Genomic DNA, 144,179 nt, shown 5'->3' with positions numbered 1-144,179 from the left:
CCCTATCTGCCTAATTCCCACTCCTCCCAACAAGTAACTACTATTTGTTTTACAGGTGTGTGTGTATATAAAGCCGTACACATATGTGCATATATATACATATATATGTGTATATATATGTAGTAGACTGAAAAAAAAACCTCACACAACATGAGAGCTGTGAGTTCAGTTTTACTGGGGGCTGGCTGAGGACTGTGCCTGGGAGACAGCCCCTTTGATAGCTCCAAGCAACTGCTCTGAAGAGGTGCAGGTGGGGGGAGATCAGTATGCACGCGATTTTGGTGAAGGGGGCACGTGCGTCAAGCACACGTTTTGGCAGAGGCTTGCTGCTGGTCACAAGGAGCAGACGCCTCCGTTAATGATTTTAGTGCTTTTCTACGTGTGAGAAGGTGAAAGAATTTGTGTTCATAAAATTTCCTCCTGAAAATATCTAACTATCAGAAGGCCCGTTCTGCCACTTTTTGCCAGAACACAGAGTGCCTCATTCCTCATCTCCGCCCTGAATTCCTTTCAGGGTGTGTTGGAGGTCAGAGCCTGCAGTGGTTAATGACCTAATCCTTGTAGAGCCAGATGGGAAGCATCGCTCTTTAGCTGGCAGCACCAATGAATGTAAATACACATTGTAGGGCTTCCCTGGTGGTGCAGTGGTTGAGAGTCCGCCTGCCAATGCAGGGGACATGGGTTCGTGCCCTGGTCCGGGAAGATCCCACATGCCGCGGAGCGGCTGGGCCCGTGAGCCATGGCCACTGAGCGTGTGTGTCCGGAGCCTGTGCTCCACAATGGGAGAGGCCACAACAGTGAGAGGCCCGCGTACCGCAAAAAAAAAACCAAAAAAACCAACAAATAAATACACATTGTAGATATTTTCTAACAGTATTTTTGCATATTTTTATTTTTAAGATATTTGATTTATAAAATTTTCTGTGGTGGAGGTTTAAGAACCAGCTCTTGGATTTTTCTTTATGTTAATTTGCTCTTTTTTATAATTCATTGATTGTTGCTCTTAACTTTATTATGTTCTCCCTCTTAGTTTCCTTACATTTGTCCTTTTTTCCCCTAAATTCATGAAGAGAATTCTTCTTTTATTCTTCCTTCCTTTTTTTATTATAATGAAAATATTTAAGGTCACCCATTTATTCCTGAGTATAACCTGGGCTGCATCTTCCTACATATAATATTTGACAAATTCAGAAAGATTATGCTGGTATGCATTATCACCAGCACTAATTCTTGTCATTTTTATTAAAATTTTGCTGACTTCATAAGCAAACATGTTATCTCATTGTCTTACTCATACTCTTTCATAGGTTCTCCACTGGCTTCTTATTCTCAGCCTATATAAACCATTGTGCTCAGTCTTGCCATAGTTCCCATCCCCAGAGATCTTTGATCCTGGCTCTTCTTTGAACTATTGCTCCATCTGTCTGTTTATAGCCAAAGCCCTTGAAAGAGTACCCACTGCCTCACTGCTTTCTCAACCCAGTTGTACTCTAGCTTCTGAGCCATACTTTATGAATACCATTCATGCCAGTGTCACCAATGGTTTCTGAGTTGTCAGATCCAATGATTCCATGTTGTTTCTGGTCTTTGCTGAGCTCTCAAAATATTTGGTGTTGTTGACCATCTCTTTTCTAACAATATATTCTCTCCTTTTGCTCAACCTCCATGACCACTTTTTCAGCCTCTCTTCATTGCCCTCTAAACATGAGTGTTCTGCACCCTTTCTTCTGTAAAATAAATTTCATATTTTATGGCAAGAGAAGAAAAAAATTTTTTTAATAAATTTATTTATTTATTTTTGGCTGCATTGGGTCTTTATTGCTGCACACAGGCTTTCTCTAGTTGCAGCCAGTGGGGGCTGCTCTTCGTTGCGGTGCACAGGCTTCTCATTGGGTGGCTTCTCTTGTTGCAGAGCATGGGCTTTAGGTGCGTGGGCTTCAGTAGTTGTGGCTTGTGGGCTCTGGAACGCAGGCTCAGTAGTTGTTGCACATGGGCTTAGTTGCTCCGCAGCATGTGGGATCTTCCCAGATCAGGGCTCGAACCCATGTTCCCTGCATTGGCAGGCGTATTCTTAACCACTGCACCACCAGGGAAATCCCCCAAGACAAGAAAAATAAAAAATTTTCTCTGCCGTTTGGCCTCCTCTCTTCCCTCTACCATGCATTGTGTATCTGCATTATGTATGGACCAAACCTCCCACATCAGCAGAAATACCTGCTCAACCATAAACAGCAACATTCTCCCAGCATCAACAAGACAACTTCTTAAAAGATAACATTCCTCCTTGATCTTGTAAGAGACCACAATGACGGTTAGGTCTGGATTGTGTAAAATGTCAATAATATGTCATCTAATGTAGAGCCCTTGGTCTCAGAAAACTTATATAACTGTGTTTTGACTTCCAAGGGGCAGAGCAGTTCTTGGAGCTTTCTGGGATGCTGTCCCCAGGTTATAATCCTCAAATAAAAATTTTCATTTCTTTCTTAGATTTCTTTCTTAATTTTCTGTCAACTCTTCTCACCCTACACAGTATGTCTGAGTTATTGCAGTGGCTACCTTGGCTTGAATTTTGAATCTTGGCTTGAACCTCTATGCAGCTGACTCCCAAACCTCTGTCTTTAACTTCACCCTCACTTCTGAGAGATGTACTTCTTTTCTGAATGTCCCAAAGGCATCTCAGATGCAGCTTGTCCAGACTATCAAATTTGTTTGCTTCCTTGGGCATCTTGATTCTCCTTTTGCTACTCCTATCTTAGTTAATAAAACCTTACTTGTCACTCAGTCTTTGCCTGTGCTCCCTTGGGTTCTGCTGCAGCTGCCCTGCCTTGGATCCATCAGCTATCCGGCTTTTATGCTTTTATATATTGGCTGTTGATCACTGATGAAGAAAACTCTAGGCAGAGGTCTCCAACCTTTTTGGCACCAGGAACTGCTTTCATGGAAGACAGTTTTTTCATGTACAGGGGTGGAGGGTGGTTCAGGCAGTAATGTGAGCGATTGCGCAGGCGGAAATGCCCGCGAGCGACGGGGAGCAGCAGGTGAAGCTTCACTAGCTCACCCGCCGCTTACCTCCTGCTGTGCAGCAAGACAAATTCAGGATCTCCAGCCTAATTTAGGCCTTCAGGTGTGGAGCTGGATGGTTTTTATAAGTCTGCTCACTCTCCCAAAACCTCAAAGTGATTACCCTCTCCAGGCCCCTTATATCCCACTGCCTTTAATTTTTTTAAGTCTTTATTGAATTTGTTACAGTATTGCTTCTGTTTTATGTGTTGGTTTTTTTTTGTTTTTGTTTTTGGCCGCGAGGCCTGTGGGATCTTAGTTCCCCAACTAGGGATCGAACTGGAAGGCGAAGTCTTAACCACTGGACCACCAGGGAAGTCCTGCCCACTGCCTTCTCTTTCTGTCTCTCTCAACAGATGTACTTTGCTTTGGCTTTCTACTTTCACAGGAAAAATAGTGGAAATTATCAGGCATGAACTAACGGAGATTTTCACCCTCCTGTCTTTTACCGCCTCCCTCCTGTGGCGGATAATCCTCACCGCACTGTTGAGCCAGTCCCACCCTGCAGGATCTGGAGCGACTGTATACTGCGTCTCTACCTACTAACGTTTTCAACCTTCTGCTTTTATTCCCCATTGGCCGTAAAATATGCTTGAATCTCTGTTTTTTGAAAAACAAGCTTCTCTCTTGACCTTTATCTCGATCTCCTTTACTTATGGTCGCATACCTTTGCTTTCCTAGCCAAGCTTCTCTGGAAGGTAGTCCACATCACTTTATCTACTTCTTCACTTTCCTTTCATTCTACATTGTTGCAATGCGACTTCTCCCGCCACAATTCTGCTGAAACTGCTCAGATAAAGACCATCACTGATCTACTAATTGGCAAATCCCTTGGCCTTTCTTCATCCAGCGACTTGACCTCCTTGCCTTTGAGAGAGGTGACCATTCTCTTCTTCTCAAAACCTTTCCCTGGCTTCCATAACAAAACTCACTCTTGTTCTTCTGTCTGGTTGATTATTCCCACTCACTTTCCTTTGTCCTCCCACTCGTGGTGTGCCTGGGCCCTCTGTCCTTGGCCCTGCTGAGCTCTGCTCTGCTCTCTTCCCCTTCCCTCTTCACTCGCTCATCTCCTGCCCTTTGCGCACCCTCCTTAAGTGGTATCTCCCCTGCACTTCATGGCTTCCCCTATCACAGGACGTTTAACTCCCAAATCAATATGTACAACCTGACTGCTTTCCTGAACTCCAGCCCTGGATCATCTCTTGCCGTCATGCCTCAAAGACACCGTAAAACTTGACTCATCCAGAATAGTGGGCCAAGAGGGCAAAGCAAGTATTATAGAAATAGTAAGAGAGAAGGGAGAACAAGAGGGAGGGTCATGGGAAGGGGAAATAAATTGTCAGTGAATTTTTATGTTTCTCCCACTGTGCTTCTGCTGTGTCAAGGATGCTCGCCACCCTATCTCCACTTTTCCACACTAGAGCCGTAGTTTTCAGAGTGTGGTCCCCAGACCAGTAGTGGCAGCATCACTTGGAAACTTGTTAGAAATACAGATTCTCAGGCCCCTCCCCAGGCCTACTGAATCAGACACTCAGAGGTGAGGCCCAGAAATCTGTGTTTTAATGAGCTCTCCAGGTGATTCTTATGCCTGCACTAGTGAATTCCCTATTCATTCTTCATGGCCCAGCGTCAGTGTTACCTCATGTGCAGAGCCCTCCCCAATCCTCTCATACAAAATTAATGACTTCCTCCTCTGTTTTCCATTGTACTTTATCCATGCCAACTATATAGCACTTATTCTATTGTAGTTAGCTCTTTAAGAATCCTTCCTCCCCCACAGATTATAAGGTCTGGGGTTATTATTGATCTTTATATTTCTAGCACCAGACATGGTGCCTGGTATGAAGTAGACACGTTACATTATCACAAATTACTTTTATTTTTTCTGCTCCCATGACCCCTTGTCACTCCCTTCTTACCTGTTCTTTTTCTTCCTTTCCTTGAACCTGCCTTTTGGGTATGAATAAATCATCACAGTGAGATCTTACCATTTAAAGGCAATGTTTTCATTGGGTTCAAGCACTCAACCCTTTCATATCTATCAATCAGGGTTCAAAGAGAGAAACAGAACCACAAGTAGAGATATTTAGGGGTGTGTGTGTGTGTGTATGTGATTGGATGATTGGTTACAGGGATTTGAACTTACACGATTATAAACTAGTTAAAATGTCTGTGCTTCTAAGTTGGAGCTTGAGTCCACTTGGTCACACATTTGGGAAGGGAAAGATAGATGAAAAAGTGGTGTGTGGGGAGAGCAAAGGAAAACTGGGTCCCACAGCACCTAGTGGAGTTCATGAGCATGAACTAGTACCCAAGGACAGACTGGAACCAATCTTGGTGACATGGATGTCCCATCAGTGTAGCGAGTGCCTGTGTCACAGAGCTAAACACACTCCCCACCCAGCAGTTAGAGGCGCTGACGGAGAATCCGGGAAAGGGGAGCAGCTTCAGGCCCAGCGGCTGCCCCTCACTGAAGAGGGAGCCAGCAGATAAACAACTGCGTGTGGGAGCCACAAAAGCGCCTGCCCCAACCTTCTGAGTGTGAAAACACATGCTTCTGTGCACCTAAAAGTACTCCAAAATAAACTTTTTTTAAAAAATGGCTGCTGCTCCACTTTTACCTCCAAATCTCATGTGAAAATATCCCTGTGTTGGGCTTCCCTGGTGGTGCAGTGGTTGAGAGTCCGCCTGCCGATGCAGGGGACACGGGTTCGTACCCCGATCCTGGAGGATCCCACATGCTGCGGAGCGGCTGGGCCCGTGAGCCATGGCTGCTGAGCCTGTGCGTCCAGAGCCTGTGCTCCGCAACGGGAGAGGCCACAACAGTGAGAGGCCCGCGTACCGCCAAAAAAAAAAAAATTCCCTGTGCCCCATTCTCACCAGGAACATATCGGGAAGGAAATTCTGGAAAACTTAGTTCAGGCTATCAAGTTGACACCTTACATAGCCACCACAATATCCATGAGTCTGATTCTGAAATACCTGAGATTTACTCTCTGAACTGAAAAATCTGAGATACGGGCAATATTTTGCAAGAAAACCCCACTATGGGCTGGGTGGTGGAGGAAAACTCTTCTTAGATTGGCTGGCAGTGGAATTGGTTCCAGAAAGATAGATAAGAATTACATGGGGGGAAGACTAGGACATCCCAGGGAAGACAAATCATGATTCTCAACAAAAGACCCTCAGTCACCAGTGAAAGGCATAATTATGCTGAGGACATTATCTTTACTGAGGTAAGATAGATTTTAGAAAGATTATCAGTAAGAATTAAAAGCAAAGCCCTCTAAATTTAATTAATTAGAATATCCTTCATGCATTATAGTTTATTGAGGTCTTTTGTATTAGTGAGTGTAATAAAGGATAATAGAGTTTAGTAGAATGTAGTGGGCGAGAGCCTGGACTCCCCACTTACTAGCTCTGTGACCCAGAGCAATATATTATACAATACTTCTGCAAGCCTTTGTATTCTCGTTTGTAAATGAGCACTAATAATAGTCTCTACCTCATAAATTATTGTGAGGACTTAATGAGAGAATCCATGTAAAGTACTTGGCAGAATACTAGGGACATAGTATGTTAACTGCTGCCAATGTCTCATCATCGGTGCTGTTGATGTTGTTACTGATAATGCTATTATTTCTCTAGGAAATACTTCGCAGGCAGGTTGGTTCCAAAGGTTCAGTCATACCTTTACCACTCTAACTATGAAGCCCATTTAGCAGACAGGACCCAGCATTGTTATCGGAAGAAATTTGCTCTCCTTCTATTTATCTTTTCTTTGGATTCAAATATAGTTGCCCTTATCTCCTCAGCCTCAACTCCAAAATGTATCCCTCCACTTTCCTGTAAAAGTTCTCTTTCCTTTGCCTAAGTAATGGGCTTTGCAGCTTTTCTCCACTACCTGTGCTACCAGGCCTTGGGCAAGGATGGTTTGAGAGCCCGGGGTACAATGGCTGGAGCCCCAGCCTGCCTGCCTGTTCACGAGGGGTGTGGCTGTGTGCACACCACCCATGGTTGGTCACCTGACCCACCCTCAGGTGCTAACAGGAAAGAATGGGATGTGGTTAAAGCAATTTTATGGTCTCCCTGTAGCAGAGTACAGAGACTTGTTTTGTAGGGACAGGGAGAAACAGACTGAGTCTGCCCACAGCCATGGGTATCAATTTATAACCATAATCAGAAGCTGTTAAGCCTTTTTCTGCCTAAGGGAAAGTCCTGCATATCTCTTTATCTTTGTTAAACAATAAAAAACAATGAATGGAATGTTATCCTTTAATTAAAGAGCTATCCTAACCTCTTTTTTTAAATCTTGATCATTTTTGAGTTTTCATAAATCTCTTTCTCTATCTGTAAATCTTCAGTCTCATCCTCTCCCCCCACCCCTCCCCATCTTTAATTAGATTTTCTGGGTTTTGGCCACTTTAACTGGAGAAAAATCACTGAAGTACAATTTGAAAATAATACAGTCCCTTCTGGTTTTATTACTCATTTTCAGTATTGGTTGGATCCCCAGAATGTACTTTCATTTACATACTTCTCTTTTAAAACAAAATCTATGGATCCTATCAAAGCAATACTTCTTTTCTTCTTTACTAAGCCCAAACTGACTTTACTCCAATTACAAAAATTCCTACAGCAGAATAAATTAAAGGGTTCCTAGTCATTGAGATGTGTATTTTGCAGGCCCTGTCTCAGCTATATTTCCAAGAATGAAATGCCTCAAGCATTCTTTCTGCTTTCACGTCCCACCTTCAAAGTATTTCTTGAATTCTTCTCTTTCATGAGGTCTCAACTGCTACTGCTTTGGTTCAGGATAACAGTGTCTCTGCAGGACAGTGCAAGAACTCCCCCAGTACCTCAGCCATACTGAAATCCTGTTCATTGGTAAAACAGGTTCATAATCGAATCGTGTTTCCATGGCTTTGTTCAAGCTGTGCCCCTGCCCAGGATGCCTTTTAGCTTTGTCTGCCTGGTGAATTCCTTCAAGACCATCTGAAATGTCACCTCTCTATTCATCTCTCCCCAGCTTCCTCAGTGGGATCATGCATGCCTTACTTTGGGCTTGGTAGAGCTTCTTTGTATTATGAAAGTCATTACATTTGCGTTTGTAATTATTTGTTTCCATCTCCTCCTCTAGACACCTTGAGGGCAGAATCCTTGCCTTCTTCATAATTGTAACTTCCCCACTACCTAATACAATACCTGATCCAGGGAAGGCACTTGGTAAATACTTGTTGAGAGAATGAAGATGCAATCTCCTTTTTTAAGGTTGGTATATAAAGAAGAAGAAAAAACATAATAAAGAAGACAATTACGTAGATATTTTTCTGAAGAAACTAGAGAAAGCCACAAGTAATTTGTTTGTAGTTTAAAAGAAATGGGCTATTCCTTCACAGCCAGAGGATAAAAGGCAGGGTTCCCAAGATACTCTTCTCTCTTTTTAGAAATGTATAATATCTACCTAAATGTACAATGAATGTCTTTGTAGAAAGGAAAAAACAATTTTTTTTGTTCAAAAAAGATCAAAGAATAAAATGGTACATCTGAGATAATCTTAGTCTCTGCAGCCCAATTTTGTTTTTGTTATTTTAATTAATTTATTTTTATTTTTGGCTGCGTTGGGTCTTCGCTGCTGCATGCAAGCTTTCTCTAGTTGCAGCGAGCGGGGACTGCTCTTCGTTGCGGTGCATGGGCTTCTCATTGCGGTAGCTTCTCTTGTTGCAGAGCAGGGGCTCTAGGCTCACAGGCTTCAGTAGTTGTGGCATGCGGGCTCAGTAGTTGTGGCTCACAGACTTAAGTAGTTGCGGCTCACGGGCTCTAGAGCACAGGTTCAGTAGTTGTGGCGCACTGGCTTCGTTGCTCCACGGCATGTGGGATATTCCAGGACCAGGGCTCAAACCCGTGTCCCCTGCATTGGCAGGCGGATTCTTAACCACTGTGCCACCAGGGAAGTCCCCCAATTTTGAAGTATGGTAATGTTTTTAGTTGTTGTGTTTTAATGAAGTAGATTATTTTGACCCTACCTCGTCTTTCTTCTCACTTTATTATCATATAGAGTGCTTCAGGACCCTACAGTTGGCTATCTGATGCCTCTCAGAGCAGTACACTTTTTGATTTCATGCATTAAGGTGCCAAATTTTCTTTGCACCCCAAATAAACCTAGAAGCGTCTCTTTATCTTTGTAAATCCACCATTTAACTGAACTGGAAATAAAATTTTGCATGCTACTGACCCCTAACTGATTTTCAGATTATGTTCTGTGATGTTTTGTTAGAGCTTACTTCCATCATGTCAAAACCATTTCAAGAATAGTCAACGTTTTGGTTTCTCCACATTGTTTCATTTGTTCAGTTGTGGATTTTGGTAACAAGGACAGGGGATGCCCAGGCTAGCTCACCATTCTTAACCAGAGAACTCCCAAGGCAGAGACGTGTGATTAGAACATGGAAATGGCAGGCGAAAAAAAAAAAAAATCCATACCCTCATGGAGCTTACATGTAGCCAAAGAAGAAAGACTGCTAATAAAATGGATAAAATATAGTGCTGGGTACTGTGGAGGAAAATAGAGCAAGGAGGTTCAGGGAATTCTGGAGGTGAAAAGTGACGGTGATTTAAATTGGGTTTTCAGGGAGGGCCTCCTCAAGGAGGTCCCATTTGGGTGAAGATTTGCAGGGGTGAGGGGGCAGTCATGTGCATTTCTGGGGGGCAGTGCAGGGAGGTGCTGGGGGTATCCAAGGTCCGCCTGGAGGCCAGAGTGGCCGGAGCTAGGGGAAAGACATGGACAAAGTCAGAGAGGAGTTAGCCTTCGGAGGTAGGGGTTGGTGTTTACCCTTAGCAGGAGTTGGGCTAAAGAGTGGTCTGATCTGACCTGTGTTTTAAAATGATCAGACCACTGTGGTGAGAAGTGGCTAGGCTTAGGATCTCTTTTGGAACAGGATTTCCTGGCACACTGAAGGTAGGGTGTGTGAGAAATTGAGCCATTTAAGGCGACCCTGAGATTTCAGCTTGAGAAACAGGAAGGGTGGAGCCACCATTAATGAGGAGTGGAGACTCCAGGTTTGGGGCAACAAGGTCAAGAGGACATCTGTGTCTAGTGATGTATAAAGCTGCCCGTGGTGTGTTAAGTAAAAAATTTCAGGGCTTCCCTGGTGGCGCAGTGGTTGGGAGTCCGCCTGCCAATGCAGGGGACGCGGGTTCGTGCCCTGGTCTGGGAAGATCCCATGTGCCACGGAGCGGCTGGGCCCGTGAGCCATGGCCGCTGAGCCTGTGCGTCCAGAGCCTGTGCTCCGCAACGGGAGAGGCCACAACAGTGAGAGGTCCGCGTACTGCAAAAAAAAAAAAAAAATTTCACACTTATACATATGGTGGGGAAAGCCTGGGAAGAAGCATGTTTAAGTGCTAGCAGTTAACTGTTTAGGGTGTGGCATTACTGGAGACTTCACCTTCTATTTTTCATGTGTATACAATGCACAAGTCCAGGTGATATGAGGGGTACAAAAATGCATAAGACATGGCCCTGACTGCAGTGCATGTGAGAAGGCAAAGAGCAGAACTGGATAAGGTAGGGCGATCAGACCCGGTGAGTCTACCCAGGTCCAAGGTCTAAGCTCTCAGCTTTGCAGGTTTCCTTCATCATTCTCCAGAAGGTGCTCAAACTCTGAAGGCCAACTCACACCAACAAATTCGTAAGACATTTCTAAACCAGAATAGAAATGTATTCACAATAGGTTTAAAGTAATATTAATTGTTTGCTTAGGAAAATCCTTTCTTGTGAGTAACTCCATTCAGAAAACCATATTATAAGCCAAAATGTGACTCGGTAAATATAGATTTAGAACAATAGAAGTGAGGATATTTCTACCAAGCAAGGCTACTTTGGCAAATTGCTATTCTTTTCTGTCGAGTTGTTTCTTTCCAGAAAACTAATCATCCTCAGAATCAAAGAAACTTTTCCCCAGTCCAACACTATTCAGACACACTAAAAATTCTAATGGATCAACTTGCTCAGTTCACGAATCTGCCCTTAATTCACACCAGGCAAGGTACAATTCAAGATATTAAGGGGAGTGTAACTAATTTGAGAATCTGAATAATATGCTAGAAATTAGTTATCTACAGAGAGAGAACAGGTTATCTATTTGCTGATGAGCTATTTCTAAAAGAAAACTATTATCTCAATCTGTTTTTTGTAAGGGGACCAATTACTGCAGAGCCATTAAAGGAGAATTTTGCAGATACCATAGCTGGAAGGAAAAGTAACACGGGCGGGTGGCAAGTCTTGAAAAGTAGAACAGTACTAGTCCAGAAACTGGGCAGCCAAATCACAGTCAGAAAGAGACTTGGTCTAGGTATGGTAGAGGGAACTGTCAAAAGTTTAGGAAAAAACAACAGAAGTAAAACCATTGAGTCACTGAAGTAATCATACTAGTTTACGTTTATTGTGAACACATGAAAAAGATAGTTTGCAAGACAGGAGCACTCAAACCAAAACATGGAATGAGGCTCAGAGGTGTATAGCTGTAAAGCAGCTGATATAGTACGGAGGCATTGGTTGTTTATTCATCACAGTGATTGGTTACGATATTAGAATTTTCTTAAATGAAAGGAATTGGTTCGTGATGACCTCATATCAATTCAAGAGAACAATTTTAGTTTCACTTACGATTTTCAGAGGCATAAGCAAGAAGTGACCCAGGTCACATTAGCATCGTTTGGCTTGCAAAATAAGCTAAATTAAGCTTTGCTTTTATAACTAAACTGGTTTTGTCTGCTCAAGGAATTTTCAAGTCTAGTCTCCATTTGTGTTTGATTTTAGCAGTCCCCTGCTTTGGTCATTCTCTCAGCAAGCTCAGAGTGTGAACAACTTGTATAGCATTACTCTTGGTTACCGTTGTTGCTGTAGCCAGGCTGAAGAATCACATATTCGCTGTATCCAATATTTGTCAGGACAGAGGGTCATGCAATTGCTGTTACCAACAGTTGCATCGTCATCATAGACCTGGGAGGTCAGATCATTGAGTTCCTCAAGTTGTCTAATCCTGATGGTGTTATCACTGATGTGTGTGTGGCTGCCCAAAGGTATTTAAAACACTTAAGAGGAAACAGCACGCTGAAAAAGTTAGTCAAGGACTGAAAAATTCCCCCAGCAGAGATTTCCAGAGGCCAAGATTTAACCAACCAAACAACTCAAATGGATTATAATCAGATTCAGACTTTACCTTTCTAAGTCAATCTACATTTCTATTTTGAATGATTTATGTAGCACAACATGATGTATTGACAATCACATATTCTCATGATTACTTAGGACAGGATGAATGTGAGGATGTTTTATTTCAGGAGGTGGTGCTGCAGGTGAGTTTTCACCTAAGTTAGGCCTCTACATGCTGTGGGCAATCGGGTAATTTAATAAGAGACATTTCTATGGAAAGAAAAGGAAAACAAAGGGTAACAGTTTCAGCAGATTATACATTCAGTTTCTGAATTTGGAGAACAGCTAGTTGAGAAAATTTCTAGTTTTGAGTTCGGAGCATAGAGATGCAGATGGAATGAGGATGGCAGTCTCAGTCTGATGGATTTCCCTGGTTTGCAGTTTGACTGTCTTTGATGAAGTCATCAGGTATTCTATTGAACTTTCTTGAGTGGCCCATATAGCAACAGGCATGAAGGTTCCATATGTGATTTACTGTAGTAATTTCTCTGAAGTTTAAAGTAGATAACAAAACCTCAAAGACAATGAACTGGACCAGAATCTGAGAATAGGTATGCTACAGTTTTCTATTGAGATACAATTTTTATAGTAACCCATTTTTATCAAAAATATTTACAGGGCTTCCCTGGTGGCGCAGTGGTTGAGAGTCCGCCTGCCGATGCAGGGGACACGGGTTCGTGCCCCGGTCTGGGAGGATCCCACATGCCGCGGAGCGGCTGGGCCCGTGAGCCATGGCCGCTGAGCCTGAGCGTCCGGAACCTGTGCTCTGCAAGGGGTGAGGCCACAGCAGTGAGAGGCCCGCGTACCGCAAAAAAAAAAAAAAAAAAAAAAAATTTACAGTGGGTCTTCCCTGGTGGCACAGTGGCTGGGAGTCCGCCTGCCGATGCAGGGCACGTGGGTTCGTGCCCCGGCCCGGGAGGATCCCACATGCCGTGGAGCGGCTGGGCCCGTGAGCCATGGCCACTGAGCCTGCGCATCCGGAGCCTGTGCTCTGCAACGGGAGAGGCTACAACAGTGAGAGGCCTGCGTACCACAAAAAAAAAAAAAAAAAAAAAATTTACATTGAAACTAATTTGTTTGTAAAACAAAATAATAAGTCTAGTCTTATTATTTACATAAATGTAGTAACAATAATAATTCTATGCAATTCTCAAATATGACATTTCAGCCGAAGTTTTGGTAATATTCAAGGGACTTTACTGATAAAGTCAACCTTAGGTCTTTAACGTTGTCTGGTAATAAGGAATCTCAGATTAGATCTTTAAAGTCTATTTAGGATAAGAAGCCAAGCTAAGGACTTGTCTAGTTGTGTCCTGTTAAAAGGAGAACAGATTCTTATTGAGCTTATACAAATACATATATTGTCATGAAAAATAAAAATATTTAATAAGGGTTTCTGAATTCTGGGGGAATCGAATAGTGAGAAAAAGAGAAATGTTTCAACTTTTGTTTACAAAAGTATACTTTATCAAATTGCTGTAAGGTATAAATCGTTTTTTTAAAAGAGAGGAGGAAAGAGGCTCTTTAAATCTGTAAAACAAATCATTAAAGAAGCAGCAATGTTTTCAATGAAGTCATAAAAATTGTAGTCATCTTCATCAGTTCATTCAGTCTCCTGTAATTAATTTTTGTTTTGCTTCATCTTGGGTTTGAAACTTTATGAATCTATCAGTTTTCCATTAGCATTTAGAAATTCTTACTCAGTTCAGTAGTATGATGTTAAAGTTGCCAGCGTCTTGGCCTTGAATCTCTTTGAAGATAAAGAGATTTTTGCCTGTAGTTGATTGTAAATGCTTTCAGAGAAGAATGGAGAGTAAAACAATAACTATCTGTGAGTGACAAAGACTTAAATAGCCATCGTTAAAGATCTGGTGAGAGAAAGTTCACCTAAAATGATGCAACTGAGAAGCAAATTGTTATTTTTGTGATACACAAGATTGTAAAATAATAACTGGAATCATGACTGATAGTATTATACCAGGACACATCAGATTTTTAGGAATTTTGTATATAACCATGTAAATATAACCATGTAAATATATATAACCATGTAAATATAATCTATATTTATATAGATTATATAACCATGTAAATATATAATATAACCATGTAAATATAACCATGTAAACCATGTAAATATAATCTAAAAAGGTTAAACATTACTTTTTATTTGACCTTGTTTCCCGTGTAATTTAACATATCAAATAAGCCTAAATAAATTAACATTTTTCTTTTATAAGGAGAGAGAACAAATCTTTTGAGATCTTCCCTGGGCCCTCTGGAAAATCCCAAATTTAGTTTGAGGTCAAAAAGACTTCATTCAGAATTTTATTTGGGGAAGTTTGTCCAAAATGTCAAACAGTTTAAAACACTTGATCAAATAGGATCACAGGTCACTGTGAAACAATACCTAGTTATACATTCAACCAAAGTGACAATTAGAAGATTTCAAAGGCTAATAGAGAAAGTTATATAGTTGTAAAAAACCTTAGCTCTTTTAATATGGAAAACTCAGTTTTCTTAATCAAAGACATGATAAAGACAACGTGAAGCCCCAGAAATTATTTTGATAAAACACAGAGTCTTTGTTTTCTAGGCAGCTTACTTTAAGGGTAAAGAAAAAGCTTGCAGAAGCTTATCAAGAGCAGGCCAATGGTCCAATAAGTTTTAGTTTTACATAAGGACACTACTTATTAAAGCTTATTTTTTAAAATCCTTATAACAAAACCATTCAATTTTAGCCCGCTTTGACTTCACAACATAAAATTTCTTTTCCACAAACGTGTAACTTTCTATATCCATTTAGGTTTTGTCTTATTCTTTTCCTTTCTTAATCTGGAACAACTAGTTATTTTATTTTAGACAGCATTTCTCTCTTTTTCCCTGACAAACTCATTCTATATTCCTTGCATACTCTGCATATAAAATTACATCCCATTTTCTTTCCATATTTTGTATGCAAAGTTGTTTCCCTTCACTCTTATTGTTTCTTATAGTTTTGTTTTTATGTATTGATTATAAATTTTAACCATTAGTAAATTTTACCTTCCAGTGAAAACTGGGAAGCAGGCAATTGTGAACTGTCTATCACATATTAGCATCCAGTAGTAGATTAGCAAATTTATATAATTTAATAATATATATATTATTATATATAATATATATTATTATATTATATAATATATAATAATATATAATTATGAAAACATTCTTTTTAGAGACATGTTTTTCATAGTATAATTTTTAATGTAAAAGATATTTATTAATAAACCTAAACATATTTTGTCTCTCTGTAAAAATTAAAAAACCAAAAGTAGATAAACTTATGTTTAGCAATCAGTGTCAGTATATTATCTTATTTGGATATCTAAATATTTGAATATCTAGATATCAGTGAATATCCATTATTTAGTTTAACTGAGTATAAACTTTTATCTCATTTGTTTATTTAAATTACTTTTTAAATTTACTTTTAACAATCATGCTTAGATTATACGTCAAACAGCTAAACATTATCTTAAGTTATTTTTCTTGTTGACAAATTTTGTAACATAGAGATAGTATGAGCTTATGTGACAAGCAAATCCAGGTAGGAAAAGTTGTATGTTTGTATTACATTTAATGTTGACAATCCTGAAGACATGTCTGTTTTTATTAAACCAACAAACTTAAACTAGTTTTTTTTTTCCAAATTAGTTGTTCTTTTATTTAAAAATTCTTTTAAGTTTTTATACAATTTTTCAAAGTTACTTTCCGTTTACAGTTATTACAAAATATTGACTATAGTCCCCAAGTTGTACAATACATCCTTGAATCCATCTTACACCTAATAGTTTGTACCTCCCATTTCCCCACCCCTGTGTTGCCCCTCCCCTGCCCACTGGTAACCACTAGTTTGTTCTCTCTAACTGCATCTCCTTTTTTTTATTATATTCACTAATTTGTTGTGTTTTTTAGATTCCACATATAAGTGATATCATACAGCATTTGTCTTATTCTGTCTGACTTATTTCACTTAGCATAATGCCCTCCAAGTCCATCCATGTTGCTGCAGATGGTAGTATTTCATTTTTTATAGGTGAGTAGTATTGCATTGTATATGTATACCACATCTTTTTTATCCATTCATCTGTTGACAGACACTTAGGTTGCTTCCATATCTTGGCAATTGTAAATCATGCTGCTATGAACATTGGGGTGCATGTATCTTTTCAAGTTAGTGTTTATGGATTTTTTTGGATATATACCCAGGAGTGGAAATGCTGGGTCATATGGTAGTTCTATTTTTAGTGTTTTGAGAAACCTCCATACTGTTTTCTACAGTTGCTGCAATAATTTACATTCCCACCCACAAATGTATGAGGGTTCCCTTTTTTCCACATCCTTGCCAGCATTTGTTATTTGTGTTCTTTTTGATGATAGTCATTCTGACAGGTGTGAGGTGATATCTCATTGTGGTTTTGATTTGCATTTTCCTAATAATTAGTGATGTTGAGCATCTTTTCATGTGTCTGCCTTTCCTCTTTGGAAAAATGTCTATTCAGTTCTTATGCCCATTTTTTAATCTGGTTGTTTCTTTTTTTGTTGTAGAGTTGTGTGAGCTGTTTATACATGTTGGATATTAATCCCTTAACAGTCGTATCATTTGCGAATATTTTTTCCCATTCAGTAGATTGCTTTTTTCGTTTCGTCAATGCTTCCTTTGCTATGCAAAAGCTTTTAAGTTTTATTAAGTCCCATTTATTTATTTTTTCTTTTATTTCCTTTAAGAGATGGATCCAAAAACATATTGCTGTGATTTATATCAAAGAGTCTTCTGCCAATGTTTACCTCTAGGAGTTAAATTAGTTTTTATTTATCAAAGATTATCCCAGATCATGTGAACTTGAAAAACATTTGGATTAGATTTTACATTTCTGAGAGTTTTAGGAATCAATTTATATGAGCATTTATTTTTCTTTAAGTCAATTGAATAGAACTCTTAAAAATATCACATGTACATAATATACATACATACATACACGTAAACATATAGACAGACACGAAGAGAGATCTTGTGGCCTTCATTTAAAAATTTTAGCCACGTTGGGAATTCCCTGGCAGTCCAGTGTTTAGGACTCCAAGTTTTCACTGCTGAGGGCCCAGGTGCAATCCCTGGTTGGGGAACTAAGATTCCGCAAGCCACACGGCGCGGCCAAAAATAAATAAATAAAAATTTTAGCCATGTCTTAGGTACAAGACAAAACAATAACTGGATCCAAATTGTGTTTTGGGCCGGTGGACTCAGTTAAGATAACCTGCTCAGTTAGACAAAGTTATTTACAAAAGATTTTTTTTTGCATTCTGTAAGGATTCTTTTAGAGAAAATATTTTTGGAGTCATTTTGTCTTTTAGAAGCTTCTGCATGCCAATCAAAGAATGCATTCCATTATCTCTGAGAGGTTTGGGATCCTCTCTTTTCCAGGGTCTCCCTTTAGGTGGACTTACCTCAGTTAAAATTTCCCCAAAGTGGCCACTGCAATTACAAATTATTCAAAAGCTCACCCATTTTTCCAGAAAGGCACAAGATCCTGGTCCCTAGTGGGTATACGTATAAGAAGCAGGAGTCTTTTAAGGGAGAAGGAGGAACTTTAGATCAGGTAGACCCCCTCTCTGCCTTTAGATTCCCCGAAACAATCTATGGGGAGCCCAGTTATCCAACGGCTGCCTAAACCCCAGGGAATCATGGGTTTCTCCCCTCACAGACAGAAGCGTGACTTAGCAAGAAGCTTCAACAAACAGAAACAGAGAGCAAGTGTGCACAATAAGGTTGGAGAACTCAGAATGCAAAGAGAGGAAAGCTCAGACCCAAGAGAGACTTAACCCCCAAACTCCAGGGTCCGCGAGAAAGCAGTGAGCGCAGTGGGCTGTGGGTCCTGACTCCTGATTGCTCACCAGCCTTGGAGTCATTGGGGGAGTCTTCTTTGGATCCCACTTCTGATGCTATGAACTGTCAAAAGTTCAGAAAAAAGCAAAAGTAAAACCAATGAATCACCGAAGTCATCGTACTAGTTTAAGTTTATTGTGCACACACCAAAAAAGACAGTTTGCAAGACAGGAGCATTCAAACCAAAACATGGAATGAGGCTCAGATGTGTATTGCTGTATTGCTCTAAAACAGCTTATATAGTATGGAGGCATTGGTTGTTTATTCTTCACAGCGATTGGTTACAATATTAGAATTTTCTTAAATGAAAGGGAATTGGTTAGCGATGCCTCATTATCAATTTGGGGGAATGATTAAGTTTCACTTTTGACTTTCCCAGAGGCAGAAGCAAGAAGTGACCCAGATTGGCCTTGCTTGTCTTGCAAAATAAGCCGAATTAAGTTTTGCTTGTATAACTAAACTGATTTTGCTCAGGGAGTTTTCAAGTCTGGTCTCCATTTGTGTTTGATTTTAATGAAACAAAAAAGAGACACTTGGGAGAGACGGCATGTGTGTCCTAGGGGATGATTCCTCTGCCTCCACCCTGCCCCTCCCTTCCACTCTCAGGAACCGGGTATCATGTATGATCACATATGATCCATCTTCACAGGGAAGCAGAGATGGGCCGCAGAAGGGAGCTGGCATCTAAGCTGTGAAAGGGGCAATTGGGAGAGCATTGACCTAAAGAAGTAACCCAGGACCAAGGCCAAAGCATCCTGGGTCTGGTGAAGGACGCTCGAGCCTTTGGAGAACCACCAAGGGGCACAACGGCTGGGCCCAGCACACTGAGTGGTTCAGAGTTCCAGTTTCACGCCAGTCACTACTTTCTGAGAGTTGGGAAGCATGCCAGTCTCTTAGCAGGATGCTTGTAAGTCGTTGTTCAGACGTGTTACTGCTCAAAGTGCTTAATTTCATTGGTTCACTATGGAGCCACTTTTGTTGGTGATTTTGCTAATTTTGCTCTTAATTCTGCAGGCACACCCTTATGTATACCCTGTAGCCTTCTAAGTGCTTAAAATTAACATGCAGTGACATCATCTGTGGGAATGAGGATTTGAGGAAGACAGAAGAGGTTGATGATTTATGAGGTCTATTCCAGGTTGTTTTTTGTGCAAGGGAACTGTATGAAATGAGAAACTGCATTAGGTCACCTTTCACAAGGTGTGTGGAACGCCAGCTGGGTGTGGAAGACTAGGCATCAGGCAGTAAACTACATTTTATAAATCCCTGGTTTCACTGATTTTTATTCTGGTGATGTAGTGGTTCTGAGTGTTCAGGGGAGTTCAGGTTCTGAGTTGCTGATTAGTTCCTCTGGCCTTGAGAAAGATGCAGGATGATGTACAACCTTCTTCAGTGCACATCTGAGCTCCACAAAGCAACCTCTGGTCTCATATATTTCATGTGGTTTTTTGGTCCTTCCAAAGACGTCATCAGCGTAATTTCTAGGAGACAGTTTGACGGATTTTTGTACAAGGTCATACCCTGCTCCACCAAGAGAACATTAAAAGCTTACCTTACTTTCTCTTTCACGTTCCTCACTGAATTCCTGAGCAGTCACTGTTAAGCTAGAATAAATTTGCACATTTCTACTTTCTTTTTCTGGACCACAAATGGGTGGGCACTAGTGATATTAAGACAGCAATTTATAATAATAGGCTTCCAATTATTGAGCTCTTGCCATATACTTATCAAAGAGCCTTATGTGTTTTAACTTCCTTAATCCTCATGGCAGCCCTAAGAAGTAGGTATTATTATGATCCCATTCTATAGATGAGAAAATTGAGGCTTAGAGAGGTTAAGCGATTTGCACAGCATCACCCAGCAACTCTGTGGCAGACTCTGGATCCAGGACACATGCTTAGGGATCCAGCTCTATTCTGTGTTCCCACTGTAATGGAGAGTGGAAGAATTATCATTTTGACTCTCACTTTTGATATATCACATCCACTGAGCAGCTGCCAGTTTGTTGGATGAGGAGATACAAGTTCAGTGCTTGGGGCTTGATGGTCATGTGCAGTAGTAGCCTAGCATTTTTCAGCCACATAAGATTCTACCTGAATTTCCTTCTCAGATCCCCATGTCTTGAACTTGCTGAACTTACCTATCCTTTGGGGATTTCTTTTTTGCTTTTGTTTGCTTCATGTTTGTTTCAGGCCTGTGGAGTTGGTGTCAGAGCCCAGCAAGAGAGCGCCAGCATCACGAGGAGTCGTCGTTTGTTTTGGCACTTGGAGCTGTGACTGTGGGTCAGAAGGGGTTGTTGTGATGCTGTTTCAAAGCTCTGGATCAGGGACTCCCGGGCACAAGGATTTCATTTCCAGTTAGCCTGTGGTCAGATGGCTTTATAGTCTTTTTTGTGTTTGTTTTTTGCCTTAGGGATAGGAAGGCACATGAAATAATTGCATGTGGCAAAGAGTCTACACAAGATTCTTTAGAACTGGTGAATCGAGCATGTTAAAAGCAATGATGTCATTGTCATCTATAAAATAAAATTAATAATATTACTCAACTTTTTTATACCTCCCAGGATGCCCTGAGGATTCATTTGATTCCAGATCTATAAAATACAACTAGCTCTTTAGGAAAAACATATGTTTGTGTATTTGTAAAGGCTTTTTGAAAATTATGTGTAAAATATTGGTCACTGCTAAGTGAGGAAGATGTCCCCTGGCCTTAATTATTTCATGTACTTAGAGAAAACACCTAATCACTTGGAATGCTTGGGTATCATCTGATCATCAGGGCAGGATTCTCTTAAATTGTTGTCACCTAAGAATCCATGTACTTCTCCAATAGCTCGTGGACAGAGTGACTTCATCATTTTTATGGGAAATGATGGCAGGTATCAGATAAGATATTTGGGCTGCGGTGAACAGAGTATCTGAATGTATTCGCTGTGGTAAAATGTTCAGCTGCTGTAAAAAGAAACCCAACAACAGTGTGGCTTAAAAATGAAGTTTGTTTTCTCAAGTATCAGTCCCGGGCGGGTGTCCCATATCAGCGGGAGAGGAGAGATTCATGACAGGCCGTGCTCAACGTAACTTCTTTCTTCTGGTCACCACTGTCTCAGCGCATAGGAAATGAGTGTTTGAGAGACGTGTGTGCCGGGACAGGAAGTGGCACCCATCTCTTCTACTCACATTCCATTGGCAGGAATTCAGTCCCAGTGCTACTTCACATGCAGAGGAGGCTGGGCAGCCAAATGATGCCTAGCTATTCTTTTAACACAGTGGAAGAAGGGGAAAGTGGATTTTCATAGACAGCTAGCTAACAATCTTTTTAAATTTTTATTGAAATATAGTTGATTTATAATGTTGTGTTAGTTTCAGGTGTACAGCAAAGTGACTCAGATATATATATAGATTCTTTTCCACTATAGGTTATTATATATTGAATATAGTTCCCTGAGCTATACAATAGGTTATTTATTTTATATACAGTAGTGTGTACATGTTAATCCCAAACTCCTAATTTTTGCCTCCCCCCCTTCCCCTTTGGTAACCATAAGTTTGTTTTCTATGTCTGTGAGTCTCTGTTTTGTAAATAAGTTCATTTGTATCATTTATTTAGATTCCACATATAAGTGATATCATATGGTATTTGTCTTTCTCTGTCTTATACTTCACTTAGTATAATAATCTCTAGGTTCATTCATGTTGCTGCAAATGGCACTGTTTCATTCTTTTTTATGGATGAATTAATTTTCCATTGTATATATATATACCACATCTTCTTTATCCATTCATCTGTTGATGGACACTTAGGTTGACAGCTAACAGTCATATGATTTTGTCTCTGTCTGGCATACTTCACTTAGTATGATAATCTCTAGGTCCCTCCCTGTTGCTGCAATGGCATTATTTCATTCTTTTTTATGGCTGAGTAATATTTCATTATATATATATACATACCACATCTTCTTTATCCATTCCTCTGTTGATGGACATTTAGGTTGCTTCATGTCTTGACTATTGTAAATACTACTGCAGTGAACATTGGGGTGCATGTATCTTTTTGAATTATGGTTTTCTCTGAATATATGCCCAGGAGTGGGATTGCAAGATCATGTGGTAACTCTATTTTTACTTTTTTAAGGAACCTCCATACTGTTTTCCATAGTGGCTGCACCAGTTTACACTCCCACCAACAGTGTAAGAGCATTCACTTTTCTCCATACCCTCTCCAGCAGTTATTATTTGTAGACTTATTAATGATGGCCATTTTGACCAGAGTGAGGTGATACCTCACTGTAGTTTTGATTTCAATTTCTCTAATAATTAGCAATGTTAAGTATCTTTTTTTGTGTGTGCTTTTTAAAAATTTATTTTATTTTTAATAGATCTTTATTAGAGTATAATTGCTTCACAATACTGTGTTAGTTTCTGTTGCACAACAAAGCGAATCAGCCATATGCACACGTGAGTCCCCATATCCTCTTCCTCTTGAGCCTCCGTCACATCCTTCCTACCCCACCCCTCTAGGGCACTGCAAAGCACTGAGCCGATCTCACTGTGCTATGCTGCTGCTTCCCACCAGCCAACTATTTTATATTCGGTAGTGTATACGTGTCGATGCTACTCTCACTTCGCCCCAGCTTCCCCCTCCCACCCCATGTCCTCAAGTCCATTCAGGGCAGATTTATTCCTGCCCTGCAACTAGTTCATCAGTACCTTTTTTTTTTAAGATTCCATATATATGCATTAGCATATGGTATTTGTTTTTATATTTTATAACAGCTTTATTGGAGTATAATTACTTTACAATGGTGTGTTTGTTTCTGCTTTATAACAAAGTGAGTCAGCTATATGTATACATATATCCCCATATCCCCTCCCTCTTGCGTCTCCCTCCCACCCTCCCTATCCTACCCCTCTAGATGGACACAAAGCACCGAGCTGATCTCCCTGTGCTATGCGGCTGCTTCCCACTAGCTATCTGTTTTACATTTGGTAGTGTATATATGTCCATGCCACTCTCTCACTTCGTCCCAGCTTACCCTTCCCCCTCCCCGTGTCCTCAAGTCCATTCTCTACGTCTGCGTCTTTATTCCTGTCCTGACCCTACGTTCTTCAGAACCGTTTTTTTTTTTTTTAGGTTCCATATTTATGTATTAGCATACGGTATTTGTTTTTCTCTTTCTGACTTACTTCATTCTGTATCACAGTCTCTAGGTCGATCCACCTCACTACAAATAACTCAATTTCATTTCTTTTTATGGCTGAGTAATATTGCATTGTATATATGTGCCACATCTTTTTTATCCATTCATCTGTTGATGGACATTTAGGTTGCTTCTGTGTCCTGGCTATTGTAAATAGTGCTGCAATGAACATTGTGGTACATGTCTCTTTTTCAATTATGGTTTTCTCAGGGTATGTGCCCAGTAGTGGGATTGCTGGGTCATATGGTAGTTCTATTTTTAGTTTTTTAAGGAACCTCCATACTGTTTTCCATAGTGGTTGTATCAATTTACATTCCCACCAACAATGCAGGAGGGTTCCTTTTTCACCACACCCTTTCCAGCATTTATTGTTTCTAGACATTTTGATAATGGCCATTCTGACTGGCGTGAGGTGATACCTCATTGTAGTTTTGATTTGCATTTCTCTAATGATTAGTGATGTTGAGCATCTTTTCATGTGCCTCTTGGCCATCTGTATGTCTTCCTTGGAGAAATGTCTATTTAGGTCATCTGCCCATTTTTTAACTGGATTGTTTGTTTTTTTGATATTGAGCTCCATGAGCTGTTTGTATATTTTGGAGATTAATCCTTTGTCTGTTGTTTCATTTGCAAATATTTTCTCCTATTCTGAGGGTTGTCTTTTTGTCTTATTTATGGTTTCCTTTGCTGTGCAAAAGCTTTTAAGTTTAATTAAGTCCCATTTGTTTATTTTTGTTTTTATTTCCATTACTCTAGGAGGTGGGTCAAAAAAGATCTTGCTGTGGTTTATGTCAAAGAGTGGTTTTTCCTATGTTTTCCTCTAAGAGTTTTATAGTGTCTTGTCTTACATTTAAGTCTTTACTCCATTTGGAGTTTATTTTTGTGTATAGTGTTAGGTAGTGTTCTAATTTCATTCTTTTACATGTAGCTGTCCAGTTTTTCCAGCACCACTTATTGAAGAGGCTGTCTTTTCTCCATTGTATGTTCTTGCCTCCTTTGTTATAAATTAGGTTCCCATATGTGTGTGGGTTTATCTCTGGGCATTCTATCTTATACCATTGACTATATTTCTGTTTTTGTGCCAGTACCATACTGTCTTGATTACTGTAGCTTTGTGGTATAGTTTGGAGTTGGGGAGCCTGATTTCTCCAACTCCATTTTTCTTTCTCAAGATTGCTTTTACTATTCGGGGTCTTTTGTGTTTCCATACGAATTGTAAAAATTTTTGTTCTAATTCTGTGAAGAATGCCATTGGTAGTTTGATAGGGATTGCACTGAATCTGTAGATTGCTTTGGGTAGTATAGTCATTTTCACAATATTGATTCTTCCAATCCAAGAACATGGTATATTTCTCCATCTGTATGTGTCATCTTTGATTTCTTTCATCAGTGTTTTATAGTTTTCTGAGTACAAGTCTTTTGCCTCCTTAAGCAGGTTTATTCCAAGGTATTTTATTCTTTTTGTTGCAGTGGTAAATGGGAGTGTTTCCTTAATTTCTCTTTCTGATTTTTTGTTGTTGGTGTATAGGAATGCCAGAGATTTCTGTGCATTAATTTTGTATCCTGAAACCTTACCAAATTCATTGATTAGTTCTAGTAGTTTTCTGGTGACATCTTTAGTATTTTCTATACTATGTATAGTATCATATCATCGGCAAACAGTGACAGTTTTACTTCTTTTCCAATTTGTATTCCTTTTATTTCTTTTTCTTCTCTGATTGCTGTGGCTAGGACTTCCGAAACTATGTTGAATAAGAGTGGTGAGGATGGACATCCTTGTCTTGTTCCTGATCTTAGTGGAAATGCTTTCAGTTTTTCACCATTGTGTATGATGCGTGCTGTGAGTTTGTCATATATGGCCTTTATTATGTTGACGTAGGTTCCCTCTATGCCCATTTTCTGGAGAGTTTTTATCATAAATGGGTGTTGCATTTTGTCAAAAGCTTTTTCTGCATCTGTTGAGATGATCATATGGTTTTTATTACTTAATTTGTTAATGTGGTGTATCACATTGGTTGATTTGCATATATTGAAGAATCCTTGCATCCCTAGGATAAATCCCACTTGATCATGGTGTACGATCCTTTTAATGTGCTGTTGGGTTCTGTTTGCTAGTATTTTGTTCAGGATTTTTGCATCTATGTTCATCAGTGATATTGGTCTATGATTTTCTATTTTGTGATATCTTTTTCTCGTTTTGGTATCAGGGTGATGGTGGCTTCACAGAATGAATTTGAGAGTGTTTCTCCCTCTGCAGTTTTTTACAAGAGTTTGAGAAGGATTGGTGTTAGCTCTTCTCTAAATGTTTGATAGAGTTTGCCTGTGAAGCCATCTTGTCCTGGGCTTTTCTTTGTTGGGAGCTTTTTAATCATGGTTTCAATTTCATTACTTGTGATAAGTCTGTTTATATTTTCTAATTCTTCCTGGTTCAGTCTTAGAAAATTGTACCTTTCCAAGAATTTATCCATTTCTTCATGGTTGCCCATTTTATTGGCATATAGTTATTTGTAGTAGTCTCTTACAATCCTTTGTATTTCTGCTGTGTCAGTTGTTACTTCTCCTTTTTCATTTCTAGTTTTATTGCTTTGCGTCCTCTCCCTTTTTTTCTTGATGAGTCTGGCTAAAGGTTTATCAATTTTGTTTATCCTCTCAAAGAACCAGCTTTTAGTTTTATTGATCTTTGCTACTGTTTTCTTCATTTCTATTTCATTTACTTCTGCTCTGATCTTTATGATTTCTTTCCTTCTACTTTGGGTTTTCTTTGTTCTTCTTTCTCTAGTTGTTTTAAGTGTAGGGTTAGATTGTTTATTTGAGATTTTTCTTGTTTCTTGAGGTGAGATTGTATTGCTATATACTTCCCTCTTAGAACTGCTTTTGCTGCATCCCATAGGTTTTGGGTCGTCATGTTTTCATTGTCATTTGTTTCTATGTATTTTTTAATTCCTTCTTTGATTTCTTCAGTGATCTCTTGGTTATTTAGTAGCGCACTGTTTAGCCTCCATGTATTTGTGTTTTGTACAGTATTTTTTCCTGTAATTGATTTCTAGTCTCATAGCATTGTGGTCAGAAAAGATGCTTGATACAATTTCAATTTTCTTAATTTTTCTGAGGCTTGATTTGTGACCCAAGATGTGATCTATCCTGGAGAATGTTCCATGTGCACTTGAGAAGAAAGTGTATTCTGCCACTTTTGGGTGGAATGTTCTATAAATATCAATTAGATCTATCTGGTCTGTTGTGTCATTTAAAGCTTGTGTTTCCTTATTTATTTTCTGTTTGGATGATCTGTCCATTGGTGTAAGTGGGGTGTTAAAGTCCCCTACTATTATTGTGTTACTGTCGATTTCTCCTTTCATGGTTGTTAGCAGTTGCCTTATGTATTAAGGTGCTCCTATGTTGGATGCATAAACATTTATAATTGTTATATCTTCTTCTTGGATTGATCCTTTGATCATTATGTAGTGTCCTTCTTTGTCTCTTGTAATATTCTTTATTTTAAAGTCTGTTTTATCTGATACAAGTCTTGCTACTCCAGCTTTCTTTTGATTTCCATTTGCATGGAATATCTTTTTCCATCCCTTCACTTTCAGTCTGTACGTGTCCCTAGGTCTGAAGTGGGTCTCTTGTAGGTAGCATATATGTGGGTCTTGTTTTTGTATCCATTCAGCCAGTCTGTGTCTTTTGGTTGGGGCATTTAATCCATTTACATTCAAGGTTATTATCGTATATATGTTCCTATTACCATTTTCTTAATTATTTTGTGTTTGTTTTTGTGGGTCTTTTTCTTCTCTTTTGTTTCCCACCTAGAGAACTTCTTTAGCTTTCTTGTAAAGCTGGTTTGGTTGTGCTGAATTTCTCTTAGCTTTTGTTTGTCTGAAAAGCTTTTGACTTCTCCATCAGATCTGAATGAGATCCTTGTTGGGTAGAGTAAGCTTGGCTGTAGATTTTTCTCTTTCATCACTTTAAGTATATCCTGCCACTCCCTCCTGGCCTGCAGAGTTTCTGCTGAAAAATCAGCTGATAACCTTATGGGGATTCCTTTGTATGTTCTTTTTGGTTTTTCCCTTGCTGCTTTTAATATTTTTTCTTTGAATTTAATTTTTGTTAGTTTGATTAATATGTGTCTTGGTGTTTTTTTCCTAGGGTTTATCCTGTATGGGACTCTCTGTGCTTCCTGGACTCGGGTGACTATTTCCTTTCCCATGTTAGGAAAGTTTTCAACTGTAATCTCTTCAAATGTTTTCTCAGACCCTTTCCTTCTCTCTTCTTCTTCTGGGACACCTATAGTTTGAATGTTGGTGTGTTTAGTGTTATCCAGAGGTCTCTGAGATTTTCTTCAATTCTTTTCATTCTTTTTTCTTTATCCTGTTCCTTGGCAGTTATTTCCATCATTTTGTCTTCGAGCTCACTTATTCATTCTTCTGCTTCAGTTATTCTGTTATTGATCCCTTCTAGTGATTTTTCATTTCAGTTATTGTGTTGTTCATCTCTGTTTGTTTGTTCTTTAGTTCTTCTAGATTTTTAAGTATGTTTTCATGTGTCTTTTGGCCTGTATGTCTTCTTTGGAGAAATGTCTGTTTAGATCTTCTGTGACATTTTTCTTGTGTCTGTTCTTTTTTTAAAATTGTGGTAAAATATCATATAAAAGTTACCATTTTAAGTGTATAATTTAGTGGCATTAAGTACATTCACATTGTTTTGCAACCATCACCTTCATCCATCTCCAGAACTCTTCTCATCTTGCAAACTCTGTAGCCATTAAACACTAACTCCCTATCCCCTTTTTCCCCCAGCCCCTAACAACCACCATTCTACTTTCCAACTCAATAAAGTTGATTACTCTAGGTACCTCATATAAGTGGAATCACACAGTATTTGTCCTTCTGTGACTGGCTTATTTCACCTAGCATTATGTCCTCAAAATGTCCATGTTGTATAGTATGTCAGAATTTCCTTCCTCTTTAGGCTGAATAATACTCCATTGTATGTTTACACCACATTTTGTTTAGCCATCCATTGATGGACACTGATTGCTTCCACCTTTTAGCTACCTTGAAAAATGCTGCTGTGAACAGGGGTGTGCAAATATCTCTGAGTCTCTGCTTTCAGTCCTTATGGGTGTGTATCCAGAAATGTGTTACTGGCCCGTATGGTAATTCTATGTTTAATTTTTTGGGGAACTACCACACTGTTTTCCATAGCAGCTGCCCTATTTTACATTCCTGCCAATACTACACAAAGGTTCCAGTTTCTCTCCATCCTCACCAACATTTGTTATTTTCTGGGGTTTTTTTGGTTTTGGTTTTGATTTTGATAATAGACATCCTAATCAGTGTCATGTGGTACATCTTTTTTTGATGATGTAGGTTTCTAAAATTATTTTTCTATTATGGTAAAATATATATAACGTAAAATGTACCATTTTAACCATTTTTAAGTATATAATTCAGAGGCAGTGATTACATTGACAATGTTTTATAACCATCACCACTCTATTTCTAAAATTCTTTCATCGCCCCATGGATGAAGTTTTTAAAAGTGAATTTTAGACACTATGACAGTTAATCCCCAAATACTTCAGTGTGCATCTCTAGAAAATAGATACCTTTTCCTATATAATACAATATTTTTATTGTAAGAGCCTTCACTTACATTCCATTGGACAGAACTTACACACAGGGCCACACTCACTTGAAAGGGAGGCTGCTAATTATAGTGTAGTTGAGCAGCCACTTGCCCAGTTATAATGGAAGAAGGGAGAGCAGATTTTGATGCTATACCAACCTACAGTAATAAAGCAATGAAGACTTAATTGGTTCACATTACAAGAAGTTTGGGAGCTGGTGATATCGGGAATTTAGTACAGTGTCTAATGAATGATATTATCAAGGAGTCAGTTCTTTCCATCTGCTACTCTGCCATCCTTAGTATTTTGGCTTTGGGTCCTTGTGTTTGTTGTCTCATGGTTACATGATGGCTGCCATAGCACTAGGTATCATACTTTCACAACAGCATCCCAAGGGGGAAAGGAGAAGAGTGGGCAGAAAAGAGGCTTTCCGTTTAATCTCATTGGCCAGGTGCAAGGGAGTCTGGAAAGATATTTGTCTAAGGAAAATGAGATAGCTATAATTGACTTATACTGGCCATGACTTATACTCTTGGGCCGAACACATTGCTGTGCTGGGTAAAACTAGATTCTGTTAGCTAAGAAAAAGAGGAGAAATGATTTTTGAGTTGGCAATTATATTTGTCATATGTGGGAAATATTTTTATTATTGAAGGTATAAATGGACTCTGAGGAGGATCTTGGCATAGAAATTCTAAGAGGTTAATATTGAATTGAAATACTGGAAGAAGGGACTTCCTTCTGGGATTATTCCGTGAATGGTGTGAGGACAGTATGTTCCATCTATTTCTGAGAAAAAGAATCATTTGGGCCACTAGCGTGAATGGATCCCTATAAGTCATTTGTCGACTGAATGAAAGCGATTGATTTTAGAAATCAAGTGCCCATTGAAGAAAAACCAGTCACCATTCGTTCTACATAGAAACTATCATATTCCTTTGGAGATGGTAATATTTTAAAGAATTCCGTTATTAATTAGTATATTGTTTCTTTCCAGTGCTTGTGGAAATTATTTTGGCTCAAAATTGACCTCATAGCTTGAATAGTATTGTTTATATCTGTATGATTAAAGGAAGTCATATATTTTTATATGACACCAAGTCACTCAAGCTATCATGCTTTCCCAAACTTAGGATTTTGAAAGCAAAATTTTAACCATCAGCATATTGAGTTTGCTGTATTGAAGATCTCTATGCTGACTTACATCTGAGACCCTGTAAACATTTTAGGGCTGAAACAAAACAAAACAAATAGTCCTTGTCTTTACCATCTGTAATTGTAAATGAATTACAAAATAACTCACGCTCTCCACATTTGTCTATGATACACGTGGAAAATAACTCGAGATTCCCAGAAGGTTAAAAAAAAATCAAGGGTGCTCTTGGTCCATAGACACTGCAACAATCCTGGTCATTAGTGGGTGACTCGTTAATCTTTCCTGCTCCATGCCAGCTGGCCCTGGGAGCAGAATGAAAAATTGCTTTGGTAGAGAGCTTATTTCCTGATAAATTACAAAATTTTAAGAAAGATAACTGAAGACCCCGAAGATCACTTGCAGTGGCATATAGTTAAGACTTATTGAAAAGCCATCAAATGTTAGGCACTGTTATCAGAGCCTTAAATGTATTTTCAACCCTCATAAAAACCCGATGAGTAGGTACTATTATTGTTCCCACTTTACTGATGAAGAAACTGAGGCACAGAGAGGACTGAAAAACCGAGATCACACAACCACTATAATAAGTGGCAGAGCTGGGATTCCAAGCCCTGGTAAGCTGGCTTCTGAGTCCATGAACTCTAGCTGCCTCTCACCACTACCCTAGGTTATACAAAATCCTTCCAATTCATAACAAGCAAATCGTTTCCAGCCCCAAAAGATATTATCTTAACTTTTGAGACATTTCACTGTCATAAGTAGTTTCTTATTAATAAAGTTTTAAAATCTGTAAATCAAGATGATCCAATGGGCTTTCTTTTTCCATTTGTTGCTTGGAGGAGTTTTACCACCACCTGAAAGAACGGAAAGTTTGTCTTCAAGGATTATTATTGGTAACAGTATGCTATATTCTTTGACTTGAGTAGCTTCATTAGATTATACTATAAGAATCATCTGTTTGGAATTTGGTGATAAAATGATGAATATATGACCTCAATTTTATCAAGACCCGTTCATGTAGTTGGAGTCAAATCACGTTTTTCAAATCACGTTCATGTAGTTGGAGTCTTGGGTGCTGAGCAAATGTGGGCTTAAGTAACACTTTGTTTCTTTCCATGAGATGGTAAATTTTCAAATTATCAAGTGTTCTCTTGAGCATTAAAGCTAGAAGACTTACAGAGGAACAAAAGTGTCGACAGCAGAGCCACTGCAAACGTTTGACAGTTCATTTTTCCTTCTGAGGAAGAAGGAGTGCTCAGGGAAGCAGGGAGCAGATTGACATTTTCAGCCTTTGACTCTGAGTGCTCAGCAGTCCGCACTGTGCAGTCCCACTCCTACCACAGATTCCATGAAAGAGACTGAAGATCGCTCAAACTTTGAGAATGCTATTTATTGGAAGAAAAGAACATGCAAGAGAAATGAACAGGGGATTAGCAGTACTGGCATTTGAGGAGGATTTGACCATCTGGATAACAGCTTTGCAAATCATTTGGGTAAATGACACCATTTGGAGGGGAGTCTTCCAAACTGAGTCTAAATGCCAGAACCCTTTCGAGAAGGTTTATGCAATTCTGGCTCTTTTCCTCCTTTTGTCAGAAACGCATTAGGTGACCTTGTTCCAGATATAGTTTACCATTTGGGACATGGAAGCAATTATCCTAAGTTTTTTCCTATGAGGTATTATTGGAAGATTAATATCAATGGACTAAATATTACACAAAAATTTTAAAAAGTATAATTCAGAATGCACAGATAAAACTATCTTAGGAGTATGGAGTAGTCCTTCCTTCTTCCCCTCTTTCTTTAAAAAGGCAAGGAAAAATGTATCCTCATAGCTGGTAGGTACCATGTTGATGCAGCTCAGGGGAAGAGTGGAACTTGTCCTTGCTTGGAAATATAAGTAAAGTTTGTGTGACACTTTCTACTGTGATAGGAAGCATTGGGCCAGTTTATTTTAATGGTGTCTGGAAGGATGGGAGAAAGAGAACCACCTCTCAGTTTTAACTTTTAATTCTTAGATAACATTGAGGCAATGAAGAGAGTTGATTGAATAGATCTATTCATTTTTTTCTTTTAGAAGTACTTCCAGTTAAACATCTGAACTTGTCAAGCCAGAACACCTTATGAACCAAACCAAATCAAACATTCATCTCCTGGCATCTCCAGAAATCCTCCTCCAGCACAGAAAGTAGAGAGTATATCAGTGTTTTTTCTATTGCAGGTTCTTTGGTTACATTATCAGCTGGGTATGCGCTAAGGAAAGACAAATAGATTATTTTGGACAAGAAAAGTATATGTAACAGAGTCCCCTTCTTTGGTTAACACAGTCCCACCAGGGAGGGAGAAGGAAATAAAAGCATCAAGATATGTCAGATGGGGTATTGGTAGGTTAACAAAACCAGAAACTGGTCCTGAAAGAGCATTTTACTTTGATTATCTGGTCTCCATGATAACTCAAAGGTGGGTAAGGAGGTGAAGTAAGTAAGGGAACTTCCCCCATCTACACACATACACCTCACTGTTCTGTTCTTAACCTCATACTCGTCAGTTGACAAAAGAACCTGGCATGGTAGGGTGTATTATGGCTTAAATATATGTTCTTCATTATAAGAATCTTCTTTACTACTTATTACTAAGTCAGAAGACTGACTCAGCTCATCACCTATTTCCTGATCCTTGTTAAAGTGATTTATAAATGGTCTAGGGTCTAATACAATTGAATAAGACAATAGAAATCTATTGTTTAAAAAGACATAACCAGATCACAGATTTAAATGTAAAATTATACATCTTTTAGGAAAAAAATACAGGAGGAAATCTTCGATATTAAGGGCTAGGCAAAGAGTTCTTAGGCTTGACATCAAAATCATGATCCACAAAAGGAAAACTTGGTAAGTTAGAACTCATCAAAATTTAAAAAGACAATCTTTTAAATAAATAGTTCTGGATACTATCAAGAAACCAGAAAATAGGGAATTCCCTGGTGGGCCAGTGGTTAGGACCCCACGCTTTCACTGCCAAAGGCCCGGGTTCAATCCCTGGTCAGGGAACTAACATTCCACAAGCTGCACAGTGTGGCCAAATAAATAAATAAATAAAATCTGACACAATCCCTGTTTAAATAAAAAAGAAGAAAAAGAAACCAGAAAATAACACGTGTTGGTGAGGATGTGGAGAAACTGGAACCCTTGTACATCACTGGTGGGAATGTAAAATGGCGCAGCTACCATGGGGGTTCCTCAAAAACTTAAACATAAAATTACCACATGACCACCAAGTACCAGCAATTTAATTCCTAGGTATATACTCAAAAGAACTGAAAGCAGGGACATGAATAGATATTTGTGTATGTCATACATGTGTTTATAGCAGCATTATTCACAATAACCAAAAGGTGGAAACAAGCCAAGTGTCCATTTACAGATGAATGGGTAAACAAAATATGGCGTAGACATACAGTGGTATATTATTCAGCCTTAAAAAGAAATGAAGGGCTTCCCTGGTGGCGCAGTGGTTAAGAATCTGCCTGCCAATGCAGGGGACACAGGTTTGAGCCCTGGCCCGGGAAGATCCTACATGCCGTGGAGCAACTAAGCCCATGCGTCACAATTACTGAGCCTGTGCTCTAGAGCCCACGAGCCACAACTACTGAGCCCGTGTGCCACAACTGCTGAAGCCCATGTGCCTAGAGCCCGGGCTCCACAACAAGAGAAGCTACCGCAATGAGAAGCCCGCGCACCACAACGAAGAGTAGCCCACGCTCGCCGCAACTAGAGAAAGCCGTGCACAGCAACAAAGAACCAAAGCAGCCAAAAATAAATAAGTAAAATTAATTAATTTAAAAACAAAAAGAAATGAAGTTCTGGGACTTCCCTTGTGGTCCAGTGATAAAGAATCTGCCTTCCAATGCAGGGGACACGGGTTTGATCCCTGGTTAGGGAACTAAGATCCCACATGCTGCGGGGCAACTAAGCCTGCACACCACAACTACTGAGCTTGCGCACCTCAACTACAGAAGAGAAAACCTGCAGGCCACAACTAGAGAGAAGCCCACGTGCTGCAAAGAAAGATCCCGCATGCCTCAACAAATATCCCACGTGCCGCAGCTAAGACCCAACACAGCCAAAAATAAATTAAATAAATAAATAAAATTTTAATAAAGGAAAAGAAATGAAGTTCTGATACATGCTACATCATGGTTGAACCTCAAGAACTTTATAATAAATGAAATAAGCCAGACACAGAAAGACAAATACTGTAGGATTCCACTTACATGAGGTAGCTAGAGTAGTCAAAATCATAGAAATAGAGAGTAGAATGGTGGATACCAGGGGCTGGGGGAGGAGGGAATAGAGTTATTGTTTAACGGGTATAGAGTTTCAGTTTGAGAAGATGAAAAGGTTCTGGAGATGAATAGTGGTGATGGTTGCACAACAATATGAAGGTACTTAATGCCACTGAATTGGACACTTACGATGGTTAAAATGGTAAAATTTTTACATTATGTATATTTTATCACACATACACAAAAATAATTTTTAAAAAGACCCTGTATAAGAGGATAGAGATGCTACAGACTTGAAGAAAATAAATTGCAAACTACATGTCCAAAAACAGACTAGTATCTAGAATATATGAAGAAATCTCAAACTGTTTTTTTATTCTCAACTGTAAAAAAAAAAAGAAAGAAATCCAAGTTGAAAATGGGTAAAAGACAAGAATAGACATTTCACTGAAGAGAGCATACAGATGGCAAATAAGCACAGGAAAAGATGTTTAATATCACTAGCCACCAGGGAAATGCAAATTAAAACCACAATGAGATATCACTATATGACTCTCAGAATGGCTAACATAAAAAATTGTGATAGCACCAATTAACACTGATTATTTAATGATAACACCAAATAGTGATATCATCGATAGTGATAATGATGTGAAGAAACCGCATCAATCATACATTGCTGGTAGGAAAATAAAATGGTACAGCTGCTCTGGAAACAGTTTGACCAAGTCTTTAAAAACTAAACATGTATTAGCTTTGCGCAGTGGCAGTATTGTAGCCAATGAGGTTTATCCAAGGCGTGCTTATTGCTAACTGAAAACTTTTCCCAGTACCCCACCACCATAACGACTTGAAATATAGTCCGCAATGGCAATTTTTGACAGTCTCTATGGAGATTGAAAGAAAAAAACTAAACATGTATTAGCAAATGACCCAGCAATTGCAATCTTGGGTGTTTATTCCAGAGAAATAAAAACTTATGTTCTGAGACTTCCCTGGTGGCGCAGTGGTTAAGAATCCGCCTGCCAGTGCAGGGGACACGGGTTCGATCCCTGGTCCAGGAAGATCCCACATGCCATGGAGAAATGAGGCCCGTGCGCCACAACTACTGAGCCTGCGCTCTAGAGCCTGCAAGCCACAACTACTGAGCCCATGCGCAGCAACTATTGAAGCCCACGCGCCTAGAGCCTGTGCTCCACAACAAGAGAAGCCTCTGCTCAGCACAACTAGAGAAAGCCTGCACGCAGCAGCGGAGACCCAATGCAGCCTAAATAAATAAATAAATATTTTTAAAATAGTAATAATCAATTTAAAAAAACTTATGTTCCCACAAAAACCTGTACACTAATGTTCATAGCTTCTTGATTTGCAATGGCCAAAATCTTGAAACAAACCAGATACCCTGTAAGAGGTAAATCAACACAATTGGTCCATCCATACCATGGAATACTACACAACAATGAAAGCTACCAAACTGTTGATCAACACAAACCTTAGATGGTCTCCAGGGAATTATGATGAGTGAAAAAAAGTCAATCCTAAAGGTTGCATACTATATGATTCCATTTGTATATCATTCTTGAAATGGTAAAATTATAGGAATGGAGAACAGATTAATGGGTGCTAGAGATCATTAAGGAGGGTGCAGGGGAGGGAAGTGGGTGTGGTTATAAAAGGGCAACATTAGGGATCTTTGAGGTATTGGAACTGTCCTGTACCTTGACTGTAGTGGTGGCCACATGAATCTACAAATGTAGTAAAATTGCATAAACTAAATACACGTGCACACACACACACACACACACACACACACACAGAAAGGAGAGCATGTAAAGCTGGTGGAATCTGAATAAAGTGAAAGGATTATATCAATGTCAGTATCTTGGTGTTGATATTGTACTGTGGTTATACAAGATGGGAAGACAGAGTGAAGGATGTACAGGATCTCTCTGTTTTCTTTCTTACAACTGCCCATGAATTTGCAGTTTTCTCTAAGTGGAAAAAAAAAAAAAAGCATAACCAATGTAAACTTCCAAGGCATCCTTTTAGGTTAAAAAAGGGAAATTTCATCTATCATTAGGCAAGGGATACAGTATGGTTTTCTCATAATTTGTATACAAGGTTTCCCTATGAGAATTAAACTAGTAAAAATAAAACAATTTAGGGCTTCCCTGGTGGCGCAGTGGTTGAGAGTCCGCCTGCCGATGCAGGGGACACGGGTTCGTGCCCCGGTCCGGGAAGATCCCACATGCCGCGGAGCGGCTGGGCCCGTGAGCCATGGCCGCTGAGCCTGCGCGTCCGGAGCCTGTGCTCTGCAACGGGAGAGGCCACAACAGTGAGAGGCCCGTGTACCGCAAAAAAAATAAAAAATAAAAAATGAAATAAAATAAAACAATTTAGGAGAGTAGCCATTAGCCACCTTAGCTGCTTCCAAAACAAAGTAAGAAAAGCAATGCATACTTAATGATAACCAGAGGGTAGAAAATTAAGAAGGTGGGCCTTCAATATATGTGTAAGAAAAAGGTATTAATTAATTTTTTGGAGCGTCATCTGAAGAAAGAAACTATTATTAATACTATCAGGAAGGGAGTCTGCCCTGTTCTAGAAAAGCGGGAGCCCAGAGAAGAAAGTGTTAAGCTGTCGTGAGGCCCTGCCCTTGTCCTAATAGGTGTATTGATCTGCTTGGCAGTTAAGAGTTGGCAGGGATGCCACTTACAGAACATGTATTTATGTGTGAGATACTTTACCTGCCTTGTCATTAATCCTCAGCACAACTCTACAAAATAGAAGTTATCTCCATCATTAAACTAAGGCTTAAGAGATGAAATAACTTGCTAGTGAAATAACTTACTAGATCACACAACTAGTGAGTGGCTATTGTGCTTGATGCCTTGGTCTTAGAATTATCTCATTAACTCTCTTCACTCTAACTTCCTGCTTCAAAATTTTGATTTTCCATATAGACATTCCTAAAAGGGAAGCCCATGTGAATATTTAACCTTTTGGCAGTTCTGTTTTCACTGTATATCAGTTAAGTTGACACTGTGATTTACTCACCAGCCTAGTGTGAAAATGGTTCATAGGCATGAGTTCTTCTGCAGCTGATTATTCTGGGTATACGGGAGCATTCTGTTACTGTAAAAATATAAGATACTGAACTTGGGTTAATTTCCAAGGTACCACCACCCTGTGAGGCTTCAGTCTTTGATGCCCTTCTCCCTCTCTTAGAATTCAGTCTTCGTGCGGCAAGATGGGGAAATGGTGTTGCTGATTTAAGTAAATGGCTCAGGCTTACGGAGTCAGTTACAGGCAAAGAAGAAGTTGAGAACTAGGTCCCCTAACTCTTACTCCAGTGTAACCCTTTTGGCTGTACTCATCTTTTCAGAGCACCCTATTTCAAGGGGCAGATCCAGAAAAATTGGTTTACATGCTCAGTTAACATCCCTATTTTCTGTACTCCCTCTGCATCTTGGCTACTGGTGGAATTATTTTTGTTAGCATTATTGATAGCTTTATTATGAGCTCAATTTTCTGGACATAAATAAATGAATAGACACTGAAAAGTCATATTGTATTTGTTTAAAATGTTCATCGTTTCGACATCGTATAAACTGGGCAGCCATGCACCACTGGCTCAGATAATAGCTTTTATATATTGCATAGACTATTACATATAAAGAGTTATACTCATTAGACCTCAGTATTTCCACTGCCTGGTATAGTACCTGGCACAAGTAGGTTGTCAGTACCTGTGAACTGGATCAGATTGGATTAGACTGAATCAAATTGATTGAAAGTGGCTCTAATGTGTTTCGACTCCTAGATTCTGTAATTTATTTAACACCCCTACCCAAGTAGGTGTTTACACTACAGCATGTCTGTTCAAAGACACATTATTAGGTCAAGTTGTCTGTCCCCTGATCTGAAAGATCTACCTAATCAGGTAGGTCAGTTCTGGGAACTAAGACCTTCCTGAGACCTCGCAGATTACCAGCCTGGAAGGGAAGGCTGTGTTCTCTCTCTGTTCTCAGCACTGGGAAGGGCCAGGGAGTCTCAACACATGATAGCAGATATTGCAGAGGTGCTCAGAAATGTGGCAGCGCTGGTTCAAACCCAGTAAGTGACTTTTTGAAGTTAATTGTAAAACCCCAAATAATGAGCAGTGATATTTCCTTAGAGGTGCCACTTAATCACTTTACCCTTCTCTTTGTTAGGTCACCTGCGGAAGTCACTAGGGCACTTTATTTTCTTGAAACAGGTTTTTTTCCATCTTGAAAGAGTGAGATCAATTTTTGCCTTAGTTATTAATACCTGTTCATTTTATTTCAGGGGTACAGGCATGGATGGGAAGAAATGCAGCATATGGATGTTTTTACCCCTTGTATTTACCTTATTTACTTCAGCTGGATTGTGGATAGTGTGAGTATTCTCTTATTTAAGGACTCAGGTGCAATGTAGATAAAAATGTCAAGTGTTGATAGTATGGTTGCCCCTTCGTATCTGCAGACTGCACATCCTTGGAGTCAACCAACTGCAGATCAAAATTATTCAGGAAAAAAAATTCCAGAAAGTTCCAAAAGGCAAAACTTGAATTTGCTGCTCACTGGCAACTATTTACATAGCATTTACATTGTATTTACAACTATTTATATTTTATTAGGTATCATAAATAACTTAGAGATGAAAGTATACAGGAGGATGTGCGTAGGTTACAGTTGACCCTTGAACAACAGGAGTTTGAACTGCGAGGGCCTACTTATATGTGGATTTTTTTCAATAAATACTACAGTACTGTATGGTCCATGGTTGGTTGAGTTCGAGGATATGGACCCTTGGATGTGGAGCTGACTATGGGACTTGATTATCCACAGCATCTGGTGTCCACTGCTGGTCCTGGGACCAATCCCCCACATATACCGAGGGACAACTGTTCATATTCATATGAATGTATTTGTAAATACTTTAAAATAATGTTTACTAATTCAATCATGCTAAATTCCCCATTTCTCTTCCCTTCTTGTTTCACCCAAAGTAGATAATAAGAGCAAGTAACAAATTATGCAAAGCAGGTGGTGAAGAATACTGGTGATGTGGACTCATTATTTGCAAGATTTGCTAATTTGACATTAACATGCTATAAAGATTCCATTCACAGTCCCGTTGATAGTCCAGTTTTTTGGTGTGTGTGACTGGGTCTGGTATGTTTATAAAATGGGTATCATTACATTAGAAGTCTTGCTTATCACAAAACATTCCCACACTTGCTTATTTCAAGTACTGTTTACTTCTAGAAAATTATTTTAGTTCCTTGCAGTTCATTAAGAAAGGTGGACACGTATTCCTGAGAAATTAGAAACTGAATCCTAATTTTAGTTGCCCAAAGTTGTATGGTCTTACTTCTTTGCTTCCCGGTTTCCAGATTATAATGATTGCCATTAATTAATTGCCATTAATTTTCTTTTGAAAATTACAGAAATACTATTAATGACATTTATGGTTCAGAGGGCTAGGTGAGCTATAGGTAAAGCATTGTAGTAAAACAACATTGTCCCAGTTAGAAAAAAATGAATATGATTTAATGTGGTTAGTCCAATAAAACTGGGAAACAAATGATTTTTGGGTTTTTTGTTTTGTTTTATTTTGTTGCGGTACGCGGGCCTCTCACTGCGTGGCCTCTCCCGTTGCGGAGCACAGGCTCCGGACGCGCAGGCTCAGCGGCCATGGCTCACGGGCCCAGCCGCTCCGCGGCATGTGGGATCTTCCCGGACCGGGGCACGAACCCGCATCCCCTGCATCGGCAGGCGGACTCTCAACCACTGCGCCACCAGGGAAGCCCGATTCTTGGGGTTTTTTACATTTCTTTGTTTTATAAATTTTTTTGTTTTTTCTTCATAGATACTTTATAGCTGTGGAGGATGACAAAATTTTCCCATTAAACTCAGCTGAAAGGTAAATTTATCTCTGGGTAATTCTTTGTTCATCAGTAGATTTAACAAAAACTTTGCCACTGATGAAGTTAAGCTATGCACAAGTGACCATGCTTTAACCTGAGCTTCTGGGTTTTCTTTTGTTATCCAGGAAACCTGGTGTGAAGCATGCACCGTATATAAGGTAACTTGATAATTCTCTTCTGATCTGTTGGATCTTAAGAAAGTTTAGGGTGTATTAGTTCTGGCTGCTAAGACGAAGTAGCATAGACTGGATGGCTTATAAACATGAGAAACTTATTTCTCACATCTCTAGAGGCTGGAAGTCCAAGATCAGGGTGCTAGCATGGTCAGGTTCTGATGAGAGCCTTCTTCCAGGTTGCAGACTGCCATCCTCTCATTGTGTCCTCACATGGCAGAAAGAGGGCAAGAGAACTCTTTAGGGTCCCTTTTATAAGGGCACTAATCCCATTCACCAGGGCTCCACCCTCATGATCTAATCACCCCCCAAAGGCCCCACCTCCTAATGCCTTCACATTGGGGGTTAGGATTTCAGCATATGAATTTTTAGGGGACACAGACATTCAGTCGATGGCAGAGAGTTATCAATTTTACTACAGTAATAATAAAACACTTCCTGTTTTTCAAGTATTGCAGGTGATGAACCTCCTGCAAGCTGTGTGTTCAGTCAAGTTATGAACATGGCAGCATTCCTAGGTAAGAAGAGCATAAAGAATGCTTTATGTGCTTTGGTATGTTTCTTTTTTATTTTAAATTCTCCCAAACTCATATCAAAATCATGGTGGACTTAGTTGATAATTCGGTATCATATCATGTCAATATGCTGAAGAGGCCTTTTTGTTTTGAGGGTCTTTTTTTCTCATGAATCCTTTTACATTCACCTGCTTACCTTACGTTTTCTTTTCCCTTTACCATCTTTAATCATTTCAGCCAATTCTTGACTTTATTTCTTTTGCTGCATGAAATAATATATTTCATGGGCCATAAAATCCTGCATGAGAATGTAATATTGTGCAATATGTTTGCTTTAAAAAGAATGCCTTATTTTTTCTTTCACTGGCAAGGATGAAAAAATGCTTAGGCTCTGTGATAAATATTGATGGGTGTAGATATTGTCTTTAAATCTAAAGGTCAGCCTTAACATTAGGGTGATGCTCTCCCCTGTGCCTATACACATATCAAGCTGGCAAATGGAAATGTAGGTTAAAAAAAAAAAGAAAGAAACCTTTTGTACTCATGTCTGGCCCCAATTCCCCACTTTTCCTTTAGGGACCAAGGCCCTCATTTAATATCCTGTCCCCTTTGTACTGTTCCCTGGGGATCGTGGGAACCAGCCATGCTCTCTGTCTTCCTCCAAATTGACCTTATAGCCCATTTCCTCCAGGCCAGGACTCTCTGTGTCTTTCAAAGGGTCAACCAGCTACCACCACTGGCATATTGTTGGGTCGGCCAGTGACAGCTAAATTTTTCAACAATGGTTTTCTGGAAGTGTTTATTTTGCATAGTAAGACTTTCACTCCAAGTAAGAGAGAATGATGATGTTATTACCAAGGGAGTATTGGCACCTGTCCCCCAGAGAGGTGCCCTGTTATTTCATCTATTTATAAACACCCCACAAAGAAATTTCTATTCACTCTTACATGTTCCTTTTTAATGTTTGCTGTAGGAAAAGGGAAGACCTGTAGAATTCCCTGGAAAATCCAGGGAGACTGTTGGTCCAACATGCAACACAGGCAGAATCTTAGTTGGTTCAGAAGGCTGATAATGTGAGAAACATGGAGAATGTTCCCTGTGAGGCACCAGGGGAAGTGCTAGTGGGTCCAGTTTTGTGTCACTGCCTTTAGCCTCGAAGTTGCCAGGAGCTGTAGACTCACTCTTTTTTCCTAGCCTTGACACTACTCTTCTGAAGAGCTCTAATAAACATATTCATGCTAAGGCATAAATGACCTCTAAGGAGATATTTGCATTTAATAGAACACAAAGTCCCAAGGGTGAATCTGGACTTGCAGGGTCAGGGACCCTTCCCAGCCCCTCTGCAATCACACCACATAGGCCTGCAGGTTGTTACAGACTCATATGATCATCCCCACGGAGCACAATAATAACAATAATTAATGGCAGTCACTTAATATTCCAGGCACAATGCTGAGTGCTTTGCAAATACTACCTCTTCTAATCATGATACACAGGAGACTGCCTTTATGAGGAAGGAGACTGCCTTTATGAGGAAGCTATCACAGGCTGTCTGTCCTCCACTGGGCTTTAAAGAAACCAATGAACATGTTGGAAACAATATATTATCCTTTATATTCTTAAGACAAATTGATATGTCCCAATAGTCTTTAGTGTAAAATCTAAAATATGCCAGTTTGCACAGCTCACAAATTTATCCAGTTATAAAGCTGATGATTAACTCATTATAAAAGCATTTCCAAAAACACAGTCATGAAAACAAGTTCCCCTCTTGCAGATGACATTCGTCATCATCTGACTCTCCAGTCCTCCCCTGCTCCACCAAGAAGCAATTAAGTTTTTACTAGCTTTTGCTCTAAGGTATTACAGCATCCAATATTTATACTTTATTATCTTTCATCATTTTTAGTGCCATCTGGTAGACACAGAACTGATTAAGATTAGTGTTCAGTGGGAGTGAACCAACAATTATTTATCTGGGAATGAAAAAGAATCAGTTTACTAATGATTCTTGCTCTAAACTGTGGTTGCTTTTGTCTCCCCAGGCCTATCCCTCTTAGACCTCAGGCTGTTACTTTAGACGACATCACTGACTATAAGAAACAACATAGACCACCTGTAAATCACTGCTTGTTGGCAGCTGTATAGATGATAATTTATAACCTACAAATGAGTTGGTGTAGCAAAGATCTTATATCTTTTTGATGGACTAATCAAAGATCAAATGCTCAGTGATTTCCTTATAGAATTAGTTATGCTTTTTGTCCTGAATCCACACTTCCATTTCTCCTGGGGGGTGGGGTGTAAAGACCTAAGACAAATTTCTTTTTTTTTTAGGTAAGAAGTGGATTTATTTAGAGAGAAACACACTCCACAGACAGAGTGTGGGCCATCTCAGAAGTCAAAAGGCCCCAGGTTACAGGGTGGTTAGTTTTTATGGGCTGGGTAATTTCTTTTTTTTTTTTAACTTCCTAAATTTTATTTATTTGTTTGTTTGTTTATTTCTTTTTATACAGCAGGTTGTTATTAGCTATCCATTTGATACATATTAATGTATACATGTCAATCCCAATCTCCCAATTCATCCCACCACCACCACCACCCCACTTTCCCCCCTTGGTGTCCATACGTTTGTTCTCTACATCTGTGTCTCTATTTCTGCCTTGCAAACTGGTTCATCTGTACCATTTTTCCAGATTCCACATATATGCGTTAATATACAATATTTGTTTTTCCCTTTCTGACTTACTTCACTCTGTATGACAGTCTCCAGATCTATCCACGTCTCTACAAATGACCCAATTTTGTTGCTTTTTATGGTTGAGTACTATTCCATTGTATACATGTACCACATCTTCTTTATCCATTCATCTGTCGATGGGCATTTAGGTTGCTTACGTGACCTGGCCATTGTAAATAGTGCTGCAATGCACATTGCATTGTGTCTTTTTGCGTGTGTGTGTCTTTTTGAATTATGGTTTTCTCAGGGTATATGCCCAGTAGTGGAATTGCTGGGTCATATGGTAATTCTGTCTTTAGTTTTTTAAGGAACCTCCATACTGTTCTCCATAGAGGCTGTATCAATTTACATTCCCACCAACAGTGCAAGAGGGTTCCCTTTTCTGCACACCCTCTCCAGCATTTATTGTTTGTAGATTTTCTGATGATGCCCATTCTAACTGGTGTGAGGTGATACCTCATTGTAGTTTTGATTTGCATTTCTCTAATAATTAATGATGTTGAGCAGCTTTTCACGTGCCACGGCCATCTGTATGTCTTCTTTGGAGACCAAGAAAAATTTCTTAAAAGGAATATTATTTTCTGCTCTGGAGAGGTTGTGAGGATAAACTAATAGCTGAATGATTTTGGTCACCTAATAGCGGCGTCTTTCCCTCCTTCAGCCAAAACATATTGATTGTCATGTTCTACTGCTGTCATAAATAAGAATTATTGATGCATAAACAGTAAAACTAAACAAAATGAAAAAGAATTTGGCCAGACACCAGTCTAGAACTCCAGTGAAGAGCTGCTGTTTTGAGTTTGAACTTTAAAAACCCGATCAGCTTCAAAATAAAAGAATTTAACAAAGAAAATAAGGAATTACTCTAATATTTATATTTTTTAACAGGCAGATAAATTAAATAAGGGACACTTGTATAGCAAAGGACTGTTGGGAATATCAAAAACAACAAAAGGGTGGGTTTTAAAAATCTTTTCTAAAACTGTAAGTAAAATTTTAAATTTTTAAATGAAACAAAAAATATATCTATTGAGCAGAATGTTAATGTGGTAAAAATTGGTTGACATATATAAAGATGGTTTTGAAATTGCCCTACTGCCCAAGAAAGCTTTTTCAATAAGGTATAATTAAATCATTACTTGGTTGTAAATAGACTTCATAACAGATAGTCTGAATCTGTCTGCATTTAAACCTGTTAATAAAACTGTTAATGGATCAGAAGCTTTATTATTTCCACAACCATAAAATTTCAACTAGACCCTATTATGGAAAGAAATTAGGCCTAGCCTCAGCTGATTAATAATGGAGTTAATAGGTTAAAAGGGCCAAGTGTGGTGTTTGGAATGCTGTTCTGGAAGTTGGGAATGTTGGGATGATTCCTGTCTTCAGGAAAGTTTCTGTTTCCTGGTTAATGTCATCATCTGTTCTTGATGAAATGACTTACCATCCGTATTACAAATGAGAAGGCTAGCAATGCTGGAGCCAGGAGAATAGTACACATCCAGAGTTCACTGGAGAGAAATGAGTAACACAGACAGTGGCACTGACTGTGTCCCTTTGGGTAGAGTGGCACAAACTACCTGGATGGTCAACGTGAAGAGCCATTTCGGTGTCTGCTTTGGCAGTGGGTTAGGGCTTCGGCGAGAGTTCCGACACCATCCTAGCCCTCCAAACTAGATGACAACCAGAAAGTTCCCAGAGCCATACTCTCCACTAGTCGTTTTTAAAAGAAATTAAATGTGCCGCCTCAGTATTCTGTCATTATGTGCTGACTAATATCCACACACAATTAATTAGCAAATGTCTCCCCTGGTGCCTTGTGTGGAGATTTCTGGTCTAAATCTAATGACTTCTTTATCTGAAGATCACTTTGTGTCAGGGCGCTTATGTTGAATTTCTCGTCTCCCCACTTCTTCCTCCTATTCGTATCCCCAAAAGTATTAGAAATTGTGCTTATTTTTTCATCCTCTAGGATAGGTATTGTCAACATTAATAGACTTCTGATAATATGATAACTCCTAACTTGATCCCTCAAACCATTAGGTTGAAAAACTATTATCAAAAAAATGGTTCTGAAGAACCTAGGGGCAGGACAGGAATAAAGACACAGACGTAGAGAAGGGACTTGAGGATACGGGGAGGGGGAAGGGTAAGCTGGGTTGAAGTGAGAGAGTGGCATGGACATATATACACTACCAAATGTAAGATAGATAGCTAGTGGGAAGCAGCCGCATAGCACAGGGAGATCAGCTCAGTGCTTTGTGACCGCCTGGAGGGGTGGGATAGGGAGAGTGGGAGGGAGGGAGACGCAAGAGGGAAGAGATATGGGAACATATGTATATGTATAACTGATTCACTTTGTTATAAAGCAGAAACTAACACACCACTGTAAAGCAATTATACTCCAATAAAGATGTTAAAAAGCTATTATCAACTCAAGTATAATCTATTAATTTGAGGATGAATCATGGGCATTAGCTTTAACATAAATATACTAAAAGCTAAATCAGATCCAAACAATTTAAGATTTCATAGATTGCAGTTTATTTCTATTTTGTTTCCAGAATCCAACTATTAACCAAGTTGTATACCACTCTTTGACCAGAGGTACTTGGAACTGAAAGTCAACTCACTGAACCAACTTTGTAGCTTGAAACTATGAAATTCGTCATACTTGGGAAATGCAAACTTGTGAATGGGTTTCTTTGTTAATGGCTACTAATAATGGCCTGAAATCAAGGCAGACTTACAGCAAATAATTACCTACTAATTGTTGTATAAATAGAATGATTCTTGAATTCCTAATTGTCTTCCCTGCTAAACCTTAATGTCAAAATAAATTGCCTTAGGAAGTAGTAAGTGCATTTCTTCATATTAGATATAACATATTAATTGCAAGTGCTTTTTAAAAATCATTTGTAGACTGACCTCTCCCAGCTTTTTGTATAAATATGAAAATATCCCTGCACCAAGCAATTAATAAAAGGAGATTCTTAGATTAGTGACTTGAGTATGGACTGGCCTCAAGGTTACTATTAGAAGTCAGATTTGAAATCTAAGTAACTTCCTTTTTCTCTCTGCAGATTCTCCAATGACAATTTGATTCAAAAGAGTGGGATTTTAAAATAAGTAATTAACATCATGTGAAGAATTGAGCTTTCTTAATATAATCAATATGATTTTCAGTACATACCAAACCCCCAAATCTGCTATGTTAAAATACAGATTCCATGATTTTATTGCTGTAACTGCTCTAATTTGGGTGAGCTGTCTTTGTCCTTTGACAATGAACACCTGCAGGTAGAATCAGAAGGGAGAGGGAATAAACCAGTAATAAAGGGATTTGTACATGTGCCTTTATCTTCCTTCCTATCCCCGGGAATGATTTCTGGCACAGGGGCCAGCAGGTTTGTCTAGATTGGTAACCTTGTCTTCTTCCCCGTGTTTTCTTGCCCTATCTGTTCTAACACGGTTCTAAACTAAAGGCTGATTGAATCAGTGAATTCCCGTGCCACGGGCTGTCTCTCTGTGTCTGATCTGTTGTGTGCCAAGCCTCTGTGATGTTCTCCTAAGCCAGTCTGTCTTGTGCTGACCTTGTTTTTGAAAACTCTGAGAACAACACTAGTTGTTACCAGTCTATCATCTTGCGTCACCCAAATAACATATAGCACGCTGCTTCAGTTCCTCTCTGCTTTCCCCAGGTTAGCTAGAATAAAACATCTCAGTAATCAGAAACATCACATGGAAAATTTCTTTTAAAAATGCATCGGTCATTTTAGAGATTTAAAGGTGTACTGTGGCAAAAAGTTTACTTCTGCACATTGTGGCTTTAGAACGCTGCTTCCTAGTCTGACTGTGTGATTTAACTTTTTCAATTATAACATTTTGTTTTATTCCCAGCTCTGGTGGTAGCTGTTCTGCGCTTCATACAACTGAAACCAAAAGTTTTAAATCCATGGCTGAATATTAGTGGATTGGTGGCGCTCTGTCTGGCTTCCTTTGGAATGACCTTACTTGGTAATTTTCAGGTACTTCATTTGGCCTTTTTCACCTCCATCTCACACTTCACCTATATGATGATCACAGCCACTGAGTTATAGTCACTATGTGGCCCATAGAATTCTCCATGAATCTTTAAAAAAATGCTAACAGTGGTTCCTGATATGCACAGTTTCTCCAGCAGTCAGCCCATCTGTTCTTTGAGCCTCGCCTACGTAAGTCTGAATTAAACATGAGAAATTCCTCCCTATGCATTGGAAATACAGCACAGCTATTGGGAAACGTATCTACTAAAATAGGGCTTTCAAACCGCTATATACTTTTTTTCATAACAAATTGTATTCTAATGTACGTTTCTAGAAAATTAATAGGATCATTGCCTTTCTGTAATTAAACATTGAATATTCTTATTGGATGAAACCTTGCATTTTAGATTAGCAAGCTCACATGGGAGTCAGTTTGAAAACCCAGAATTTCTCTAGAACGCCTGTGACTTGAATAAGGAGGTACTAACCCTCACTCTTCTTCCCAGAGATGTAGAAACCCAAGGTCACTTAAGCATAATTTCCCTTGCCAATACCCTCACACAACTCTTGACCTAAATGACTTCATTTGTAAAATAGACATGGAAACCCTGCCCAGTTACAGTAGTTTTCTGTTTTCCCTGCCTCCATTCCCTCCCCAGCATCCTCCGGCCTCTGTGATATACTACTGCTAGAAACTTCCTCCTTACTGTCAAACACCAATCCTGACACTTCTCCGCTGTCTGTTGAGTGAAATCCAAATGGTGCAGGCATTCCAGACACTCAGCATTCTAGTGAGTGTTTAGGAATGTTCTTACTGAAAATATGGTAGTGGATTTTCTAAGACTGTCTCTCGTCCTTGACCCTCAGTGCTGATAATTCATTAAATTAGGATAACTCATTCCCCAAGATGTCCCCTGGCACACAGTAGCAACTCAATAAGTATTCTTTTTAATAAATAAATTTATTTATTTATTTTTATTTTTGTGGCTGCACTGGGTCTTCGTTGCTGCACGCGGGCTTTCTCTAGTTGCGGCGAGTAGGGGCTGTTCTTTGTTGCAGTGCGCGGACTTCTCATTGCGGTGTCGTCTCTTGTTGCGGAGCATGGGCTCTAGGTGCACGGGCTTCAGTAGTTGTGGCACGTGGGCTTAGTTGCCCCACGGCATGTGGGATCTTCCCAGACCAGGGCTTGAACCTGTGACCCCTGCATTGGCAGATGGATTCTTAACCACTGTGCCACCAGGGAAGCCCTTAATAAGTATTTTTTACTTAATGGGCTGTCTGACAGATAGGCAGGCAATCCCACCCATTCCTCTAACTATTCTAGGTCTCATTCCGTATCAACCTAGATAATGAGAAAGCTGCATTCTTAGAACATATTGGCTAGGAGGATGAATTATCAGGAGAATATTTGAGAGTTTATCTGTTAAGCTCCAAAATGTTAGGACACAGAGCATTTTTTATTGAGATTTTGGTGGTAGTCTTTCCTCCACTTATCCATCTGTGCTACAGGGACTGGCATGTTGTAAAATGCTCAGTAACTATCATTTCTCTCAACCAGGTCTTAGATGGAAGTTACTGAATAGACATTTTGTTTTTCACTAAAGTTCCCCGAAGAATCCCAGTGATTGGGTTGTTTGGGTGAACCACAGATATTCAAAACTGTAAATGATGACGCTATATATGAAGAACATTTTCTGGAATATCTACAGAGATTACACAGGAAACAAATAACACATTAGTTGCCTGTGGAGAAACCAGGTGGCTAGTATATGAGATAAGAGACAGACTTTTCAATCTATACTCTTTTTACAATTTTTTAAAGTTTGGCCCATGTAACTGTATCATCTATTTTTAAAATTAGAATTAAAAAATAAATGAACAGACTATGTAGACCATGGAAAACCAATTTCCTAATAGTAAAATTTGACTTGGGGAATCATTACTTAAAGTGTTTCAGGACTTTCCTGGCGGTCCAGTTGTTTGGACTCCACGCTTCCAATGCAGGGGATGTGGGTTCGATCCCTGGTCAGGGAACTAAGATCCCACATGCTGCGCAGCCAAAAAATAAATAAATAACAATAAAATAAAATAAAATGTTTCAAAAATATGTGTTTTGAACTGTGGGGGGGGGGGGAAATGGCTTCTTCAAAGAAGAAAAAATCCTACAGCCAAAACAATAGAAAAAAATTGTAAAGGGAAAGTAATATTGATTTGATACAACCATTATTCATAGCAACGCTAAACAATAAAACACCTGAAGGCAATGGCGATTCAAAAAGATATTTTCACCATGTTTTTAAAGCCATCTTTCAACAGTAGATTTTATTACCTGTGTTTCCTATATATGTGGGGTACATGTGTAGTTAAAAATATATGCAATTAATAAAGGTGTTTTAAGTGACAGATATATTTTTTAAATCAGTGGGTAATGATTTGGGCAGTTTACATCTCTAACCCCCAATTGAAATAACCCAGATGGGTCTCCTTTAACCTATTAACTGTATAAAAGCCTTGACCAGGAATCTTCGAACACTGTTGCCCTAATGGGTCTCCAGATATGGCAAAAGCTCATAAGTGCAGTTTTCTTATTATAATAGGAAACAAAACAAAAGCCCATTAACAATGAATTGGCCACATTACATAGACTGGCCAGTTTTGTAAGAGTAAAGAACAGCTCAAGTGTTATTAGTTGTCCCAGCCAGTGAAATCTTGACCTGCTTAGAATTGGCCATCCTCAATCAGTAAATACACAGCCGGATTCTGGTCTCATTTCTTAGTGTAGAAAACAGAGTTTGGGGTTTATGTCTGTAGAAACTTTGACATTTCTCTTTTTTTGTGTAACTCTCCTGCTTTTTTCTTTTACTTTTCTACAAAGCTTTTCTGGAAAATAAATTCAAAGAATAAATTACCACTGCCTGTATGATTCTTCCAAACAAACGTTTTGAGGTGTGGGCATACTATTCATTTCTCTTCTTCCCCTCAGAGTTGGAACCAATGGAGAATAGACACAAAGAGCCAGTGGAGATGAAGGGTTCTACTCTTTCTACAACCTATCATCCCATTATTGGGACATCTCTTTACCTATTTTTTTCTCCTTCACGTATTCCATTGGCTTGTATGTATTTTCTAAATGGGCCTCCACAGGTCATTATCTGTTCATCCCTTAGCTCACAAATGATGAAGAAATCCATAATGTCGGAACTTCCTTGACTTTTGGATTTGGCACACTGACCTGCTGGATCCAGGCTGCATTGACACTCAAAGTAAACATCAAGAATGAAGGACGGAAAGTTGGAATTCCACGAGTTATTCTCTCAGCATCTGTCACTCTCTGCGTGGTCCTCTGTATCCTTTGAATGTGAAAACGTTCTTTGCCAGTGAGATTAAAACACAGATTTGTGCATGTAGAAGATGAGAAGAGTGCCATTCTCAGTTGGTTAGGATATACTGTCGTATCAACTCAGAATATTAGACAAAAAAGAAAAATAAATAGGTATAAAAACGAAAACTTTCAGACCTATTTTTCATGCCAAAGAGGAGATGGAGAACCAAGCTCTGCCTTCTCAAAACGGTTTCAATCTGTAGGAATGGTGCCATGCATTCTCCTTTTGATGTAAAGTTTCCTTTTGTGAAAAACATAGAATGCATAACCAAAAGAGAATTGTAGGGTTTTTTTCCTTCCATCTTGAAAAATTCTTTTCATTTTCGACTTTATTAGTGGCTCTGTTATTTCATTTAATCTATTAACTCTAAAATGAATTTCTAGGGACAAAAATACATTTATACCTTTCAGGAAAACAAGTAAGCTTTTCTGGAAAAATTCAAGAACTAGATTACCACTGCATGTACTGTTGTCCTAAACAAATAATTTTGAGGTGCTATTTATTTCCCTTCATCCCTCGGAGTTTGAACCAATGGAGAACAGTCACACGGAGCCAGATGGGGATGAAGAAATCAGCCTTTATTCCTAGTAAACTTGGAAAGGAAAATTGTGCAGGCCTCTTATCTTACACCCTGGAATTCAATCTATCCACCCAGTAAGAAGCAGAGAAATCAGGGAAAGGCAGAGGAGAGCACTACACTCAGCTGGAGCCCAAACAGATCGCAGAGGGACTGGTCTAGGGTGGAGCACAGTGACCCCACCTACTATAGCAGGGCCCAGTGGAAGTCGGCCAGTAACCACCCCACCAATCAGATCAGTCACTCAATCCTAAGTGTTTACTCCATTAGGTCCTCTGGAAACTGGAGAAGAAGGGAGTTCCTAGACGGCAAACTGTATAGCTAACACAGTTACAATCATCAATATAATAGCCAATATTTATTGGGTACTTATAATGTGCTAGGCAGTATTCTAAGCACTTTAAATGTGTCAACCCTTTTAATCCTCACTTAACAAGTAGGAATAGTGAAAAACGAAGGTTAATTACCCAAGATCACACATGGTATGTGTCGATTTGTTCTAAACTCAGGCTCAGTTCTTATACTCTTAACCACTATGCCATCCCTCCTTAGAGTGGCTTTAAAATACGAAAATGTTGGGCTTCCCTGGTGGTGCAGTGGTTGAGAGTCCACCTGCCGATACAGGGGATGCGGGTTCGTGCCCCGGTCCGGGAAGATCCCACATGCCGCGGAGCGGTTGGGCCCGTGAGCCATGGCCGCTAAGCCTGCGCGTCCGGAGCCTGTGCTCAGCAACGGGAGAGGCCACAACAGTGAGAGGCCCGCGTACCGCAAAAAACAAAACAAAACAAAAAAAAAAAACCGAAAATGTTTAGCGTTTGGAGATGTTCATTAGTGGAGTATTTGGAGCCATTTCTTTATTCTTCCCTCATAAACTGCCATTCAGTCATTTTAGCGGTTTTCTTAAGTCTCATTAGATTGAGAACACTTAAGGACTTGAAATTCAAGCCAAAAAACTTGCTTATTACTAGCAACCTGATAAAATATTTTATGAGTAAACGGGTCAGAATTCTGCCAGTGCGAGATTTGAAGATATATTCCTCCCCTGTAAGTTAATATTGCTTTGGCAACATTTTGAACCCTCAGTCAGAAGAGTATGTTCAGATTTTAAATCATTCTGAGTTTTGAGCTTATACCAAACAATTCTGATCCATGATATTTCCGAAGACTTGGAACCATTTCGTGGTTCCCAGGTGAATGAATCCAGGCCTAGTCAGGAGAGCGAAGTTTGGCTGAAGTAGTTGTCACAGAATTTTTCACTCTCTGAAAATTTCCCAAGATTTTAAGGCTAAGTTCTGAAGGTAGAACTAATTCTAAGGGAACAATTCTGATTTTTCTAAATAACTTTATTTAGTCCTTGGCCTCTTAGCTTTTCACTATAGAACGTTATGAACCTCTCTCCTCCCCAGCTCCTACCTTCATATATACTGATGTGTGTGTGTGTGTACATATACATACACTCTGTGTATAGTCAGGCATAGATGAATCATCTGTTCTTTGGTTTTTTAATTGCCTGCTTTCATTTAAGTTTAAATGCAACACCAGGAATGAAACCAGCCTATAGAATATTGTCTGAAAGGCAATAGTGAAAACTAGAGAGAAGAAGAGGGGCCACTTAGACCTTATTAGTATCACTGCAGAGACAAACACAGCCTATATGGAGGTAGTTAGCTGTTTGATACGTTCACATTGTTCCATCGTCATTTGCAGTGTCTTTTTTTTTTTTTTTTTGTGGTACACGAGCCTCTCACTGTTGTGGCTTCTCCCGTTGTGGAGCACAGGCTCCGGACGCGCAGGCTCAGCGGCCATGGCTCACGGGCCCAGCCGCTCCGCGGCATGTGGGATCCTCCCGGACCGAGGCACGAACCCGTGTCCCCTCCATCGGCAGGTGGACTCTCAACCACTGCGCCACCAGGGAAGCCCTGCAGTGTCTTTTAAAAATACAGCGTTATTTTTCTGGCCAACTAGTTACTTTGGAATTGTAATTCTTTAGCTAGTCTCACAGTTTATTAGGCAGCTGTAGAGTATAGTGGTCGAATGCATGGCCAGGGAGTCAGAGTGCTTGTGTTTGAATCCCAGTTCCACCAGTTAATACCCGTGTTACCCATTTGGCCTCCGTTTCCCTATTTTAAGCGAACTGCTGATAACAGGATGTTGTGATGAATAAGTTAGGTTTTCCATGAAAGCACCTAGAAGCATGTCTGGCACAAAGTAAGGGCTCAATAATGTTACCTTGTATTATTTATGTAGATGGTGTTCAGCTGGCTCTGTGAAGCTCTTCTGCTAGTCAGGGGGAGAGCCAGGCTTTTCCCGTAACCTGTCTCTGCCCAGAAAAGAGCCCCGTCTTAATGTGGCCGATGGAGGAACTTGCCTTGACTACTTCTCCCCAGACTTCATCCTCATGGCCCAAGGCATCCACCTGTACGCAGCCAGGGTCCAGTGGGGCCTGGTCATGTGCTTCCTGTCTTACTTTGGCACCTTTGCTGTGGAGTTCCGGCATTATCGTTATGAGATTGTATGTTCTGAATACCAGGAGACTTTCCTAAGCTTCTCAGAAAGCCTGTCTGAAGCTTCTGAATATCAAACCGACCAGGTGTAACCCATCAGTTTTTCCTTGCTGGTGAGGTGGGTGTAGCATCAGGGGAGGGGCCAAGGCACACCCACAGGACTTGACACACAACCTCATGACACATCGTAAACACAGGCACGTGCACACGCACACACTCACACACACATTCATGGCCACGTTTGCCAAACGAGCGTTTCGGGGCGAGTTATTTAACAAAAAAGCACAAGCCCTATGTGTCGAAATACACGCTGTTAGCACTGAAAATATAATGCACGACAGAGCAAGAAGCTTGTGCATGATCACCTCTCTTTTCCCCTCTCTCCCAGCACCCCCTGCTCTTCTTGTCCTCTTCACGTATTCCAGACATCCTGATCACCCTACCTTGGGCAGGCCAAATGTAACATGGGAATAATGCCAACTCCCAACTGCCTTCAGATCCAGAGGGCTTGGAACCAGCTCACGAGGACATTCTGAATCTGGCACTAGGGCTCTTGAATGGACAGAGTGTCATTTGGTTGGATGGAAACTGTACAGAGATGTGACCCCGTGTAACCTGTGGATGATGTTGGATCAAGGATAGAACTTTCCCACAAAAACTCCCTTCATCATCGTTCAGTGGCTGTCTGAGCAGATTCGACAAAAGGAATACGCTACGAGCTGTGAGGGGGAAGCCCACCACCACGATTTGGACTTTACTGTGACTAAGAAAATATTTCCAAATGTGAATATTTGTAGGCCATGGTCTGCCATGGAGAGATGGGGGTAGCGAGGGTGTGGTTTCAGTTTTGCTTCCATAGTATGCTATGTTCAGTTTTTATTTTCTATTTCATAGTTTGCTTTGTTTTCTTTTTTTTTTTTTTTGAAGTAACTACCATGGTTCTCTTGGGGCCTCACGGACAGAGAAGATGTAGGCCAAACGCAAGAACTGAGCTTGTTTGGGGTTCAACATGATAAAAGAAAAAAAAAAGAAAGGTCACCTGCAGGCTTAATTTGCTGCTTTTATGTTTGAAGCTAAGAAAATGTTCACAGAAAAGCACAAAGAAATACGTGTGGAGGTAATAAAAAGAGCTCCTGCTGGACATTTGTAAAAGGGAGGAGTTTCAGAGGATCGTGTTGTAAATCCAAATCAAGGAGGAGTTTCTTAATATGTATCTGTTGCTCAAATTTAGTATTTTGGGGGGCGGGGGGTTAAGGGCTTTTCATACTCAGAATTTGTAGAAGCCAATTAAACGGTTACCCTCCCCGAAAAACAAATTGGTTCAGTTCGTCCCCTACAACACATCATGTAGTTCCCACCTGCGAAGAGTTTAGAACTCAAACTCTGTTCCTGGGCTTTAGAGGATGTGCTTCATAAAAAAGGGCAGAATTCTAAATCAAAATGCGGTGGAGTGGGCCAAGCTGATGGGCCCTCCGTGAGTGCACTTTGTTTCAAGAAAGCCCCAAACTTACTCCATAGGGGCTTGGGATTTCATGGAATATAATGTGAAAAAATGTTTTTTTAATCCAACCCAAACTCTGAGCTTCTTGAGGAGGGGGTTCAATGACTTTTCATCTCTGTATTTATCCCCACCTCTTAGCACAGTGCCTGGCACATATGAGGTGCTCAACAAACATCTGTTGAATAGAATTACTGGTAATTTACAGCACGAAAAAGGAGTATCAGAGAAAGACTCAAAGATGTGTGAGAGAATGGAAGATGACTGTTTCATGCAAGACAGGAATGGAAGAAATCACGAGGGTTAGATGGAGGAGGCATCTCTAAGGCATACCTCTAAGGGACAAGTAAAATGTGAGAAAAAGAGACAAGCAGAGAGTGTTCTCCTATTAGAAAGTCATCTTATTGTAAATAGTCCAAGGTGACATTTATTATTTTTGAATACTGCTTTTGGGGGTTTTTTTCATTTTTATATTTTAAAAATTTTATCAGAGAACAAAGATTTATGAAGTTTTCTTTTACTCTACACAATCCAAATTAAATAGCTTTTGGTGATGCACCGTACACTTTCTTAAGAGTAGATCTAATAGCGCATTTTAACAGAATCAAGCAATGACTGGCATTATTCATCGGGATCTGACCACTAAATAAAATTCTTTTGTGCAGAATTGTGATTTTTCTTTTGTCTCTTACAAGAACATTTCTTCTCTAATATTAAAGCATGTGTAAACTGACTCAGACATTATGTTGAAAACTTCAGTGTGACATTGGCAGCATATTTCTAGGGTGTTTTCCAACACTAACAACCAATTCTCTGATTCTCTGGACACCAACTGGGTGTCCTACAATTCAGTTCAATTCTGACACTACCCAAAGTTATCCTCAGACCCCACGGGTTTAAAGGCTTGGTTCCGCAAGACCTACCTCGCTTCAAATGCCGGTTGCAAGTATCATGTCCCCAGATAACCCACACTTCGGTCCAACCTGGTCATAAAATTGGAGGGTTCCCACAATTCCCTTCCCTTCTGGATTCAATAATTTCCTGGAACAGCTTGCAGAACTTGGGAAAACACTTTACTTCCATTTTCTGGTTTATTATAAAAGATATAACTTGAGAGCAGCCAAATGGAAGAGATGCATGGGGCAAGGAAGGGGAGGGATGCAGGGGCACAGCATCCTCCCAGGGTTCAATGTGCTCACCAACCCAGAAGCTCTCTGAATCTCACTATTGCTGAGTTTATAGAGCTTCCTCTGCAGCCCCCTCTGCCACCCCTGCCTGGAGGTCAGTCAGTAGGTCTAGCCACTTGGTCTTTCTGGTGACCAGCTCCAACCTGAGGCCATCTAGTGGCCTCACCCTTAGTGATCTCATTAGCATAAACTCAAGTGTGATCAAAGGGGCTCATTACAAAAAACAAAAGCCATTCCTATCACTCAGAAAATGCCAAGAGCTTTAGCAGCTCTTGGCAGGAACCGGAAGACAAAGACCAAATAAATTTTTGTATTAGACCACACAGACACATAAAGATCAAATTTACAGAACCTCCTAGGAGTTAAGGACCACAGCATTCATCCAGAAGGACAAGGCCAGGGAATCTGCATTTGGAGTGAGCATTCCTGGAGGAGCTAACGCAGATGACCCAGAGAACAAAATAGTAAATATACTACACTATGTTTCTGGTAGTCCAGCTAAGTCTCTTGAAGAAAAGTTGCCTTCCTGGTTAGGAGAGAAATATTTTACGAACAATGTTAACATTTTCAAGGTTCCATAGTTTTTGATTTAATGGAGAACTGACAGTGAGGTCAAGTTTTATTACCTGTGTTATTTATTGGGTTTTCTTTGCCCCTGGTATGGGAAAGTAAAACTTGCGTACCCTGAAATTTGCATTCTGCTGGTTATTGTGGAGACTGGTACATCACTGTTTATTTTGGTCCTTAGGCATTGTGTCAGGATGGATCGGGTTTTGCTAGCCCAAAATAAAACTAACGAAACTAAAGTTTATTACTCATGCTAGGTGTCTAACCCGGGTTATCAAAGGGGCTCTGCTCATCACTATGACTCAGACCCTGGCTGGTAGATGCTTCGTCTTAACACTGCTTCCACAGTGGCTGTCAGCCAAGGCAATGTGGGAGACTGCTCACTGGTCTTAAAGCTGCTATGAAGTGACAAACAAAACCACATGGCCATACCCTAGAGTGGCTGTCCTGCCATGGGCTCAGAATGGGAGAAACATTTATGAACAGCCTAGTAGCTTACTGGCCACAGTAAGTGGACTCCTGGCCACATGTGTTTTGTCCCTCAAAGTAGTGGGAAGTTGGGGAAAGAGAATTCCACATATGAAATAAGTTGATTTTCACAATCCTCAGTTCCATATCAGCTCAGATTCCCTATTAACATTCCTCAAAGTGAGGGTTCCAAGAAACAGCAAATATCCAAATCTGAAGTCCAAGGAAGGGAGGGTGGGTGAGAAAGCTAGGTGCCTCACTGGAAAAGCAAAGATCTTTCCATTAGCATAACTATTGTTTTATTTCTCCTATCTTAAAAAAAAAAGTCCATATTTGCTCTCTCCAGCCCCTCTCTCCCAATTCTTTCTTCTTCTTTTTTAAAATTTATTTATTTATTTATTATTTATTTTTTTGGTTGCATTGGGTCTTTGTTGCTGCGCACAGACTTTCTCTAGTTGCGGCGAGCGGGGGGCTACTCTTCGTTGTGGTGCGCGGGCTTCTCATTGCAGTGGCTTCTCTTGTTGTGGAGCATGGGCTCTAGGCGCGCGGGCTCAGTAGTTGTGGCTCGCAGGCTCCAGAGAGCAGGCTCAGCAGTCATGGTGCACGGGCTTAATTGGTCCGCGGCATGTGGGATCTTCCCAGACCAGGGCTCAAACCTGTATCCCCTGCATTGGCAGGTGGATTCTCAACCACTGCGTCAACAGGGAAGCCCCCAATTCTTTCAAAAAATTTTTTAAAATTTTGTTGAAGTATAGTTGATTTACAATGTTGTGTTAATTTCTGCTGTATAGCAAAGTGACTCAGTTATACATATATATATTTTTCATATTCTTTTCCATTATGGTTTATCACAGGATATTGAATATGTTCCTTGTGCTATACAGTAGGACCAATTCTTTCCTGAACACACTCCAGTCTTGCTTGTTACCACTTCACTGGACCTGCTCTGCTCAAGTTCTCCAAAGACCTTGTCATGTTATATACACAGTTCATTCTTTTCATACCTTACCTAGCAACACTTCACAACTGGATCACCTACCTGCATAAACATTTTCTTCACGTGGCTTCCAGAACACCATGCTCTTTTAGTTTTCCTCCTGCTTCTGTCCCCTCCTCAGTCTCCTTTGCTGGGCCTTCTCCTCCCTGACATCTTTGAATGTTGAAGTCCCCCATGGCTCAGGCCTTGGAACTCTTCCTTCCCATCTACACTCACTCTCTTGGTGACCTCATACAGTCTTCTAGTTTGAACAATTGCCATATGCTGACCTCTCCCAACTTCTCCAGCCCAGACCTCTATCCTAAATGCCAGACGTGTATATACAACTACCATTGTGACATCTCCCCTTGAAGGGCACCTAAAGTTTAACAGTCCTGATCTGAGCTCTTTAAACTCACTCCTCCAGGAGTCTTCCCATCTAAGTTAGGGACAACTCATCTTTCAGTTACCAGACAGAAACCTTGAAGTAATCCTTATCTCTTCTTTCTCTCACACCCCACCCACATCTGTCAGCAAATTTGGTTTGCTCTATCTTCAAATTATAATAGAATTCGTCCACTGCTACCATCTAATCCAAGCCACTTCCATCTCTCCTGGACTTTTAGAATAGCCTACAAAAACTACTTTCTCTGCTTTTTCATTTGCTCCCTTCAGACTGTCCTCAACACAGCAGTCACAATGATCTCAGATCATCACTCCTCTGCTTAAAATCCTCCAGTGGCTTCTCTTGTATTCCTACTAAAAAACCCCGTTCACTAAAATGCCCTACAAGCCCCAACAGGACCTGCCTCTCCATCTTTCATTTCGCCTGGTCCACTCCCTCTGCCTCCTTGTGTTCCTCCAACAGCCAGCCATGCTCTGACCTCAGGACTTTTGCACTTGCTAAAACCTCTGGCTTGGACAATCTTCCCCCGTCTCTCACCTTCTTCACCTACTTAAGTGTTACCTTCTCACTAAGGCCTCCTTGGCCTCTAAAATTCACCCTCCTCAAGCCCATCCCAACACTGTCACTCTTTCCAGCTTTATTTTGCCCCATAGCATTTTTAAAAACATGGTCCTGGGCTTCCCTGGTGGCGCAATGGTTAAGAATCCACCTGCCAATGCAGGGGACACAGGTTCGAGCCCTGGTCTGGGAAGATCCGACGCAGAGCAACTAAGCCCATGCGCCACAACTACTGAGCCTGCGCTGTAGAGCCCACGAGCCACAACTACTGAGCCCTCCTGCCACAACTACTGAAGCCCGTGCGCCTAGAGCCCGTGCTCCACAACAAGAGAAACCACTGCAGTGAGAAGCCCAAGCACCGCAACAAAGAGTAGCCCCCACTCGCCACAACTAGAGAGTCTGCGCACAGCAACAAAGACCCAACGCAGCCAAAAATAAATTAATTAAAAAAAAAAAAACATGGTCCTGTGATTACTTAAAAGTCTGACATACGTAACACTCTCTAATACCTTTTACTTATTTTATTATCTCATCTTCTCTACCCCTAAAGTGCAAGCTCCACGAGGGCGGGGATTTTTGTCTGCCATATACCTGGCACCTAGAACAGTGCCCAGCACATAGTTAAGTGCTTAGTAAATTTTTTTAACACCTTTATTGGAGTATAATTGCTTTACAATGGTGTGTTAGTTTCTGCTTTATAACAAATTGAATCAGCTATACATATACATATATCCCCATATCTCCTCCCTCTTGCGTCTCCCTCCCACTCTCCCTATCCCACCCCTCTAGGTGGTCACAAAGCACCGAGCTGATCTCCCTGTGCTATGTGGCTGCTTCCCACTAGCTATCTACCTTACATTTGGTAGTGTATATATGTCCATGCCACTCTCTCACTTTGTCACAGCTTACCCTCCCCCCTCCCCGTGTCCTCAAGTCCATTCTCTACATCTGTGTCTTTATTCCTGTCCTGCCCCTGCCCCTGGGTTCTTCAGAACCTTTTTTTTTTTTTTTTTTTTAGATTCCATATATATGTGTTAGCATACAGTATTTGTTTTTCTCTTTCTGACTTTGGTAAATATTTTTTAAAATAAATGAATGACTGGTAGCTACTATCCCCTTCTTTTTCTTTTCTTTTTTTTTTTTTTTTAATTTAGTCTCTTAAATATGAGCTGCTCAGTGTTCAAGGCACTTAGGAAACAATAGTAATAGGGTCAGATTTCAGAGGATGCAACTGTCCCCATGCTTCTCATAGCAAACAGCTTTATGGGTCTTAAGGAGGAAATTCTAGATTAAAAAAAGGGTTTTTCTTATGATGTCTGCAGCAACTAGTACACGTTAAATACCCAAGTTCTAAATAGGACCTAAAATTAATCCTTATGCAAACTCTGTGTCAGTACCTGATTTTCTCTCATGGAGCTTCAAAAATAAAATAGTTATTTTTGGATAACTGGGTCCTTACCTGAGGAAAATTGCATCTATTTCATGGTTTTAAGACAGGAAGCTGAGATGACTCTGCAGGTCATACTCAGATTTTTTAAATTTAAATCGTCAAAAACTCTCCTTACAAATACTGTTTGGATTAGGATAAAGAAAATGGTGTAAGTTATTGAATGAATATTTTTGTAGAAAGTAGAACTAAGGGATTTAACAGTCAATATTGGAATAATATCTAACACCTCTAGATTTTTGTTAAACCAAGTTTAGATTTGTAGCCCGGGATTGTTCAGAGGGGCTGGAGCAAAAGAGCTTTGACTAAACACAGGAACAAAGTGGATCCAGGGACTAGAAGTACTCCAGGGACTTCCCTGGCGGTCCGGTGGTTAGGACACCGCACTTCCACTGCAGGGGGTCTGGGTTTGATCCCTGGTCGGGAAGCTAAAATCCCACAAGCTGTGCAGTGCGGCCAAAAAAATAATAATAATAAAATTTTTAAAAAAACAACAAAAAAATAAAGAAGTACTCCAGAGACTACCCAGTGATTTGCTTCTTGAATGGCCCTGGAGGCACCTTCTCAAAATACAGCCGACTTCCATGTCATATATCTATAAGCATTATCATTTCTTGCCCTTGGAAAGCTTTAAATGCTACCTTTCGCTAGTATGAAACCTGAGAGCATGATGCCTATTATTACTGGCAGTCTTTTTCTACCCCATTGCTCTGTATTCTGTAAGTAATAATGAACTCCTGGAATTTCAAGCACAGGCTGTTAGGAATGGGAAGTAAAGAACAAATTTGTGAGGCTGTGAAAAAGACAGTGGGTGTCACTTGCTACCCACGTGAGGAGGGTGAAGGGGAAGGAAAAATCAGAGACATTCTGAGGTTTCAAGCCTGGATGATTGGGAAGGTGGGACACTCACAAAATCTAGGAAGATAAGAAATGCCACTGTTTGGAGGGAGGAAAAGGGAGCACATGAGGCAATCTTGATGCTCCTCACTTGCACTTTGCAGCACAGGCCCTTTAAATCCATCTGTGCTGAAAGGGATGAGAAGTCTGTCCACTGCTTGGTACCATATGACACACTTGGTGACTTTCCAGTTACTGTGGCTGCCTAGCAAATTACCACAAAATATAGCGGCATAAAAATAACTATGCATTATGCTCACAGATTCTGTGAGTCAGGAATTCAGACAGGGCACAGCAGGGACAACTTATTCCTGCTCTACGATGTCTGAGGTCTCAGCTGGAAGACTTGAGGGCTGGAGGCTGGAAGCATCTGAAGGCTAGTTTATTCCTATGTCTGTAGATGGAGGCCAGCGTCAGCTTGGGGCCTCCTTTCCTCTCCCCAGGGGCCTCTCCACCTGGTCTCTCCCTATGGGCTAATTTAGGCCCTCACAGCATGGTAGCTGGCTTCCTCAGGGCAAGTGTCCGAGGCCTAGCTCCTGAACAAAAGGATATAGAAGCTGTATCCTTTTCATAACCTACCCTGGAAAGTCACAGAGCATCACTTCCGTGGGCCTCTTTTGGTTGGAGCAGTCATAAGCTCCCACCTAGATTCAAGGGAAGGGAACAAAGGCCCCCACCTCCTAGTGGGAGGAGTGTCAGTGTCACACTGTTAAAAGAGCACGTCGGGTGACATCAGTGAAAATGGAGGAATAAGGAACATCAAAAGTGCTTCCCTCCAAAAAAGCAACAAATAGACTGGCAAAAACTGTCACAATCAACTTTTTCAAAATTCTGGAAAGTTAGTAAAAGCTTACAGCAGCCCGGGGGAATGCTTAATCAAGGCAAAAACAGCTGAATCTCAGTAAAGACAGAGAGCTTGGTGGTGTTTTAACTCACCTTGGTCCCATCCCTGCTCCCCAGCTCAGGGGTAGCCTAGACAATAACAGCCTGTATTTCTGGAACGGGTAAGAGAACCAAAGGGAGCAGAAAAATGGACCTCATTTGCCAAGAACTGTGGTTGTTTGTTTTGAGCTGTGTATTAGCTCAAGCTGCAATCACAAAATACCACAGGCTGGTTGTTTGAAACAGCAGAAGTTTACTTTCTCACAGTTCTGGAGGCTGGCAAGTCCAAGATCAAGGCTCTGGCCGATTCAGTTTTTGGTGAGGGCTGTCTGGTGTCTCTTCCTCCTGCTGTGAAGACATCAATCCCGTCAGACTAGGGCCCCACCCTGATGACTTGCTTTAACCCTAACTATCTCTTGAAGGTCCTATCTCCAAGTAGAGTCACACTGGAGGTCAGGACTTCAACATATGAATCTGAGAGCGGCCGGTGGGGGGAGGGGGCGAGCCCTGGAATCACAATTCAGTGCATAACCATCTGCCTGGTGGCTCCTTGGAGGACTGGCTCAAAGAGTTTACCTTTATCTTGCCGAGCTAAGAATTCTGCCAGTGTTGAGGCAGCTGCCCAGGGGCATTTGTCAAAAAACGTTTAAAGGCAATGTATTAGTCACAGTTACCGGGAGCACTGGATAACAAATGGGACAAAAGACAGACTAACCAAAAAGCTTGAGAGGAAAGAGTGGAGAATGAGGTGCTTCGGCAAATAAGGGCTTTGAAAAGCTCTGACATATTCCTGGTGTTATGGGTTGAATTGTGTCTCCCCAAAAAGATTTGTTGAAGTCCTAATCCCCAATAGCTCAGAATGTGACCTTATCTGGAAATAGAATTGTTGTAGATGCAGTTGGTTAAGATGAGGTCATGCTGGAGTAGGGTAGGCCCCTAATCCAATACTACTTGTAAGACAGCATGTGAAGACACAGACACACAGGGAGAATGCCATGTGAGATGGAGATTAGAGTAATACATCTGCATGCCAAGCACTGCTAAGGGTTGTCAGCTGTCATGAGAAGCTAGGAGGCAAGGGACAGATTCTCCTTCAGTGCTTCGGTGCTTCCAGAAGGAACCAACTCTGCTGACACCTTCACTTCAGATTTTTGGCATCCAGAACTGTGAGAGAATAAATTTCTATTGCTTTAAGCCACCCAATTTGTGGTATTTTGCAGCCCTAGAAAACTAATACAACAGGTAAATATTAAAAGAAAATATAAATATGTTTGTTGTTTGTAACTCCTTTTTTTTCTCCTATCTGGTTTAGAAGACAACTGCATAAAGAAATAATTATAAATCTGTGTTGATAGGCACACAATAAAGATGTAATTTGTGACAACAACATAAGTGTGGGGGGGATGGAGTTACATATGAACCAAGTTTTATATCCTATTAAAATTAAGGTAGTAGTAATTAGAACTGGATTGGTATAAACTAAGATGTTAATTATAACCCCCAGAGAAACCACTAGGAAAATAACTCAAGAATATAGTGTAAAAGAAACGACAAGCAAACTAAAATGGTGTACTAAAAAATACCTCTTTAACACAAAAGAAGTCAGTAATGGAAGACTGAGGACCAAAAAAGATATAAGAAATATAGAAATCAATTTTGAAGTATATAATGCAGTATTGTTGACTATCATCACAATGTTGCGTGTTAGATCTCCAGAACTTATTCATCTTCTAGTTACAAGTTTGTACCCAATAGCAAAATGACAGAAGTAGGTCCTTATCAGTAATTACATGAAATGTGGTGGATTAATCTTCAATTAAAAGGCAGAGACTGACAGAATGGATTTTTAAAACATAATCCGCTATACTCTGTCTCCATGAAACACATTTTCAATTTAAAGGTAAAAATAGGGCTTCCCTGGTGGTGCAGTGGTTGAGAGGCCACCTGCCGATTCAGGGGACGTGGGTTCGTGCCCCGGTCCGGGAAGATCCCACATGCCGTGGAGCGGCTGGACCCGTGAGCCATGGCCGCTGAGCCTGTGTGTCCGGAGCCTGTGCTCCGCAACAGCAGAGGCCACAACAGTGAGAGGCCCGCGTACCGCAAAAAAAAATAAAATAAAAATAAAGGTAAAAATAGGTTGAAAATTAAAAAATGAAAAAAGATATGCCATGTAAACAGTAACCAAAACAGGGCTGGAGTGGTCAGAGTAACATTAGGCAAAATAGACTTTTAAGACAGAAACTGTTACAAGACACAAAAAAGTTTATTCATGATAATGTTAAAGGGCCAATCCATCAAGAAGATATGACAATTATAGACATATATACACCTAAAACAAAGCACCAAAGTAAATGAAGCAAAAACAGACAAGAATTAAAGGGAGAAATAGTCCAACAATAATAGATTGAGAATTCAATACTCCACATTTACATTTAACAATGGAAAAAACAACTAGACAGAAGACTCAATACTATAAACCAACTACACCTAGTGAACATCTACAGAGCACTCCACCTAACAACAGAATACAATGCTCTTCTCCATGGCATAGAGGACATTCTCCAGGACAGACCATATGTTAGGCCACAAAACAGGTCTCAAAAAAATTTTTAAAGATCAAAATCATACAAAGTATGTTCTCCAAGTACAATGGAATGAAATTAGAAACCAATAACAGAAGGAAATTTAGAAAATTCACAAATATGTGAAACTCAACAACACACTCTTAAACAACCAATTGTTCAAAGAAGAAATCACAAAGAAACTAGAAAATACTTCAAGATGAACAAAAATGAAAACACAAGATACCAAAATCTACAGGATGCAGTGAAAGCAGTACTCAGAGGGAAATTCACAGCTATAAATGACCATATTTAAAAAAATAAGAAAGATCTCAAAGCAATAACCTAACCACCCACCTTAAGGAACTGGAAAAAGAAGAGCAAACTAAACCCAACACAAGCAGAAGGAAGGAAATAATGAAGATTAGAGACAAATAAAATAGAGAACCTTAAGGAACTAGAAAAAGAAGAGCAAACTAAACCCAACACAAGCTGAAGGAAGGAAATAATGAAGATTAGAGACAAATAAAATAGAGAAGCAAAAAACCCAAATGTTGCTTCTTTGAAAAGATCCACAAAATTGATAAATCTTTAGCTAGACCTCATATTATCTCAACTTAAACTAATCATACTTTTGTTCCCACCACTCCACCGAGACTGCATTTGTCCAATCCAAGGGCCACTGCTATTCTCAAATGACTTGAATTCTTACCAGCACTGACACATTTGAGCACCCCCTTCTTCATTTGGCCCTCATGCTTCTCTCCTGATTTTCCTTCCTCCAGGCCCAATCCTTTTCCATCTCCTTTGCTGGTTTCTCTCCTTAGCTTGATCTCTAACGTTGGAGACTAAGGGCTCTGTCTAGGCCTTCTATCAACAGTCTCTTCTTATGTGCCCACATCCCATAGCTTCTAATAGCATCTCCAGGCCAATGAGCTCACAAATCTGATCTCCAGCCAGGGCAAGACCCTCAGCTCTAGACTTAAATTCAACTGCTTGTTGGTCACGTTTACCCTGGCATTTCACACTTTACGTGCTATGTCAGTGGCACCACCTATCCAACTGCTCAAGCTAAAAGTCTAGAAGTTATCCTACCAAATCCAATCAATAAACAAGTGCTATCATTGTCACCTCTAAAACATACTCTGAATGTGTCCACTTCCATATATTTCCACTTCTGCCACCCTAAGCCAAGCCACCCCTATCCTTTACCTTTATTACTGCAATAGCCTTCTATCTTAGATGTAGCAAACTGTCTCTCTGAAGCACCATTTTATTCATGAACTGGAGGTTATAAACCTAAAAACATGTCTCAGACACCCTAACATGTAGAGTTCTGGGTTAGAATCAGCTACTGCCAGTTAAAAGCACTAGCACAATATTTGTAAAGAGAAGGAAGACAGAGGCAATCTTCCTATTGGTATTGCTGTTGGTAAGCGAGGTCACAGAGTACCAGTGCTTGGAGGAAGTTGTAAGGGTTAATTTGGTATTCCAGTATCTGGCCAGCTTTGTGGATATGAGGCACAGTGTCAGTGATGGCAGGATTCCTGAGCTCTGGATTCAACTACTGTGGGAATCCTTCAGCTCCGTAGCCCAGCAGTAGCCCCCCACTACTACTACTCTAGTCCTTCCCATCAATTTTGTAAATGTCTCGCTCTTTCTTTAAAACCCCTCTCTGAATAAAATACCTAAAGCAGTTTCTGCCTTGGCATTCAACTCTGATATATCTAACTGGTTTTCCTGCATCCACTCTTGCCCACCTATAATCCATTCTCCATCCAACAGAGAATTCCCTGAAAAATGTAAATCACATCATGCCATCTTCCATTTAAAATTCTCCAGTGGCTTCCCACCACACCTAGAAAACAACCCAAACTCCTTACCGTGGTACCAAGCCCTAATGATCTGGCTCTGCCCACTTCTCTGATGGCATCCAGCCACTGGCCTTCTCTCAATTCCTAGAATAGGCCAAGCTTTGCCCTAGATCTTTACTACATGCTGTTCCATCTTCATGGAATGCTCTTCCTTCTAGTTTCTCAAATATCTATTCTTTTATGTTTAGATTAGATGTCACGTTCTTTACATTCCCTTTGTAAAAAGCCACTCTACCCTAGTTTCTCTGCAGAGCACTTACTGGTGTCTAATTTTCTGTTGCTGTTTATTATTGACTGCTCCCTCCAAAAATGGATGTACCATGAGAGTAGGGAGGGACTTTGTCCCCTTATAGCATACTGTAGATGCTCAATAAATATTTGCATGAATAACTTAGGTAAAATCTGCAAGCAGAGTGAATTTTACTTCTGTTAGAGTTACTCCAATGTTTCGACAAAAACTACAAATTATTCTTAAATATTAAGTTGAGGATAACAGCAGTTTACCATCTAGGCTTGGGTGCTGGGAATTACAAATTCTTTTGGCATACATTACATTCAACTTTGTACTCCAATGGGTTTTTTTTTAAACCCCAAAACAGTCCATTTTAACACTGCAGCTGGAAAAACCAGCTATCCAAAAATCACTGATTTTTTTAAAATGTGACTTAGGGAACAAGGGGGGAAGAGAAATATTAGTGGGTAGATTTCATTCAGGATTACTGCCATTTTTTCAAAACTACTCTGACTTTTGCAATATCATGTTATGATTTTTTGGTGTTTTTTTTTTGGCTGCATTGGGTCTTTGTTGCTGCGTGTGGGCTTTCTCTAGTTGCAGCGAGTGGAGCTACTCTTCGTTGCAGTGCGTGGGCTTCTCATTGCGGTGGCTTCTCTTGTTGTGGAGCACGGGCTCTAGGCATGCAGGCTTCGGTAGTTGTGGCATGGGGGCTCAGTAGTTGTGGCGCACGGGCTTAGTTGCTCCGCAGCATGTGGGATCTTCCTGGACCAGGGCTCGAACCCGTGTCCCCTGCATTGGCAGGAAGATTCTTAACCATCACGCCACCAGGGAAGCCCCATGTTATGGTTTTTAAGAATAAATATACTCATTTTCCTCTCTTAATGCTACCTCCTAACTCCCATCTGCTGTGTCTGGGGAGGGCTCACACTTGCTAGTCTCTAGAGAAACAGCACCATCTGCTGGGCAAAGCCTGCTGTGCACCTGTCTTGGTGAAAAACGTTGGGCTCTCAACTTCTTGCGCCACCATGAACTGGACACCAGTTGGGCTTAGCAACTAAAGCCTGCCTTGCAGAAGGCCAAACAGAAAGCCCTGCTACCACAGAAGTGCTGATAAGATTAGAGACGCCTGAGGCTTCTCTTCTAAGAAACCAACTTGGGTTTTGACCCAAGATTGGAAATCAGTGCCCCCGAGGGAAAGAGCACAACTAAGGCAGATCTGGATTAACAAATAGAAATAACAAGAGCCACAACTTTAAGAGACCTTTGTCCCCTGCATTCTCTGCAGACAAGATGCTGAGAAAATTTAGTAACTTTGTCTGTTTCCGGAAATTGCAGAGGTGAGAATTTTTTCCCCTTTCCCTTACTAAGGATCATGATTTGAACTGGACTCACCTCCTAGCTCACTACCCACTCTCTAGGCATTTTTCCCTTCCTCATGACCAGCCTACTTTATGACTCAAGTTCTTCCTAAGATCCTTTTCCATCACGTTAATTATGAATGCGTTTCCTAAGACCTCAGAAATATTCCACTCACCTTCTTTTTCCCTTCCTTCACAGCCCACTCTGAGGAACTGAATCTGATATTGCAACTTTCTCTTAATTTTTTAATCTATTTCCATCTTCAGCTACTCAGTATAAACTACAGTTTTTCTGGTACCTTTTTTATCATGGATAGTAAATGTCTCCTGCTGTAGACAATGTTAGTGTCCCCCCAAGGTGATGTATTGATGGTGGGGCCTTTGGGAGGCCTTTGGGGCCATGAATGGGATTAGTGTCCATATAAAAGAGGCCCAAGAAAGCTGCTTTACCCCTTCTGCCACGTGAGCTTACTGTGAAAAAGACAGCCACGTGTGAGGAGACAGGCTCTCACCAGACACTGAATTTGCCAGCACCTTGATCTTGGACTTCCCAGCCTCCAGAACTGTGAAAAATAAAGTTTTGTTGTTTATAAGCCACCCAGTGTCTGGAATCCTGTTACAGCAACCTAGATGGACTAAGATACTTCTCCAGCTCAATTCTCTGCTGGCTAGATACTGAGCATCCTCCTTTTCCTTTAATTCCTTTCTAATCTAGTCCCTGGTGCATAATTTTCTTTCTTTCCTTCCTTAATTTTCCAATTGTTCATTTACTATCATTAAGAGACCCCTTTTCTTTCGCCTTCTCATAAACTTTTTCAGAAACTATATGAAGTTCATCCTTTAATTACCATTTGGGCTTTACCATCACTTACAAATTACTCCCATTTCTAAGATTTACGTATATTCATTCCCCTTTCACTACTCTTCTGTATCTTCATAGTCCTTAGATTTCTTCATTAGCTACTAGAAGATAATAACTGTCAACATAAAATCTTTTACATTCCCTGTCCTCTCATATTTGCAAGGCTACTTCCTTTTCCTTATTCAAAGCATCCCCAAAATTATTCCTCCAGGATTCATTAGTTTTTCTTGATTAATTAGGAGAATAATTGCCTCCTTCAAGCATTATCTTATATACCTCAAATATAAGATTCTCAAAAATCTAAGAAATCTACTCATATCTTGAATGTTTACTATCCAAATGAAATAATAACCACTAAGGTTAGCCATATATATATATATATATGTATATAAAACTCAAATGATAGTCAGTGATTTTCTACTGGCATTCCATTAAAACACACACATGCATATTCACACATATCACAAACACACACAAGATTAAGGCAAAAAACTAAACTAAAATTCTTATTTGTCCAATCTCTCTTCAGTTTCTCTTCTGCTTATGGCAGTAAGCAAACCTACATAAAACTGAGTGAAGGAACTTCCCTGGTGGCGCAGTGGTTAAGAATCCACCTGCCAACACAGGGGACACGGGTTCAATCCCTGGCCCGGGAAGATCCCACATGCCGCAGAGCAACTAAGCCCATGAGCCACAACTACTGAGCCTGCGTTCTAGAGCCCTCGAGCCACAACTACTGAGCCCGCAAGCCACAACTACTGAAGCCCACGTGCTGCAACAAGAGAGGCCACAGCAATGTGAAGCCTGCACACCGCAACAAAGAGTAGACCCCACTCACCACAACTAGAGAAAGCCCGCGCGCAGCAACGAAGACCCAACGCAGCCAAAAATAAATAAATACAATAAATAAATTTATTTAAAAAAAACAACAACTGAGCAAAGAAGAAAATGTTTTTATTAATTACCACATGAAATTGACATGACATCCTATTAGGCTGAACTAGGATAAATAATGCTGTTATAAAATTTACATTTCTCATATCCATTTCAGAGAAAACATTAGATATTAGGGCTCTTCTAGGTCTTATGGACAAATTTCAGCAAACCTTTTGTTTTTTAATAGTAAACAGCAGTTAACATATGTTCTCAAACTGTGCTAAGAAGTAGTTAGCAAGGTTAACTCTGAAATCTGTGATAAGTGGCAGGGTTAGGACTGTTTTGTTAAACATTAGGAAGCACATTTCTATTTTAGCTGTTACATTAGTGCATCTTTTTCACTGGTAAGGCAACTGCTTGCTGTGGGTACCACAACGATTAGCAAGTTTCTTAAGTAACAGATATATGATTAATCAAGACTCAAATGAGTTTCCTTTCCCAACTTTGCTCTCTTTTGGAGCAGAAACAAATAGCTTTCTCATTTGTAAATAGGGAAGGTTAATAGCTTGAAATTCAGTTGCTGTAATCTTCTAACTCACAATTTAAAAGAGGAGTAGATTATTACTAGGAATGTCTTCGAAATACTTCTAGTTTTTAAAATAACCAGGCTTCTGAGTAACTTCTCAAACCTACCTTTCTATTTTGGTACATGACTTGATAAACATAACACATTTGACCTGTATAGTAGTAATTTCTTCTATCAACTATATTTCGCCCTCAATAATGGTTAGAGCTGTGGTTTCAAACAATTTCTACATATAAAGCATCATCTTTAAATAAGTTTCCTTTTCAATGAACTGAGATTCTTTTTCCCACTTACGTGCTTGTGAAAGGTAATTTGAACATACACACACATACCTTATGTATGTGTATGTATGTATTTTTTAAGTAAGTTACTTTTACCATTAGAATAAAACTAGACTACAGGGACAACTCTGTGAAGACAGTTTGGTCTTCCTTAGAACTCCTCCTCTAGGTTGAGGAAGGCAGGTACAGTTCACTGAAGGACGTGATGAGGCTGAAGTAAGTCTTCTCATCATCTGTTAACCCCGCATTGCCAGGTCTCACCACCACAGCTACGTGCACGTCAGCTTCCTCAGCAGCGCTGGCCTCTGCGAAAATCCAAATATGTGTCAGAAATGGCAGAATATGATGTTTGGGATTTGCTTCAAAATAATCAGAGGGATGTGGGAATGTAACAAATAAGTCTGGTCCAGATTTGGTAACTGTTGAAGCTAAAAGACAAGCACAGGGGGTGGACTTATTATACTTTTATATAATTTTTAATTTTTCCATAAAATTTTTTTTCAAATGCATAACTAACTGTACTGACAGACAAGGAGGGCAGTGTGTCCTAGACTTCTAAGCTTTATTAAGTACTTATGAATGCACAAAGACAGAGCCATGTCCACAGCTTTCTTCCATTCCCTCCCATCAGTCCTACAGAGAACTGAGCTGTTTCCCAAAGGACAGGCTGTCAGGAATAATACCAATTAAACAGATATGGGGCAAATGGAATCCCAGGATCTAATCAGGCTGAAATACCTACTCTCACACCTGGAGCCCAAACATGTCACAACCCTTGGCTAGACTGCCCATCTTTTTTGTCTGGCAAATTCCTACTCTTCAAAATTCAGCTCAAATATTCTATCTTCTAGAGCTACTACCATCTGTATTAGAACATCCTATGTGCTCCATTAACACCCTGTATTTAGTCCTATCAAGACAATATGATTTGACATGTTATTACCTGTTGTCTCTCTCCTCATTGGACTAAGCGTGTTTTAAGATCAGTGACTGCGTGGAAGTAAAAACAGGACTAGTCAAATGAAACTAAGTAAGCTATGTATTTGAGGGGATATCTCTAATATGTCTTGGGTTATGTACCCCTCCTCATTTTGTGTCCATCTGAAAGATAATAGCTAATACCTTGTATTAATTTAGCACCTACTATGTGCCAGGTACTATTCTAGGACCAGAGATATGCGAACAAAACAAAGTTCCTGCTTTCCTGGAACTTCCATTCCCATCTACATCTTCACAACAACCCTGAGGTCTCCATTCTACAGATGCAGAAACTGAGAGCTAGCAAGTGGTAGAGGTGAAATTTGAAATCGTGTGTCAGACTCTGTGGTCTGTGCTCTAGAACAAGGGTCAGCAAATTATGGCCCACCGCCTGTTTTTGTAAACATGGTCTTATTGGAACACAGTCACACCCACTCACTTATGTACTATCTGTGGCTTCTTCTGCATTACAAGGACCAGAGTTGAACAGCTACTACCTGGCCCTTTACAGCAGTGGTCCCCAACCTTTTTGGCACCAGGGACTGATTTCATGGACGACAATTTTTCCACGGACCGGGGTAGTGGTGGGGGACGGTTCAGGCGGTAATGCGAGCGACGGGGAGCAGCAGATGAAGCTTCCCTCGCTTGCCCGCCACTCACCTCCTGCTGTGCGGCCCGCATCCTAACAGGGGATTGGGGATCCCCTGCTTTACCGAACAATTTTGCCAACTCCTGCTCTAGAGCATTGCTGCTCTGAGTGTAGTCCCTGGACCAGCAGTGTGGAAATCACGTGGAAGCTTGTTACAAATACAGAATGTCAGGTTCCCCAATGTGCAACTACTGAATTAGGACCTGCAATTTAACAAATGACTCCTCTGCACAGATAGTAAGTTTTGATCAGAAATTTCAAGGAAGGAAAACTGGCAAGAGAGGAGGAATTGTAGGCAGACATAAAGTACATGTGCAAACAGTAGGAGAATGGGCACAGGACACAGGTCTGTGGTCACAGAGATGGGGCATACTTGGGCAGATAGAGCAAAACTGGGGAAGAATCTGAAACACATTCTTTGCAATTCAGATCTGGTGTAATAAGAAACCCCAGTAGTTTCTCAATCTGTGGAAAACAGCCAGAGCAACGGAATGCATTAATTAAAGGGCAGCAGTACTAAGAAAGAGTAAATGGGGCAGAGCTGTCTCTTCCACCTACCCACCTCCTATGAAAGGACTGTCACCTCCCAGAGCAAAAATAGTGCTCCAAAATCCCCACCTCTGGCAAATTCTGCAGATGCCATTCACTCCAGCAGCAAAGGCATTGCCTTCCACGCACCCCAAGTTCCCAGCCTGGCTGCCTCAAGCACAGTCCTCTGGACCAGCAACCCAGGATCTCAACCACGTTGAGTCATCACGATCCATGTGGGACTTACTAGTGGCCGTTCCACATTCAGCCTCTTACCAAGATCACCGTGGGGCAAGTTTTCGTCCTTAAGCATCTATTTGCTCTTTTCATATATTATTGAGACACTTATCTAATAATACTTGTTGACTTCAAACCCTGGACCTCTTTTTTCTTTCCCTCCAAAGGGAAAAGTCTTTCAGTTCTCTCTTCTATATTTGAGTATTATTTGGGATATCAACTTAGTCTTCCACTCTGCCTTGGCAGTGGAAGTCTGGACACGTGCTACTAAAACACAGGATCAGAGACAATAGAAAAGAGCAAGGCAGGTAGCCAGGTGCCTGGCCCTGTCCCAGCTACAGGTGAGCCCAGGTCTGGCCCTACTGCCTAAGCAGGAGCGGGGCTGGCAGGAGATGAACGGCAGGAATAAAACCTCCTTGCAGAGGACTCAAGGGAGAGACAACTTGGAGATTATCTCTAGTCTCTAAAGAGAATAGGAATAATTTCTGGGACTGCAACCTAAGGATATGGCTTAAGTGAAAAGAGAAAGACTTGAAATTATGATGTACTTTGATGGCAACTAGAAAAAAAATGTGGCTAAAGACAAGAATATGAAAAAACTATAAGTGGTCTTCGGGCAGGGGTTACAATTATTAGCGGTAACCAAAAAGCAGGGAATAAGGCGAGAGTCTGGGGATCACAGGTTGAATCATGCATTCAATCCCAGAATGCTTGGGACAGGCTGACTTTGTGGGGAGCTCCAGCCACAAAGCAGATCTCTAATTCTAAGCCTGCAGACACTCACCGATCAAAATCCTAGCGGAATTAAATATAGGGCAAACCATGGATTTTCATCTCCAACAGCCCTGTTTACGTGAATGACTAAAGAAAAGCAATTCACAGGTTAAACCAGCTAAACTCACCAGAAAGAGACCTATTTCCTTTGCATAAGGAGCAAAACAAAGCAAGAGGTCTTTAAATTATCATTCCTCACACCTTTATCTACACAGATAGTAAAGTGACCTCCCCAGCCCACCACTCAAAGCCCCAAAAAGCCATTCAAGGAAGAGGGTAAAATGTAGCTTTGAATCAGTAAATGGTTTATACACAGAAATATGACAGGCAAACATTTACAGTACGCTGACAGTTCAAAGCAGAGGCCAGGTGAAATGGCTATTGGTACATAGGTGTAGCCTGGCCAGCTGGTTACACAGTGAACCTTGAAGCTGTGTGTCCACGCGTCTGTCTCTCACCTTCAGTGCAGTTAAGACACGCAAATGCAAAGCCTTCCAGGATGCAGAAAAATAAGATGACAGTTTGTAGAACCTTGCACTTTGAGGCTGACCCAAACCAGGACGTGTAGCAGGGGCAGGTCTCCGCTAAATCTACTGAGCTTTCAAAATTCCAAACAACAAATGGCTGTGATTTGCTACCATCTCCCTAGATCAAAAATTCCAGTCTAGGGCTTCCCTGGTGGCGCGGTGGTTGGGGGTCCGCCTGCCGATGCAGGGGACGTGGGTTCGTGCCCCGGTCCGGGAGGATCCCGCGTGCCGCGGAGCGGCTGGGCCCGTGAGCCATGGCCGCTGGGCCTGCGCGTCCGGAGCCTGTGCTCCGCAGCGGGAGCCGCAGCGGTGAGAGGCCCGCGTATCACAAAAAAAAAAAAAAAAAAAAAAAAAAAAAAAAAAAAATTCCAGTCTAGATTCACCAAGGATTGAAATTTAACAAAGATGTTAGCGGTTACTGAATGTCAACTGTACGTCAGGTAAAATTAAGCCTGTCTACCACTCTTTCTCTGGAACACACATTATGACTTCTTGAAGACATTAGATGACCTATGCTGGTTAAGATATTTTTTTTAAACTGCTTCACAAATTAGTATATATTTGTTTATATGCCTACAGATTGTACCTAACATGATAAACCAAAGCAGCAGACAAAGAATATATTCACCCACGCTAGCAGAGATAAGATGCCTTTGCCAGCAGCCTGGGTTTGCCTTTGGGCGATATCTCTGAAAAGTCCCAGTGAGTGGGAGTGACTCTAGTTCTGCGACAACTGAACAGAAGGGCTGGAGGGAGGAATGTCAACTACAGACTGCCGAAGCTGCTTCCACGGGGCCCAGGAGTCCCTCGGAGCCACCAGATAGGAGAGTGCCCCTGCCCTCCGCTCCTTTTCCCTACTTCCCTTCTTGAGCCTGGTGAAATAGATGTAGTGTATCAGAGCAGCTGCACTGTACATAAAGCCCTGTACTATGGGTAAACGAAGGGTAAAACTTATGATCCAAGATGAATGGAAGAAACACAAAGAAGTAAAATTATCCTCCAACACAAGTGCAATTACAAATACACCAAAGTAGGACTCCGAGAGATGCACAGACTCTAAGGAAAATGACCACAAGATCAAAGGCTGCAGCCAGCAGGGGGAGTCTGGGAAAGCCTCGCCAGCCAGGGGCAGGGACCCCCCACCTCCCCCAGCACCCCCCGACCTCTTCGCCTGCTGCTGCTTGCTTCCGTCTTCACTACCGGTTCCTTCTGTAATTCTCTGGAGGACTCATATTCTCATACAAATAGATGCTTGAGCGTATGCTTTACGTTTGGTCAAAACTGCTCTTGAGGGCTTCCCTGGTGGCGCAGTGGTTGAGAGCCTGCCTGCCGATGCAGGGGACACCAGTTCGTGCCCCGGTCCGGGAAGATCCCACATGCCGCGGAGCGGCTGGGCCCGTGAGCCATGGCCGCTGAGCCTGCGCATCCGGAGCCTGTGCTCCGCAACGGGAGAGGCCGCAACAGTGAGAGGCCCGCGTACCGCAAAAAAACCTGCTCTTGAAATCACTTAAATTGCCGATACTGTACAGTATGTGCTGTTTCATACATTCACTCCTTACAGTGATAATGCATGTGCTAATGCACTGTATATCATATAAAGAGGGCCATGCTGGGTAAAAAAGATGCCAATTTTTAAACATGAGATCCGTGTGCAGTGAGGCTGAGGTTACAACATGAGGGGCGCCCAGGGCCTGAGCCCATCTGAGGGAAGGGAGAAATGAGGTTCCTCCTCGCTGAGGGGCAGTGCTCATCAGCCAGCAGGAAAATGAGGCAAAATCGCTCCAACTACAGACTTCTCTCTCTCACTCTCTCACTTTTTTTTGCTGAGGGTGTATAGCTGATCTCACTGCTGTTAAGTACATTTGATGCAGGTCCCCTGTGACTTGACTGTGCTGGACTGGCCACACACCCACCCTCATACTCCTGGCTGCATGCTCCTTCCCACCCTTACCGCTGGGTGCCTGTTATCTCCCCATTTCATGTTAAAAGGAGAAAAATTCATCTTTCCAATGCCACTTCCCCCAAGGATGGGTAGATGGAGAGGGAGGTGGGTTGGCTGTTTCACTGTTTTCTTTTATAAACCTGCTTCATTTTCCAGGGCTACCCACATAAACTTTCTTTACGAAGGCAAAGCGTGTGCAGTGCCAGGCTCGGCTCCCACCCTGGAGTGTACAGTGCAAGAAGTCAGATTACTCACCTCGGGTAACGTCCGTCAGAAACAAGATGTTGTTGGTTGAGCACCCAATGCTGCTGGCAATCTTTCGATAACTCTCACTCTCCACTTTGTGTCCAATCTTGGTATCAAAGTGACCGTCCACAAGCTGGACACAGAGAAGGGGAAAGAACAATGCTACTAACACACATGCAACCCAGCCCCTCTGTCTCTCATCCCTTTTCTCTGAACTACTCGACAATCATAGTGACTTCATCCACTCAACAAATATTCCCTGTAAGTCTACTTCATAGAGAATTTTATGGAAGCTACAAAAAGTAAATATAAACTAAGGTTTTATAGAAATAAACATTTGGAAAAAGAAAACTACCAATTCAATGTATATAAGATCATTTTATAATCTTGGCCTTCTTCCATTAGCATTAATTTTGTATCCAAAATCTTTTAAAATATATATGCCCTACTTCCTATCCTTAAAACACTATATTCACTCAAACTACTTGTTAGACTGGGTTTCACCCGATGAAAGGTTCTCAACATTGTCCTTTTGATCCCAGAATGACCAGATTTCTCTAACCTGCCTAATTAGTAAGCTATTACTTTACTTTCAAGAAACCTTCATTTTCTAATTAAAACATTTTTAAATTCTACCCAAGAGCTCATATATACCCTTGACATCTTAGAAATAATTGGGGTCAAATATATAACTTACTAATTTAACCAACAGTCATTAAAATAAGTTCACATTTAGGATCAGCTATTATGATGTGATCTTTCGAATATTTTCAGAACTTTTCACAAACTAAAAATAAGCCTAACAAAGATAAATTAAGGTAATATTAATATTGTGATTTTTAAAGTTAATAATTGTTTTGCATATTTTCTTTCTCTCTGAAGTCTGCCTCACACTAAGCAAGTGTAGAATAAAGTTTTATTACTGAACTCGGAGGGTAATTACTGTGTCCTGTCTACTATCACCTTATTGTCTATTTCATCAGAGAGAGCAGAAAAGAAGCTTATATCTGTATTCAGAGGAGAATAGTTAACAAGCAATTAAAGGGTTTTACTACTGATTTAATATTTGACTTAGAACTAAGATGAAAAGCAGGAAAGTAAGATGAGACTATGACAATCTCCAAAGTCAAAGTGTTCTCTGCACATGGTAGAGGGTCAATAAATATTTATTTTAAAAAAATAGTTGGCTGAGTAAACTACTGTGAATCACTAATTTCAGCCTGTATTCAGTTAGTCAGCATTTCTTTTTAAAGTCCTAAATGTAGTCCCTTTTTCCAATGACTACCCTGTCTTCCAGGGGACGTAGGGACTGTGGGACAGAAAAGCTAGCAAGACTTTTCTCAGGTACAAGGAATGTTAATAGGAGGCCTTAAGTAATCACTGTGTAATAACATGCCCAGTTCTCTTACAGAAGAATGCTGAATCTGCTAAAATAAAATCTGTCTCTCTCCAAAGTACCAGAAACAAATGAATCCACCATGTAGTCTCCTGCATTCAAGAAGTCTGTGTGCCCTTTTGTGAGGGATAGTGGCATGTGCCACTCTTTTACATCTTACCTAATACTTTAAACAACCAAAAGAAGCCATTAGTTTCCTTTGCTTTGGGTTGATGATTTTCTAATACTGACAAGATAGCTGATTTACAAGCTAGCTTAAGTCTTATTTATCTGTGAGATATATATATATATATATATATATATGTATATGGTTCTAATACTACTGTCATCAGAATCACTTAGGGTAGATATTTGAAAATGCAGATTCCCAACCGTAGCCCAGACCTTCTGATATAGATTTGCCAGGAAACAGGGCCCAGGGATCTACATTTTTAACAAACTCCCCAGGTGATCCTTATGCACAGCAAAGTTTAAGAACCCCTGATGCAAAGATTGGTACCACAGCTATACTTCACCCTTCCACAATGTATTCCCCAGTTTTTCCACTTCTTTTTTACAACCTGCATAGCATATGTAAATGCAATTATCTGAATGCTGCTTAGCTTATAACTTTAGCACTCACATTCACTGTTTTATGCTTTGATGGTGTCAAAAAAACAAAGTAATCGGGTAACCTACCTCAAGAATATCTCCCTCTGTAGAATGCCCAAATAACAGTTTCTGTGCCTCTACACTCCCTGAAGAATAGATATACACCTTCATTCCAGCCTCTCTCCATTTCCTGACTGCTGGAACCACATCTTCAAAGAACCTAGAGGGAAGACCACCAAGTTGAAATGAAGGAACATGTTATCCAGCCAAATGAAAACCAGTCAAATAGCTGCCACAAGTTTCTCTATTTGTGTCCAAATGGTGGCCAGGAAAAGCACCTCCATGAGACTGTGAACTCCTGCAGATCTAATAAGCGTTTCCCCAGAGTTCCAGGGTCACAGTAGATTAGAAGCAGTAATTTAGGTCGAGGGGAGAAGAGTTTTTGACAGACAGCCACACTAAGGACAGTAAAAAGTGATTACAGAAAAAGAGATAAAATAAGAAAGGAATTTTTTTTAATTGAAGTATAGTTAATTTACAATGTTGTGTTAGTTTCTGGTATACAGGAAAGTGATTCAGTCATATATATATATATATATATATATATACTTTTTCAGATTCTTTTCCATTATAGTTTATCACAAGATACTGAATACAGTTCCCTGAGAAAGGGATTTTTTGAATTGCCAAGAAATTCAAAAAAGCAAACAACAATAGTAGTGTACTATTGTGTGCCTTTGATATAATTCATGACGAGAAAAGGTTCAATTATGTCCAGCGTGCCTTAAGAGAGCATGGAAATGCTTTTAGAAAGATCTACACCCGAACAATTAAAAAAATGTTTGGAGGCTCAAAGCTATTAATCTTTGATTAGCTAGAAAACAGAACTACGTTTCTTGAGAACTAAGAAAACCTTAGGTTTTACTATACAGGAAAAAAATTATGTAACAAAGCAGTTAACAGACATGTACCATTTCACATTAGCTAATCAGCAAGATTCCTGACAGTCTTGTTCACCAACTCTACAGTGGACAACATCACAGGAGATGGGTGAAAAGAGAAGTACAAGCAACTTGGGATGTGGAACCAGTCATCTATAAAAGATTAACTGGAAAATGTCAGAGAAGTCTTCTACTGGATGAAACAACATTGAACAAAATGAAGAAAAGGGATTAGCTACTAGTTCAAAACAAGCAGTAACTGTTACTTTGTATGTTACTTTGCACTCAGAGACAGGATTAGTCCATGTTGAATTTGCAGATTGTTATTGCTCCAAAGCAGGGCTTAGAAGTCAAAGATGATTTATTTCAAGTCCTTGGTTTTATAATTAAGGAACTAAAACCAGGAGAAGGACGGGCTAACTCCTGTGAGCATCATCTCCTGACTCCAATACTTTGAGTGTTTTACCAAGTGAACTAACTGATATTTATTTCCACATCACTGGCTTATCCTGAAATTCTAAAGCATCCTTAAAAGGTGGAAGCCCCTTGTAAAGTACGTAAGGAATGGCATCTCAGTTGACAGAAAAACAAAATAAATATAGGCAGCTAGTAACAGTCTTGGATCTTAGGGTTTACATCAGGCAATGCCCTGAAATCCTTAGTGGCAGCAACTTATTAAGATTTCTTAATATAGCAACATAGGACTCACGGGTCTCCTTCGGCAGGAGTGCTCTTAGGAACCCCACAATCAAGACTCCGAGATCTGGAAGTTGCTGTAAGAGCACAGAACAGAGTGGCACTGCTGACACTGAGTAACCCCACAGTGACGGGGTGCATAATTTTATAGCATTCTTACTTCTCTAACAGAGCAGAAAGCAGGTAATCTAACTTTCAATCCTGGGAAGCAGCCCAACAGTGCTGTCACTCATACACTAAGGATCAGATATGACTTAGTTCAAGGAAGTTGCCATTTTCTAAGAAGCTGTTTTTTTTGTGTGGGGGTTTTTTTTTTCCTTTTTTAATTGGAGTATAGTTGATTTACATCTAGGAAGCTGTTTTAGACTTGAGTTAAAAGTCTCCAACCATCACACAAAGCCAGACATGGGCCTGGGGGATTTATCTGGGTGAAATGCTTTATCCCAGCTTTGAAAAAACAAAACAAAATAACTCACTCACTTGTTGGAATAAAAAGAATGTTGATTTTATCTACTTGGCAAATCATGCAACTTACACTGGAGAAAGAGGACTAGTGGAAAATGTATTTGCTTTGGTGGCTAGTGAAGTGTTTAGAGTCACTTGAGGAGTTACATACTCTGCTTTCATGCTCCCAGCTTTGAATGCCGCCCTCCACATGTGGCCCTGCAGCTGTTTCAGCGCCGTGGTCTTCCGGTCCAGAGACATCTGCCAGCACACGTTATCTACCACGGCCTGGATCATCCGCTGCAGGTCATCCGCCCCATTCCCGGATGCTGCTGGGATCGGAACAGCCCCATCCAGGTGGGAGTCCTCTTCAGCCTTTAAATCATAAACAACACAAAATTTGTTTCTTACTCATTTTTAAAAAGATGCCTTAAATGATACCTGAAAACTAGCAGACCAACTTTCTCCAACCACCATTAGCACCGAGCCGTGTTAAAATTAAAGTATCCTACGCTTTGGGACTGATATGAATGATTCCTAAAAAAAACTGGATTATAATTAATAAATTTACCTTTCCTGTATCACTAAAGCTGAAACTTAAACCAAGAGGTATGTTGTGTGTGAGAAAAGAGATAGCACAAAATGATAAAATGTTATAATAAGACCTGGTTTGTTGACTCACTTACTAGGATCAACAAACCAGAACTTCAATTAAATCAGATCATTTTCTCTGCACTATAACTAACTGAGGAAGAAATAAAGAAAATCTCAGTGAAATTAGTTTATGCCTGGAATTCAATGAAAAGAAACTAGTGAAACAATGTCTGGGGTTGGTTTACATTCAGTCTCCTGCCATCTCCCACATCTTGCAAAACCTTAATAGCTATTTAGAAGCTGTTTAGCCTATGACAATGCATATGTACAATTCCTAAAGACTCAATGATTTATTTATATGCTACAATGAGGGATTATGTATGTATGTTTCAACAACAAGAGTTGAGACAACAAAAAAAGGTAAAGAAGGGAGTGTTTCAGACTAACCCTGAGTTATCTAGAAAATTCAACAAACCCAAATGCCCCATGCCTCAAAGGATGTGACTCTCTTTCCAATCCTAACTTCTAACATTATAGAATTTACAGAAAGCCTTCCACATTGTCCAATGTAGAAAATTAACTCAGAAAAGCCAGAGAGTTAGCTCTGCATAGCATGTAAGACCTTTGCCAATGAAGCAATTTTAATAAGAAAAACAACAGATCGGGAGTTCCACAGCACACGATGTGGAAGGAGAAAGACTGAAAACTGGGGAGGGATCAAAGTAGAACAAAGTACATGTAACGAAGGCGAAGGCAGGTATGAAGGCTGGGCTGAATGTGAGCTGGGGAGAGAGGTATGTGAGGGCCCAGGAACTCTGTGGAGGGGCAGCAGGGGCTCATGCCATGAGGAGAAAAGAGTGGAGAATGAGGTGATGAGGTGTTATCACTTGGAGACATTAATGAAAAATGTGATCAGATGGCACAAGACCCTTTTGCATTCCACCCAGAAATGACTTAGTTTTATAAATACATGATATTTTATGCAACTGAAATAGCTCCAGAAAGAGGCAATTGTAGAGACAACAAACTGCCACTGATGTCATTATATCTGGCGTTTTAATTAGGTACTGTGAATTCCTAAGCAGGCAAGTCACTACAACGTCCGTGCCCTGTGAATCCAGAGCACTTATTTTAAAATATGCTCAGAGAATATTCTAAGTCTTTAGGCATCCTCAGTTCTAACACCCTTGGGAATGTAGAAGCAATGGAATAGAAATATCCCAACCTGTTTCCTCAAAAGATTGATATCCTGCTGGCACTCCTCTTCTTCCCAATGTGTCTGCAGATACTCTTTAACATTTTCTTTGATGTAAGGAAATAAAATGTCCTGGATAAAAGTGCAAAAGAAAACAACAAGAATTAGCTTTAGTGGTTTGCATGAGATCAAGTTCTTCAACAATCTCACCTTAGCTAATTCTAGCAAATAAGACAATGAAAATTTCATTGAAAATATGAAAATTGGTGCTCCGGATATAGGAGTCAGACGGAGACTGAGAAACAAATGAACTAGATCGAGAGTCAGCACCTACAGCCTGTGGGCTAAATCCAATCTTCTCCCATTTTTGTAAATGAAGTTTTATTGGAATGTGTCCACACTCATTTGTTTACAGGGTGTCTATGGCCACTTTGGGGCCACAATGCAGAGCTGAGTACTTGTAACCAAGACCATATAGCCCTCAAAGTCTCAACATTTAGTATTCAGTCCTTTACAGAAAAAGTTTGCTGACTCAAACCAGATGGCTAGACTATACATCCTTGAGGGTAGGGATCAAGTATACCCTGCTCACAGCTACATCCCCATTGCACACCACAGTACTTGGGACATGCACATAACCCAAATATCTTGTGACAGAATGATGTCCACGTATGACAAATGTTTTTGTTGTTGTTGTTGTTTTAATTAATTAATTTCTTTATTTTTGGCTGTGTTGGGTCTTCGCTGCTGCGTGTGGGCTTTCTCTAGTTGAGGTGACCGGGGGCTACTCTTCGTTGCAGTGTGCAGGCTTCTCATTCTGGTGGTTTCTCTTGCTGCGGAGCACGGGCTCTAGGTACACAGGCTTCAGTAGTTGTGGCATGCGGGCTCAGTAGTTGTGGCTCACAGGATCTAGAGCACAGGCTCAGTAGTTGTAGCACATGGGCTTCGTTGCTTAGCGGCATGTGGGATCTTCCTGGACCAGGGCTCAAACCCGTGTCCCCTGCATTGGCAGGTGGATTCTTAACCACTGAGCCACCAGGGAAGTCCACAAATGTTTTAAAAAAACACCTGATCATGATGATTCTTTCTTGGAAATCAGAATACCTACAGAATTACCCTATGTATTCTGATGTGCAAAACAATTCAGAAATAAATAACCTGTCAGTAATCCATGCATTGGGAACATGATTTTTCTTAGGTCAAAATTTTTACATCTACTTGCAATTGTAGTGTATGTATCTTTTCAAATCCAATTTGACACATTCAGGAAAATATTAGTGTCTACTATATACTAAGATATGCTACTGCAGCATGGAGAAGGGGATTGAAAAGATAAACAAGTCACAATCCCTTTTCTCAATAAGCTTCTGAAGAATCTAGTGGGGGGATGGAAGGTAAACAGAGAATTGTAACATGGTGCAATGGGTGAGACAAAGTATGAGCAGAATGCTGCACAGATCCAGGGTGTAATGGCCCTGCAACAGTCTTAGCAATAGTCAGTCTGAAAAAACAGAAAATAAATACATGCTCTGAATAGAGACAACAGGTACACAATTCAGAGAAGGACTTACATTTTAAGGGAAAGTCTATAATCAAGTGGAATCCAAGAAGTCTGTTTATTTAAATTGATTCACTCATTTATTTATTTAAATATGCACCAAGCGCCCAGTACAAGGCAGGCCTTTGTGGCAAGGGCTGAGGATATAATTGTGCGCAAAACCCATACGTGATCCCTAATCTCAAGGAGCCAAGTAGCAGAAACAGACATTAAAGTTAAGGTGGTACTTTAATAAATGGTACAGACGAGAGGTACACAGTACTACTAGGGCATAATAGGAAAGTTTGACCTAGTGAGGGAGGTCAGGGAAGCCTTCGCTGGAGAAGTGACAACAGAACTGAGATCTAAAGCAATGATTCTGAAAGTGAGATTCAGGACCCCTGAGGTCCTGAGACCCTTTTAGAAGGCTCCACGAGGTCAAACTATTTTCAAAAAAATACTAAGATGTTATTTGCCTTTTTCACTTTCATTCTTTCAGGAGTGTACAATAGTTTTCCAGAGGCTACACAGGTGTGATATCACAACAGACCCAATGCAGATATGAGAATGCAGCCATCTTCCTAGCCCGTTTATAAAATGTAAAACAATGTCTAAAACAGTCTTCTAACCATGTTTTCCAAAACAAACAAAATATTCTTCATAAAAATATATTATTTATTAAAGTTAACAAATTAATAGGGTTTATTGTTTAAAATGAATAAATATTTTTAAATTTCTCAGTTTTAATTGCTAACATGGTAAATGTTGATCAATATAACCCACACAGGGCTTTCCTGGTAGCACAGTGGTTAACAACCTGCCTGCCAATGCAGGGGACACGGGTTCGAGCCCTGGTCCAGGAAGATACCACATGCGGTGGAGCAACTAAGCCTGCGCGCCACGACTACTGAGCCTGCACTCTAGGGCCCGCGTGCCACAATTACTGAAGCCCTCATGCCTAGAGCCTGAGCTCCGCAACAAGAGAAGCCACTGAAATGAGAAGCCTGCACACTGCAACGAAGAGTAGCCCCCGCTCACCGCAATTAGAGAAAGCCTATGTGCAGCGACGAAGACCCAACACAGCCATAAATAAATAAATAAATTTATTTAAAAAAATATATATATACACATATATGTATATGTGTGTGTGTATATATATATATATATATATATATATATATATATATATAAAAAACCCACATAAACAAAAGTTCTTTGGGTCCTCAGAAATTTTTAAGCATGTAAAGGAATCCTGAGAATAAGAAGTCTGAGAACCACCAAAGGTGGATAGGACTAACCTGGAGAAGACTAGAGGAGAGAATGTTACACACAGAGAGAACAGTGTGGGTAGGGAAAGACTCCCGTAGTGTGCAAAAGGCCCTGGAGACAAGCAATCCTCTTCCCTGCAGAGAGGGCTCACTAAATGTAAAAATAAGAATGGGCTCCAATTCACTAAGCGCCAGCATGTGCTACTGCAGGGTCATTTGTGCCAAACGGCACACCCAGTTTCTTCTGATTAGTACTAACCAGTAGCAGCCCACCACCCAGCTTTGTGCTGAAAACCACTGATCTGTGTCTTCTCACTCTCTTCCCTTTCCACTTCCTCCTTATTACAAGCTTCTGCACCATGAGATTTTCTTAACTACTGCTACAATAGAGTGAACAAGGGCAAAAAAAGAAAGAAGCTGGCAGAGGAGAGAGGGTGGGGGGAAGGGCAAAGTAGGTGAAGAGGTACAAACTTCCAGTTATAAAATAAATAAGGCATAGGGATGCAATGTACAGCATAGGGAATATAGTCAATAATACTGTAATAACTTTGTATGGTGACAGATGGAATCTAGACTTATCCTTATTTTGTAGTGTATAAAAATATCAAATCACTATGTTGTATACCTGAAACTAATTTAATGTTGTAAGTCAGCGATTCTTCAATTAAAAAAAAAAAAGAGGAAGCTGGCAGAAAACTTTTTATTTTATTTCCTGCTAACAGGCCTGGGGGATGACATGGTTAGGACATAGTTAATAGATAATTATGAATAAAACCATGTTTTTTAGTGTGCATAGAATTTCCCTGACTGGAACAAAGGCTTGGCTCCATAATTAGAATTTTTTTAACACTTCAGAAGACCCAATTCTAAGTTCAACTTAAATTGCACTCCCAAAGGAAAATATACAACACAAGAAAGTTATTTGGGATTTTTTTTAAATGGTAGGACTGAAGTGTTTACCTCTCTTCACAATACGTTTTTCAAATTTCACCTGCCCCAGTAAAAATAAAGAAGCCATTCGGGATTCCCTGGTGGCGCAGTGGTTGAGAGCCCGCCTGCTAATGCAGGGGACACCGATTCGTGCCCCGGTCTGGGAAGATCCCACATGCCGCGGGGAGGCTGGGCCCGTGGGCCATGGCCGCTGAGCCTGCGTGTCCGGAGCCTGTGCTCCGCAACGGGAGAGGCCACAACAGTGAGAGGCCCACGTACCGCAAAAAAAAAAAAAAAAAAAGAAGCCATTCAATTTTGCTTGTTCTCATGGTGCATTCCAGTAAGTAATGGATCACTCAGCAGATTCAGAACAGTGTGATCAGACAAAATTTTCAGCATACTTGACACAAAAGCTTTGTTTAAGCTCCATAAAATCTCATTTTTGATCTTAAAGAAGGAAAATGAAGAGCCAAGATTGACAGCTTTCCTTTTCTGCAAGAGATTCCTTTTACTGGGCTGATATACTTCTGATTTTCTTGAAATACTCGGTTTTCTCAGCATGCCCCTCCTCATTCCTTGCTTTCTCCCACTTAGCATCTCTCCTGCACTCATGCACTGTGGCAAACCCGCCCCCACTTGAGAGTGCTATCTGAGAAGATGCAGCAGAACCGAAGGCGCACATACACAGCACTTCTTCTCCTAGGCAGACACACATGTGCAGAGAAGAAAGTAAAAAAAAAGTTTACTGTCCCACTGGGTATGCTGCAAAATAACCGGAAACAACCCAAATCGTCATCAGCTAGAGAATAAACGGGTATATTCATACTCTAAAACATTACATAGCAGTTAAAAATGAATGTACTAAAATTGTATTTATCAACATGAATATAAACTCTAACATATGAATAAAAGTCTAATACAAAATGGGATGTGCTAAGGGACTCGGTTATAGCTGTAATGTTCTATTTCTTTAAGATCTGAAACAAACATAATATGAAGGTTTAATTAGCTTTGTGGTCGGTGCATAGTCATTACATTAATCATCCTTGCTTGTTTTAAATGGGTTACAATTAAAAAACAAACAAGCCACCTTTGATCCCTCGTCCTACACCTTTCTCATTTGGTCCTTCTCCAGCGCCCAGCCTCCATTACTCCCCAACTCCTAAGCAACTGGAATATTCCCCAGGGAAAACTTTTGGTCAGATTCAGGGCCACCCAGTAACTGAAGAGCTGAAGTACTCAAAAAATTTCTAAACGCATGCAGTGCTGTATTATTTACTTTGTGCTTCACAAAGTTGAATTTCCTATATCCAGCTTTACTGGTACCAAGAACAATTCATGAAGAACCTGTTAATCCTGAGAGCCCAGGTCCTTAATCTCTGTGGGAGAGCAGATAAAGAGTACAGACTACAGGCAGCATGCCAGGCTGGGGTCCTACCTCTGGCTTTTACTAGCTGTGTTCAAGTAACTTATCCTCTTTGAGCCTGTTTTCTCATCTGCTAAACGGCAATGACAATACCAAGCAAAGTCACTGCAGTCATTAGAGATAATCAGATGAAAGCACCCAGTACCTTACCACTAATTATATACTCCAGCACAAACATTTAAACTGGGCAAGGATCACCTTTACCCCAATTTGATGATAAATAATTGCAGAGAAGTCCCCAGAGATAAATCACAAAGACAACCAACTCATTCATTCAGCATTTACTGAGGACCTATTGAGTGCCAGACATTTCTGATAACAGAGTTATAAACCAGAGACCCTCTCCTCAGAGAACTCACACAAAATAAAAGGTCAAGATTTCAAACAATTCTAAACTTTTAGGAAAAGCTTTAGAAATTAGAAATTACTTTAGAACTCCTGGTCATCCAATTTGCCTCTTTCCTCTATCCATAAAACTCCCCTCTGCACTAATACACAAAGGCGGGCAATGAAGCTTGAACTTAGTATAACTGGAATTGGCATGCTAGCAGATCGAACAGTCTATTTTAGTGCAAAAGTGTTACTGCATAACATAAAAGTACATGGGGCAAATAACTAAATTCTGAAGATTTTATCCATCCTTTAAACATACTTATTGAGCATCTATCATGCAAAAAAAAAATGCCTTCAAGTTGCTTATTTTTAAAAGGCAATAATTATATCATAGCCTGATATGTACTACGATACCAGGTAAGAATGCTCTAAAAATAGACTTTTTAAAGTTAGTACTTATTGCCCAAACCTGCCCATTGAAAATTTTCAGGCTTTAAAATTAATTCCAGAAATAACTGTGATGATAAATACTTTAACTTCAGTTATAGTTACAATCCATTTATAGATAATTTCAGAATTCTATAGTACGTAAAAATGCTACAATAAACCCAGGATTCTATAAGCATGTAAATATTTTTAGTTCACCAGTCACCTATGGGGTTGTTACAGTTGTACATATAACAAAAGGCTACAGAACTAAATGAGAGTACTTGTCTTTCAGGGGACTATGATTAAATTCCACTAAATGTTAGATGGGATACTCTGCAAGCAGAAATTTATTATTCTACACAGCTCAACGACAGCATTCTGAAAAAGCTCCATTAGGGCTACAATATTTCTGACGATCTAATTAAAGAAGTTGCCTCATAAATGTTCAGAAGTCCAAATATGGAGTTGCTTTATGGTCAAGTGGCTGTTTTAATGAAAATGTCATAGAATCAATAAAAATAAAATTGTTGCTATAATATTTACTCAAGTCTCCTTTGAAGAAAATGGGTAATAAAAAAGTAATGGGTAATACTACTGCTATTTAAAGAAACTATTTTAAAAGGCTTCCAAAGGAACCACACAGTGCAAATGATTTATAGTATTTGAGAACTTAATATTTTTCCAGCCAGAAAATTAAACAACACAAAGGCAATATTGGTGGGCTATTATTTCTGTATTAATCTCAGAGGATAAAAAGCAAAGGAACAGACTTCCCTGGTGGCACAGTAGTTAAGAATCCGCCTGCCAATGCAGGGGACATGGGTTCAATCCCTGGTCCGGAAAGATCCCACATGCCACGGAGCAACAAAGCCGGTGAGCCGCCAACTACTGAGCCCACGCACCACAACTACTGAAGCCCGTGTGCCTAGAGCCTGTGCTCCACAACAAGAGAAGCCACCGCAATGGCCCGTGCTCGCCGCAACTAGAGAAAGCCCGCACGCAGGAGCGAAGACCCAACACAGCCAAAAATTATTTTTTTTAAAAAGCAAAGGAAAATCAAGTAGCTTGATGGATCTTAAGAACAAATCACAATTCTTGGGACTTCCCTGGTGGTGCAGTGGTTAAGACTCCATGCTCCTGATTCAGGGCATCCAGGTTCGATCCCAGGTTGGGGAACTAAGATCCCACGTACCACAACTAAGCCCACACGCCGCAACGAAGACCCAGCGCAGCCAAAATTAATTAATTAATTAATTTAAAAAAAAAACAAATCACATTCTCTAAATAAAAAATAGAGCATAATCGTATCTTCGGAAATGTCTAACAGATAAAATCTAAGAGAATATGGACATAAAAGTTTACAAAGGTTTTCTCTGGGTCATGAGATACCTAGGGGAAAACCCCCTCCCCCCTTTTTTTTTGACATATTTATTTCTACAATGAAAGTGTATAGTCTTTTTTTTTTAAGATTTTTAAAAAATTTTTATTGGAGTGTAGTTGATTTACAGTGTTGTGTTAGTTTCTCCTGTACAGCAAAGTGAATCAGTTATACGTATACATATAACCACTTTTTTTTAGATTCTTTTCCCATATAGGTCATTACAGAGTATTGAGTAGAGTCCCCTGTGTTATACAATAGGTCCTTATTAGTTATCTACTTTATGTATAGTAGTGTGTATATGTCAATCTCAATCTCGTAATTTATCCCTTCCCCACCTTCCCCCGCTGGTAACCATAAGTTTGTTTTCTACATCTGTAACTCTATTTCTGTTTTGTAAATAAGTTCATTTGTATCATTTTTTAGATTCCACATATAAGTGATAATTATATGATGTCTTTCTCTTTCTGACTTACTTCACTTAGTATAATCATCTCCAGGTCCATCCATGTTGCTGCAAATGGCATTATTTCTTCTTTTTTATGGCTGGGTAATATTCTATTGCATATATATACCACATCTTCTTTATCCATTCACCTGTTGCTGGACATTTAGGTTGCTTCCATGTCTTGGCTATTGTAAACAGTGCTGCTATGAACACTGGGGTGCATGTATCTTTTCGAAATAGAGCTTCCTCCGGATATATGCCCAGGAGTGGGATTACTGGATCATATGGTAGTTCTATTTTTAGTTTTTTAAGGAACCTCCATACTGTTCTCTATAATGGTTATACCAATTTACATTCCCACCATCAGTGTAAGGAGGGTTCCCTTTTCTCCACACCCTCTCTAACATTTATTGTTTGTAGACTTCTTTTTTTTTTCTTTTTCTTGGCTGTGCCACACAGCACGTGGGGTCTTAGTTCCCCGACCAGGGATCGAACCCATCCCCCCTGCAGTGGAAGCGCAGGGTCCTAACCACTGGACTGCCAGGGAATGCCCTGTAGACTTTTTGATGATGGCCATTCTGATTGGTGTGAGGTGATACCTTATTGTAGCTCTGATTTGCATTTCTCTGATAATTAGTGATGCTGAGCATCTTTTCATGTGCTTTTTTTGGCCATCTATATGTCTTCTTTGGAGAAATGTCCATTTAGATCTTCTGCCCATTTTTTGATTGGGTTGTTTTTTGTTTCTTCTTTTTTTGACATAGAGCTGCATGAGCTGTTTGTATATTTTGGAGATTAATCCCCTGTTGGTAGCTTCATTTGCAAATATTTTCTCCCATTCTGTGGGTTGTTTTTTCATTTTGTTTATGGTTTCCTTTGCTGTGCAGAAGCTTTTACGTTTAATCAGTATAGTCTTTTTTAAATTGAGATATAACTGACATATAACACTATATTAGTCTCAGGTGTACAACATATTGGTTCAATATTTGTATGTATTGTGAAATGATCACAATAAGTCTAGTTGACATCAATCACGACACAGTTAAAACAAAGTTTTTCTCTTGTGATGAGAACTTTTAAGATTAACTCTCTTCGCAACCTTCAGATATACAATACAGTATCATTAACTCTAGTCACTGCGTCATATATTACATCTCCGTGACTTATTTGTTTCATAACCGGAAATCTGTACCTGCTTGAACACTTCTAACAATGGAAAATTTACTACTTCTTGGAGTGGCTCATGCCATCCATCAGAGTGCTTCAGCAGTTGTGGTATTAGAATTACTCCTTAAATATCCTTCCTGAAGACCATACTAGGAGCTACCAAAAAGAAGTTTCGGTGCTCTGGCTGCTACAAAGGGCCACAGGGGCTCAGAAATTATAACTTTGCTGTCCCTATTTTCAAGGGGTAAGCAGAGACATAGCCGTTCCCCTTTGAAAGCTGAAGCGTTTAAGGAATGAACATTAGATTTCATAATCTGCATTCAAAAAGAATAAAATGTGTTGCTCATAAGACAGGTGTCTTCTAAATCACATTAAGAAGATTAAACTGTAATTCGGGCTTCCCTGGTGGCGCAGTGGTTGAGAGTCCGCCTGCCGATGCAGGGGACACGGGTTCGTGCCCCGGTCTGGGAAGATCCCACATGCCGCGGAGAGGCTGGGACCGTGAGCCATGGCCGCTGAGCCTGCGCGTCCGGAGCCTGTGCTCCGCAACGGGAGAGGCCACAACAGTGAGAGGCCCGCGTACCACAAAAAAAAAAAAAAAAAGATTAAACTGTAATTCAAGAAAGATAAACTATAATCTAATTAATTGCAATGAATCACATCTCACAAAGGAAGGTTATCATTACAAGGGGCTAGTAGTTGGCATAAGGTTTTAAAAAGAAGCACAGAGACGGAAAGAATATCAGTATCTCATGAGCTGCAGAGAGGGAACCCTGACTGGCTCTAGGATGGAGTCCAAGTCCCTATGAGCAGAGAAGACAGGGAAGAAACTGACATTTACTTCCTTGAATCCACCTGTCATCTCTGCAAGGTGACCCCTTTGAATAGATGAAGAAGTTGAGGCTCAAAAAGGTTTCACTCTATACTGAATAGGGTCAACTTCAGAAAATATATATGTAGAACACATATACTGGGACAAAATACACTAAACTGCTGAGCAATTACCGAATGGTTAAGATATGGTGATCTCTATTTTCCTTTTTATATGTTCGTCTTCCAGACTGCATCTTAGTCTATTGTACTTTTTTAATCATGATGCTATTTAATAGAAGAGGCTGATCTGAAAAATCTAAAATCCAATCAAATAAATGTATGTGGTTTGCCCATGGAAAAAAAAAGGAGATCTCTTTAAAGTTCTTATTTATCATTCATATTGTTTAAAAATAATTAAACTTGAAAAAAGCACCTCTTTTTTGGCACGCGGGCCTCTCACTGTTGTGGCCTCTCCCGTTGCGGAGCACAGGCTCCGGACGCGCAGGCTCAGCGGCCATGGCTCACGGGCCCAGCCGCTCCGCGGCATGTGGGATCTTCCCGGACCGGGGCACAAACCCGTGTCCCCTACATCGGCAGGCGGACTCTCAACCACTGCGCCACCAGGGAAGCCCAAAAGCACCTCTTAAATAGTGTTGTATTAGTTTCTTATGGCTGCTGTAACAAATGACTTCAAACTGTGAGGCTGAAAACAACAGATAAACATCACAGATAAACAGATAAACATAAACAGATAAACATTCTCTTGCAGTTCTGGGGGCCAAAAATCTGAAATCATAATGTTGACAGGGCCTGATTCCCTTCAAAGACTCCAGGAGAGGTTCCATTCCTCGCCGCTTCCGTTTTCTGGTCTTGTAGCTGCATCGCTCCAATCTCTGACTTTGTGCTCACACTGCCTCCTCCTTCTCTGCGCGTCTATCTTCCCTGTGTCTCTTATAGGACACTTGGCATTGAACTTAGGGCTCACCAGATAATCAAGGGTGATTTCTCCATCTCTGTCAATACTCCTTTTTTCCAGTAAGTTAATATTCATAGGTTCCAGGGATTAGGAAATGGATATCTTTTGGGGGGCTATCATTCAGCCCACTACAGCTGGCTTATTTTATCATCGTATAATCAATATTGTATTTCCAATTAGGAACATCACCGTTTTTGAAAGCAGATTCTAATAAGACATGACAGACTAAATGACTATGATGTACATTTGAAGACTGTATAATAATGCCACATGTTTTAATATTGAGGGTGAATGCTAATATGAAGTATGTTACTGGGTTACATTAAATTCCTTGAATGCTGTTTTATTTTAACAGAATATTGCTTGATAAAAGAAAATCATTTTATTGTCCAAAAAAAAAAAAAAGGTTTCACTGCTGGTACAAAGTAAAGCCTAGACTCAACCCCAGGTCTACTGAATTCTAATGCCTGAGCCTATCCAGCTCTGGGGGTGAATGACTTCGGGGAGCACAACTCATTAGGATCATCCAAATCCCTGGATACTGATAATATATTCTCTACAGAAACTTCTAATACCATTTTTCTCAAAGAGATTTGTACTAAAAAGAATGAGAGATTTTGGTTCACCTGGCAGTTCTGTAACAGTTCTAATAAGTAGGAATAATATGAGTAATCGTAGTAATAGTGGGAATAACTGCCAACATTGACTAAGCCCTCACTATTCCAGGCACTCGTTCTACAGTCAATCCTTAGTGATCTCATCTAATCCATGATTTTAAATACCATCTGTTGCTGATGACCCTCAAATCCATAGCTTTAGCCTGGACCTCTTCCCTGAACTCCAGACTGATTTTTTCCAGCTGCCTACCCCAGATCTCCACTTGGATGTCTGAAACTCAACTCTTGCTTCTAGCCCTTAACCCTACTCCTCCCACATCTCCCCCATCTCAGTAAGTGGCAGCTCCATCCTGCCAAGATGCTCAGGCCAAAAGCCTTAGAGTCGTGCTTGACTCCTTTTTCTCTCACATGCCACATCCAACCAATTCATCAGCAAATGAGTTAGCCCCACCTACAAAATACATCCAGAATCTTATCACTTCTCACCATCTGCCACTGTTCCCAAGGCACTCCAAATTTACTCAATGAATTGATTAATGAATGGCCTGAATTATGTCATTTCAATCCTCATAATAGCTCTATGAAACAAGTGCCCTTATTTCCTCCATTTCACAAAGGCACATAAAAGTTAAGCATAAATTAAGAAACTATGGTTATAGTTTATCAAACAGGTCTTTTTTTTTAGTTTGAAGAGTCAGATCCCCAGAACCCGATCATCCCAGGAAAAGGGATCTAATTAGCTTACTGGACCCACACAAGGTCCGGGGCAGGAGTCAGCCAGCCTCTCGGAGCACACCACGTTAGCTGCCAAGCACCGATCTAACCATGAGCTCCTCTCTCAAGTCCCACCCAGGCCCCACTGCCAGGATTACCACTAGTTTCCAAACCACATGTGCTAGTCTCTCTCTACTCAGTAAAGGGTATCAGCTCCACACTTTTTAGACTTAAGAAAAGGAACTTGTTAGAAGGTCACATAATGAATCATTGAAAAGAAAATCAAGTTAAGAAATGAACCGCTCACGTACATACCCAGAAGACAAAGAACCCTTTTCTGTATTAAAGAATTCTGTGTTTGAAAAGAAATCCATGCTTCTGAAATGGAGTCCCCTGGGAAGGGTCCAATGAGTTTCCAGTAGGGCCTCTGAGGACAGAGCTACCAACTTTCCACACAATGCAGAAAGGTGATGGAGAACCAGGTGCAAGAGGGTCAGGGTGGCTTGGCTTCCACCCCTCTTATGACCCCTACCTGAACCAAAACCAATTTTGAAAATTAAGTGAGTTAATAAATGTGAAAATCTAAAGTTTTATACAAAAATAAGCTTTTACTGTAAAAAGAATACTTTTTTTTTTTTTTTAGTGAAGGGGTGACATGGGGTGAGCTGTAAGGATGGAAAATTTTAAGAACCATCAGACAAGGTAGGACTTTTCAGAGCTAAACACAGGATATCCTTTAAAAGTTTATCTGAGCAAGATAAAGGCTTATCTATGTATTTTCAAAACAGGGGTTATTTATTAGAATTGGTACCTTTTTGGGGGTCAATGTGACTACATTTCTTTCAAGGATCTAAGTGACTTTACTGTATGCATAGGGAAAAAAATCAGGAGGAATGTTCACCAAACTCTTAATGACTATTGCTGGGTGGTAGGAGCAGAAAGGGCATTCATTCTCTACACTAAAATCTTCTGTAATGTTTGCAATTCATAACAAGTGTGAATTAATTTTTGAGGAAAAATTTTGGGGAAAAAACACTTCCCTCTATGCTCACATTAACAGATACAAGTTTCCACAGAATAACATATTTAGCTCTTTAAATACTTAAATTTAATTGTTAATCAAAATTTTTTTATGGTTTTTAATTTCCATTGTTAACTGACTTCTCTCTCTAAAACTAAGAGGTTTTAGAAATCTTGGGTCAATGAATATTCTAATGAGACTCTAGAAATACATCAGTTAAACTGCATACTGTGCAAATAAGATAAAAGTATCACCTTGAGGAAATCTGAAATAGCAGGGATAGCAGAAGTGGGAGAAGCAATACCAGCCATTCCCAGACCCATTCTGGAATGCATCATATCACCATCAACAAGCATTTGCTGAATGCCTTATGTGCAAGTACTATGCCAGGCTCTGCTTTCTGCCCTTAAGGAGCTCTCTCAGCATCGCTGGAAGACAGCACACACAGACACCACCACAAGGCAGCATCTGCTACAGTGGCAAATACATGGCCCTGCAAAGGAGGGAGAGAGAGGATTTTGAAATTCCTGCTTAAACAGAAGTCCTGTGAAAGCAGAAGCAGGTCTTACCTGTGTATTCCCATAACCTAACGCAATAAATATGTTTTAAATTAATAAGTACATGGAACCAACTTGCACTTGGAGAGGAAAAAGTATGACATCCCAAGCTGGAGGAATGGTGGTGGCACGAAAGTGTGGCATGACCCAAATGGGCATGTTCAGCTATTAAAAAAAAAAGTGTAAAGAAAGAGAGGAATAGAAAGTTGGAAAACCCAATTCACTGAAGTTGAGGAGTTGAAACTATCTTTGAGCCAAGAGGAAACCACAAAGGATTCTGATGGTGCAAAGACAACCTGTTAATGTTCCCGTCTTCCTTACTAGGTTCCTTAAGGATGGCAGCAGCATCTTTAAGGATTTTGGTTGCCTAGCAGAGCCTGGCACACGATAGGTATTCAAATAAATGTGAGGGAAAAGAAGGGAAGATTGATTAGTCTGGAAAGATTATGCAAGTGCCATGATACGGAAGGCGGTAGACGAATAAGAGACCAGAAATTAAGGCCGGAGGTGTTTTCTAATCTACCTCATGATATACTCAAACCCAATACAGTGATTCTCCAAAGGCTCCTCCCCTTGTCTCAAGTTGAATCAACAAAATTCCTCTCACATACCACCATGGGTATATCTCCCTTTAGGAATCCTGAGCAACTGGGAAGGTTTGGGGAATGTTGATCAACCCATCAACAGCTACTTATCAAGGCAGTCCTGCCATTCCAGTGCCTCCTCAAGTTCTCTGAGGTTAGCCAAGTTCTGCATCTCGTTCTTAACTTATATCTGGCCAGGGCCATAAGGAACAGAGGCGGAGGTAATCACAGCGGGTTTCAGTAAATGTTAGTTCCCCCTTTTCCACAATGACCCTTCACAAGCACTTTCTGTCTCCACCAAACAGTCTGATATTTCCTGCATTATAATCAGTGTTTCTACAGGGCTTTATATTTTTCAAAGGTTTTTGCACTCTATCTCAATCTTCATCACTACCTTATAAGCATGACAGATCCTACTACCCCATTCTTGAAGATGAAAAAGCCTAAATCCCTAGACTGAATGAAGCCAGGGAAGATGACACAATTACAGTTACTAGCATCAATAATAAACAGCACAAGTGGAAGCAAGCTTGTGGTTGCTGTCCCTTGTGGGTAGTCTTCTAGCAGTTTCATATTGAAAGCAGAATGATAAAACTTACCAAATGGATATTTAACTAAAGTTGGGAGATACTATCAGACAACACAAGCTCTCTTCTTAGAAAGACCATAAAATTAACATAACCGTTTTCATGAGAAAAAAAATGTCAATTTCAACATTTCTTGATTATTATCTTCCAAAATATATCGTTAGAATATAAGAGGACATAAAAGAGTAAATTACAAGTATTGTTAAACAATCAAGAATGTATTAGCTATTTCTAAAAGTGCTTTAACATAAAATATCAAGATATTCCAAAGAAATTCATTAAACAAATGTCAGAAAAGCATACAAACATGATTCTGCTGTTAATTGAATCAATATCTTTATCATTTTGATTTTCAATTACTTCAAATAAATATTATTTGTAGGATCAAGGATTTGTCTGCTTAATTCATATTTTCTAACACAGAACGTTCAGTTTGTGATCTCTTCTTTTCCCTTAGTCTTGTTCGAACCTTGCCAAATATCTTTTTCTTTAAGGTAAAACTCCAGTCCCTTAAACACTGTCTTTACCAACCTCCACACCACCACAATCCTTAAGAGAAACACAATCTTTAAAAAAAAAAAAAAAACTGTCAATTTTTAAAAAAATTTATAGATCCTATCCAGTACCATAAATAATAAATTTCAAGACAAAACTGGAGCTACTATAAAGCCGAACTCTGATGTAGCCAAAAACCTGTAAAGGGATCTATTAGTCAGAAATGTTGGTGCTAGCCAAGTGTGGCAGAGAGGAAACTGCCCCCTACCCTCAAATGTACATGTTCCTAATCCCCAAAACCTATAACTATGTTACTTTACTCAGCAAAAGGGGCTGTTTTTAAAGACATGATTTAAATTAAGGATCTCAGGATGGGGAGATTACCCTGGATTATCTGGTTGGGCCTGATATAATCAAAGTCCTTGCAAGTGAAAGAGGGAAGTAGGAGTGTCAAAGTCAGAGGGTGAAGGACCAATCTGAAGATACTACTCTGCTGGCTTTAAAGACAGAGGAAGGGCCCAAGAACCAGGGAATGTGGGTAGCCTCTAGAAGCTGGAAAAGCAAGGAAGAGTTTTCCCCTAGTCTCCAGAAGGGACACACCACGCCAACACCTTCCTTTTAGCTCACTGAGACCTATTTCAGAGTTGTGACCCTCCAGAACTGTAAGATGATAAATCTGTACTGTTTTAAACCACTAAACTTATGGCAATTAGTTACAGCAGCCACAGGAACTAATACAGCAGGTTAAAGCAAGGCACTACTCACCTGCCCATCTGCCAGGACACTTAGAGCCTTATTCTTCAGGTCCCTGTTGTACAGACATTCAGTGAAATGTTTCTACTAACAAATTATCTAGAAAATGACATAAGATGGTGGTAGTGAGGGAGAAGAGGGAGCCGCAGAGGAATTTTGGAGATCTGTCAGGAATTTTCAGGCCTATTATCTTGCTTCCCTATAAGTACACATAACTCCTTTCTATTTCTATTATTAAGAAAGTTGTTTTTACAGTTCAATTTCTGGAAGACAACTTGCAAAAGCTGGGGAAGTGGCCACTTGCTTAATGGTTTGTTGTCTACCAGTTTATTTCATCATCTTGCTCTCCTTTATCAATTTACTTGACTTTTGAGAGGTTTTGGTTCTGTTAATGATAGACCTCCCCTAATTCACCTACACCCTTGGGCTGCTCTATCACCTCCTCTGAGCCACTGGAAAAGAGGAGTGCTAACAGACCTCGGCACAGGTAGAACTTACGAATTTGTATAAAGCCTAACTACAGGGACTTCCCTGGTGGCACAGTGGTTAAGAATCCGCCTGCCAATGCAGTGGACACAGGCTCAATCCCTCGTCTGGGAAGATCCCACATGCCGCGGAGCAGCTAAGCCCGTGTGCCACAACTACTGAGCCTGCACTCCAGAGCCCGAGAGCCACAACTACTGAGCCCATGTGCCACAACTACTGAAGACCATGTGCCTAGAGCCCATGTTCTGCCACGAGAAGCCACCACAATGTGCACTGCACTGCCTGTGCACTGCAACAAAGAGTAGCCCCCGCTCACCACAACTAGAGAAAGTCCATGTGCAGCAACGAAGACCCAACACAGCCAATACATAAATAAATAAAATAGATTTATTAAGAGGAAAAAAAAAAGCCTAACTACAGAGTTCAGTCCATGGACCATAGTATCACCTGGGAACCTGTACGAAATTCAGCATCAAGTTCTGTTCCACATTATTCAGCAATAAAAAAGAATGAAATCTTGCCATTTGTGAAGTGGATGGACCTAGAGGGTATTTTGCTAAATGAAGTAAGTCAGGCAGAGAAAGACAAATCCCATCTGATTTCACATATCTAAAAAACAAATGAACAAACATAACAAAACAACAGAGTCATAGATACAGAGAAGAAATAGGTGGTTGCCAGAGGGGAGGGGGTTGGGGGATTAGTGAAATAGGTGAGGGAGATTAAGAGGTACAAACTTCCAGTTACAAAATAAATGAGGATGAAATGTTTAGCATGAGGAATATAGTCAATTATATTGTAATATCTTTGTATGGTGACAGATGGTAACTAGACATATCACGGTGATCATTTTGTAATGTATAGAAATATCTAATCACTATGTTGTGCACCTGGAACATAATATTGTAGGTCAATTATACTTCCATTAAAAAAATATGTAGACACTGGGAGGAAATGCATCAAAATGCAAACAATGGTTATCTCTGGGGGGTGGAGATTATGGGTGATTGTTAATTTTTACTTTATGCATTTCTAATTGTCTGCAATGAACACATATTGCTTGTAAAATTAGAAAGAAAACAATAAATGTCATTGAAAATGAAAAAAAAGTTCCTTTCCAGATCTTCTGAATCAGAAATTACATTTTAGACAGATCTCTAGATGATTTGTAAACACATTCAAGTCTGAGAAGCACAAAGAGCCATTGGCAAGGGTACTCACCATGACCCACTTACTATATTTTAGGGACAAATATTCCAATCAGATTCATACTTTCAGTTAATGAGAGGTTCTTAATTATTACAAAGATTTTATTTCCAAGCACAAAAAGTTTTCCTAAGGCATAAGTGAAAAACATGCCCCCGCCCCTGCTAGTACCCCTGCCCACTACTCCTGACAAGATTTGTTGAGATGGTGGATGAAATAGTGATTGTAAGGCCAACTGGCCCGAGGCAGGGGAACACAATCAGATTCACAGGTTGCATCAGACCGAAATTCTCTGGACCACCCAGTTCCAGAAACTGCCCTGGAGACATTCCGGACCACCCAGTTCTGGGGACTTTGAAACCAGCCCAGCCTTCCCGCCTTTTGAGGGGCGGGACTAACGGTCCCCCAGGATACCCGAAAAGACCACCAAATAAGGAATACCCTGCGCCCTCCCAGATTCACCACACCCCTTTCCCTTCTTCCCCTATAAAATCTTGCCCAACCCTCGCCCGGGTGCGACTTCTCTGGCCCCTTTCTCTCGGACCAGTGAACCTCGCCCGGGAGCGCTCCCTAATAAAGTTCACTTGAAGCTTTCCTCTGTTTCGCGGTGCCGTTTGTTAAGATCCGACCTTACAGTGATGGAAATATATTTATTTTTATAAAGTTTTTTCAAGGGCTAAACATTCATTAAATATTCACAGTAGCCTTATGAGGTGGATATCCCCAAAGTACAGTTGAGGGAATATGTACCTAGACTCAGAGACATTAACTAACTTGCCATAGATCATTTAGGGAAGAGCCGGAATGCTAATCAAGACTTGCAGTCTCCAAGCCCATCCTTATAACTACTACTCTACGAAGCCAATCCTCATTATTTAAAGATTCTGTATTTGCAAATTCTCCTACTCACTAAAACTTATTTATAACCCCAAAATCATTACTCACTGCACTTTCCCAATTTTTTGAGGACAGGTACATACATGAGCAGAACAGCTAAAATTGTGAAAAACCAGATGCACATGTTCCCAGTATGTGATGCTTTGCCTTCTTATTTCACCTCTCATATTTTAAACAAGTACCCTTTTCAAGGTCTACTTAGCACCACATTTTTCGCATTTTGTGCTTTTTGTTGGTGAGTGTGCAGTTTAAAATGGTCCCCAAGCAAAGTGCTGTCTAGTGTTCCTAAAGGCAAGAAAGCTGCCTTACAGAGAAAACATGTGTTACATAAGCTTCGCTAAAGCATAAGCTATAGCGCTACTGGCAGTGAGTTCAATGTTAATGGATCAACGATATATATTAGATAAGGCAAACAGAAACACACATAAAACAAGGTTATGTACTGATCAGCTGACAAATATGCTGTGACCAGAGGCTCACAGGAACCAAACCCTGCATTTTCTCTAGGGGCAATGATTCAGTGTTTGCTAAGATGGCGTTCACGGTAACTTCACAGAACATAACTGCCGCAACTGTTGTTACATGTACTAACTTGACATGTAATGGCAGGAAAGGCACCAAATTATAGAGCGTTTTCAGAAACAAGACACCATTTTCTCCAACTCAAAAACAATAGTTGAAGGTTCTTGACAGGATAACCCCAAGGACTGGTAATGGTGTTATTTCATAGCTTACAGACTAAAAACACCGGAATAATACAATGCACAAAGTCAGAAAATGAATATTACATCACACAGACAAAGATCAAGCAGTGGCTCTGGTGAGGTGCATGCAAGATGATTCAAGGGGAGAAGGGAAGTGAATACAATAACATTCATTTACACTTATTTAAATCTCATCTTTAAATTCCAATTTACTTTACAACTTAATAGTACAGTAATATGTGTACACAATAAATTCTATTGGTAGTGCCTGCCTGCTCCAATTCTGCTGATGATGTACATGACCAAAAAATGTTGGGAGATCACCACTGTAGAGAATCAAAGTTAGCGCTTGAAAAGAAAAGAAAAACTCCAGAGGCACACGTCCTGCAGTGGGCTGGTGGCTTTGAGGACTCGCATGCACTGGGAACCATCTATTGCTGCTCTGTCCCCAACACATTGTGAGGATCCTCACAAAGATATCCCTCCAGGCATCAGTTGATTCATATGAGAAATTAATTAGCTGGTTGTGACACTGATTAGATGATCCAAGCTAGGAACCCTTCGCTTTCTAGAAATTTGACCAAAGAAAATAAGACATAATAGCAGGAAGTAAAAACATTGTTTATTGTTGCCCGGAGCCCAAAGGCTGAAGGCATGCCCTGATAGAGCAACAGCCTGTCCTCAGAGCACCCAAACTGGGAGGATTCTATGGTATCCCATAAGATATCCAGCACTGTTAGTGTCATCTTATATAGTTAAGTTGCATCATATACACATTCAACTCTAAGTGCTCAGCAAAAAGAGAGAGAGAGAGAGAGAGAGAGAAAGGGAAAAAAAAACACATAACCAGAGCTGGCAATCTGTCTGCCATTCTACTCAATGAAGGTGTTCTGTTCCCTTGGACAGTCTCTCAGTTCCTCAGTGTCTCTTACAGCATGAATGGTTCATTGTGAGGCTAAAGTTTGACACAATATATTTTTCATCTACATCACCTAATCCCAAACCAACTTCCTCTGATACTCAAAGGAAGAAGCAGGGATACGTTTCAACCCTGAAGGAAAAATGGCTGCATATGACTTACTGAAAGACGGAATCAATCTCCAAAGAGAACTGATTTCCTAAGGGTAGTTCAAGGGCAATTTTTGAAAATACTCAACTTTCACAGTGTACGCTGACTGTAGAAGCAACCCCCCAGATAAAGTGAGACTCAACTATAGTTATTCTGTTCCAAGGGCTCACTCTTATACCTACCACCTAGAGGTGGTGTATATTGAAATTTGCTGCCATATACTTTTATGGTACTTCTTACTGATTAAAGTGCTCTCATACCAGCTGTGTCATTTAACACCCACAAGGCCAGGCAAAGAAAATGGAACGAGCACTGTGGTTCCCATTTCAGAGATCGAGTGCAATAATGGAAAGAGTAAGAGTTGAGTCAGACAATTTGGTTTCAAATCCCAGGCATACTGTTCAATTTTTCAGAGCCTTAGTTTCCTATCAGTAAAATGCAAAGAGTACACACACCTCACCAAGTTTTTGAGGATGAGTCAAGTATACAAGCTGCAGGTATACATTACTCAATGTTTCCTTACACCATTCCACAGGAAGGAGGGCTACAAGTTCACACACCTAATGTGACTAATAAAGCCCAAGTAGAACAAACATCGCCCAATTCCCAGCTCCATGCTCAGAGGTCCAAGAAGCATATAACTTAGCATCTCTTTAAAAAGTGTTCAAAAAGATAGAGATACTCTGGTAAAAGTTTTTCTGGTTCAAGTAAATTTGTGACATGCTAGTCTCTTTAAGGCTCACAGTGTGTGTGTGTGTGTGTGTGTGTGCAAGTGTGTACATGATATAAAGGCTCTGAGAAGGCGTGCAATAAAGAAACCTGGTTGAATACATATAGAACATTCCCCCAAAGTGGATTTAATAATGGAAACCTTTTCTGCATAATTACTAAAAACAGCCACACAAACATAATGTTCTTCTGAACATACTTTTAGAAACACTGGTTTTGGTAAATTAATGTATAACAAACTAACAGACAATTATATTGTAATAGATTAATATTAATAAAAATAATAACAGATTATAGAACAAGGCACAAGAAACTACCCTTTAAACAAGACCCCGAATCATTTTTTGGCAGTCTGGTGTCAAATCCAAAAAAAAAATCTATTTGGGAATTCCCTGGCGGTCCAGTGGTTAGGGCGCCACACTTCCACTGCAGGGGCCTGGGTTCGATCCCTGGTCGGGGAACTAAGATTCCGCAAGCCAAACAAAACCAAAGAAACAAATCAAAAACAAAAAAAATCTATTTAGATCATCAAGGCATTTTTATTCTCAGAAAAATCTCAGGATAAGTCTTTCATAAACAAAGATTCCAAGAAGTGGCTCGTGTCATCTTACAGAAGACATAGTGGGTAAAAAAGGTGAAAGAGACACATAATGTTTTGTTACAAAATTGATTTGCATGAGGTATCTTACTCCCTAAATCAACTTTCGAAGAACGCTACATATACCATATAACAACTACCTGTCCTGTCATTATCCCTGGTCTCCTGATAACAGTGGCAAGCAAGAGAAAGCCAGAATGGAGATAGTGACTTGTAGACTATAAACCACAAAGATGAGGAATCCTTTTTATCTTTGAAAACTACAAGAAAGCAGTTATTATTTTTCCTACTTTGTACTTTCCCTCCTTTCTCGGTTATTACTGCACGCAAGCACTTCTAGTGAATACTTTTATCTTAAACCTCTAGAAGTCAAATAAGAGAAAACCAGGCCCGAGGAATTCTTTAAAAAATTATATTAATATTTGATATTTACTTATCCTGGCAAATACAATATATATATAAAAAGAACCTGCTCTAATGCAAAGTTGTAAGTTTGTGAACTAGGTATAGACAAGTGTTGGTTAGCACTGACATCCTAGGAGGAAGGCTTTTGGTAAGAACTTTAAGCTTCCATGGTTTTTCGAAGAAAATGAACGGAATCTAGACGTTTGCTAGCCTAGTCCAGTAACATACAGTGTGCATTTCGGCCACTAAGAGCAGGAGTGGGAAAGGGCCAAGAGCAACCATTACCTCCTATCACCAGGGGTACCTGAAAAGTCATCTTCATCCTTCAGCCTTCCCATTTTACTAGACTAGAAGCCACAAGGACCACTAGATCGCGGCCGCCGCCACGCCAGGTCCAACCCGCCACAAGGCGGAAGCTCACCAGCGAGTCGACGCGGCGCACACCTGCCCGGCGGGCGGCGCCCACAACGCTTCACCTTGCTGCGGCGTACCTGCCCTCCTCGGCCCTTCTTCACCACCACCTCCATCCCTTCCCACCTGCAAATAACCGAGGGCAGGGACGCGGGAAGGTGAAGACGGTGAGGAAAAGCATCCCCGCAATCCGCCGCAGACTACCTCCTCCCATCCCAGAGCCGCTGCAAAGCCACATCGTTTCTCCCACGCCTCGTGTCTCTAGTGCAAGGTCTGCAATAGTTTAAAATTTTTGTTTTAAAGCACAAGTAACTTCCCCGCTCCCTTCCGCCCCTCACCTTCACGAAAGCAATCGGGGTTGTGGTACCTTCGATATCTAACAGGATCACAGTGACTTCGGCAGGCACCGAAAGCACAACCATTTCCCCACCGGCTGCTACTACGAGAATCGGCCTACTGGTGGGGAGGGCGGAGGGCCGTGCCGGCTGCGCCCAGCAAACTGCTGGGCTTCCGACAGCCCCGAAAAGAGTCCCGGAGCGCACAACCGCGCGCGGCCTGACGCACGAGGCGGAGAGGACACGTCGGCGCCCCTGAAAATAGAGAAACCCGCAGCACAGGGACCTTGAACTCGCAAGCTGCCCGGGCCTGGAGGCCTAGACCACGTGGGCAGGGAAATGGGGCGGTCCTCGCGAGGTTCCGATGGGGCGGGGAGAGGTAATGGCACCGACGTCGATTGGCCGCTAGAGGGCCTCTAACCCGATCAGTCAAAATGGGCCTCGCGTGGGCGGGAACAAAGAAGCGAACGCGGGAGCCCGGTGCGCGGGCCCGCGCTCTCCGCAGACTGGTTGAGCGAGCGGGAGAGGCCCGGGGCACGTGCAGACGGGAGCCCCGCGAGTGGCGCGCCGGGGATGTGAGTGCCCCTTGCCCTCTACGGCACCTAGCCCCCTCCCTGCCCACGGCCTCCGCTTTTGCATTTTTACAGTAATCCGACTGGGCCCGCGCCCCTCCTCCCGTCAGCCAGCGAAAGAGGCCGTTTGCATCCTGGTCAGCCTGACTGCGTTGGCCTCGGTTCCGGCCGAGCGGCCAGGGAGGCCCGCCGCTCCCCCTCGGCCCGCGCGCCTGTAGCGGCAGCGGAAGAGGCCCCCGCGCCGCGCCGCTGTCCGGAGGGGCCAACGCGCGCCCGCTTCCTGTTCGGCTGCTTCCAGCCAGCTCGGGGACAAAACACGCGTGCGCGCGGCGGACGGCAGGGCGCGCTCGCCGCCTCAGCCACCGGCGCTGGGCGCAGTCCGCCTTTTTCCGGAGCAGCGCGGCCCCGGTGCCAATCGATAGCAGCAGCTCCGCACTGGGGGACCGAGGGCGGAAAAAGGCGGGGTTGACGGCTCTTTGCTGGGAGTGGGCTGGACCGGACGCCAGAGACAAAGGCTCTCAAGGCAAGAGGGGCTGTGACGCTGCTCGGGATTTTTGACCCAGGACTTTTCGCCCCTTCGTTTTTCTCTTCTGACGCTCTTTTCCCAAGCCCGCGTCCCTTCACCTGCGACCTCGTTCCTCAGCGGAAGGGCCGCGATGGAGGTCCCGCCCCGGCTTTCCCATGTGCCGCCGCCATTGTTCCCCTCCGCTCCCGCTACTTTAGCCTCCCGCAGCCTCTCCCATTGGCGGCCGAGGGCGCCGCGGCAGCTCGCCCCACTCCTCCCTTCGCTCGCTCCCAGCTCCGCCCGGCAGGGGGCGCGCCGGGCCCAGCGCCACGTCACCGCCCAGCAGCCCTCCCGATTGGCGGGTGGGGCGGCTATAAAGGGAGGGCGCAGGCGGCGCCCGGATCTCTTCCGCCGCCATTTTAAATCCAGCTCCATACAACGTTCTGCCGCCGCTGCTGCCGCGACACGGATTGCACGCCAGCGCTTCCCGGCCGATAACTCAGCCGCTATGGAAGACATGAACGAGTACAGCAACATAGAGGAATTTGCAGAGGGATCTAAGATCAACGCGAGCAAGAATCAGCAGGATGACGGGTACCGCACGCTTCTCCTCTTTCCCCCCTCCCCCAGCGCTCCGCATGCACCCCTTCGTCCCTCGGGGGCCGCGTGCTGCCCCTGTTCTTTCCCCAAGTCGATTCCCCGCGTGCCCGTTGGGCCTCACTAGGTTGGAGGGAACAGGAAAGTAGGAAACGGAGGTGGGGCGGTGACTCGAGAGGCCCGCGGGAGGTGGGGGAAGGGCAGAGGGGTTGGAGGCGGAGGGCGGCGGCGTTTGTGTCCCGAGTGCGCAGGCGCGCGTGGGGCCCGAGGGGGAGGGGCCGGCCGCGCTGTGCCCCATGCTGCAGCTGCAGCCGCCTCTTCATTGTGTCTGTGTTACGGTTCCGCGCAGTTTTCAGGGGGAGGATTTAGGGAACTTATGGTTTGGGAACCTGTAGGCGACTGGTACCCAGATTCCCAGTACGTCTGATGATGAGTTCTTTTAGGTGGAACGTTGGCTTGATAGTTGAGGAAGACGGTGAACCTAAGTTGTGTGGGATCAGTATAGAAAGTTGGATTTTCTAGTCGGGAACAATCTTTACCATGTATTGTTGGCCTCGTTTAAACTTGGCATTGTGCAGTGAGGAGAGCAAGGTGTCCACCGTTTTGAATAAGTGAGGAACTTGGGGATCTTTGTGGTCTTCGTGTGTGTCTGTAAACGGGTTAAATTATTTGTACATCAGGATGTATTTCCCCATGCTTATTTTATACTTTTATTTCGTAAACGTAATTTCAGAATTTAAGTAATCGTTGTAGTTGCTGCTAACCTTAAAAAACAACTTTTATTTCTAGTAAAATGTTTATTGGAGGCTTGAGCTGGGATACAAGCAAGAAAGATCTGACTGAATATTTGTCTCGATTTGGGGAAGTTGTAGACTGCACAATTAAAACAGATCCAGTCACTGGAAGATCAAGAGGATTTGGATTTGTGCTTTTCAAAGATGCTGCTAGTGTTGATAAGGTAGGAACATGTTTCGCATTGTGGTGCTTTTGTGTGTTTCTTGCAAATTGTTCAGAGGGTTGCTTGTATGTTGTCAGATTAAATAAATCTGTCTTTTAGGTTTTGGAAATGAAAGAACACAAGCTGGATGGCAAATTGATAGACCCTAAAAGAGCCAAAGCTTTAAAAGGGAAGGAACCCCCTAAAAAGGTTTTTGTGGGTGGATTGAGCCCAGATACTTCAGAAGAACAAATAAAAGAATATTTTGGAGCCTTTGGAGAGGTGCGCTCTGCTTTTACGTTTACGTGTATTTTCATTTGATATGTTTATATAATGTTTATCCCTGATCCAGTTCTTACAGAGCAAACTCAATGTTCGATGAGGGTGGGATTAAATTATTGCTCAAGTCCCTTCCAGTCACCGTACCTTAATCGGTGCTTTCCGTGTTATAATGGAAACTAGTGTCTAATGGAAACTAATTCAGCAAAAAGAAGGATGCTTTGGTGTGGTTAGGGTTTGGATTTATTAACTAGTGGCATCTGTGGAGTAAGAAATGGTATTAAATAAGGTTTTACTCTCCCTTTTCAATGCTCCATAGATGAAACAGATCACTCTAGTTTCATGTGGATAATAAAGCAGTGGTTTATACAGAAGTTATTTCGTTAGAATGACATGTTATGTTGAAGCTTGAAAAGGACTTGTGGCATTCTAAAATATCTTGGTAGCTTTTTACCATTAGTGGGTGACCTTGAGTGTGTATCTTGATTTCAGATTGAAAATATTGAACTTCCCATGGATACAAAAACAAATGAAAGAAGAGGATTTTGTTTTATTACATATACAGACGAAGAGCCAGTAAAGAAATTGTTAGAAAGCAGATATCATCAAATTGGTTCTGGGAAGGTAAAGCCATTTTGATTATAGTAAATAAACAATATCCTTTTCTTTTCTTAAAGTGAAATTTCTCAACCTGTTTTGAGAAGAAAAACAATGGCTTGACATTAGAATACTGGTAATAATTCTGTTTGCTTTTTAAATTTTGTTTTTAGTGTGAAATCAAAGTTGCACAACCCAAAGAGGTATATAGGCAACAACAGCAACAACAAAAAGGAGGAAGAGGTGCTGCAGCTGGTGGACGAGGTGGTACTAGGGGTCGTGGCCGAGGTGAGACTTAATTCCTGGGCAATGACTCAATGCTGTAAGCTATAAACTGCGGAATATGAATAAGCCCATAGGAAAGTGAAGCCAAATTTAAACTGTTACAACATGGAAACTGCTCAGCTTAGTGGGTGGGCTTTTGTATTTACTGGTTTCACCTCTTCAAACAATGGCCACTCTGACAGTGTCATTACTGATGGGAAAATAACACCATTAAATGTAATTAAGATTACATGGAACACTTTGGCCTGATAGGTTTTCTAGGGCAGGAGTCCTTGTTTTAAAGATAAACACTCTGTCTTCTCCTTTGTCCTGATTTTTCATTGAATTTCGGAAGCCTGATACTGGCACAATTGGACTTTCTGCCCCCTTTTTTATGCCAACTGTAATAATACTTTCTTGGTCAGTTAGCAATATAGGTATCCATTCTGCCTTTTTAAGATTTGCAGAGTGAGGGACAGGAACGCATCATTTTATGTTAGGATTGGGGGTCAGAAGTTGTTTCCTAACAATCATTGTGCATTGTTTCAGGTCAGGGCCAAAACTGGAACCAAGGATTTAATAACTATTATGATCAAGGATATGGAAATTACAATAGTGCCTATGGTGGTGATCAAAACTATAGTGGCTATGGCGGCTATGATTATACTGGGTATAACTATGGGAACTATGGATATGGACAGGGATATACAGACTACAGTGGTAAGAATATTTAACTTAATTTCATAAACCAATGGTACTAAAATTCGGTGTTTAAAGTACAATCCCATTCTGAGACTCTGTGTGTGTGGGTGTTTTCTATTTCTTGAAGTGTTTGGAGTTAAATTTTTGAGACATTTAATAGTCATGGGAGCTTATACTGATAGACTTCAGTCATTACAAACATTCTAGAATGTGATATGTGACTAGTTTATAATGACTTTTAAAATATCTGGTTATTTTAATTGCCATGGAGGATTTTGCATATTTAATAGTTTTTTAAATATACAGTGAAACCATTTCATTAAAAGCTAAGCATAATCTTTTGTTTTTTCAAAATAGGCCAACAGAGCACTTATGGCAAGGCATCTCGAGGGGGTGGCAATCACCAAAATAATTACCAGCCATACTAAAAGGGGACGTTGGAGAAAACAGGTGTGTATAAGAGTTCAAGACACCAGTAGAAATTCTAATTTAATTTAAAGATCAATAGACAAATGAAAAATAAGTGAAAACAAAATATCATGTAGCCTGTTTTTACTAAATTGTTAATTTTTTACTTGCTTTATGAACCTGTTTTGCCTAAAGTGTCTATAGATCTTTAACTTTAAAGTTTTATCTCACTTTCTTTAGTATTACAGAAAAACTTAAGAGTTTTTCTGTTTGCTTTGTGTACCAGGTGGTCTAGAGGAATAATTAAACTTTTTTAGAACTATTAACAGGTAAAGTACTGAAATGGGTACAACTTAAGGAAAACAGGAATGTTGTCTTCTAACTCTGACATTATACCTTGTTTGTACCCGCCAGCGGGAACTTCATTGCAGGCCGTGTGTCACCCTGACCACGTCTATCTCTGGGGGTCGCACGTTGCGGGCAGAGCGCAAGGCATACACCAGAAAACGCTGTCCTGTGGTATGGTCTCTTCCAACTTCATGTACCAGCGTAAAGATTAAAGTGGAAAACTTCAGACTTTGGCTTCTTTTTTAATCTTTTTGAAGATTAAGTGTCTAAACTTAACTTAAATGGTTTTTTACAGGAGTTAAAGTACATAAATGCCTTTTTACAGCTTAATCATTTTGGTCTTCTGTTTAGTGTTGTATTTCAATTGTGGAGCCTCATTTTAAGTGTTCATTTAAGATTTAATGCTTGCTTTTTCTTTTTATAGCTAATAGTGAAATCTACAAACCAAAACAAGAACTTTAAAATCTGGGATATAAATTAAAGATCATATGCACACAGAAATTTGTTTTCTTGTAATACAAGCCTATTAGAAATTCATGTTTGTAATAGCATTGTACGTGGCTTACTAGAGATGTTTCTAGTAGACCTTGAACCTAGCACAGTTCAACCTGTGAATATGGGAAGACTGCATTCCCAGATTTTCTAAGTAAATTTATTTTAATATCATTTGGGAACTTCAGGGTGAATTTATTAATTACCCGAACTGCGTTTTGCCAATGAATTTGCATGTGATCTTTAATTATTGAAGAAAAGAATAAAGTGAGAACTTAAAACAATTCATGAAAGTGGACCTTTGAAAGCTTGTCAGAGTTGCACAAATCTAATTGCCATTTTGTTTTTGTTTTTAGGAAGAGATTGCTAAAGTAACCCATCTTGCAGGACGACATTGAAGATTGGTCTTCTGTTGATCTAAGATGATTATTTTGTAAAAGACTTTCTAGTGTACAAGACACAACTGTGTCCAACTGTATATAGCCGCCAATTAGTTTTTGTTTTTACTTTGTCTTTTGCTATCTGTGTTATGACTCGACGTGGATTTGTGTTTATACAAATTTTATTTGTATGATTTCATGTTAAACCTCAAATAAATGCTTCCTTATGTGATTGTTTTTCTGCGTCAGGTACTAAATAGCCCTGTAAAAGTGTAATTTTAAATAAGCAATAATTAAGGCACAGTTTATTTTGTAGGGAGTGTTGATCCATAGGGAGAAACTGTGGTCCTTTACAAATAGCCAGCTACAGTGTCTACTCTGTTCTCTTTTTGTTAGATGTATTCTGTGTTCTAAGGCTTCATTTCCCTGTTAACTGAGGCTTCCACATACCTTTAAGTAATGTTGTTTTCTCTTTGTGTATCTGGAGACTTTGTCATGAAAGTTTCTGTGGCGTAGTTATAGTGTTGTGATGAGTGGAAGCTTTCTAGTAGACCATAAATCTTCTGGTTATATTTTGAAAAGTAACTTTTTAATGGCACAAAGCATGCTGGTAGCTCCTTTTATGAATAGAAAATATTTTGCTTTGCTCTTGTCTCTGGAAAGGCATTTGTTACGACTTGCTGTATTCAGTGGTCTGCTAGAAAGAGCTTTGGCTAATCATAATACCATAACTTTGTTTTCTTGATTAAACTGTCTGAATATACCCAGGGGAAAAAAACACTTGAACTGTGTTATAGGAGCCACAGTTTAAGAATATCAGATGTAGTTACATTTAACACAAGGATTTTGGCAAATAGGTATGAAGTTACTAAAATTTGAACAAAAGTTAGATTAAAATATATGACGTAGTGGATGAGTAACTAAATTAATTGTATACTATTCTGTTGGTATTATGTCACAGCAAGCACCAAACTGAACAAAATGTTTTCTGTTGGGGCATTTTTAGGAAGCTGTATTGGGTGTTAACTGTTACGTGGTGTGAGTTCTTAGAAAAAATCATGGTAGTAAGTTTCATCATTTTTAGCGCAGTTAGTGCATGAGCTGAATAGTTAAGCATATCCATATTCAAACGTAAAAGGAATAGTGGGGAAAGGTATCCCTTAAATCTTATGTAAATGCAAATCTAAGTGTGACCAAGTCATGTCATTACAACAGATCTTCTGGTGCATTAAAAGTTTTAGCTGTAGATTTTGGAGGATGTCCTGGGTAAACTCAAGTTTTGAATTTTACATTCAGTGTAGTTATTGAATTTAAGGTTTTTGTTTTTGTTTCTGTGGTTCCATGTTAGCCATTAGGATTGGCATACAAGTTCATATGTGGAATAGTTGACCTCACCTTCAACCAAGTGTAAATTTTTTTATGCTAATGAACCTGCCTTGTTTTATTTGGTGCCTGCAACTTTCTTTGTTCTGATGATGTTTGTACTTGCTGGGCTATCAAGTTACAATGCTTTTGGCCTTTTGCTCCTGTTTCGCTATTTGACCGTACACCTAGGCCAAGTACCAATGTTGGCTGTTGCAAGGGATTGTTTGATTTGTTCAACATGCAACCTTAGGGAACAGAAAGGAGATTTTCATTTTAAGTTATCTTGTCAAAGTCAGGTGCAGTGTCTTTAGGGCAGTGAATCCTGTAAGTTCAAATTTATGATTAGGTGGCAAGTTGACATTGAGATTGTCCTTTCCCTGATCAAAAATGAATAAAGGCTTTTTAAACAAAATCCAAACTCTTCAGTCAAGTCTTGATATATATGACTTTGAAGAAATACATCTAGAGATTATTGAGGTCTTTTAGAAAAACTGAAGTACCTATGACAAACATAATTAACCTGTATATTCTTAAATATGCTTCCTGAGTTGTTTTGAGCAAGTTCTATGTGTTGCTACTTACCCTGAAAGAAACCTAATTAGCAGTTTTGTTGATTACCATGTTAGTATTCTGTAGTCTGATGGCTACATTTACAAGATTAGGGATTTAAGAGTTAAACTGTCATTGGGATACTAACATGGATGAGCAGAGCATTTATTTCATTCTCTTCCGTGCATCTTTTTCATAATGGTGACAGTAACTGGACCCTTTGCTAATCTTACAAATTTCAATACAAAAAAACCTGAGAAATTAATTGCTATAGGTTGCAAGTATTTGATAGGATATCCACCACAGGATACTATGTTTCACTGATGAAAAAGGTGATTCAAGGACACTGCAATTATAATTGCACTTTTAAATGTAATTTTATATAAACTGCAATTTTTAGTTACAGGTGTGTGTGTGTGTGTGTGTGTGTGCGCGCGCGCGCGTTTCTGCCATTTGAATTGCTCCTAGTGTTAAGCGAAGTCAGAAAATGTCATTCTGTAAAAATCTCTCTCAAACTTTCCAACTTAATAGAATTGCCATCTACTGTGGTCTCAACTTTCTGAGCAAAAGCAATACAACTTTGTTTTCATGTAAAGTCATTCAAAAGTGTATTGCCATAAAAATGTAGGCTGTTCCTTTAGGATTGGTTGAGGTTTTATATTTGTCTTGAAATAGTCAGATGTGGGATTTCAGTGAGTTTGGGTTGAATAGAAAAAAGTGGAAACTTTGACTTAACCACTGTGTTTTATAAACTGTAAGAAAGAATACAGTGGTATTCTATGGATTAGAGGGTAATGCTGAACATCCTAAAGATTGTTGCTTTAAGTGGCAGTTTAATTCCTGACCTTATTCTTTGGTCTACTCATTCAAGAGGAGTACCCCCATTTGAGGAGGTATATCATGATCTCAGTGTGGGGGAAGGGATATTCAACAGTCTCTGATTTGTTACTTAAAATCTAAAAATTTCAAGTAACAATGCTTAAGAGTTTGCTTTATCAAAGACTAGCATGTGTTATAAATATGTGAGAAGCACTGTACTGCAGACAGGTTTTCTCATACTGTTCCAATGCTTATCTCCTTTTGAGAATCTGACTAAAATGAGTTTTCTTAAGACAAAAAAAATCATGGCTATATATAAATGTCTCAAGGAAATGATAAACTACTTTGAAAGCTATCTAGTTTTAAAAGACTCGAAGTTGGCTCTTACGGTGACAGATTGACTAGAATTCATTCATTTAGGTCACACCATGCAGTTTGTAGGATCTTAGTTCCCCCACCAAGAATCAAACCGGGCCCCCACAGCAGTAAGAAGCACCAAGTCTTAACCACTGGACTGTCAGGGAATTTCCAAAATTTATTGAATTTGCTATCATTGATGTGGTTACCCAAAGGAAGTTTCTTCAAATGTTCTCAGAAGTTTGTGTGCTGGCTGGCGAACAAATACAGGGTGATTGTTTTATTGATGAGACAGGAAGGGCCAACCCCATAAAAGGACTTATGGAAAACCATAATTAATCCCCTGATTTTTCAAATTGAGGAAGTTGGCTAATTGAAAGTAACTCATTACATTTTGGAGTCTATCAAGCATCTCTGAGGACTAGATTCAGTGTTTGCCACTTCTGGGAGGGATCTCTAAGCATTAAGATTGGTCAGCAGTCTCATTTGTGAGCGCTGAAGTCTTTTGTAGGAAAGTAGCATTTGATTATAATTCATTCATTCTTGGGACTTCCCTGGTGGTGCAGTGGTTAAGACCGAGTTCCCAATGCAGGGGGCCCCGGTTCAGTCCCTGAACTGGATCCCACATGCCTGCCACAACTGAGGAGTCCGCCTGCCACAGCTAAGACCCAGTGCAACCAAATAAGTATTTTTTAAAACAATTGATTCATTCTTGTTCCTCTGATGAAACTGGAGCCTAGATAATCTGAAGCAACTATTCATTCTCATGAGAGAGCTTTTCTATGGTATTTATTTTATTTATTTGGCTGTGCCGGGTCTTAGTTGCAGCATGCGGGTTTCTTTGTTTTAGTTGCAGCTTGCAGGATCTTTTAGTTGCGGCATGTGAGATCTAGTTCCCTGACCAGGGATGGAACCCGGGCCACCTGCATTGGGAGCGTGGAGTCTCCGCCACTGGACCACCAGGGAAGTCCCTGTCCTATGGAATTGAGTGATTACTTTGGTTACCCTTGAACCATGAGACGTATGGGACATAAAAGTTCTTTAGACCACCATACAGGCAGAAGGGTGAAGGGAGGGTGTGACAGTGAGGACTAAAATATTTTAGGGTACTTCCAATATTTTTCACTACCAAGAAACACTAGGTATTTTCTCCCCATAAACTGTATGTTTTGAATGGCTGTGCATGTCACATATATTGCTCTCATTAGGTAGTGACATTTCTATTAATCAAAGGCATATAGCTGTCAATCAGAACGTCTACAGTGATAATCAGCGTTGTACCATCAACTTAATAATGCCAGTTAAAATCTAAGAAACAATATTTTCATTAGCTTGTACAGATTTTTTTTAATGTGTGATTTCTATCAGACAAAATACAGAAAAAAAGTCCAAGAATTTTTATTACTTCTTCCTAGGAGTTTAGAACTATACCTAGCACATCATTTGGAGATAAGGACAAACAAAAGGCATTTTTGAGTGTGTGTTACTTTCATAATCTGGAAAAAAGTGATTTTTAAAATATTTTTATGGATATAATTATAATTTTTTAATTATGCATTTGAATGACTTCAGAAATAAAGAGACCCCCAAATTACACCTTTGATCTCATTTAAAATATGTCTATTTTTTCATGTATTTATTCTTTAGTTACAATCCATGTAAAAATAGGACTTAGAGCCTGTCATAACTAAGAATATCTCCACTTTGACCTATCGTCACCACTCGCCCAGCTTGTGGGATCTTAATTCCCCGACCACCAGGGATTGAACCGGGGCCCTCTGCAGTGAAAGCGAGGAGTCCTAACTACTGGACCGCCAGGAAGTTTTCTTCCCTTTTTCATTTAATTAAAGTTATTTTAATTGCTATTAACATGATGCTTTAGAACACCAAGATATAGACGTGGCAAAAGGGTTTTTATTTTCCCTTGATTCTCCATCCAAGACAATAACAAATTCAGACATAACATTCCATTACCAATTCACTGATTGTGGAGTTTGGTTTTTTTGTTTATGTTTGTTTTTCCCACGTATCCCAGACCCCAGGAGAGAAGGGTCTTGGTGTTGGTGGCAGGTACAGGGATTTTTCACCAACCCATAGCCAAGATTCATGGTACTACCATTGTAGGGTTTTGGTTTTGTATTTTCTTGAACGTGAATCTTTTAAAATTCTACTGGTGTTAAATATTTGCCACTTGGTGAAATAAAATCATTCTTCTCTTCATTAAAGACCAAGGAGCAAATTTCTCTCTCTGCCTTTAGTAGAAAAAATCAAGCAGACACTCTTAACCAGGAAATATACAGGCATTAACTACTGCTCTCTTGACAATTCTCCTGGGAAAGGTATGCAGACTCTTAGTATAACTTGATTAAGAACAACGGTCACAGTTGATTAACTGCATTTATTGCGTAAGAAAGTAAAAAAAGCATTACATGAAGATGTCAAAGGTTTTCAGAATTACTCGATAAATCACTGCTAAGATCATGCCCTGTTTTTTAAATTTGCATTACATATTTACATTTCCATGCATTAGTGCAGTCCTACATATAGTGTAAGAGTATTCAGGTGTACATATATACCTAATAAGATAAAAGGCATACAGGCCATACAGGCATACATATACTTTAAAAATATTGCAGGTAAAGTTCCAGACGATCGCAATAAAGCAATACGGTGAGTCACACAAATTGTTTTTGTTTCCCGGTACATATAGGTTATGCTTACACTATAACTGTAGTCTATTAAGTGTGCAATAGTGTTATGTCTAAAAAAACAATGTATACACCTTAATTTAAAAATACTTTATTGCTAAATAATGCTAACCATCATCTGAGCCTTTAGTGAGTCATAATCTTTTTGCCAGTGGGGGTCTTACCCGGATGTTGATGCTGCTGACTGATCAGGGTGGTGGTTGCTGAAGGTGGGTGGCTGAGGCAGTCTCTTGAATAAGACACCAAGGAGGTCTGTCTTTCATGAAGGATTTCTCTGTAGCATGCAAGGCTGTTTGACGGCGGCACTTTACCCTGCTCAGTAGAACTTCTTTCAGAATTGGAGTCAACCCCTCAAACTCTGCAACTGCTTTACCAACTACGTTTATGTAATATTCTAAATTCTTGACACAACTAGGGCAACTCCCAGGCTCTGGTGGGGGACGTCGGACCCCTAAAGGGACAGGAAAAGTACCCACACAACCAGGTAGGACGTGGCAGGGAAGGAGGGGGGAGAGAAAGTGGAGGGAGCAGGGGACTGGCACCCGTGAGGGGTGGCTGGGGAAGGAGAGGGGTTCCATGACCAGAGGGGGAGCCCACCCATGGTGCAGGGATCAGTGGGGACAGAGAGAGACCTCTGGGGGATTGGGGGATCAGAGGGGAACGCAGCTAGCATCTCCCCTGACTGCTTGGGTCCGGCAAGCCTGCTGGGGTCCCAGGCCTCTACCTCCACTCTCCGGGGCCCCCACTGTCTAGGCTGAGCCTAAGCCATGACCCCAACCCCACAAGGCCTTTTCTGGCCATGAGGGTCCTGTGCCTAGGCCCCACCCCCAAGGCTTCTTCTGGCCTTTTTTTTTTTTTTTTCTGTAGTGGTTCTGTTTTGCCTTGTCATTTCATTCGTATTTTTATTTTTTTCTAATATATTTTTTATTTTTCTAGTTTTATTTTTTATTCTTTGTTATTGTTATGCTCTCATTTTTTTTTTTTTTTTTCTACACCGCATGGCTTGCAGGACCTTGGTTCCCAGGCTGGGGGTCAGGCCTGAGCTCCTGTGGTGGGAGCACTGAGTCCAAACCACTGGACTAACAGAACCTCAGACCCCAGGGAATATCAAATGGAGTGAGGTCTCCCAAGGTCCTCATCTCAGCACCAAGACCCAGCTGTACCCAAGTGCCTGTAAACTCCAGTACTGGATGCCTCAGGCCAAACAGCCAGTAAGACAGGAACACAGCCCCACCCATCAAAACAAATGAGATGACAAAAAAATACATTACAGACAGAAGGGCAAGGTAAAAACCTGCAAGACCAAACAAATGAGGAGGAAATAGGAAACCTACCTAAAAAAGAATTCAGAGTAATGATAGTAAAGATGATCCAAAATCTCAGAAATAGAATGGAGGCAAGGATTGAGAAAATACAAGGAATGTTTAACAAAGACCCAGAAGAACTAAAGAACAAACAAACAGTGATGAACAAAACAATAACTGAAATGAAGAACACACTAGAAGGAATCAATAGCCGAATAACTGAGGCAGAAGAACAGGTAAGTGAGCTGGAAGACAGAATGGTGGGAATAACTGCTGAGGAGCAGAATAAAGAAGACAGAATGAAAAGAACTGACAGGACAGGCTCAGAGATTTCTGGGACAACATTAAACACACCAACATTCGAAATATAGGGGTCCCAGAAGAAGAAGAGAAAGAAAAAAGGTCTGAGAAAATAGTTGAAGAGATTATAGTTGAGAACTTCCCTAACATGGGAAAGAAAATAGCCACCCAAGTCCAGGAAGCGCAGAGAGTCCCAGGCAGGATAAACCCAAGGAGAAACACACCAAGACACACATTAATCAAACTAACAAAAATTAAATTCAAAGAAAAAATGTTAAAAACAGCAAGGGAAAAGCAACAAATAACATACAAAAGAATCCCCATAAGGTTAACAGCTGATTTTTCAGCAGAAACTCTGCAGGCCAGAAGGGAATGGCATGGTATATTTAAAGTGATGAAAGGGAAAAACCTACAACCAAGATTACTTTACCCAGCAAGGATCTCATTCAGATTCAATGGAGAAATCAAAAGCTTTACTGACAGGCAAAAGCTAAGAATTCAGCTCCACCAAACCAGCTTTACAGCAAATGCTAAAGGAACTTCTCTAGGCGGGAAACACAAGAGAGGAAAAAGACCCACAAAAACAAACCCAAAACAATTGAGAAAATGGTAATAGGAACATACATATTGATAATTACCTTGAATGTAAATAGATTAAATGCTCCAACCAAAAGACTGGATAAATGGATACAAAAGCAAGACCCGTATATGTGCTGTCTACAAGAGACCCATTTCAGACCTAGGGACATATACAGACTGAAAGTGAGTGGATGGGAAAAGATATACCATGCAAATGGAAATCAAAAGAAAGCTGGAGTAGCAATACTCATATCTGATAAAATAAACTTTAAAATAAAGACTGTTGGGCTTCCCTGGTGGAGCAGCAGTTGAGAGTCCGCCTGCCGATGCAGGGGACACGGGTTCATGCCCCGGTCCGGGAAGATCCCACATGCCGTGGAGCAGCTGGGCCCATGAGCCATGGCCACTGAGCCTGCACGTCCAGAGCCTGTGCTCCGCAACGGGAGAGGCCACAACAGTGAGAGGCCCGCATACTGCAAAAAAAAATTAATAAAAAAAATAAAAATACTGTTATAAGAGATAAGGAAGGACACTACATAATGATCAAGGGATCAATCCAAGAAGAAGATACAACAATTATAAATATTTATGCACCCAACATAGGAGCACCTCAAAACATTAAGCAAATGCTAACAGCCATAAAAGGGGAAATCAACAGTAACATAATAATAGTGGGGGGACTTTAACACCCCACTTACACCAATGGACAGATCATCCAGACATAAAATAAAGAAACACAAGCTCTAAATGACACAATAAACCAGATAGATTTAATTGATATTCATAAGACATACTGCCCAAAAGCAGCAGAATACATTTTCTTCTCAAGTGCACACAGAACATTCTCCAGGATAAATCACATCTTGGGTCACAAATCAAGCCTTGGAAAATTTAAGAAAATTGAAATTGTATCCAGCGTATTTTCCAACCACAATGATATGAGATTAGGAGTCAATTACAGGAAAAATACAAAAACACATGGAGGCTAAACAATATGCTACTAAATAACCAAGAGATCACTGAAGAAATCAAAGAGGAAATTTTAAAAATACATAGGAACAAATAACAACGAAAACATGACAACCCAAAACCTAATGGGATGTAGCAAAAGCAGTTCTAAGAGGGAAGTTTATAGCAATTCTATCTCCCCTCAAGAAACAAGAAAAATCTCAAATGAACAATTTAACCTTACACCTAAAGCAACTAGAGAAAGAAGAACAAAAAACAAAAAAGTTAGTAGAAGGAAAGAAATCATAAAGAGGAGAGCAGAAATAAATGAAATAGAAATGAAGAAAACAATAGCAAAGATCAATAAAACTAAAAGTTGGTTCTTTGAGAAGATAAACAAAATTGATAAACCTTTAGCCAGACTCATCAAGAAAAAAGGGAGAGGATTCAAATCAATAAAATTATAAATGAAAAAGGAGAAATTACAATTGACATTGCAGCAATATAAAGGATCATAAGAGAATACTACAAGCAATCATATGCCAATAAAATAGACAACCTGGAAGAAATGGACAGATTCTTAGAAAGATACAACTTTCCAAGACTGAATGAGGAAGAATTAGAAAATATAAACAGACCAATCACAAGTAATATGAAAAGATGCTCAACATCACTAATTACTAGAGAAATGCAAATCAAGACTACACTGAAGTATCACCTCACACCAGTCAGAATGGCCATCAACAAAAAAATCTACAAACAATAAATGCTGGAGAGGGTATGGAGAAAAGGGAACCCTCTTGCACTGTTGGTGAGAATGTGAATTGATACAGCCACTATGGAGAACAGTATGGAGGTTCCTTCAAAAACTAAAAATAGAACTACCATATGACCCAGCAGTCCCACTACTGGGTATATACCCTGAGAAAACCATAATTCAAAAAGACACATGTACCCCAGTGTTCACTGCAGCACTATTTACAATAGCCAGGACATGGAAACAACCTAAATGTCCATCTACAGATGAATGGATAAAGAAGATGTGGTACATATATTCAATGGAATATTGCTCAGCCATAAAAAGGAACAAAATTGGGTCATTTGTAGAGATGTGGATGGACCTAGAGTCTGTCATACAGAGTGAAGTAAGTCAGAAAGAGAAAAACAAATACCGTATATTAATGCATATATGTGGAATCTAGAAAAATGGTACAGATGAACCTATTTGCAGGGCAGGAATAGAGACACAGACCTAGAGAAAAGACATGTGGATACAGTGGGGGAAGGGAAGGGTGGAACTAACTGGGAGATTAGGATTAACATTTATACACTGCCATGTTAAAATAGCTAGCTAGTGGGAACCTGCTGTATAGCACAGGGAGCTCAGCTCAGTGCTCTATGATGACTTGGATGGGATGGGGGTGGGGGTGGGAGGGAGGTCCAAGAGGGAGGGGATGTATGTATACATATAGCTGATTCACTTCGTTGTACAGCAGAAACTAACACAACATTGTAAAACAACTATACTCCAATAAAAAATAGTAATAAAATAATAAAATTTTAAAAATAAATTCTTTGTTGTCATTTTGGCAATCTTCACAGAATCTTCAACAGGAGTAGTTTCCATCTCAAGAAACCGCTTTGCTCATCCATAAGAAGCAATTCCTCATCCGTTAAAGTTTTATCATGAGATTGCAGCAATTCAGACACATAGAAACAAATAACAGACTTCACTTCTAATTCTAAATCTCTTGCCATTTCCACCACGTCTCCCAACTGAAGTCTTGAACCCCTCAAAGTCATCCATGAGAGTTGGAATCAACTTCTTCCAAACTGGTATTTGATATTTTGACCTCTTCTCACAAATCACAAACGTTCCTAATGGCATCTAGAATGGTGGATCCTTTCCAGAATGTTTTCAATTGACTTTGCCCAGATCCATCAAAGGAATCACAATGTATGGCAGCTATAGCCTTACGAAATGTACTTCTTTGATAAGACTTGACAGTCAAAATTATTCCTTGATCCATGGGCTGCAGAATGGGCATTGTGTTAGCAGGCATGAAAATAAAATAAAACTCATTGTATATCTCCATCAGAGCTCTTGGGTGGCCAGGCACATTTTCAATGAGCAGTAATATTTTGAAAGGAATCTTTTTTTCTGAGGAGTAGTTCTCAAAGTGGGCTTAAAATATTCAGCAAACCATGTTGTAAACAGATGTGCTGTCATCCAGGCTTTGTGCCACTTATAGAGCACAAGTGGAGTAGATTTAGCATAATTTTTAAGGGCCCTAGAATTTTTGGAATGGTAAATGAGCATTGGCTTCAACTTCAAGTCACCAGCTGCATTAGCCCCTAACAAGAGAGTCAGCCTGTCCTTTGTAGCTTTGAACCCAGGCATTAACTTCTCTCTAGTTATGAAAGCCTAGATGGCATCTTCCAATAGAAGGCTGTTTCATCCACACTGAAAATCTGTTGTTTACTGTAGCCACCTCCATTAATTACCTTAGCTAGATCTTCTGGATAACTTGCTGCAGCTTCTACATCAGCACTTGCTGCTTCACCTTGCACTTTTATGTTTTGGAGAGGGCTTCTTTTCTTAAACCTCAAGAACCAGCCTCTGCTAGCTTCAAACTTTTCTGCTGTGGCTTCCTCACCTCCCTCAGCCTTCACAGAATTGAAGGAAGTTAGGGCCTTGCTCTGGATTAGGCTTTGGCTTGAGAGAATGTTGTGGCTGGTTTGATCTTCTATTGAGACCACTAAAACTTTCTCCATATCAGCAATACGGCTGTTTCACTTTATCATTCATATGTTCACTGGAGGAGCACTTTTAATTTCCTTCAAGAACTTTTCTGTTGCATTCACAACTTGGCTAACTATCTGGTGAAAGAAGCCCAGCTTTCAGCCTATCTCAGCTTTGGACATGCCTTCCTCACTAAGCTTAATCATTTTTAGCTTTTGATTTAAATTGAGACATATGTGACTCTTTCACCTGAAAACTGAGAGACAATTGTAGAGTTATTAATTAGCCTAATTTCAATATTGTTGTGTCTCAAGGAGTAGAAAGGCCTGAGGAGAGGGAGAGAGACAGGGGAGCAGCCAGAACACACACATTTATTAAGTTTGCCTTCTTAAATGGGCATGGTTCACGGTGCCCCAAAACAATTACAGTAGTAAATCAAAGATCATTGGTTACAGATCACCATAACAAATATAATAATAACTTAAAAGTTTGATATATTTTGAGAATTACCAAAATGTGTTTCAGAGACATTAAGTGAGCAAATGCTATTGGAAAAATGGTGCCAATAGACTTGCTCAATGCAGGGTTGCCACAGACTTTCAATTTGTGAGAAAAGTAACATCTTGGAAGCACAGTAAAGTGAAGTGCAATAAAATGAGGTATTCCTGTATAATTTTTCAAAAAATATTTACTTGCCTCTGCATTCAGCAACTATGGCCTAAATAATTCAAACCAATCCTTCTGAAGAAAATTAAGCAGGATGAAATATTATTTTAAATCTTCTTAAAAGAACTGAAAGAGTTTAAAAGATAATGAGAAATTTACCTGGCTAAAATCTAAGAGAAGGTCAAAACCTGGAGAAGCAAACCTAGCTGGGTTTAATGGCCTTACTGGACAAAGGGCACAGAAGCCAAAAACGTAGGTCCAACCCCAGGTGGAGACTCTCATACCTCAATACTCCATTAAACTAAGGTCTTCCAAAGGGCTACACTCTCAAGGCAAGAGATAACCCAGATTCCTCACCCGGGCGGTTAAGGCAACTTCAATCTCAGAATTTAGATTAAGATAGTCCTAGAAAAGTGAAGGGCCTCAAGTGCCTGGAAGAATCAGATGAAAATCATTATTTCATCTTAGGTTTCTGATTGTTTCTACAGATATTTTTTAAAACATGATGACCAGCACATAAATAAATTAAAGCCAGCACAAGTGAGAATCAACACACACGATGAACAGTTCCAGGAGATATCAGGCCTCCATGCCTATTATGTTTTGGGGGGTTTTTTTTTGGCTGCCTTGGGTCTTTGTTGCTGCGCACAGGCTGTCTCTAGTTGCTGCGAGCTGGGGCTACTCTTCGTTGCAGTGTGCAGGCTTCTCATTGCAGTGGCTTCTCTTGTTGTGGAGCACGGGCTTTAGGCACGAGGGCTTCAGTAGTTGTAGCTCTCAGATTAGTTACTCCATGGCATGTGGGATCTTCCCAGGCCAGGGATCGAACCCGTGTCCCCTGCATTAGCAGGTGGATTATTAACCACGGTGCCACCAGGGAAGTCCCCATGCTTATTATGTTGAAATAATATATAAGCTTGAAAATATCTCCAGGGAAGAGGAAACTACAAAAGCAACATAGCAGATCTGATAAAGAATCAAACAGGGCTTCCCTGGTGGCGCAGTGTTTGTGAGTCCGCCTGCCAATGCAGGGGACACGGGTTCGTGCCCCGGTCTGGGAAGATCCCACATGCCGCGGAGCAGCTGGGCCCGTGAGCCATGGCCGCTGGGCCTGCGCATCCGGAGCCTGTACTCCACAACGGGAGAGGCCACAGCAGTGAGAGGCCCGCGTACAGAAAAAAAAAAAAAAGAGTCAAACAGAACTTATACAAATAAAACAATACAATAAATGAAATTAAAAACAAAAGATAGGTGGGTCTAACAACAGATTGGACACAACTTAAGAATTGCAGAACTGAAGGAAAAAATGAGAAGAAACTATCCAAAATGTAGCATGAAAAGATAAAAACATGAAAATTGCCATAGAGAACCAGTGACATATAGGATACAGTGGGTAGATATAACATATTTAATTGGAGGTTTAGAAGAAGAGGCAGAATAAGAGACAATATTTGAAGAGATAATGGCTGAAATTTTTTCAGAAGCGATGGAAGACAATCTACAGATTCAGTATACCAACAAACTGCAAGTAGGAAAAATACAGAGAAATCTTTACAAAGATACATCATGGTGAAACCAAAATATTCAACCACAAAGACAAAATTTTAAAAGGAGCTAAATCTAGATATCCAACCACAAGTAAGTAGGAAATACAAGAAATAGAGGCATATGTTAAACTACCATGAGGATGCAACAATCCAAATCTAGAATGTGGAAAATTCAACTATTAGAATGTCCCACTTCTTCAAAAAATAGATGACATGAAATTAGTGGGAAGTGGAGGTGGTTTAAGATTAAAAGACTTATGGTAAGCAACATGTATTATGGTAAGCAAGCATTTAAAGTGCAAATCACTATTCTTTCTTTAATTATGACATAGCAAGTATTTTATGGAAAATGGAGACTACCATCCCATGTTTGGGGAATTCCCATCATACGAGTCTTGGTAAGAAGCAAAGAGTACCACCCAACATAATATTTAAAAAATCAACTTACCCAGCCTTTCTTACAGCCAGAGCACAGATATATGACCACAGCTCTATCAGTCAGAATTCTCCTACATTAGACTTTGAGACAAACGCTAGTGAATCAAATTGATTTAGTGGAATCAATGCTAGGGCAGGTGGCAGCCATGGTGGTAGCTACTTTTCCAAAGGAGCAGTGATGTTCTAGCGGCAGCATCCAGTATCTAGCATTGATGATGTCAGTGTTGAAAGCAGCAGGATCTGTGGATAGCAGGAGCAGCAGCAGTAGAAACACGGTGGCTTTATGGAGCCAGCTTTGTGGTGTGATTTTGGAAATGGTTCCTGGATGAGAGTTCCCAAGTGTGGCTTTCCAACTCTCCTGGAGAGGCTAAGGTACTAAAATAGTCTTTATTAAATTCATTTTTAGCACAAAAAAAAACCTCAAGAGAGTGAGGAATGGATATATAATAGATGAATTAATCAGAATAAGTGCCAGAATAGCAGAGTGAGGACATCCAAAATTTCACTACTCCATAAAAGGAATGAGAACAATGGCAAAAAATTGTCAAAATCAACTTTTTCTTAACATTGGAAATAAAGTTTTGCAACAGTCCAAGGAGCTTCTTTTTTTTAGTGACTGAATCTCAGAACAGTAAGCTTTGTGACATTGCAACTTCCCAATGAGGGAATACAATGAACAAATTAGATAACCTAGTTGAAATAGGTAAATTCCTAGAAAGACAAAAACTACTGAAACTACCTCAAGAAGAAATAGAAAAACTGAACAAGTAAAGCCATTGAATTAATAATTTTAAAAAACAGGGTTTCTCTGGTGGCACAGTGGTTGAGAGTCCGCCTGTCGATGCAGGGGATGCGGGTTCGTGCCCTGGTCCGGGAGGATCCCACGTGCCGTGGAGCGGCTGGGCCCCGTGCGCCATGGCCGCTGAGCCTGCGTGTCCGGAGCCTGTGCTCCGCAGCGGGAGAGGCCACGGCAGTGAGAGGCCCGCGTACCGCAAAAAAAAAAAAAACAAAAACAAGCAAACAAACAAAAAACAACTTTCCATGAAGAAAACCCTAGAACTATAGGCTTCACTGGTGAATTTTACCAAACATTTAAAGAATTAACACTAATCCTTCACAAAATCTTTCAGAAAACAAAAGAGAAGGGAATACGTTCTAACTCATTCTATGAGGCCAATATTATCCTGATATCAAAACCTGACAAAAATATAACAAGAAAACTACAGACCAATAATTCTTATAAATATATACACACACATTCTTTATTTTATGGGGGTTTTTGTTTGTTTTGTTTGTTTGTTCATGTTTTGGCCACACCACACAGCTTGTGGGGTCTTAGTTTCCTGACCAGGGATTGAATCTGGGCCCTCAGCAGTGAGAGCATGGAGTCCTAACCACTGGAATGCCAGGGAATTCCCCACACACATTCTTTCAAAAAGAAAAGAAAAAAAAAAAAAAAATCAAAACCCTAGGAAACAGAACCCAGTAACATGTAAAAAGGATTATACATTATGACTAAGTGAGATTTATCCCAGGAATGTAAGGTTGGTTTAACAGCTAAAAATCAACCCCAATGTAACGCACCATATTAATATACAAAAGAACAAAAACTAGATAATAACCTCAATGCACCAGAAAAAGCACTTGACAAAATCCAATACACTTCCATGATTAAAAAAAAAAAATTAAACAAACTAGGAATAGCAGGTGTTATGGACTAAATTGTGTCCCCTCCCCCCCCAAAAAAATTTTCATGTTGAAGCCCTAACACCCAATGTGACTGTATTTGGAAATAGGACCTTTAAGGAGATAACTAATGTTAAATGAAGTCATAGGGTAGTACCCTAATCTAATGTCTTTATAAGAAAAGGAAGAGACACCAGAGATCAATCTCTCCCTCCCTCTAAATGTACATACACACACACACACACACACACACAAACACAGAAATGGCCATGTCAGGACACAGCAAGAAGGAGGTCACTGCAAGCCAGGAAAAGAGGCCTCACCAGAACCCAATCCTGCTGGCACCTTGATCTTAGGTTTCTAGCCTCCAGAAATATGAGAAAATAAATGCCTATTGTTTATTTTTTTAATATTTATTTATTTATTTTGGCTGCACCACATCTTAGTTGGGGCACACAAGAACTTCGTTGCAGCATACAAGATCTTTTAGTTGTGGCATGCAGACTTCTTAGTTATGGCATGTGGACTCTTAGTTGCAGAATGCATGCGGGATCTAGTTCCCTGACCAGGGATCTAACCCGGGCCCCCTACATCAGAGGCATACAGTCTTACCCACTGGACCGTCAGGGCAGTCCCTAAATGCCTAATGTTTAAAACACCAGTCTATAGTATTTTGTTATGGCAGCCTAAGCAGGCTAATTTAGAGGGGAACCTCCTGTCTAAAACACCCCATAGCTACTATCATACTTAATGGTAAAAGACTGAATGCTTTCCACCTGAGATGGAGTACTAGACAAGGATGTCAGCTCTTGTTACTCCTATTCAATCTTGTACTGAAAATTTTAGCCAGGCCAGCTAGGCAAGAAAGAGAAGTAAAATTTATACAGGTTGAAAAGGAAGAAGTATCAATAAAACTATATTTGCAGATGACATGACCTTGTATATGGAAAATCCACAAAAATATTAGAATAAATTAGTTCAGCAGGGTGGCAGGATACAAGATCAATGTACAAAAATCAGTTTTATTTCTATTCACTAGCAATGAACAATCCAAAACTGAAATTAAGACAACATTCTTTTTGCAATAGCATCAAAACAGAATGAAATGCTTAGGAATAAATTTAACAAAAGAAATGTAAGATTGGTAAATAGCTAACTATAAGACATTGATAAAAGTAATGAAAGAAGACTTAAATAAATGGAAATATAGCCCACGTACATGGATTTGGCTTAATATCATTAAAATGGCAGTAGTCTCCAAACTGATCTAGAAATTTAATGTAATCACTATCAAAATTTCAGCTGGACATTTTGCATATATTGGCAAGCTGAGCTTAAAATTTTTATGGAAATTTAAGGGACCCAGAATAGCCCAACTATCTTGGGGAAAAAAGAAGAAAGTTGGAGGATTCACACTTCCTGATTTCAAAATTTCCTACAAGCTGCAGTAATCAGGGCAGTGTTGTACTGGCATAAAGATAGACATAGATCCATGGAATAGAGTTGAGTGTCCAGAAATAAATTATTAAATTTATGATCAATTGAGTTTTGATAAGGTTGCCAACACAATGCAATGGGGAAAGAGTAGAATTTTCAACAAACAGTATTGGGACAATTTGATATCTACATGCAAAAAAATGAAGTTGGACACCTACTTTATAACATATACAAAAATTGTATGCAAATATGCAAATGGTGAAAGATCTAAATGTAATAGCTAAAACTAAAATTCTTAGAAGAAAATGTAGAAGCATTGGAGTAAATCTTTGCCATCTTGGATTAGGCAATGTTTTCCAAAAGCACAAGTGCAAAAAAAAAAAACCAGATAAATTGGATTTCATCAAAATTAAAAACATTTGTGCTTCGAAGTACACCATCAAGTAAGTGAAGACAATCCACAGAATGGGAGAAAATATTGGAAAACACATATCTGATGAACGACTTGTAACTAGAATATAAAAGAAACACAACTAAGAAAAAAAAAGACAAAAAGACAAAAAAAGACAAATTATAAAATGGGCAAAGAATCCAAATAGACATTTCTCAAAAAAAGATATACAAATGGTCGAAAGGTACATGAGGGAATTCCCTGGTGGTCCAGTGGTTAGGACTCCACGCGACCATTGCCAAGGACCTGGGTTCAATCCCTGGTCAGGGAACTAAGATCCCGCAAGTCACACAAAGTGGCCAAAAAAAAAAAAAAGTACATGAAAAGATGCTGAATATCAGTGGTCATTAGGGAAATGCAAATATCAAAAATGCAATGAGATACTGCTTTGAACATACTAGTATGGCCAAATCAAAAAGACAGACAATAACAAGATTTGGTGAGAATGTGGAGAAATCAATCCTCATACATTGCTGGTTGGAATGTAAAATTGTGGCACCACTTTAGAAAACAATGTGACATTTCCTCAAAAAGTTAAACATAGAGTTACCTTATGACCCAGCAATTTTACTCTTAGGTAAATACCAAGAAAAATGAAAACATGTCCACACAAAAACTTGTACACAAATGTTCATAGCAACATTATTTATAATAGCTGAAAAATGGAAACAATCCAAATGTTCAACAACTGATGAATGGATAAACAAAATGGTGTATATCTGTGCAATAGAATATTATTTAGTCACAAAAATAATAAAGTACTGACACATAATACAACATGGATTATATTTGAAAACATGCCAAGTGAAAGTAGCTAGACACAAAAGGTCACATGTTATATAAATATTATATATGAAAATGCTATATGATATTATATGCCCAGTTATATGACATTATTTGCCCAGTTATATGAAATGTCCAAAATATGTAAATCCATAAAGACAGAAAATAGATTAATACTTGCCCAGGGGCTAGAAGAAGACACAGTAGGAAATGACTGCTGATGTGTATGGGATTCCTTTTTTGAAGAAAAAATTCTAAAGTGGTGATGACTACACAGCTCTGTAAACTTACTACAAACCACTAAATTGTACATTTAAAAAATAAATTTTATGTTATGTGAATTATATCTCTTTAAAGTTGTGACTAAAAAATAAAAGTTGTGACTAAAAAAAGGTACATTAATCCAATACAAAGTATACACCTTTATTGAAAACAGATTTGAACTATCAACTCTGACAAGACAATTTTTAAACACATTAAGGGAAATTTAAACATGGACATCACAATGGTATTTAGTTATCTTTTAAAGAAAGTTCTTACCTGTTAGAGATACATACAAAAATATTTATGCTAAAATGATATGGTATACGGTATTTACAGCATAAAAAGAAAGAGGTAGAATAAAACAAGTTTGGAATGACACTGATAATTTTTTAATTGGGTAGTGGGTACATGAGTTCATAATATGATTATTCCTAATTTAGTGTATGTTGTAAATTTCCACGTAAAAGTATGAAAAATAACTAATAAGAGAATAAGATAACAGGCAGCTGGGGAGAGAAGCATTATTTCCAAAGGTGTAGTAAGGCTTATTGCTGACTTCTGAATAGAAACAATGGAAGTGAGCTTCCCCGGCAGTGCAGTAGTTAAGAATCTTCCATGACACGGGTTCGAGCCCTGGTCGGGGAAGATCCTACATGCCGCGGAGCAACTAAGCCCGTGTGCCACAACTACTGAGCCTGCGCTCTAGAGCCCGAGAGCCACAGCTACTGAGCCCACGTGCCTAGAGCCCATGCTCCGCAACAAGAGAAGCCACTGCAATGAGAAGCCTGAGCAACGCAACGAAGAGTAGCCCCCGCTCACGGCAACTAGAGGAAGACCACATGTAGCAAGGAAGACACAACGCAGCCAAAAATAAATAAATAAAACAAATAAACTTAAAAAAAAAGAAACAATGGAAGCCAGCCAATAGTGGAATGGTATATTTAAAAATGCTAAAAGAAAATAACGAGAACTGAGAATTCTCTAGCAGCCAAAAATTTCTCAAGATTGGAGGTGAAATAAAAATATTTTCTGAAAGAAGAAAATATTAACATTTCATCATCGGATCTTCCGTGGTGGTGCAGTGGTTAAGAATCTGTCTGCCAATGCAGGGGACAAAGGTTCGAGCCCTGGCCTGGGAAAATCTCACATTCCGCAGAGCAACTAAGCCCATGCACCACAACTACTGAGCCTTCACTCCAGAGCCCGTGAGCCACAACTACTGAGTCCAAGTGCCACAACTACTGAAGCCTGCACGCCTAGAGCCCGTGCTCCGCAGCAAGCGAAGCCACCGCAATGAGAAGCCCGCACACCACAACAGAGTAGCCCCCACTCGCCACAACTAGATAAAGCCCGGGCACAGCAAGGAAGACACAATGCAGCCAAAAATTAATTATTAATTAATTAATTAAAAAATAAAACACTTCATCATGAGGAAGCTTTCACTAAAGGAGATTCTAAAGCCAATAGTAAATATAGATCCTAGAGGAAAAAGGCCTGAGATACAAAAAGGAATGAAGAAAAAAAAAAAAAAAAACTGTAGATGTGGGAACGTGTAAATGAATGTTGGCTATGAAAAAATTAATTTTTATAAATTCACAAAACAGAAATAGACTCACAGACATAGAAAACAAACTTATGGTTACCAAAGAGGATAGTTGGGCGGGGCGCATAAATTAGGAGTTTGGGATTAACATATACACACTCTACATAAAACAGATAAACAACAAAGACCTACTGTATAGCACAGGGAACTATATTCAATATCTTGTAATAACCTATAATGGAAAAGAATCTGAAAAAGTATATACATATCTGAATCATTTAGCTGTACACCTGAAACTAACACAACATTGTATATTAATTATACTCCAATTTTAAAACATGGTTGAAAGAAAAATCATGATTAGGATTTGTGGTTTTCAGATTTTTTTTGTTATGAAGGAGAGCATAAATATCTTTGTAAATATTCTTTATTCCTTTGGATTGGAGTAATTCTTATACATTTCTCAAAGTAGTATAATTTTATACCTATTGTCATATTTTAAAATTTTACTTATTTAATTTATTTTTATTTTTGGCTGCGTTGGGTCTTCGTTGCTGGGTGCGGGTTTTCTTTAGTTGCAGCGAGCGGGGGCTGCTCTTCATTGCCATGGCTTCTCTTGTTGCGGAGCTCAGGCTCTAGGCGCGAGGGCTTCAGTAGTTGTGGCTCGCGGGCTTCAGAGCGCAGGCTCAGTAGTTGTGGTGCACGGGGCTTAGTTGCTCCGCAGCATGTGGGATCTTCCAGAACCAGGGCTCGAACCCATGTCCCCTGCATTGGCAGGCGGATTCTTAACCACTGCGCCACCAGGGAAGCCCCCTATTGTTATATTGCTCTCCAAAAAGACTGAATAATCTACAGGGCTATTTACAACATCATTGTACTAGTCAATATTTGTGTTTCATTTGCCAACATTGGTGTTTACTTTTTTTTTCTAGTTTAAGAGAGATGTAATGGTAGCTTAAGTTCTTTTAGTTTGTTTTCTTTACATTTTAATATGACTGAACTAGTTATTTCCCAAAATGCAAAAGAAATATGATTATTTACCTTATCAGTTTTTTACTGAAGAAGGATATTTTGACTGTAATTTTGGCCATTCAGAATATTCTCATATACCACTATTTATTCTTTGCATTAGCCATAGGGCAGACAGTTATTACATCGCATAGAAACTGACCTAAGTATGTGGAAATATTAGATTCGCCAAATGTTAGACCATCTAGTACAATGGGGAGAATCCTGAATGATCAAAAGTTATCCTCATAGGGGCTTCCCTGGTGGCGCAGTGGTTGGGAGTCCGCCTGCCGATGCAGGGGACGTGGGTTCGTGCCCCGGTTCGGGGGGATCCCGCATGCCGCGGGGCGGCTGGGCCCGTGCGCCGTGGCCGCTGAGCCTGGGGCTCCGGAGCCTGTGCTTCGCAGCGGGAGAGGCCGCGGCAGTGAGAGGCCCGCGAACCGCAAAAAAAAAAAAAAAAGTTATCCTCATAATTTTCTCATGCATTTTCTAAGAAAGAACATAAATTATCAGTCTTTTACCAAATTCAAAATGAATTTTACTGATAAGAATGACATCAAATAAAATTGATTTCACCTAAAACTGAACATGATAGGGAATTCTCTGGTGGTCCAGTGGTTAGGACTCTGCCCTTTCACTGCACGGCCAGAGGGGAAAAAACAAAAGACAAAAAGCCTGCACATGATAAAATTAGTGATACACTTTTTATTTTTTAAAAATCGCATCTCTTTTTATAGCATGGAAAACTTTAAATATTGACTTAAGAAAGCTTACGGACAGTGGAGCCCTGAGGTGACTGCTGACCCCGCTCTGCTGCCACAGGGGGTGGATTCCAGGGCCGAAGCGCCGCGGCATGGGAGACCTCCAGGTGACCAAAGCCACATAACGTCAATAGCTCATTCATCCATCCATCCATGCCAGATGGGTCGTGGGGAAGGTGATTGCGACAGCAATTCAAATACCTGCTAAAGTGAGAGTAACCAGGCTTGTTCTGGATCCCTACTTGTTAAAGCATTTTAATAAGTGAAAAACCTACCTTACGATGCTCTTCAGCAGTGCACAGCTGGGAATACTGTGCTTCTCACAGCTTTACCTGTCCCACGGACACAGCACGTGAAACATGAACTGGCTGCGATCATTTTCAAAGTTGGACAAGTCACAGATCTGGTGACGGGGAAACCCTGAGCAGGAACTCCCTACCTTGAGAGTCCAGTCAATTCGGAAACCACTCACTTGAACCAAAAATCGGGAAGAACTCGCTATCTCTTTAACACAGTGAAGGTGGATTGGAAGATAGAGCCAACAGGAAAGATTCCTAAATTCGTTTTATGGAAAAAATTTTCTAACTTTCGTCACAAACTGTCCAATTTATCTTCTAGTATTTATGACATAGATAAAAGTAAATGAAGTAAAGACCTTGTTACAATTTTCCATAAAGGCTTATAGTCATTTTTCAAATTTCTTTCTCGGTGAGCATACTTTCCTATTACACTAAGTATGCCTAGCAATCCACTGCATTATTTTGTAAGCTCACTGTTTTAGAAGGTGTATTTTTTTTTATTCAAAGGAATCTTGAATTTATCTTAGAACATTTATTTTGGGAGAATAAAACCTACCTTTTGATATCATAAACAGATAAGGCCACATTAAGTGAATATTTATTTTTGAGGTTATATATTCAAAATTAATTAAAATTTGTCTCTGGGCTTCCCTGGTGGAGCAGTGGTTGAGAGTCCGCCTGCCGATACAGGGGACATGGGTTTGTGCCCCGGCCCGGGAGGATCCCACATGCCGTGGAGCGGCTTGGCCCGTGCACCATGGCTACCGGGCCTGCGCGTCCGGAGCCTGTGCTCCGCAACGGGAGAGGCCACGGCAGTGAGAGGCCCGCACAGAGTAAAAAAAAAAAAAAAAAAAATTTCTCTGATTTAACCAATTCTAAACGGAAATATTTTACATGCTTCGTTCAGACTTTATCAGGTTGAAATCTGTATTAATAAGAATGTTGACACATAGAAAATAAACTTAAAAATTCAAAAAAAGGAAAACAAATAATGAAGTACAAAACAAAACTTTCAGTTGATAAAAGAAAAACATTTATTAACTAAAAATCAAAGAATGAAATCTTTTTGACAAAATTTAGATATGCAAAATTAGAAATGGAAAAATTTGATTTGGTAGCAATTATGGTCATAAAAAGAAATTATAGGGAATTTTCTGGTGGTCCAGTGGTTAGGACTCCACGCTTTCATTGCCAAGGGCCTGGGTTCAATCCCTGGTCGGGGAACTAAGATCCCACGTGCAGCGCAGCCAAAAGAAAAAAGAAAAGAAATTATAGTGGCAAAATCTTCAATGGTAAAATTACATATGGGCAAAATGTGACCAAACCTTCAAAACAAAGAATTGATTCTGATCAAATTAATTGATTTCAGAGAAATAAAAATAAAATGAAAAACATTGAAAATGGCTTTACTGCTCTCCTTATAGAATTAAACAAAGATTTAAATTTACTTTATATTTAGCTATAGAAAAAAATGGATAATTCATCAGAGTATCATGCTATTAGAATATTTTATTGATAAAAACATGATAAAAATTTACTAATCTCAGAACAGCAGTATAAAAAGTACTCAATTTCATATTAGATGTGGGGGGGGGAAGGGATGAATGGGTTAGAAAATATTATTTTTATTTGTTAATTTTTTTCTTTTGTCTTTATTTCCTGATGACAATTTTGTGGAATAAGTTCAAAAATTTATTTCCTACCACAATTCAGATGTACAGGGAAAAAATCAGAAGTTTTTCTGGTTTTTGTTTTCCTCTCACACTAGACCTTTTTTTTTTTTCAAGGGGGGTGGGGGTGGAGAAGGACTCTGCAACTTGGTTCAACACAGAATTCCCCAAACAAGCTCCTCCCCTTTTTTCCATAGGACACCTTCCCTTTTTTTTTTTTTCTTTTGGGTATGAGGGCTTCTCACTGCTGTGGCCTCTCCCGTTGCGGAACACAGGCTCCGCACGCACAGGCTCCGCACGCGCAGGCTCAGCGGCCACGGCTCACGGGCCCAGCCGCTCCGCGACATGTGGGATCCTCCCGGACCGGGGCACGAACCCGTGTCCCCTGCATTGAGCAGGCGGACTCTCAACCACTGCGCCACCAGGGAAGCCCCACACTAGACCTTTTATTCAGTGGAAATACAGCATTCTAGTCCATCTTGACATTCTGGGATTCTGTGATTTTGTTTTTCCAAAACAAGATTTTATTCATGGCTACATAATAAATTATCATAAGGCTGTACCATAATGCATTTGTTACCCCACTGATTTACAGTTAAGTTTGGCCAATTACCCACCAATAAAATAACCTTGTAGGGTACAACACAAGTGTTTTTTCAACCTAAAACTATTCTGACCTTCCTCTTATTTAGTGGGAGAGAAAATTATTAAATATCTAATCCAGTTTAAGCTTTGTCTACCCCAATAATTGAAATGATCCATTTAGTCCCCCGAGAATGGAAACCATGCCTATGGAATATTTAAAGTAGAAAAAGAAAACTGTTATTGGAACTAGGGTAATCATCTTTAGATATTTAAAGGACTGTTATATGGAGGCATGATTATATTTATCCTATGTGACCAAAGAGTGGGACTGGGACAAATAAAATCATGGAAAGGGAAATTCTACTCTGTTTAAGAAAGAATTGTCTGATATTTGGAGCTGTCCACGATTGAATGATTGCTCATGAGAGATGAGATTTACATCATCAGGAATATTCAAGCTGAGGTTCAGGTGTGTTATAAGAGAAGTCAAGCTTTGGTTGAGATCAGATATCCAAAATCAGTCACAGGGAACTTGTTACATGTGGTTTAAGCAGGACCAATGTTTGCAGCGTCAATGTTAGTCCTATAATAATGTCACTTTCTCGGGCTTCCCTGGTGGCGCGGTGGTTGCGAGTCCACCTGCCGATGTAGGGGACATGGGTTCGTGCCGCGGTCTGGGAAGATCCCACATGCCGCGGAGTGGCTGGGCGTGTGAGCCATGGCCGCTGAGCCTGCACGTCCGGAGCCTGTGCTCCGCAACGGGAGAGGCCCGTGTACCGCAAAAAAAAAAAAAAAAATTATGTCACTTTCTTTTTTGTTTTTAAATAAATTTATTTATTTATCTTTGGATGCGTTGAGTCTTCGTTGCTGCACACGGGCTTTCTCTGGTTGCGGCGAGCGGGGGCTACTCTTCGTTGCGGTGCGCGGGCTCCTCATTGCAGTGGCTTCTTTTTGTTTCGGTGCACGGGCTCTAGGCAAGCGGGCTTCAGTAGTTGTGGCTCTTGGGCTCTAGAGCGCAGGCTCAGTAGTTGTGGCGCACGAGCTTAGTTGCTCCGCGACATGTGGGATCTTCCCAGACCAAGGCTCGAACCCGTGTTCCCTTCATTGGCAGGCAGATTTTTACGCACTGTGCCACCGGGGAAGTCCCAATGTCAGTTTCAATTACTAGCATTCCATTAACGTTAATTGAATTGGAAAGAGAGGAACAGGGTTTCAGCACAAGTACACCCTTGGAAGTATGTTTTGCAGGAGAAAATCATCCATCATGTCTGTTAATACAAAAAAAAATAAAAAGATTAACAAGACCACCGGTCTGATAATCTTAAAAACTTCTTCAGTTCCTAAAAATCTAAGATTCTGCATCTGGGAAAGCTGGTTTAGCTTCAGTCAGGAGAAATGGCTCGAGACAGCTGGCAGAGGTTTAGGAAAGAAGGAGCTGGTGTCTGAAGTGAGGAGTGATTTGGCCACATTAGAGTTCTCAAGAGGCAAATGTGGGAACGGGGTTAATAAACAAACAAACCAAGGTAGAGATAGAAGGTGGAGTTTGGTCACCAGGAAGAAAGCCAGAGACTAACTTTTGGAAGTAGTGTTCAACGAAACCACGACCCCTCCTGGTTGTCTTGACCCAGCCAGCCTTTCCAAGTGTCATTCCCACCCTCTCCCTGTCAACACAAACTGTTTGCAATTCCTTGAACACAGGGAGCCCTCTCATTGTACATGCTGTCCCTTCTGCCTGGAAAACTGCTCCCTTCCTTATCTCCCTGGGGTCCACCAGTCTTTCCTCCAGACAGAGCTCACACATCAGCTTCTCTGTGGAGTCTTCCCAGGCCTCTCCAGGCAGGGGTAGGGACTTGGTTCTCTGTGTTCCAATAGCATCCTCCACATAAGGATTACATTAATATAAATATTCTTAGGTGTCTGCCTCTCTCACCGGACCATGAGCCCCTCAAAGGTAGGAGCCATGTTCTATTGATATTTTTGTTCACCAGAGTTTAAATTGTGCCAAGTACATATTTATGCCTCAATAGATATTTGAAAAATGAATAAATGAATGACTGAATGAGTCCCTGGTGGTGCAGTGGTTAAGAATCTGCTTGCCAGTTATTGAAATGGGGAAAAAACTCAATACAAATAAAAATGATATCAAAAAAAAAAGAATCTGCTTGCCAATGCAGGGGACACAGTTTTGATCCCTGGTCTGGGAAGATCCCACATGCCGTGGAGCAACTAAGCCCGAGCATCACAACTACTGAAGCCCGCGTGCCTAGAGCCCGTGCTCCACGAGAGAAGTCACCTCAATGAGAAGCCCGCGCACCGCAATAAAGAGTAGCCCCCGCTCGCCTCAACTAGAGAAACCCCACGCGCAGCAACAAAGACCCAATGTAGCCAAAAAATTTAAAAAAAACAAAGAAAACAACTTTGTAGTTTCCAAGGAAACAAGAGCCTGTTCAATTTGGCAGGCCGGATCTGATGTTGCCACCTTTACATTCAACACTTCTTTGTTTTGATCCTATTAAAACATTTGAATTTCAGTTAAATTTCACCTACATGTCAGCATTCCCTCCAATCCTGTAACTCTTATCTTTTCCTTTGTTTAGTGAGACACCCCATAGTTTCTCCAGTGTGCAGTCCCTCTTGTTTCAACATGTGTGTTCGAATACAGGTTTGTCCCTTATGGTCTTTGGCTGATTGAGCTAAAATAATTGCCATCGAGGTATGGCTAAGCTCTTTGTTGCCACGAACCAGGACCTCAACTCAGTAACAATATGCACATCTGAGACCCCTTGAGTTTCCCCTGCTGAGGCCTCTCTGTTCTCGATTGTGTGGCTTTTGTGCTGAATCTGGACTTTTGTTATCTCTTTGGCCTTCAGAGTCTTGCTGGTTTCTTGAGTAAGTAGGCAGGGCACCTAATCCTTAAGGTTAGGGCCTAAAACTCTTCTAAGTGCTATTTTCATTTTTGACCAACTATCAGCCAACTTCTCGTGGGTTGCCTGCTAATAAACTTGCACTACTTCCTGACATAGCTTCATAGTAGATGGTTTGGAATTGTACTGGCTACTCTGAAGAACTTTGACATAAACAAGATTGTTCATTCTAGAGACACCTTAGAATGAAAAAGAAAAAGAAAAAACAACCCTTTCTTGGGACTTCCCTGGTGGCACAGTAGTTAAGACTCTGTGCTCCCAATGCAGGAGACCCAGCTTCGATCCCTGGTCAGGGAACTGGATCCCGCCTGCAGCAACTAAGACCTGGCCCAGCCCAATAAATAAATAAATATTTTAAAACCCTCAAAAATCTCTTGAGGGGATTGTCTATCTTATTTGTGTGAAAGATCATTTAGTTTAAAGAAAAAATCCCTCCCTCCTCAAACATCCTTAATTTCCATTCTGAGGGGATTAATAAATATTGGCTGTTTTATTCTGTGACTTGATAAAATTGTCAAGAGTCTGAGTTACTATTTAAACCAGTTAAAAGGACTCGTCGGCTTCCCTGGTGGCGCAATGGTTGTGAGTCCGCCTGCCGATGCAGGGGACACGGGTTCATGCCCCAGTCCGCGAAGATCCCACATGCCGCGGAGCGGCTGGGCCCGTGAGTCATGGCCGCTGAGCCTGCGCGTCCAGAGCCTGTGCTCCGCAACGGGAGAGGCCACAACAGTGAGAGGCTCGCATACCGCTAAAAAAAAAAAAAAAAAAGGACTCGTGTGTGTGTGTGTGTGTGTGTGTGTGTGTGTGTGTGTGTGTGTGTGTACGCGCGCGCGCGCGCGCGCGCTAAATATTTTTCCTCTCCTTGCAGCAGAAAGATTATTAGGCTTTCTCCAATGATAGTTTTATATTTGTCTAAAGCTGGTTCCCTTTCACTTTTTTTTCCTTCTGTCTCCTCCCTCTTCCCCGCTCTCCTGAGAAATCTTAAAGGTGAATTGACCAGAAAAAAATCATTTTGTTGGGACTTCCCTGGTGGCCCAGTGGTAAATAATCCACCTTCCAATGCGGTTACACAGGTTCAATCCCTGGTCGGGGAACTAAGATGCCACATGCCACAGGACAACTAAGCCTGCGCACCACAACTATTGAGCTCGCACACCTCAACAAGAGAGCCCGTGTGCCCGAAACTACAGAGCCCACGTGCTCTGGACCCCGACCACTCCTGAGTTTGTATCCAGTAAGTCAGAAGAATGAGTGGCCTGAGGACCTTTGAACTTGCATCTGGTGTCTGAAGTGCAGGCAGTCTTGTTAGGGCTTGTGCTTTTAACCTGCGGAGTCTAACACTAATTCTGAATTGTATTTCAGTACACAAGGTAGATACCTAACAAGGAAATTCCTGGGCCACATGATTTCTATTCATTTTGTTTGGGGTTTTCCCTAACAGAAAAGATTTTGATAAGATAAACTTATCAAGTCATATTTGATAGATATTCCAAACATTTTTTTTTCTCTTCAGAGACTCCAGAAATAAACTATTCCAACCCTCATTTTTTCAGATGATGGAAACAAGGCCAGGAAAGTTAAAAATATAAAAGCAAATGGGAGTTCCCTGGTGGCCTAGTGGTTAGGATTCTGGGCTTTCCTTGTCGCTGCCCAGGGTCAGTCCCTGGTTGGGGAAATGATCCTGTAAGCCGCGTGGTGCAGCCAAAATATAGAAATAAACTGCATTAAATACATATATATATATATATATATATATATATATGCAGAGCTGTGCTTTTGATTGGTAGTTCAGAACCCACTACTTTTAGGGGATTCCCTGCCTGTCCAGTGGTTAGGACTCGTTTCTTTCACTGCCAGGGCCTGGGTTCAGTCCCTGGTCGGGGAACTAAGATCTCACAAGCCACATGGTTTGGCCAAAAAAAAAAAAAAGAACCCAATGCTTTTACTGATACTGTTTGAAAAATAGCAAACAATACTAAACTTAAATAAATTTAATCAGAAATAGACATATTTAAAAAAATTTTGCCAGCTATTTCAACTCTTCTATTGACAGACAAGAAAAGCAGGACATAACGGAATAAAGTGTCAAGTTTACAATGGTAAACTTGGGTCTATATTTAGAAAACTTTATGAAAAGCCATATTAATGTAAATAATAAAAATACAAAAAGAGAGACGGTTAAAGTGTGTGTGTGTGTGAGAGAGAGAGAGAGAGAGAGAGAGAGAGGTGGGTTGGTTTGGGACACTCCAAATCTGTGATTACAGAGAGAATTTTTCATAGATTTCTGTCTTTGATCTTCATACACAGCATACAGCATGTATGAAGGATCCAGTGGATCCAAAAATATTTGCAAGCCACACAAAAGATAAAGGACTAGTACTTAGAATATATAAAGACTATAAAGACCACAGTTCAGTCATAAAAAATAAAGAACTAGGGAGTTCCCTGGTGGTCCAGTGGTTAGGACTTTGCACTTTCACTACCGTGGCCCAAGTTCAAGCCCTGGTTGCAGACCTGAGGTCCTGCAAGCCACGTGGCATGGCCAAAAAAATAAAAATTTAAATTAGAATATGTCATAAAAGACATCATGATATTGTGGTTTATAATACTAAATACATATTTGTCTCTTTCTAACACATGATTCCCAAAATCCTTATAATATCCTAAGTGATTAGAGTAATAGGGGCATCTTTTGTTATAATAATTACTATTTTGTCCTCAGTTTCTGAAATAGCTTTAGAAAAATAAAGGTGAAATGTGTATCTTTTATTATTCATAAAAACTCCGTTTTACCCACCTGTGTGAATAAGGTGACTTTTTTTGGAAAGCCCCTAGATAACCACGTGATGGGAGCTGGTTGTAAGGGGAAACAACCATGTGATTAGAGGGTTGGAACTTTTGCCCACCACCTGATCTCCAAGGAGGGGAGAGGGGCTGGAGGTTGAATTTATCATAAATGATTGATAATTTAATCCATCATGCCTACAAGAGAAGGCCTCCATAAAAACACAAAAGGACAAGGTTTGGGGAGCTTCTGGGTTGGTGAAAACATAGAGATACTGGGAGAGCGATACATTCAGAGAGGGCACGGAAGCTCTGTGCCCCTTCCCTCATACATTGTCCTACACATCTCTTCTATCTGGTTTTCCTGAGCTGTATCCTTTTATAATAAACTGGTGATCTAGTAAGTAAACTGTTATCCTGAGTTCTGTGAGCCGCCCTAGCAAATTAATGGAACCTGAAGAGGGAGTTGTGGGAAACTCTGATTTACAGTCGGTTGGTCAGAAGAGCAGGTAAAGACCTGGACTTGTAGTTGGCATCTGAAGTGGAGGAGGCGGGGGCAGTCCTGTGGGTCTGAACCCTTAACCTGTGGATTTGAAGCTAACTCCAGGTAGACAGTGTCAGAATTGAGTTAAATTGTAGGACACCTATCGGGTGTCAGGAGGATCTGAGGATTGCTTGGTGTTGAGGAAAAACTCACACACCTCTGGTCACAGAAGTGCTGTGAATGTAAGTAAAAGAGGAAACAAGAGTTTTGTTCCATTAGGCTTGGTGTCAGAACTGTTGTGAAGTGGAGTGTTTAAATGTGAGTGTAGTAGTAGTAGAGCAGAGGAAAAACACAAGGTGCATTTTCCCTGTAAACATGCATAGACATTTCACCGAAACAGGTGAAATATGCAGATGGCAAATAATCACATGAAAAGTTGTATGACATCACTAATCCTCAGGAAATGCAAATTAAAAACACAATGGGATATCACTACACACCTATCAGAATGGCCGAAATAAAAAATAGTGATAATATCAAATACTGGTGAGGATGCAGAAAAAGTACATCATCAGACAGTGTTGGTGAGAATATAAAATGGTATAGCCACCCTGAAAACCTTTTTTATAAAACAA

The 144,179-nt window shown here is 40.3% G+C and overlaps 3 protein-coding genes and 1 pseudogene across 11 annotated transcripts; 3 read left to right on the top strand and 1 right to left on the bottom strand.

Moving 5' to 3' along the window:
* Window positions 1-38,797: 38,797 nt before the first annotated feature.
* Window positions 38,798-56,467, top strand: TMEM150C (transmembrane protein 150C; the record flags this gene model as incomplete). Of its 3 annotated transcripts, none has more annotated exons than XM_079920088.1 (8): window positions 38,804-38,883; window positions 40,360-40,413; window positions 40,543-40,575; window positions 41,041-41,108; window positions 47,746-47,873; window positions 51,038-51,215; window positions 54,218-54,342; window positions 54,723-56,467. In XM_079920088.1, the coding sequence occupies 8 exons, from the start codon at window positions 38,804-38,806 to the stop codon at window positions 54,795-54,797; spliced, it is 741 nt and encodes a 246-aa protein (XP_079776214.1). In that variant the 3' UTR covers window positions 54,798-56,467. The 3 variants fall into 3 exon arrangements, with proteins under 3 accessions (XP_079776215.1, XP_079776214.1, XP_079776213.1); XM_079920087.1 differs by having other exon boundaries at window positions 54,218-54,452; window positions 54,723-54,788; XM_079920089.1 differs by lacking the exon at window positions 54,723-56,467 and having other exon boundaries at window positions 38,798-38,883; window positions 54,218-54,480.
* Window positions 56,468-71,047: 14,580 nt separating this feature from the next.
* Window positions 71,048-106,817, bottom strand: ENOPH1 (enolase-phosphatase 1). 2 transcript variants are annotated; one of them, XM_079921125.1, is made up of 6 exons: window positions 106,468-106,817; window positions 83,622-83,723; window positions 81,975-82,177; window positions 79,809-79,941; window positions 77,744-77,867; window positions 71,048-72,158 (listed from the first exon to the last, which is right to left on the bottom strand). In XM_079921125.1, the coding sequence occupies exons 1-6, from the start codon at window positions 106,549-106,551 to the stop codon at window positions 72,019-72,021; spliced, it is 786 nt and encodes a 261-aa protein (XP_079777251.1). In that variant the 5' UTR covers window positions 106,552-106,817; the 3' UTR covers window positions 71,048-72,018. The 2 variants fall into 2 exon arrangements, with proteins under 2 accessions (XP_079777251.1, XP_079777252.1); XM_079921126.1 differs by having other exon boundaries at window positions 106,497-106,816.
* A 136-nt stretch (window positions 106,818-106,953) lies between these two features.
* Window positions 106,954-114,031, top strand: HNRNPDL (heterogeneous nuclear ribonucleoprotein D like). 5 transcript variants are annotated; one of them, XR_013828278.1, is made up of 9 exons: window positions 106,954-108,135; window positions 108,928-109,096; window positions 109,196-109,357; window positions 109,847-109,978; window positions 110,125-110,239; window positions 110,765-110,935; window positions 111,275-111,367; window positions 111,740-111,844; window positions 112,522-114,031. XR_013828278.1 is itself a non-coding variant. In XM_079921120.1 (8 exons), exons 1-7 carry the CDS (start codon window positions 107,693-107,695, stop codon window positions 111,343-111,345), a joined length of 1,263 nt encoding a protein of 420 aa, XP_079777246.1. In that variant the 5' UTR covers window positions 106,954-107,692; the 3' UTR covers window positions 111,346-111,367; window positions 112,522-114,031. The 5 variants fall into 5 exon arrangements, 3 of the variants coding, with proteins under 3 accessions (XP_079777246.1, XP_079777247.1, XP_079777245.1); XR_013828279.1 differs by having other exon boundaries at window positions 111,275-111,844; XM_079921120.1 differs by lacking the exon at window positions 111,740-111,844.
* Window positions 114,032-126,342: 12,311 nt separating this feature from the next.
* Window positions 126,343-135,316, top strand: LOC307185519 (small ribosomal subunit protein uS17m-like; annotated as a pseudogene). The gene is made up of 2 exons: window positions 126,343-126,408; window positions 134,933-135,316. The product of its transcript is annotated as a small ribosomal subunit protein uS17m-like (transcript).
* The last annotated feature ends 8,863 nt before the right edge of the window (window positions 135,317-144,179 follow it).

Source organism: Stenella coeruleoalba, assembly GCF_951394435.1.
Source record: "Stenella coeruleoalba genome assembly, chromosome: 4".
Taxonomy (NCBI): Eukaryota; Metazoa; Chordata; class Mammalia; order Artiodactyla; family Delphinidae; genus Stenella; species Stenella coeruleoalba.
The sequence above is the reverse complement of the archived record's forward strand: the minus strand, read 5'-3'. Positions and strand labels throughout refer to the sequence as shown.

Bases quoted from the DNA above. Each gene is read 5' to 3' on its own strand.
- ENOPH1 (XM_079921125.1), bottom strand. From the start codon at position 106,551: ATGGTTGTGCTTTCGGTGCCTGCCGAAGTCACTGTGATCCTGTTAGAT. The intron at 83,724-106,467 runs GTGAGGGGCGGA...ACTTTTATCCAG, and splicing joins CCCCGATTGCTTTCGTGAAG to GACATTTTATTTCCTTACAT. The intron at 79,942-81,974 runs GTATGTAACTCC...TCTTCCCTCTAG, and splicing joins GCTGGGAGCATGAAAGCAGA to GTTCTTTGAAGATGTGGTTC.
- HNRNPDL (XM_079921120.1), top strand. From the start codon at position 107,693: ATGGAGGTCCCGCCCCGGCTTTCCCATGTGCCGCCGCCATTGTTCCCC. The intron at 108,136-108,927 runs GTACCGCACGCT...TTTTATTTCTAG, and splicing joins AAGAATCAGCAGGATGACGG to TAAAATGTTTATTGGAGGCT. The intron at 110,240-110,764 runs GTGAGACTTAAT...GCATTGTTTCAG, and splicing joins TACTAGGGGTCGTGGCCGAG to GTCAGGGCCAAAACTGGAAC.